This window comes from Carassius carassius, chromosome 4 (assembly GCF_963082965.1).
Source record: "Carassius carassius chromosome 4, fCarCar2.1, whole genome shotgun sequence".
Classification (NCBI taxonomy): Eukaryota; Metazoa; Chordata; class Actinopteri; order Cypriniformes; family Cyprinidae; genus Carassius; species Carassius carassius.
In genome coordinates, this window is record NC_081758.1 from 21,896,796 (window position 1) to 22,040,974 (window position 144,179).

The 144,179-nt window shown below is 37.0% G+C and overlaps 3 protein-coding genes across 5 annotated transcripts; 2 read left to right on the forward strand and 1 right to left on the reverse strand.

Annotated features, from left to right (window-relative positions):
* Positions 1 to 290: 290 nt before the first annotated feature.
* LOC132139502 (PDZ domain-containing protein 2-like) lies at positions 291 to 70,156 on the forward strand. 3 transcript variants are annotated; one of them, XM_059547898.1, is made up of 25 exons: positions 291 to 573; positions 13,536 to 14,433; positions 34,712 to 35,207; positions 39,602 to 39,747; positions 43,459 to 43,591; positions 43,874 to 44,044; positions 52,908 to 53,007; positions 53,249 to 53,397; positions 54,117 to 54,236; positions 54,492 to 54,606; positions 54,767 to 54,840; positions 55,036 to 55,252; positions 56,395 to 56,512; positions 57,972 to 58,104; positions 59,137 to 59,209; positions 59,455 to 59,558; positions 60,115 to 60,277; positions 60,371 to 61,221; positions 61,892 to 62,036; positions 64,306 to 67,066; positions 67,350 to 67,467; positions 67,842 to 67,943; positions 68,148 to 68,421; positions 68,541 to 68,675; positions 68,833 to 70,156. In XM_059547898.1, the coding sequence occupies exons 2-25, from the start codon at positions 13,928 to 13,930 to the stop codon at positions 68,997 to 68,999; spliced, it is 7,371 nt and encodes a 2,456-aa protein (XP_059403881.1). In that variant the 5' UTR covers positions 291 to 573; positions 13,536 to 13,927; the 3' UTR covers positions 69,000 to 70,156. The 3 variants fall into 3 exon arrangements, with proteins under 3 accessions (XP_059403881.1, XP_059403883.1, XP_059403884.1); XM_059547900.1 differs by having other exon boundaries at positions 34,712 to 35,192; XM_059547901.1 differs by lacking the exons at positions 291 to 573; positions 13,536 to 14,433 and adding an exon at positions 22,849 to 23,249.
* Positions 70,157 to 76,285: 6,129 nt separating this feature from the next.
* LOC132139503 (protein mono-ADP-ribosyltransferase PARP8-like) lies at positions 76,286 to 106,731 on the forward strand. Its single transcript, XM_059547902.1, has 26 exons — positions 76,286 to 76,904; positions 77,423 to 77,477; positions 90,090 to 90,127; positions 90,346 to 90,435; positions 91,425 to 91,495; positions 91,620 to 91,688; positions 94,089 to 94,183; positions 96,086 to 96,146; positions 96,273 to 96,363; positions 97,285 to 97,351; positions 97,438 to 97,566; positions 98,758 to 99,340; positions 100,173 to 100,226; positions 100,641 to 100,736; positions 101,269 to 101,361; positions 101,478 to 101,603; positions 101,710 to 101,775; positions 102,151 to 102,218; positions 102,421 to 102,469; positions 103,213 to 103,325; positions 103,916 to 103,988; positions 104,428 to 104,497; positions 104,635 to 104,708; positions 104,803 to 104,872; positions 104,955 to 105,039; positions 105,254 to 106,731. The coding sequence occupies exons 1-26, from the start codon at positions 76,814 to 76,816 to the stop codon at positions 105,354 to 105,356; spliced, it is 2,580 nt and encodes an 859-aa protein (XP_059403885.1). The 5' UTR covers positions 76,286 to 76,813; the 3' UTR covers positions 105,357 to 106,731.
* A 2,702-nt stretch (positions 106,732 to 109,433) lies between these two features.
* Positions 109,434 to 114,421, reverse strand: LOC132130388 (uncharacterized). Its single transcript, XM_059542096.1, has 4 exons — positions 114,324 to 114,421; positions 113,156 to 114,112; positions 109,877 to 110,094; positions 109,434 to 109,744 (listed from the first exon to the last, which is right to left on the reverse strand). The coding sequence occupies exons 1-4, from the start codon at positions 114,336 to 114,338 to the stop codon at positions 109,675 to 109,677; spliced, it is 1,260 nt and encodes a 419-aa protein (XP_059398079.1). The 5' UTR covers positions 114,339 to 114,421; the 3' UTR covers positions 109,434 to 109,674.
* Positions 114,422 to 144,179: the final 29,758 nt, after the last annotated feature.

Here is a 144,179-nt window from a genome sequence, read left to right on the forward strand (position 1 = left end):
CATTACCCCTTAAAATTACACAGTCCAGACATTCAAAGTAAAAAAGAGGCACATCTGTCTCTATGGGCCCTCAGTTTGAATACAAAATTATATTTCCACTTGAAATCATTTTAAAGCGTATAACGGCCAAATATGGCTCTAAAAGGGTCAATTTACCACAAGGCATTTAACAAATGTTCTGTGTTTATCAGATCCAGCAGCAGCTAATTACACAGCAGCAGCAGCAGCAGCAGTGTTGCTCCGCCCACTCTCTGCGTATTCCCCACCGCGAATCGCGTGCATGTGTTAAATCCGAGCCTTTACTACTGGTGTCTCCTTTGTGAAAGAGTTGTCAAAGTTGACCAAAAGTGAGGAGATTATTATTATTAATATTATTTTTTTACAATAACACACAGACTAAAACAGCTCAGCTGTTCGGTGTGCATGTGGTAGCCTACTTTTCCCCAGATTACTGCAGGCGTTTCTGAAGGACTTGACTTGAGAATCGCAGCGGATTTCATTGATTTGGATTTGAATTTCTTCTGGTCTTGGAAATCCAGTCTGCTAGCACGTTTTAATGCAGCTGAACGGATGGTAAGTTTTAGTTATATAGTTTATAGCTCCACTGAATTCCCTTGTCTCCCTTGACTAAACTCATATCGCATTTTTGCCTTGTGTCTGGCTGTGCCAAGACACGAAGAAATGCTGACAAAAGGACATCTATCCTGATTTATACATAATGGGTTATTGCTACCAAACAAGGGCATGCTACTGTATCTGTTATTAAAAAAATTGGGCACAAAGTATTTTTAAGTATTTTAGCTGAGTATTTAATTATTATTTAACTCTAAACAGTTTAGGTATGTTTTTTATAAGTCTTCTCGAAAAAATAACAAAACTAAAAACAGAACCCGTTTTATTCTGTATGGAGTGGGTCGCTCCCGTGGACGCCACCATATTGATGTCACATGATCAGTCGTATCATGCAATTAACTATTATATATTACTTATAATAATAATAATACCTACATACTATTTAACAATAAAGCATATGGAAGAATGCCATTGAGGAGATTAGTTAGCTATGTTGTCCTTAAAACCAAAACCTGCAGACCTGGCATAAATTTGAATAACCACTTAAAAATGATGAAAAAAAAAAAATGAAATAAATTGCTGCATGGTCATAGGGATGTTGGTGTTGTGTACGCATAGTTCTCATTCATTCACCTGAAGCGTGAGCATGCTTTACCTGTGTTTTCCATATGTGCATGTTAGTGTTTGGTTGTGTGCTCCGTCTGAAGCATACACTTGTGTGAGTAAGTCTCCTCCCTTTGTGTCTGTTTCTGCTGAGGTGGGAGAATTACACTGTTGTCAGTCATGGACTCTGCATTTAGACCTCACACATTTCCATTATACCATTGTTCCTATACCTCTGGGAAAAAAAGAAAAAATATCCAATGATCTAATGTACACAATGACCTGTTTCTTATCATGTAATGTGTATTAAATGTAATATGCACTTTCAGAGGTACCATATGAGGTAAGAAACAAGTAGTAAACTAATCACAATGATGAAGCCTCTAAATCAGGTTAATATTGATTCATATTTTCATGTCATGTTCTCAAATTCCCAGTTATGTTCAAATCCACTCTAAAAATCCAATCTAAGAGTCATTATGGCAAATAAAAAATATCCAAGCCAGAAGCCTTAACTGTTTGTGCCAGTATGCAGTATGTCATAGTAAATGATAAGGCATTTATTCATCATCCATCTTAAAGGTTATCGGCTAAAGCATACTGTCATGTGATCCTTTTTTATTTGTATTGATTCAAATGTATATGACATTAATTTTCTGTGCCTTGTGTACATACTAAACATAGTTAAAGGCCACAGTGCATTAGATTGCTGCTGACCTGCTTGGTTTCTCCATTTAATCACTTCAAGCTAAAGATCATGAAAAGACCAATTCCAGGGTTGCCAACTCTCACGCATCTGGCGTGACACTCACGCTTTCAGCATCAATCTCACGCTGAAGTCCAAGCGTGAGTGTCACGCCAGATACGTGAGCGTTGGCAACTGCCAACTCTTCTTAATGCTTCATACATTAAATATCTTAGCACACATGAACCCTCAGCAGCAGCCTGGTGCACTGAAGCAGAGTGGTCGTCCTGGAAAAAGTGAACAGCAGTTTGTATAGTCTGATAAAAATGACCGTAATGGTGCGTCTCAGAGAGAATGGTGAGACTGGGAGCAGGGGAGTGTCAGTGGCTTGTGGTACAGTTGTTGTTTTTGGGTTAAGCTGGACAGCATCTGGCACACCGCCCAACTGCACTGCATTACTCATCCAGCGGGGAGACCACAAGAATGAGCCAAGCCGCCCCATCTAGACTAAATTCTCTTCTGAAGGAGTACATCTGTACATCTGCACTGTTAAGAAAAGAGTAAGGAAAGACAGCCTGTTTCATAGAAAAGATTGCAGCTTCTGGATGTGATGTAGAGCAAGGGTCTTCGACTGAGGGTTGGCGACCCCCGGCAGTCCCACCAATTAATGTATGATCACAAGTAATTCTTCATTAAAACATGGGTAAAAACACAAAGTCCATTTTAAATATAAGCACCCTGAAATGAAAGCAAGAGCACTATCAGTTGATACAGTAATTATATGATATTATTTGCAAAACCAATTTAGTAAACGCTTCACATTATGTTTTTGAGTTTGTGCTCAGAGTATGTGAAATGTTCCTATTTACAGCATTTTTTTTTTTGTAGTGGTGAGATATGTAGCCAATCACGGACATGGTTGTTGATCTCTTGAATGCAATGGTTAGAATCCACTAACCGCTCACAACGCTGGAGGTTTTATTCAGTGTTGAATTATGCTCATTTTCGTGAATCCTCATTAACAAACAATGATGCAATGTAAGATTAATTATGCAGTGGAGACAACTTTATTGATTTTAATGGCACATTATGAGATCGCAAACTGAGATTGTACAGTGAGCAGTCTTTCACACTTTCAAGGCTATATAGCTATAATACATTGAACAGAAGTAGGCCTATTGGTTTTCATGCTGCTAAGAGGAGCGAAGTGCCAATAACACGCTGCAAAGTTTTGGAAGTGACATCTACATATAAATACGTGATTCATTCTAAATCTGCAGTTGTTATTGTGATACTAGCAAGGGTCAAAAATATGGTTTGTCAAAATCGATATGCGCAATGTAAATGCAGACTAAAAGATTGCTAGAAAAATATTTGTATCAATATATTTTTTAATTCCATTCCAGTTTTTGGTAAAAGTAATGCTTTTTAAATAATCGTGAATGTCTCGCTGAAGCCTGCATTGGTATTCATGTCATTGTGGAGCCCTTGATTACACATTATATCTGCAGTTTATTAGAAAACCCTCACTCAGTAGTTTGGTTCTTAATTTTCCATCTTCCAGTTAAATTAAAATGTCAAGTTTTAGTAAACTTGAAGCGAAAGTTTAACAAAATGTTAATTTTGTCCTTCTGATGGTAAAATTTTAAATGTTAATTTTTAATCAACTTGTAGCTAAAGTTCATATAACTGTTAATGTCCATCTGACTTGTAAAATTTAAATAATTACTGCAAACAACTAATGCATTGTGATTAAAAAAAATGTATTTTGCATTTTAACAAGTCCTATACAGGCATGTGCAACAACAATAATGTGCATAGTTCTGATCTACTGTCGAAACATAATATATATGTAACATAATTTATTATTAATCATAATATGATTAGATTATATTCATTTTGAAGGCTATATGCTTATATGTAGCTCTGCTTGGCACAGTTTGTCGGGGTCCCTGCTACAAGTTGCTGAAATAATTTTTTTCTGCATTTTTATGAGTTTCTAGTTTGACGTCTACTAAACCATATAATTTTATTTCACCCTTGCAAAATCCAAAGTTTCTGCAGAGGGTTTTGCCTCAGTATTATGTCGCGTCTATTATAAGTGCACCCACTAAGACCTTATTTTTTTCGATGTGGCTTCCCATAGCCTCCCTGAAAAGAATGGTGATGACCCTTACTTTTTTTTCTATAGTCTAGACTTCATACAGCTCTTGACTTGTGGGAAAGTGGGCGAACTGTCGCTTCCTTTTTTTTTTATGTTTGGATGTTTTATCCTAAGCAAAAAAACTACTAACACTACCAATAGTTATATATACACTTTTTTAAAACTGATCAAAGACAGGATTAAATAAAAAATAACTCTTAAACCAGATGCATTACCAATGAAGGGCCCAAAAATAATCAGATTTAGAGCTTTCATTGAAAAACCTTCCATTCATTACTGCCCTATTTCAGTCCTTACTGGCATCATTTTAAATTGTGTTGAAAACAGCCATTCATTTGTGGATGGCCATCACTATATTGGTCTTTATGGCAAGTAGGGGTACTTGATGAATTGTATCCTGTGTAGGGTTTCATTTACATATTAGAGCCCCCTGTAAGTGTATTTCATTGTCCTCAGTGAGAACGGAGAGCGTGAGAGTGTGCATGAATGAATCTGAATGAGGGGGTCTCACTCCTACAGTGGCGCACCTCTGACATCTGCGTAAATTACACTTTGCCCACCCGCCACAGCTTTCTCTCACATTGGGCTGGAAAGAGCTCCTCTCAGGTTTTAGTTCTTTCAGTTCTTTTAAACTGTAAGTGTTTCCCAACATTTGAATACATTAAGTCTCAAGTTTGTTTGTGCTATTGCTTTAAGTAAAGTTGTTTGGAGAATCATCCCCTAGAGGTGACCTCACTAAAAACTGACAACCATATGCTCAGCTAGACTACAAATAAGGCTCTATAGTTTTGCTTTACAGTTTTGGATTTTTTGAAGCAACTAAAAATAGTATGTTGGCAAGCAGATAAAAGTTTCTATGGGTAAAAAAAAAAAAACATTATTGAGGCATCTCACTAGGATATTATGATCTTGAAGCCAAACTTGTTTCTCGATTTTCTGTTGGTTACTGTAAGTGTAACCCTTCTGAACGACTGACAAAGACGCACTTTGAAAACACCTGTCAAGTCTTTCTGGAAAAATCCAAAGATGTTTGTGTTGAATAGACTGAACTGCTATTTTAGGCTGTAAACCACAAAGTGCTTGTTGACTCGTGAGATGTGAAGATCATGCAGTGTTTTGTTGTTAGAGTCAGACAGGTGTTCTCCATGTGTTCGTTGACAGCAGGACTGAATGCACTGGCAGGTGTGTGGAAGGTTCCAGACGGCATGACTCCAGAGACTGCTACCTCATGTTAAACTATGAGCAAAACCTATGAACACAGACAGGAACAGAACACGTTTAATTTCTATTCAATCATTTAGCAGATGCTTTTATTCAAAGCAACTTACAAATGAGTAGAGCAAAAGAAGCAATCAGACCAACAAGAGAGCAACCTTATACAAGTGATGTGACAAGTAGTGGGTTAACGGATCACAAATCTCACGGTTCGGATCACATTAAGGTTTTTTCGGACCAGCAAGAAAAGAAAAATATTCAATTTAACTTGATTTACATTAACTACTTAAAGCGAAGTACTTCTTTGATAACTCAGCAAATACTACTAGATTAACTAAGAAAATTTAAACATGATTAAAGAGACGAGAACAGCCAGTAAATATAAGAACAAATACACAAATTACAAGCATAGATAAATACAACAGAATGTGTTACAAATAAAATAAGATTAAAATACAGAAATGTAATAATAAGGGAAAATAACACTGCAGTGTTCAATTTATAGATTAAGTAAGGAATAATTGATGACGGGCTGTTGAATTATTAGAAAAATAATGCATACCCGAGGTGGTGATGTGGCCACGAGGCGAAGCTGAGCATATACTACGGTTAGCACACCTCAAGATTGATCATTGATCAGATTATATAGGCTATTTAAAGGGATCCGTCCGGTTTTTGTACTTAAATCGCTATTGTGAGTAGGATTATATATTCCGCATCTCATCCAATGCCTCTTTTGCTAGTTCCATAACGTTATTTTAAAGATGGTAATGGAGCTGTTGATAGCATTCTAATGCAGTTAATAATTAAGTTATTACAAAGAGAGCGAGAGAGACAGACACACACACACACAGAGAGAGAGAGAGCTTGTGTGAATTAGGCTACCTCTGTGCGTCCCTCAACAGTCTTCTGCAGCGGTATCTAAACAGTGGTTATTACCTCACTAGTGAGAAATGTCATGTGTAGCCTTTAAGTTGCTACACTATATAGGCAAACTGATCAAATCGTCAGAGCAGCGCTGACAACACCTTTTTGTGCAACCTGCATGACCGTTATTACAGTTTTACTATGCGAAGTGATATGGAACTGTAATGCGGTCAAGAGAGCTGCATTCGTTTCCCTGAAAATAATTGCACACCTCAGAACGTTCGTCAGCCAATCAGATTCAAGCATTCAATGGCCCCTTAGTATAAATATAGATTTTTTTCACAGCTGTTTTGTTGTTTGATGATCAGTTAATGGCAGCAGCAGTAGCCTATTTATAGGCCGCTGTCCCTTTAAGACCTGATGCACGGATCTGATATAATGATACACATCACATCTGATTTCTTTCTCAGCTGTTTTCATTCACTTGCAGTGTTGGGAAGGTTACTTTGGAAATGTAATAGGTTACAGATTACAAGTTACCCTGTTTAAAATGTAACAGTAGTGTAACTTTTTCAATTACTTTATTAATGTAACTAATTACTTTTGAGTACTTTTTGATTACTTTTCTAAATTTGTGAAAATTAAAGAATAATAAATAACAATACTACAATATTTTTATAGAAAAATCCTTATACTGTACACGAGTCATGTTTTTCCCTTACAAAAAATTACCATGCTTTTATATAAAAGTAAAATAACCTTGTTTTTTTTTTTTTTTTTTGCAAATGGATTTGTATTTATTTTTAAATAAATACATTTGTAAAATAATTTTACATTTTTGTTTATCACAGTTAAACAATAGTAACCATTTTCTCTGGATTTATAGTTAAATATTAAAATGTTAATTTTCGTAAGGGTTGTGTTGTTGTCTGTCGTAGCTCCCCCTAAACCTATAAAAAAATCAGATTTTTTTTCAGCTAAATTACTACTGTAACATTACAACAGATAATAATGATGTCCTTTATATAGTATTTTGAGTGATGACTGATGAGCAACGTGCTGCTGCTTGATTAAATAAATAAAAAAACAAAGACAAAAAAGCATTTTTACAGATGAAACTGACCTGAAACCCTAAACAGTAGTTCTGCTTCTCTGCTCCAGCTGTGCGCTTCCACACTCCACTCTATTCTCTCTCTCTCTCTCTCTCTCTCTCTCTCTCTCTCGCATTGATTACTCTGAGTCTGATCCAAACCGTTTGGCGGAGGCGCGGAGAGCGCGCGAGTCACAACTAACACTTCATGACTTATTAGAGATTTAATTATCAAATGGCGGATTCGCAAATGATCGCTTTAGTACATTCGGCAGGCAATTATACAATAATGATATTAAATAGTGGGGCAAAATCGGCTGCCAGGCCACCGGGAATTGTCCCGGTTCTCCCGGTGTCCAGTCCGCGCCTGATTTCCACAGACACGCAGAATGTGCAAGTCATATATTGCATTTTTGGGGCTTTATATTCACAGACACTAGTCAATGTCATGTTTTGATTCAAGTGTACTGACCTACTTTTGATTTAGTCATCCAAAATGTGGCATATTCCGTCCGCGTTAGGCATTCCGTTTTTATGACTGGATTCTACGAACCAGACTGTGTTTCCGCATCCCGGAAATTATTAGGGCGGTATGTCTCAGAATAGTCAGTGCAATTTGGGAAATCAGTTAAATCTGTATGTGGATGCGTGTAAACATTCAAATGTAATCCACTTTGTAATCGTTAAAAATTTCATAAGTAACTGTAATTTAATTACTCATTTTTTCTTAGTAACTGTAACTAATTACAGTTACAATAATTTTGTAATTAAATTACGTAACGCCGTTACATGTAACTAGTTACTCCCCAACACTGTACTTGAGACATAACTGATTGTTTTTATCTGAATGAATGTCGAGAGTGGTATTTTGTCATAATTGTATATTAATGTCTGTTCAGAGGATTCAGAAGAGGATTCAGTTCGGTGTTCGCGCGCCGTCTGAAACGCTTGTTCACAATTGATGTGTGTGCGTAGAACATGTATCAAGTTCCTTTTCCTTTTTGCTGTGCACAAATGCACTTTTAAACCTACTGAATTTAAGGCTGGCTTTACTAAAGAGGTCACACAAGTAGCGATATTTTAATGTGCTATGGTACCTAATTTAATGAGACTGATAACACATGTTGTGTCTGCAAACAGAGACGGGCTTTAATGTCATTCTCTCATTCTGTTAGCTGTGGCCTAAAGTGTCAGTACAATCATGAAAAGTAAATCCTACAACAATTTTTCTTTCAATTCAGTTCAATACGATATTCCTCCTCTTCACCTGCAGCCCTCCCCCTACATATTTGGCCAGTTGTGGGGTAAGCCCTTCACCCACTGTCAAGATTAGAGCTACATGCCCTGAGCAGATTGTTCTTAGTGTTGTCCATCTGCATTCACATTATTAACAAACAGCACTGTGGGGATTTCCACTAGACTCAACATGCTTCTCAATGTGCTACATCTTCTCAAATAAGGACTTTAAATGCTTTAAATGTAGTCTCGGTTGCCAGTGCATGGCTGACCCAGTTTCTTGTAGACACTTTGAAGCTACGTTTTGTTGCTCTATTAACCAGTCTTTGTTGGCGATCTGACAGTAGTGTGTGTGAACTAGGGTACAATCATACAACGACACTGTACTTCTGGTGCCTCATTAACTAACAAAACATTCAGTTTAATAGCTCAGTCCCACGAATAGATGTATGTTGTTGAGAAAGATCTATTTATTTTGGCCACTCAAATTTATTTGAGTTAGAAATAATGAAACCCATTACTTTAGTCGTAAAGAATCACATTTGTAAGATCAAAGAAGAGTTGCAGTCCACCCCGTAATCGATGGCTATAGATTATAAAGCACTGACGTGGGCCTGAGGGCAGACCCTCGTGCTGGAATGAGCCTGTTTACGGCAAGACCTCTGTGATTAGTGGCAGTATGGCCCTTCTTTAGAAAACTCAAAGTTAATTCATGTTTCCATATCCAACTGTATTATTCGTCAGTCAGTGTTCTCCCAACAGAAGTGATTTTTTTTAGGCATTCCTCTTTTTTATGAATGACTTCACAGCGTGAGCATTCTTTATTTGTATGTCAAGTCTGCGTATGCGAAGTGGAGGAAGGTTTCAGGATGAAAACATCCACGTCCATGATGAATGCTTCTATTAAATGACGAGAGAGCTCAGTTATGTGATCCTAATGGATAAAACAAAGAGGAGTTGAAAGACCACCCTAACAGAGTGACAAACTCTGGAGTTCAGCATCCGAATGGTGTTTCCCTTCGAAATATTCTCTCATATTTTTATTTTTAATGTATTTCCAGAACTCTAAGCTCAGGCAGTTAGTTGGGCTAAGCTGGAGAAGTGTTTTTTTCTTGTCTAATTGAAACAAAGTTACTGTTTTAATTAATCTAAGAGACCCAAGCACAGACTTTAACAGTCATTATTAGCAATAAGACATCTTGAGACGTTTTTATTGTTCTTTTTTATTGTTCACTCTATGAATCACAGGATGTAAGGCCTGATTTTGATGATATTAAGTCTTTTGTTGTTTTAATATAAAAAGGATGTTTTATTCTAACCATGTGGAATTCATGGTTTTACAGCATTAATCATCCAGTTTTGATCGTGTTTTTTTTTTTTTTTACTAGGGACACATGGTTTCCCCGTCACACTATCAAATGCAGTTCTTGTATTATTGTGTCTCTGTAGTGGATAGAGTGGAGTACAAAGCTTCAATCCCTTTTCTAGTTTGCAGACACTTTACAGTCACTGGACAGGAGGAAGAAATTACATTTTCCTCACCATTAAAATCTGGGGTCAGCAAGGATTTGTAATTTTGAAAATGTTTTTTTTTTGCCTTAACTAATCCTTTGGGCTTTTCTGCAAACATCTCATTTGTGCCAGCATGTGCCAATGTTTTATATATCTGCATTTGCTTTGTTAAATAACTCATTCTTATGTGAGGAACAAAAACATCAATAATCATGAATGACCTGCTGGCAGAAAAATAAACACTTGAACTGGCCATTCAGTGACTCAACCAAAGAGAAAATGGGAGGTCATTGTGTTTGTAAGTGGCACAAGGGAGGGGTGAGACTAATCCTATTACATGTGGGTCTCTGCAGAGGGTGAGTCTAGGGTCTGCAGACCTTCTGTGTCACTGTGACGGTACACCACAACGAGAGACATAGCGTGAAAAAAATTGAAAAGGTAGGTGCTGATATGATGCTAATAAATGTGTTTTAAGGAGCAATATTTTTTCATTTTAAAGTAATCTAGTAAATTGTAGGAAACAGTTGTAGAGTATGTAAGGACATCTCTTAACAGACAAATGAGTGTGTCACATTCCTGTGGAAAGACAGCTTCACTGTAAGCATGTTTTCATATGCAATATTGTAATTTTGCTTTTGTTACTCATATAATCAATAACATGATTGCATACTGCATGCTTAGTTGTTGATAGACATGTTTTGGAATTGCCATTTATAAACTGCATGTGAGTTATTGAGGTTAAACTCTTGAAAGGGGTGGTGACTTCTGTCCTATTAGCTGTTGTTTTACTCTTCTAGTCTGATCCTTATGACTCCAGCTGTCAGCTGGTTGTATACCCCCCTCTTGTTTATATAGTTGTGCTAAGTAATCTTCTCACAATTTAATCTATTTTTCCCCCCTGGTTATGGACATTAATATGAAGTTGATATATTGACAGATGTGAATGCTCCATTATCTCACTGAAAGATTTTTGATCTCATATGGGAGCCCTAGTAGTTTGTGTGATGCTCACAGTGGCCAAAATCATGTTATTTTGAGCAAAACCCCATAGTAGTAATTTGATTGTGGTCTTTGTCTACAGCATGTACTTAAATATGCCAGAAATGTGGTCTGAAATTCCAAGAAAGGAATTTTGCTTTTCCTTATTGTCTGCTCTGATTATGCCTCAACTTAATGGGCCCTATTTTGACGATTTAAGTGCATGGTCTAAAGCGCATGGCGAAGGTGCACTCAGGGCTTGTCCTAATCAACTTTTGCTAGTTTAACGACGGGAAAACAGTCGGCTCGCCTGGGCGCATGGTCGAAAAGGGTTGTTTCGACCATCTTCCATCCCCTTTAAAGGGTTAGTTCACCCAGATAGCAAATTTATGTAATTAATAATTTACCCTCATGTTGTTTCAAACCAGTAAGACCTCCGTTTTTCTTTGGAACACAGTTTAAGATATTTTAGATTTAGTCCGAGAGCTCTCAGTCCCTCCATTGAAGCTGTGTGTACGGTATACTGTCCATGTCCAGAAAGGTAAGAACAACATCATCAAAGTAGTCCATGTGACACCAGAGGGTAAGTTAGAATTTTTTTGAAGCATCGAAAATACATTTTGGTCCAAAAATAGCAAAAACGACGACTTTATTCAGCACTGTCTTCTCTTCCGGTCTGTTGTGAGAGAGAGTTCAAAACAAAGCAGTCTGGATATCCAGTTTGCGAACGAATCATTCAGTTCACCAAATCGAACTGAATCGTTTTAAACGGTTCGCATCTCTTATACGCATTAATCCACAAATGACTTAAGCTGTTCACTTTTTTAATGTGGCTGACACTCCCTCTGAGTTCAAACAAACCAATATCCTGGAGTAATTCATTTACTCAAACAGTACACTGACTGAACTGCTGTGAAGAGAGAACTGAAGATGAACACCGAGCTGAGCCAGATAACGAACAAAACATTGACTCATTCACAAGTCAAGAACCGTTTCTGTCAGACGCGTCCGATTCGTGAACCGAGGAGCTGATGATACTGCGCATGTGTGATTCAGCACGAAGCAGACTGACACACAGAGCGTCTGAACTGAACTGATTCTTTTGGTGATCGATTCTGAACTGATTCTGTGCTAGTGTTATGAGCGCGGGTAAACCGAAGGCTTGAATCAAGGGCAATCATCGCAAATGACGCCATTATACGTCGAGCGCAAAAGAACCGGTGAACCATTTTCTTCAACCGGTTTATTGAATCGAACTGTCAGAAAGAACTACTGGTGATCCGAAAACCGATGCAACTGGTTCTTCACTCGTGAACGAGTCAGTCTATTGTTCGCTATCTGGCTCGGCTCGGTGTTCATCTTCAGTTCTCTCTTCACAGCAGTTCAGTCAGTGTACTGTTTGAGTGCATGCATTACTCCGGGATATTGGTTTGTTTGAACTCAGAGGGAGTGTCAGCCACATTAAAAAAAAGTTAACAGCTTAAGTCATTTGTGGATTAATGCGTATTAGAGATGTGAACCGTTTAAAACCATTCAGTTCGATTCGGTGAAACAAATGATTCGTTCGCAAACCGGATATCCAGACTGCTTTGTTTTGAACTCTCTCTCACAACAGACACGGAAGAGAAGACCATGCTGAATAAAGTCGTCATTTTTGCTATTTTTGGACCAAAATGTATTTTCGATGCTTCAAAAAATTCTAACTTACCCTCTGATGTCACATGGACTACTTTGATGATGTTTTTCTTACCTTTCTGGACATGGACAGTATACCGTACACAAAGCTTCAATGGAGGGACTGAGAGCTCTCGGACTAAATCTAAAATATCTTAAACTGTGTTCCAAAGATAAACGGAGGTCTTACGGGTTTGAAACAACATGAGGGTAAGTTATTAATTAGATAAATTTGCTATCTGGGTGAACTAATCCTTTAAAATCCAGTTGTGCCATGGTGGGTTTGCTATTTACATGGCCTTTACATTATTTTAAAATGTTTGTGGAGTGCTCCTCGTCCCTTTGTGTGTAATACGCAAAGTGTACGCGTGCTGTGCACCCACCTATATGTGCATATTATTAACACGCTCTTTAAATAACAAAGAAAAAATATTGTGCCAGGTTTGAGTTGGTCTATGTCGCAGCCTATTTTCAGTTCCTCAAAATATCAATGCGCAAACAATGTGCCTGAACACACCTCTTTTTTTAGACCAGCATACTTATGGGCACACAAATGGGCGCAAATGCATTTGCTATTTAAACAATGCGGTGCAGGACGTAAAAATGAGAACTGCGTCGGTCTGAAACTAGCAAAAGCGCTTGCGCCACATTGCACCGGGTGTATGATAGGGCCCATAGTCTGTAAAAACAGCCACATCTGTAAAAGGCCCATGAGACTATTATTAGAACTTTTTCCAGTTAATGAATTCTGTCAGTCAAATAAAATAGCTGGTATATACTGTAGGAAGCTTTCTTTGTTGTCATACCAATGCCAGTTTCTGTTCCTGTCCGTACTGTGGTTGAGTAGCAAATGAGCCATGACTGCAGCACTTTAACATGAGTTCATGCCTGCTGACTTGCTTTGTAATAGCATTTCTATTTATTTTCTTTCTGATTAGGTGGACGTCTGTGGAGCCTGTGAGTCAGAATAGATCTCGACTCCCAGCGATCTGCAATTTTCCACTATAATAGTATTGGAAATCAGATTTAGCACACATCAAGACGACCCGCTAATGGCACACGTTCTCTTGTTACCCCTCAAAGCATAAACGTGCCCTACTTCCTCAATCTCTGCTCTTTCCTTTTGTTTCTGCGGATGGCATCATGGACCTCTGTGGTCTGAGTGTATTATCGATGTACGGCAGCGCTCTGGATCTGAAGTCTGTGAGGTCATTGTGTCATTTAGAGAAGAATGTGAAGTCATTTTAATGCGCCTGATTACAGCCACCACTGGAGAGCCTTCACTCAACATGCAGGGGTGGCCCGGGCAGGCCCAGCAGCAGCAGCTAGGATGCCTATCACCCAAGAAAATGCCCTGAGCCATTTACCTCTGCTGGAGAACTGGCTCTGGGCACGAGAAAAGGACAGAGATGAGGGCAATGAGCCTCGGACTAGCACAGGCAGTGTTTGCCAGGCTGCTGTCTGCAAGCTTGTGGAATACATCCAGCTAAACTTTGCTGAAGTTGAGAGTCCTTTGTACTGTAGCAGCCAATTCATAGAGGAAATCGATGCTGAGTTGAGGGCGGTCTATTTGAGCAAGTCTGAGGAAGATGGCCCGGAGTTCGGGCTCAGCTTTGGAAACATTCCGATTTTTGGAGACCCTGAGGGGAAGAAGAAAGTGGTCAGGAGAAGGCGCAGGAAGGGCGATAAAGGCCCTGTCTTGGACGTCGGGTGCATTTGGGTGACTGAAGTGAAAAAGAACAGCCCAGCAGCCCGTTGTGGAGATATTAAACTGCGAGATGAGCTTCTGTCACTGAACGGACAGCTGATGGTTGGGGTCGATGTCACCGGAGCCAGGTAAGATGTCTGGATTTGTTTACAGTTACCGTATAATAGCTTGAGCTATATGATATATTATGTCTTTTAAGAATTGGTTTGGCTCATTAAATAAGAAAGCATAGAGCTTTTTCTGAATTTCTCGGAGTTATAAAAACATGCTATTGATTTAATCAGTTTTCTGTTTTATAAATACACCGTGAACTGAAAGCATCCCTCTTTCATCATGTGATGCAAGTGTGCTTGGACATAATAAAATAACTCACCAAGTTATTTTAAACTTAACATGTATTAACAGTATGGCATTCCCTATATCTACATTTTCCCTCAATTTGTAAATATGTAAAGCCAAAATTATTTTCGGTGGTAATTGAAATTAACCACAGATGACTGCCTGATTGTAACTGAACTTGCTTGGAACACATGGTGATAGTAACAGCTTAGTGTATTGCCAAATCTGCGCCAGATGTCATGAGTAAAAATTCTTTAAAAATATATCTAAATTCAACAAGTTCAATCAGTAGGATTTCACATTAATGATTGTATAGTATATAAAATCCTTTTCTGAACAGTTACTCATCTGACTGGGTGGTAGCTTCTTGTTTAGGTGTGAGGGTAATTCACAGCTGGTCAGCAAGAACAGAGTCTCCTGTGTGTTAGTGTTCCTGTTTCCATGTACAGCGTGTCACCATGTGGCCCGGGGTTGACTGGATTGCCCCAGAGCATGGTACTTGAATCGGCTTTGGTTATTCTTAAAATCAGCCATTGGTACCATTGACCAGACAGATATAAATATGCATGTATATGCATATTTTTCAGATTTCTAGAGTATTAAAGAAGTAATTGTGTCTCATGTCCTATACAGTCCTATATATATCCAATATGAAAACTACTTCCTTTGAATGTCCTGTGAATGTTGTGGTCTGTAAGAGTTGAGTCCATTGCTGTAACTTGAGCTCTATAATTAGGAGCTGTATTGTGTGACTGATAAATGATAGGAAGTTTTGCAGTGTTCACACAGAATCTGCTTTGGGATAACTGATTCCCTATGGATGGATGGCAGGATACAGAAAGGGAGGAGGTTCCTGGGAGTGGCATGTGTTTTTGACCAAGAACTGAAGTTGTTTTCACAGACATATCATTTTCTCAAGCTAAAGAAAAGCAGTTGATGTCATGGCATCTCAGGGAGGGGAAAACTATTCTGATACGAGAGCTCAGTCTGTTTCCTGTTGGCATAAGCTGCTTACCACATGGAAGACCTGCAAAACAAATGAATACTTGTGGTTCTTTATTATTCTTTTGCTATTATATCTGTTTGGGATGATTTGAGATAAGGATAACTTTACTGCTGATTACTGAGGAAGAACTGGCAAGAAAGAATGATGTAAGCATGGTCTGCCTTTATGTGGACACAATGCCTTATTTGTGGCTTAATTTCCAGTCACAGTTTTTAAAATCTAACTGCTTGTCTGCTTGCAGGCAGAGAGTTAACTTAAACTATCTGCTTTGTGAGATTTATGACAATACTGGGTGGTGAGGTGACAACTTATATCAAAGTAATATTCCAGTATAATTTATTTTCAGTTAATTTATTTTATTTATTACTTAATCATGTTTTTTCGAACCCATAAGCTTTTCTTTCTTTAGTATTTTGAGAAATATATTTTTGTCCAGCGGAACTTGATGGTCACAAGTCTGTTTGTTTACTAACATTCTTCAGAATATCTGCTTACGTTCCACAAAAGAAGGAAATTCACACAGGTGTGGAATTACATGAGGGTGAATAAATGATAAAATAAGTTTTGGATAAACTTTACATTTATAGCTACACTACCAAAGATTTTTTTTTTAGTTAAAATAAGCAAAGATTTCTTTATTGAGAGAGTATATTAGAAATCATTCTCTATTGTTCTACCTAACAGCAATAAACCTACAGTGATTAATTTAATTTAGCAGGAATTTTTAGATTTATGCCTTTTGTCATTGCGTGTTTATGTACTGTAAGGGGACAGAAGCACTACTTACTCAGACAACATTTATATATATATATATATATATATATATATATATATGCTTGCAGTAACTACAACTGATGTAAAGATGTAAAAAAACAAAAACAACAACAACTCTCCACGTAATTTGTGCAATCAGTTATTTTATAATATATCTAATAAGATAATATATTCCATGCTAAAACACATAGCATGGCTACCAACATATACTAGCGTTCAAAAGTCTTGGGTCGGTACAGTGTATTAATGTTTTTAACATCTCTAATTCTCACCAAGGCTGCATTAATTTGATTAAACATACAATAAAATATTAAGGTAAAACTGAAATATTATTACAATTGAATTGCTTTCCGTTTGAATTTTCAGCATCATTACTCCAGTCTTCAGTGTCACATGACCCTTCAGAAATCATTCTAATATACAGATTTGCTGCTCTAGGATACCTCCTAGAGGCCAACAACCTGAAAACAACGAAGTACTACACAATTTTTGTATTGAAACTAATACTTTTGACTATTGGAGATTGAATAACCCTACAATTTTGGAATATACATGGATTAGTGCTTCAAACGGGAACCAAGGGTCAAGGTTAGATTACTGGCTAATCTCACATTCAATAAGTAATAATGTTCAGAAATGTGAGATAACTGCATCTCCGCTCACCGACCACTGGTTTTCTCATCTTCCTTCTCAGGTAACCCCAAGAGCCTGAGGTTCCACCTCCTCTTGTATCTCGCAGCTTCCAAAACCTTTTCCTTCAGGGATTTGTTTTCTGCCGCCAGTAACTCAACTTGTCTTTGTAGCTTCTCTATGTTTTCTTTATTTTCATCCATGGCTCGTTTAATAGCGTCGGTGCGTTCATCGATGTTCTGCAGTTTGACTTCTAGGGCATCAAATTTTTCAGAGCTTCTTGAACATTATTCATCCTCGCTTCAATGTTTTCAAGCTTCCCATCTAGACCGTCGAATCTTTTCATCACGGACTCAATCGCTAGCATAAAGCTATTTGCATTATCCTCCCTTGCCTTCGCGACTCTCTTCCTCCACTTTTTGGGTTGCGGACTATTTACAGGAGTTTGATCGTCCTCGAGTTTAGCACAATATTGCTCCACTTCTTGGATTTCGTTTTCACTCGTTTCACTCATATCACTCAGCACAGTGGTGCCGTAGGCATGGTCGACGATGTTAGCTTCACCATGTTTTTCCATCTTTTCATTGTTAGTTAGTAATTTCGGTGCAATTAATTCCTCAAAAAGTTCAAAAGATTGTCAAAAACAAATAAAAGTCACTTCTGTTACAATATGGTTTGGTTGATTTTTCATTTAAGTAAAGTTTGGACTTGAAAATCTAATGAGACTAAACCGCTTTAGTCTCATTTAGTCTCACCACACACAAACCTTTGGTTAAATATCAGTTAAAGTGTGTTTTATGAGTCTGCCTCAGGGTTATGTTTGCTCATTACTGCATTACTCTTGTTTTCTCTCTCAGGTATAAGGCCTGAATCTGTAAGAGTGCAAACACTGAGAACTGTTGCAGTAGAAGGTCTGGTGTGAGTGGAGAGACAAGGGATGGACACAGTTCAAAAAGCAATGGACCGAAGCTCTCAAACACAAAAAAAGAGACACATGATGGAAACTAGAATTTTCATCAGTTGCTTTTCATGTTAATTATTTCATTGCAAAATATCTGGGCCCAAATGTCGCTCACCACAAAAAGCCTTGTCGGTTTAATGTGTCTTTGAAATAATTTTGATCCAGTTGTATTTTTTTTCCTTTAACAGCCTTGCCCAGCATCTGTCTGTGGGGAGCATGGAAAATAGCCCAGGGCACAGCTCCAACCGACCCATGCAAAGTGTTCTCCACGTGGTCAATGAGAGAGTATTGGAGAAAACGAGGTTAAGAATGATACACTTTACTTGGATTCAGTGCAACAGAGAAAATAGCTGTTCATCTTGAGAGCTAGAATCAACTGATCCATTTTAATATTAGCTGTATAAATTAATTGAAAGGATTTGGGGATCCAGAATCCTTAAATAGGGCCTCGTAGAGAGAATTATGAACTGTACATTTTCCTTCTACTAAGTGAAAACTGTATTAGACTCTCCATCTGTCCTTTCAAAACCACAAGGAAACATTACAGATTTCAGTTTATAAGTCTGCCTGCCTAGTTCCTGTCAGTTAAAAAAAAATCAAAGCCTTTTAGTCTGTGTTTGCATTGAATTGATTCTCAGAGTCCTGAACTGGCACGCCAGTTCTTTGTGGTTGGTTAACTTGCCGCTTGGATGAATGAGAGAACTACTGCCATCTTTCCCTGGCGTTAACTATGTCTGAGTTTGCACTTTTCTCATAAGCAAAAGAAAGCTTTGGCTCTTTGGTTTTTTAGCGAAGAGATTGGTGCCATGTTCCCACTGTAATGGATATGAGCTTCTCAAATCAGGCACTGTGGATCAGTTAAATCACACAGTACAAGACTGTTCCTTGATTGAACATGGCTTGTAATCATCAGATCAAATGTTTTGTTCTTGGTTGTTTCTTAATTATAAATGGAGGACTTCCAAGATTGTGAATTCTTGAATAAAATATGCAGTAGAACGCTTTAAAGTGCCAAGGATAAGAATTTAGTCATCGAGGTTGAAACTCATCACAAACGGCTTTTCCACAAGCTGAAGAAATACTTATATATAGAAGGTGCACACAATGTCATTCACACATATACTAAACACCATCATGGGAACACAAATGACACTGAAATAATGCAACAAACATTAACAAAACATATGTTATAGCACAAAAACATTACTGATAAAAAAATATGAAGGAAAAAAATGGTTGAAATAATATATAATGTGATGTGTCATGCAAGGGGACTTCTGGGAATGCCCTGTTACTGTTTTTCACAATAAATTCATATGGTAATTCATAGTTTGACCTTGCAAAAATATAAATTTGTCCTCATTTGACAGTAAAATTGCATAAAATGTGATGTTTAACCATTTAAAATGTTCAACTGTAGCATTTTTATATTATTATATTTAAAAATGTACAGTGTACAATTATTAAACAGATCTTGAGATGGAAGATGTGATTGCTCGATATAGCTGTTTTAAAATGTTGTTATTAAAAATAAGAAAAAAAGAGCAAGTAAATGTAAAATAAACTTAATTTATTCAGCAATAAAATAAATTTAAGATTTTTATTAAAGATCCAAAAGTGATTCAGTCAAGTGCAGTGAGTGGTTAACATTAATAATGAGGTAAATAAGGGTGCTGTCCCTTTAAGATCAACTGCACAGATCCAATATACTGATACATATCCGTTTTCACCCAACTGTTTACATTTAATATTTACATGAATACTCCAGACGATGGGCATTTTAACATTATTGTGTGTGTATTTGACCATTCCAGCACGAAAGAGATCTGTTTTTGCGATCACATGCTGTCTGAGAGAGCTGCGGATTGATCTCTTTTTCACTGCTTATTGCACTTAATTACTATCAAGTGCGTCCCACTCTTTATTTTCTCATTTATGCATGTTTCCTTATCACTCAAAGGTTTCTATAACTTTTAAGTAGCACTATGTTATGAAGATATATTTGCATACTGCGTAATACACAATATAGCAAAATCTCCAACGACTGAAACCTTATTCCAAGGTAATGATATATACCCTTCATACCGCCCAGCCCTATGCTCAGATATCATACATTTTCAGTAAGTCAGCCTAATGTTATGAACAGAATATAGTCTCAAAATCCCAAATGCACTTGCTTCATTATAAAAAATGAATGTCCAAATCAATTCATCCGCTGTGCATAAACTCTTTGCCATGAGAAAAACACTGAGTCTCCCAGAGCCCCAGATTTCTGTGGTCACAGATGGGCCTGAGGATTAAAGTGAAGTGACGTGCATTTGGCCAAGTAGTATGGTGACCCATACTCAGAATTTGTGCTCTGCAATTAACCCATCCAAGTGCTCACACACAAACACACACACACACACACACACACACACACACACACACTGTGAACACACACGCAGAGGACAGCCATAATGCTTCGGCACCCGGGGAGCTGTTGGGGATTCGATGCCTTGCTCAAGGGTCTCACCTCAGTCGTGGTGAGCCCCCTCTGTGCAATCCGGATATTCAGGTAATACTTTCAGGTTTGTGGAGCATAACATTTTGAAACCCCACAAATGATCTGTGATTTTTCAGTCATGCCCATTGTGGCTTTTCTGTGGAAAAGTGGTGGTTGGTTGAGCAAGGTTGATTTGTGAACGCACAGGGCCATGTGCATGCACACGACAGTGCCTCTTTAAGTTTTTTAATATCTTAGCTCAGTCTGGAATTACAAAATTGAATTGAAAGTAAGTGCATATATAAGAAAGTCACACATGTCCTACAGTATTTAAGATATTACAACACATGGTTTCTATTCTTCAAATACTTTTTTGTTTTCATTGGATTTAAAACTCTGTTTTGATTTCAAGTTTGTTACTCAGTGTTTATGATTGTTTAGTATTCAGATTTGGTTTGAATAATAGACTGCTCCCCTGATTCTTTTATTGCTGTTTACTGAGTCTAGGTGTGATTTTATGTGTGGTGTGAAAAGACTGTACAGTTATAACTGTCTGGTTGTGGATTTGTCCATTAGAGGGCAGTAGAACAAAACTTTCTAGTTATTCTAGATGAGAATACTGTTACTTGACTAAACTGTGCTCTTAAGTCTGCTGTTATTTATATAAGCACGTAGCTGTACTGTCTTTTATTGCAGGTCTCTGTAGTGCAAACCTGTTTATTAGAAAAGCATTGATTTCAGCCATATTTCAGCTGTAGTTTTGTATTTTACTGTTCATTTTTCTCATCGCCTGGAAAGAAAACTCATTCGTTTTTTAATGTGTAAAATAAAAAATTTTGACATTTGGTTTTTATATGACTTTAGAGATAAAATAATTGTTCTGCATTTGCTAGATAAATATGGTCTGAACTGCAACAGCAAAGAGGCAATGATTGTTCGTTTCCCCACAAACCCCTCAGAGTTGTGTGCCAGACTGCTGCCTGCGAACGGATGTCTTTCATAATGAAAACAGGCTTCAGACAGTGCAAACTCAGGTGCAGACCATTACAATTTATGGTATTTATTGTTTATTTGATTTTTTCTTAACATGGTGGAGACACCTTCCCTTCAGCTGTAAATAAAGTGATTTTTGCATCTTTTTTGTTGGAATATTAAGATGCTGCCAGAAGGGAGGACAGCAAAGTCAGGTTGGTTTTCCAGATCTGTCTGAATGGATGATTAAAACATATAAAACTTAAAATAAGTGAATTAATCTTAAGTATCTTCAGGCTCAAGGTAAATGCAGACCTCGTTCAGCATCGAAAATACATTTTGGTCCAAAAATAACAAAAACTACGACTTTATTCAACATTGTCTTCTCTTCCGTGTCTGTTGTGAGAGAGAGTTCAAAACAAAGCAGTTTGTGATATCCGGTTCACGAACGAATCATTCGATGTAACCGGATCTTTTTGAACCAGTTCACCAAATCGAACTGAATCGTTTTAAACTATTATGGGGAAGTCGTGGCCTAATGGTTAGAGAGTCGGACTCACAATCAAAGGGTTGTGAGTTCGAGTCTCAGGCTGGCAGGAATTGTAGGTGTGGGGAGTGCATGTACAGTGCTCTCTCCACCCTCAATACCAAGACTTGGTGCCCTTGAGCGAGGCACTGAACCCCCAACTGCTCCCCGGGCGCTGCAGCATAAATGGCTGCCCACTGTGCTCCGGGTGTGTGTTCACAGTGTGTGTGTGCACTTTGGATGGGTTGAAAGCAGAGCACAAATTCCGAGTATGGGTCACCATACTTGGCTGTATGTCACGTCACAATATTATATTAAACAGTTCACGTCTCAAATATGCATTAATCCACAAATGGCTTAAGCTGTTAACTTTTTAATGTGGCTGACAGTCCCTCTGAGTTAAAACAAACCAATATCCCAGATAACGAACGAAAGATTGACTCCGAGCGTTATTTTCGACTCCGACATGATTATAACCACGTTTTGTCGAACTTTACTCATGGGAATAAGATCAATATTAAATCATACTAGTGGGTTGTTCATATGATTAGATTTTTTTTAATCAGTGGTAATTTATAAAAATTAATGAATCTCATAATTTAGCGATAGCTGTAGCCTAAACACTTAAATTATTTCTACCTCAAATGTGTAATACTAAAATAATTAAAATCATTTTTAAAGGAGCCGAAACCGTCCCTAATCATAGCGCCATAGTAATGCTGTCTAAAGGCAGTTGACTAGGGCTTGAAACACCGCCACTGTGTATTCCTTCGTGTATCAGTGTATCCGAGACTGACTGTGAGACGGTTGTGTCTTCAGTTGGGAGTTTGAAGAAGGGGCGGGACGATCCGACTAATCTCTCAACCGCTGACGTACAACAAGCAACGCTCTGGACGGTGTGTCGTGGATCCCAGGCGCGCAGGCGAAGTTCGCGAGCGGCGAACTGAGCTCTTATTTCGTTTGACAATCTCCGAGCCACAGACAGTGTCCGTATCCACGACAGGCTCTCCTGTGGAGAACAGCAGCCATGGACTGTAATCAAGCGCTGAGTACATCACATGAAAGGGGCGAGTCGCTGGAGCTGTTAAGAGACATTTTCATACAGTGAAGTCGCTCGGGGACTTTATTCGGATAATTGATTGCAATGATTATTGAACTCACGGGAGTCCAAACAGCGCGTGCCAGCTGTCGGGAACTGACCGTACTGCGAGACTGATGATGATGATGAAGGGGGGCAAGTGAACGTTTTAGGTACAAAACAAATTGTCAAGTTAAAATATTGCTGTATTATGTCTTTATATAGTTACTTTAATGTTAGATATATGTATATTATGTTTTAGGACATATAGTCAAGTGTTTTAAGAGCTTGACTTGATATGGCTTTTTGAGAAGTGATACAAATCTTTCAGATTATTTTCAGTAATACACTTTTTGTTGCTTGGGCTGACAGGTATCAGATAATAATTGCTAATGATATTTTAAAGGTAAATGTCAGTTTCCACAAAATGCAACATGCTTTTCATGCTTCTTATTTTCACAAATATCTGTGAATACTGATTCTGACAGCATGTCCTTCCCTGTTTGTTGCAGAGATGCATGTGTTGGTTAAACATAAGTATGATTACCTCTGCTTTAACCCATTAAATCTTGCTTTGTCTCTTCCAATATCATTCATTCACTTATTAAATCCTTCATTGCTCTTTATTGGCAATAATAATAATAATAAATAAACAGTTCCATTTTGGTTTACTCTTAAAATGGCACTCTACTACAGCTGTTATGTGTTTCCTAATCTCATTTGTTATTTTTTCAGTATTATAAGTTGCCGATGTTATCTTCATGTAAACCTAGTGGTCTGATCTGAACTCATAGTGGATGAAATCAAAAGGAGAGAGCATCAGCTACTGCAGAAGTGCTCTATCTGTGAAGGAAGCACTGTGTAAATAGACACTATAAATCTACTTATCTCTGACTCCCATAAGCTCCACAGCAGAACTACACAAAGAGAGATACTCTATATCCTCCCTGTTTTAAACTGCTTTTTTGAAACCCACTTGACACAAGCTCGAATTTATGAATAAACAAAAAGTGCTTTGGTCAACTTATTGCACTGAATATTCCCTCCACAAACTGTATTACTGCAATTTTGCATCCTGAGGCTTCAGTAATTGGGATGAACATGGCAAATTCTGTGGAGTAATCCAAACCCTTATCTTCTCTGTTGATGTTCCTTATGAATTATTTTTGCATTGCTTTGAAAGACAGAATCCCTGTGCTGTTTTTGAGCACACTGTCGATGTTGGGTTGGGCGATGAGTGCATCCCCGAATTCCTATGAGCCCCCAAAGGGAATAATAGATTTGCGCAACCAATCGGAACAGGTTTTGTGGTAACTAATCTCTGTTTTAAGCAACAGGTCATGTTTGGGTTGTTTGACTCTTGCCCCTGTCCCAAACCAACAATTTTGTTGTGCCTTCCACAATCCTAACTGGTTTCAGAGGTGGATGACCATCTGTCTCTGGTAATCTAATTGAGAATACATGGATCCCTGTTTCATTATCTTGTATATACTACTGTTCAAACGTTTGAGGTCAGTAAATTGTGGTGGGCTCTATTTCCCCTCTGCCAGCTTGTTTATGTGGTGATTGGTGAATGAGTTTTTAACTTCAACTCTCCTCTACACTGTGGAATGCCTAGAGCTGCAACTAACGATTATTTTTTCTGTCGACTAATCTAACGATTATTTTTATTACAATAAATAATTAATCTAATGTTCTTTTTTTGATTAGCTAATGAATCCTTTGGATAACTTTACAAAAAAATATAAGTACAACTTCTAATATAATATTTCAACCTTTATTCATTTTCAACCAATGTGGTCGAAGTTTTTGCATTATACAAAAATAAAGAAGCAAAGAAAATTATTTAACTATGGTAAATATGAGTTTACGATAGCGTTTATAATTAAACCACAGTAGCCACAAATTTACAGTTGTCTGAGATGTCATGAAATGTTCTTTAGCATCACAAACCATAGAATGTAGTCAGGGTTCTGCTATGGTTAAGCATGGTTTCCAGATCTGGAGCTGATTCGGGGTAGCTCGGTCGTTTATGACTGTTGTTTCGCGGCGCGCTGTCTTTTAAGGGGCCGTTCACATATCGCGTCTTTTTGCGTGCTCAAGTTTGTTATTTCCAATGTAGGCGCGCGGTATGCGCGCTCATAATGGAAGCGACACGGTCGTGAAAACAGGCGCGTCCGCACCGCATCGAGTTAGAGTTCTAACATCTCAACTTTTCAGAATGCCGCAAGCGCACCGCGGTTCATGTGACAACTAACCAATCAGCTTCATCCTTTCCCGTAACAATGTTGAAAGCTCAGCTAAGATGAAGGAACTGCTGATCATAGCTGTATATGGATTGCCATTTTGAAATAAATTTAGTAGCAGAGCTACTGCAAGCGATTTTTAGAGCTGCAAATCCATTTATCCTTTGCTGAAATTGCTGCATCTTCATGGAGAGAGAGCACGTCATGGTTGCTTAGCAACGGCAGACGCCCCAGGGGCGCAACTGCCCGAGCGCTTTGGAAAGGAGGAGAAAGCGGTGCGATTATCGTTTTCCACGCGTTTTTAGGCACGATATGTGAACGGCCCCTAACGCGTGTTCGAAACCCTGCACCAACACAGAATTACTTTATTTTTTATTTTATCCTTACTTCAGCCGCTACAGGTGATCATACCAATAACTTATAATCTTTACAAGAATATCAGAATCATGCGATGAGCAAGTCTGCGTTTATTAGACACTTAATAATATCATATCAGTTTGTTCCATCACATCTGCAGCAGAGACCTGAACCAGGAAGTTGGTCACCAGATCACACGGTAACCAGTTAAACCCTAACACCGGAGAGCGCCAGGATGTTTTCCTCTGAGGTGCTCGTGCATCGCAGTTGTGCTGCCGTAGTACACCTTTTACAAAGGGAACAAAGGGCCATTTTATTTGGCCTCTGTTTAAAGTATTCCCATACTTTTGATAAAAGTGGCCTCTGTTTTTGTGATAGAATGCAACTTTCTCCATTCCCAGTATGCCATTATGCGAGATGTAAACAGTGTGACGTGTCGACGCATTTCACGCACGTCGACCTATTTTTGTAGTCGACGTAATCGATGACGTCGACGCGTCGTTGCAGCACTACTTTATACAGTATCTGTATATGGCTGCTGTCTTGCCTCCAGTTGTAACTTGGGAGGCAAGATTTTATACCCATAAGTTGTTTTAAGTGATATCAGGAATTGGATTTATTTCAAAGTAGAAGCAAATCAGAATTCCTTGGTAATCATTAGGGATGCACCAATAACCATTTTTTCAGAACTGATCCAATCCTGATGTCCGCCGACTAATAGGGCTTTACAATAACACAGAATAGTAGACTGTGTAATGATTCTATTCCCGTGTTTTTTCCCTCACAAGTTGATCTCATATTGAACTCTTTTCTAAACCACATCATTAGCTAATCAGCCCAGCGAGAACATGATTTTCTTAATTTTGTCTGGCCAACATTGGTTCTTGTATTCTTAGCAAACACCTTTTTTGAGTTACCCCGGATGAGGCTGGTTGGAAGTAATTTCACACATGATTATTGTGAAAGTAGCAAACTTTGGGTTCATGCATAATGAGAGTGGTTTTCGATGTTTAAGAGTTCATTCAGGCTTTTTTCATTTTCATGAATGAAATGAATATATTTGATATTTGTGGGTTTTTTTAGTTGTTGACACAGCTATTATATCAACACGATTCATGAAATACTGTGGTCCAACAAACACTTTGAAGTTAAGTATTTGGACACTCAAACCACTTAAAAATGTATAAATGACTACATTAAATAACAAAATATCTAAGAACGATTTCCAGACAAATGTCACAAAAAGACACTTGTTAGGTTTTATATTTAAAACAACATCATCTAGGATACCTGTATGAACTTGAGGAGAAATTCAACATCCAATCCGTTAAAATCCCCCAAAGACTAATTGGTTAGTCATTTAAAACTGGCTCAGAAAAGTTAGTTCTCAGAAAATTTCTATAGCGTTTTTTTTCATGGTTTGAGGTTTGGTTATATAATGCATTCAGACATTTTAAGAGTGATTTAAGTGTCTTAGAATAAAGATTTGTTGTTTGCTAATCTAATTGTTTTTTCAATGTCATTAGCTTATTGTGACCTCTGTTTCTTGCAGTAATTTTTTGAGGCACCGAGCCTAATCGTAATCCTATTTTTCTAGAGCTTGTTATTAATGTGCCTGCTCATTCACGTTGTTCCCTTCAAGTCAATCACCCGAGGCTCTGCCAGTTTCTTTTGTTGGTCTCCACTTTGTAAAATCATGGATCCTTAAGCAAAACCAGCCAAGAACCACTTATGGAGATGCAGTTGGTCAGATACTTTTAAAATAGTATTTGAAGAAATGTCAGTGTTCTGGTTGTGAGTATGTGCTGAGTCAGAACTTTCTTGATTTTGGATCGTTTTTGATGTGTCTTTAGCACTCAACAGTGGTCCTTGAAAAGTTTCTATTTCAAAAGGGTTTTGAAGCGTTATATAGATCTCAGCTTGGAGATAGAACTACATAAATTAGAGTCTTTGCTTGGAGCCTGAGCCATCTTCATCAGACCCTACAAACATAAAAATAATATGAAAAAGTGGAGTCAAAATGTGTTTCAGCATCTGGATAGAAGCGCTTATGTAATAATAGTTTCTATCATTGCATAATAATCATTGGTATCAGATGTCCATAAACCAGAAATCTGTTTTTATAAACTTGCTCCTGGCTCTTCTTCTCTTTTATGTGGTCACCAATCTATGTGTTCCATTGCCATGTCTCATCACACAAAACATGACAAACACTAGACTGTGGGTGTGAAGTGGTAGAACAATTTTCTCCTTTCTCCTCTCCACCAGTTAGATTGAATTCACCCTGTTTGGCAGTATTGGTTTATTCTTGTGAGTATGCAGGATCAATTGCAACATATGATATCCAGGTGCACAATTTTATGAACATCTGCAGTAGCTTGGCTCACAGCCATGGGAAAAAAACTTTTTTAGGACGTTTCAGCAGTGGATGTAAATGAGCGTCGTCCCAACCTTACATCTCCACCTTCGATACAATTCACGCATAGGTGCCACTTTGGGAAGTCTGCCAAATCCAAGATTGCAGAAAAGCAAACATTGTGCTTTGAATGGAGACGTAGTTCTGAATGATTTTGTCAACACTGTATGGGAAAACTCTTAAGCATCCTCCACTCCGTGACAACAAATCACTCCCATGTAGTTTAGAGAGATGCGGGCTTCGAGGACTTCGAAGACATTTCAGCCAGTCCGTGTTGGTCGCTGTTCTTCTTAAATTGCGCTTGGCTGAAATAGATGGATTTCCCTACTGCAGCTGTGGTTTAGTCTGAGAGAGGCAATGCAGGCCTGTTGTTGGGTTTTTTGAGACCCATTTGCTTTTAAAGCAGCTTAAATTCCTTGTCAGTGTGCCTGAGCTGAGGTCATGGCTTCTTTTTCTTCTTGTTTGGTCTTTATCAGAGTCTAATTTGTACGACAGGTCTTCAGAACGGAGGGTTTTTATCTAATTTTTCACTTCAGTTGGTTCTCTCGAATGTAATAATGAACATGTGTCTGATGTTTGCTATCATCTAAAAGCACTCTATCAGTGTATGGCACACACCTGCTGAGAAAAACTGCGGCTACAGAGCTGACTGCATTTTTTTAACCATTCATCTGCATCCACGTTACTTCTTTCCTTCGATACCTCCACTGATATCCTTTTTTCATCCCCTGCATTTTGCGCTGTGGTTTTCATCCATCATTCAGGCTCTGAGAGACAGATGGTAGTTGGCTGAATGTTTGATCAGTGGCCTAAATGAAAGGAGTTTATGGCTTTTGATTGATATGAGGTTGATGAGCACCATTACAGTATCTTGTTGTATCCCTTTATTGTGTGGTAATGTAATGTTTATGTTGCCCTGTGCTCATGATCCAGCATGTGTGGGTTGGCAAAGCTTGAGTTAAATGGTCTAGAAAAGTAAGTAATGTCACGGACTGAACTTACATCATGACATCATGTACATAAATCATGTTTAGAGCTGCAGACTTATTCACTGCAGCCTTAAAACACTGCTTCTCTTTTATTAAAGTGGCAGTTCATCAGTTCGAACTGTCATTATTAACCCTTATGTTGTTCCAAACCCTCTTTGACTTTCTTCTGTGGAACACAAAGTGTGAAATGTTGATTAATATGTTTTTCTCTATATAATAAAATGATGAAAAAGCACCATAAGAGACACAAACGTGGACCATATGTCTTCTGAAGTCATCCAACAGCCAAAATTTTATTTGTTATTTACTGAAAATATCTAAGCTGTGTCTCACAAATCAAATATTTTCAGTTTGGTTTCTTGTTTCAAACAATTCATCCATGCATTTATTTTTTTTAATTTTTTACTGTTTAGTTTTGGAAAAAAAAATGTATAAGTGGATCTTCAGGTAACTCAAAAAATTTGACTCTGGTGATGCATGTCAAACTTTTACAACCATTAAACCCCGTCCACAGTCGACTGTATACTTGCATTGAGATATGCCTCCATTTTTCAGTGCAACACCCACATTTTTTCTTTTCCGAAGCCGTTACTGTCGTTATTTCTGTTTCGTTGCAACTTCAAAAATTCTAAAGAAAACAAACAACTTTTCCTCAAACATTTTCATCTTGTTTTTCCTCTGTTGGCGCTATGTAAATGCAGTTAGACAGGGTGGAGGTGTTGAGACATGCACAGCAGTTGTCCACATGTGATATATGCTATCTGGAAGGACATCGTTGCTGTAGAATTGTGAAGGTTTTAAAGGCTTCAAAGAAGATAATAGCATTGCAGCTTACAATAAGCTTTTTACACAGCCAAGCCAGACAAAGTGTCATCTATTGCTGTGTTTCCACCGAAATTACCCAGAACAATTGTACCAGGAATTTTTTTCCCCAAAACCTAGCCGAGGTGAGGCTGCTCTCGACGGATACGTGATCACTGAGCTCCTGCTAATCGCCTGGAGCTGACCGTCTCCGAAATTGGCGATACACATTTTTAAATACACACTTTCTTTATAAATAAACCACAGATTTGAGTTTTAAACAACTAGATTCTCCCCTGAAATACTTTTAAAACTACATTTCATGACACAACAACAGTAATATTTTTAAAATGATCCGAAAAAACTGTGGTTGAAATCACAATGCTGCGTGAACTCAACCAATCAGCATGTTTAGAGCCCAAGTCCCGCCCCCCGAACTTTATTTAGATCCTGCTTCCTGCAGTGGAAACACATGGAGTACCAGCCCAAAGTCCCTAGTTCCTGGGTAAAGTTCCAGTGGTGGAAACAAGGCTTATCTGAATCCTCTGGAATGCAGTGCAACATTTCCAGTCTGCCTTTGAGATTGGGTTTGTCATCAAAATCTAGGAAAGCACATTTGGATTTTACATGTGAATTTTACATTTGTGCCAAGGTAGATTTGGTTGAGTTATGCTGAGATATTTTCTACTTTTTCAATTGATTTTCATGTGGGACAATTTTTGTCTTGAGTCCCACAGCATTACAGAATTTGTTCTTATCAAAAAGGGAAGCTCCCAGATTACAGATCACGACATAACTGGGTCAGACATGTTTCATTATCAGCTAGATGAAGGAGGGAAAGAAACCCCATAATAAAGGAACACTAGAGGCCCAAAGTCCGTTGTCTCCTGTTAAACAAAAATGAGACCACAGCTGCTTTAGACAGTGTGTCAAACCAACAAATTCCGGATATGTGCTTTCTTACCTGAAAACGTCTGAATCTTCGAAGCAAGCACGCTTCAGAACCTGCATAAAAACTCTGCTTTCTTCTTCAGGGAATTGTGGTCTTCAACGATATTTCCTGAACATTCCTCACTTTGTTGTATTTTTAACTTGCCAGCACTTTCAGTCCTTGCATGTTTTAGTTCCAGGAGTTCTAATATGACTGCATCTACATACCTCATTGGTCTTGATCTTGATCCAGAGATATTTAGACCTGAAGCCATCATGCATGTCGTATTTAAAAACAGCTCTTGCTAATCTTGATGATGAATTCTTATGGTCCAGGCTCTGTAATCATCTAAACAACAGACTCGGGTGACCTCACTCTGTCATTAGCAGCTGGCCAGAGTGCAGAATGCATCTTTTTGACAGATGTTTTGAGCTGAAACTCAGAGGTTGTCATATACATGACTGCTACTTTAAGTGAGGTATGTCATGAAACATACATTCTTTAAGAGCTGAATAATAGTAACATATAGTGTACCATGTTATTGTCCCAGTAATGCTGGACATACTGTATAGATGTCAACAATCTAAATTTGAGTGTTTTCAGCTTGTTTATTTTCATTAAAAAATATGGGATGCAGTTGCTTCAAACAGTGGTATAAACATTACTCAATATGAATTATGATAATCGTAAATAATAATCACAAATACAATTTCAAGGGAATAATCAACAGTTATAATTTTTGTGATAATCATGCATCCATAGTATCTCCTCCATTGTCTGGCTTGCTTTTTAGGGGATGTAAGCATATGCTTTGTTGTGTTACATCAACACTTTCAGTATGGCTAGTCATTGTCATAGAAAGGCCACTCCCCTATGCTATTGTACAGCTGAAAGCATGGAAAACTAGGGAAACCATTCACTCATCCACAGTTAACTAGGTCTGTGTGCAGCACTGGAGGTAGTGTTACCATAATATTGAAGGACGCTGTTCATTCATCCTGAGAACCTGCGACAGTTAAACTCAAGGTTTGACCTATATTACATTTCTTAAAGATAGATTGTTTTTCAGCAGTTTGTCTATGTTTTTATTTGGTCTGCTTTAAAGAGATAGTTCACCCAAAAATGAAATTATTATTTATTTGCTGTCATGTCATTCCAAAAATGCTACAGTAAAAACCTGTTAATCGGTTACCGATAACGGTACTATATACAGTGAAAAACTGTATTGAACATTACATGTAATTTTGCAGTAGTATACCGTTTTGTAAAAGATGGTATAATTTACAGTAAATAAGCGTAAATTGACATTCCCAGAATACCCTGCATTTTTTAGTTTTTGTTGAAATAACTATTTTTCTTCTTAGTTTTTTCTTATCAGTTGCTTACATTAGGGTTGTATGTTACATCTAATGTTGTAAATTAATGTTTATTGCATTATTTCAGTTTCATGTGTGTTACCATGATGGTTTTTAGTGTTTGTGTGAATGACACTGTGCACCTTCTTTATGTCAACAGGGCTGGGCAAAAATATTTTTTCCGATTAATCGGTTTTTTTTTATTATGTTGATTCAATATAGATTCTCAAAAGCCGTGAATCGATCTTTTCCGGTATTTATTTCAGTTAAAATGTAACATAATAAAGTGTATTTAAATGTGAATAAACTGTCAGAAATATATTAATATTTAGCTGTCTTAAGACTCAGTGTAACAACAATGCTACTACTAATAATAAATATTAATACATCTTTAGTTTTAAAGGAATAATCACAATTGTTTTCTTTTTGATTTTAACAGTAAACCTCTTGTTGTGCAGCACTTTGTTTGCCAAAAATAAAAGGGTTTTCATTTGATTAGGATTAATTAAATTGTTTTATGCCTTTATCTGATTACCAGAAAAATTAAGAAGAACATTTTATATGGCCCTATTATTGTTTAAAAAGGAACCCTAAAAAAAAAGAAAAAAAAAGATTTAAAATACAGACCTGTGGCTCTTAATTTCCTTTTATAGATTCACTATTTGTAAACTGATGTTTATTGTTAATTTTTTAGAAATGTTAATAGCATTTGTATTAAAACTATATTCACTAATTGTAATAAAAAAATTATGAAAAAAAAAAGAGAGTTTATGAATAGATTTGAATTATGAAAAATCAAATCAAATCAAATCAGGACATTGAACACTGAATTGATACCCAGCCCTATATGTTAATATTTAAAACCTGCTTGTTATAGGCTTTGGTTCATCATGTGATTTTGTCATCACCACCTGCTTTTGGTGCAGTGTTTACAAAGGTACAAAACAGATTTCAGTACATCAGTGGGTTGGTATATTAACATTATATCAGTTAATGAAATTACGGTAATTAACTACCGTAAAATTCTGGGAACCAGAATTTAATTTTTAATTTAATTTAATTTAACCACAGCTACTGTTTTCTTTTTACTGTAGAACAAAACTTTCCAAAGCAAGCAACACAAATTATAAACTTAGATAATTTAACCTTGTTAATGTATAATAATATTTTAGCTCTCAAAACCAGCTGAGACCGTCAGACATGTTCAGTACAGCTAAATATGTCAATCAAAGCACTCTTTATGAGAATCACATGAGAAAAGAGCTAAGAGTGTGTTCTTATAAGATAAACGTGAAAGTGTTTTCTGCTTCTAGTAGTTAAACTTCTAAGTAGTACTGGCTGACACAGAGTGTCCTGGGACATGTTCCTAAGGTGCTGTATATCACTATCAGTTTCTTCTATCATGACTATGTCTTTGCACTTGTCCAGACAAGGTGTAAAACATGCTCTGCACTTTTTTGTATCAGTGCCCTTCCTTATTTCAAGAACTCCCAGACAATTGCATAACCAGTGATCATGACAGATTTAGAAGCTCCTTTGTTTGCTCTCTGAATTATACAGGCATAATTTGCACTAAATTAAAATTCTGGCATTTTTCTCCTCCTCGTGTTGTTCTATAACGTGTGTGATTTTGTTGTATGATCTTCCATGAAACTCAAAAGGTGCAACATACACTAATTTTCAAAGGAGTCAGTTAGAGCTTTCCTGTTTTGTAAAGAAGTCTCACCAAGGTTAAAAAATAGTGTAAAAACAGTAATGTTGTGATATTATTAAAGATCCTTTTATGTATTTTAAAATGTAATTTATTTGTTGTGATTAAACAGGTCCTTCAGAAATCATTCTGATATGCTGATTTGATGCTCAAGAAACATGTATTATTATTATTATTTTTAACAGTGGGGCTGCTTATTTTTTTAACCATTAAATATAATGACCTTCTTTAGTATGAGGACTGACAATACGTACCATAAATGTATCATAAAAGTGGACCAAGAAATTTGTTTGTTATATTCTAACTACTCTTAAGTCAAGCAGTAACTTTATCTGAGAAATAGACCAAAATGTAGGTCGATATTAGCCAGATTATTGATTGAGTCAGTGTTTGAACTCAAGAACCAGATCAGATTTATAAACAAGAATTTGGACTGGTATTGTGCATTCTATTGAACAGATCTGGTTTAAAAGAACCACAGTACTCCTAATGAGCTCTCTAGAATGCACAAAGCAGAGCTACAGTGGATATGTTTTTAGGTTTGAACAGCTTTACATCCCAAGTCTTCATTCACTTACATGTAAAAGAGTGGACAAGATACTATTATTATTCTTTTTTGTTGTTCAACAAAGAAAATAGGTCACCTGGGTGTGATCTGTAAAAAGGCATTTGACTGCAGGGCAGTGTATTTAATGTGATTGTACAGTAAATGTTTGATTTGTTGGACAGCTCTGTAATCCTCTGTACTGAATGAGAAAACTTTTGAAGAAGACTTTCATTGTGATCGTGTAGTAGGAGTTAGTTCATTTTCGTTCTTATTTCTTCACAGTTACTTGGCAGAGCAGTGCTGGAATGGAGGCTGCATCTACCTGATCATGTTGCGAAGAATTAAACGCAAGGCTCCTCTCCCTCCATGCAGTGGCAGTGGGAGCAATTCTGTGGACATCTCTAATGAGCACCGGCGCAGTGTCTCCTCCGAGCCTGCAGGCAGCCCTACACAGAACGGCAAACGAATCCGCAAATTTGGTGTCATTTCCCGCTCCTCCTTCACTCGTGACAGCAAATACAGTAAAGATAGCCAGGGCTTTAAGCATGAGAATGGCTACAGCTCCATGGAGGCAGAGGTCACATCTCCAGAGAGCAGCACCCCTCAGGACACACCGACCGATTATAGTCCAGTCTTTGGCTCCTCAGAGCTGATATCCAATCACATGAAAGTGGGGAGAACAGCCACCCTGCCAAGCCGATTCCACTCACGCCGGTCTGAAAGCTACAAAACAGAGTCAATAAACAGTGAGCCTTCCAGTCAGGTAAGAAATGTAACGGTAAGAAATCTGTTGTTTTAATGAAAGCTGTTGGAACTGGTTATTCAGAAAAGTGCAGAATTGAATGAATGCTTGAATCACCTAGGAGTGTGAAAGAATATTATGTAAACATTAAAATATGATAAAATTAGTATATGTTATAGATATATATATATATATATATATATATATATATATATATATATATATATATATATATATATATATAGTTATGTATTAATACAATTTCTACAATTTAGATAATAGAAATATTAGATTATGCAATAGTCTAAATTATAAAACCATCCACATTATAATATGTTCTATATTATAAAGCCAAACTGTTTGAAGTCTGTTGTGTCTGGGGAAAAGTTGCACAGATTATGGCCTGAAATGTCTCTATTAAAAATATAAGAAAGCAAACAGAAAAGAGGGCACATTAAAGTCTTTGGAAACACCCTTTAAGTGCACATATTTGAACATTTGTGCACTCTGCTATTGACTTTGCTTTGAGGTTGAATGAGTGGTTGGTTGATGCTCATGATGTAATTAGAAGTGTGGACCCCACAGTGCAACTAACTGCATATGTTTTCCATTTGATTCTCTATTGGGACCGCTAGTGTTCCTTGGAGCATGTAAGCCTTATGACATTAGACTGAGTGGCTCACTCAAAATAACCATAAGGGTTCTTGTAGATGTATCCATGTGTCAGTGCTTGGAAGAACTGCTTGGAGGGGTCATCCAAAAAAGCTGTATGGGTCTGATTTTGAACAATCACACAGGACTTCAAAGACCGACAAGGTGCGGGTTCCATGAGATTCCATGACAAGCCAAGAGGACAACAGACTCAATCCATATGCTTAATTGTTAACTGTGTCCTCAACTTACATTTAAAATAAAATTATAAAAAGTTCTCCCACACAAATTTAGCAAATATTCATGCTCTTTGATTGATTGATTGATTTGTTTATTTAAGTGTCAAACACCAAGGTGCCCAGCCCTCATGGGCTTATTAGACACTACAGTAATCATTTAACAATTATCTCCAGATAGCCACGTGACGTAACGCAGAACCTCTTTGAAATGCTTGAGGTGGGTTATATTTTTAATAGGGATGCACAATATGGGTACCATTTTAGGCTGATTATAGAAGGGTTTATTATTATTATTATTATTATTATTATTATTATTGCTTGTTATTGGACTACTTCAGTTAATCTTTTTAAAAATATATATATGTAATTTAATAACACATATTAAATATAATCTGTTACAATCTGTAACATTAATGATGGGCTCCCTCTAAAATACACTTCCAATGTGATAAAATACATTACCTATACAGTCTTACATACACCATGCAAGTAATTAGTAGCATTAATGTGTCTGTGCAAGCACTGGGTAGGAACAGGCCAGTGGGAGGATGTGCAAGCTTATTTTGACAGTGAACAGGAAAAGCGTGAGAATGTGAGAAGAGGGGTGGCAGCAGACCATCTCAGTCAGATATCCCGTGCCGGTGATTCACCTGCCGACAGGCTTTTCTTGAGAACATGCCCCTCTCCTAGACAGATTTCAAAGTAAATGTGAACAAGTGGCAGCATGTTTATAGTTCTGAGGTGTGTGCTAACCCAACTGTCATGTTGGGAAGGAGTCTTACAGGTAAAGTGTGTTTCTGCGCCACAAGAGGCACCAAGCAGAATTGCAAAAATGATGACAGGCTACGCAGAAGCCTTGAGCACCCTTTATCTAGGCTGAATAGAAAGGGGCAGTAAGATACTTTTTATGTTTTTTAAAAAAGAAGTCTCTAATGCTAACCAAGGATGCATTTATTTCATTATTAGAAATACAGTAAAACAGTAATATTGTGAAATATTATTACAATTTAAAATAACTGTTTTCTATTAAATGTGCAGGTGCTTCTCAATAAATTAGAATGACGTGGAAAAATTCAACTCAAATTGTGAAACTTGTGGATTAAATAAATTCAGTGCACACAGACTGAAGTAGTTTAAGTCTTTGGTTCTTTTAATTGTGATGATTTTGGCTCATATTTAACAAAAACCGACCAATTCACTAACATAAATGAACTTCACTAACATAAATGAAGCACCTGTATTTTAAAGATGTAATTTATTGCTGTGATGGCAAAGCTGAGCAGCCATTACTCCAGTTTTCATTGTCACATGATCCTTCAGAAAACAATCTATGGTGATTTGGTGCTTACATTTCATATTATCACTGTTGAAATTAATGTGCTGCTTAATATGTTCATGGAAATCTTGATAATTTTTTTCCATGACACTTTGATAGATCAAAAGTTGAAAAGATTAATAGTAAATACTTTTACACTATTACAAAAAAAAAAAAATCTGTCACATTTAATCAATTTAATTCATGGTTATTGAATAAAATGATTCTTTTCTTAAAACTTTATATGATAGAATATTGTGCTAATACCTAAAAAAGTAATTGTGAAATTTGTCAAGACTGTAAACAATCCCAATGTTTTTCAGTGTGTTTTCTTCCACCATGTTAACATCTTGCCAGTGTTTATTTGTGTTTCAAAATGTTTTGGTTTCTAATGTTAGCCATAGCCATTACATTGGAATGCCCCCCCCCCTCAATATTTCCTTTAACTTTGGCATACAGAGGCTAAAACAGCTTTGAATGACAAAATGGAAACAAATGAAAGGTTATGTAAGATCAAATTAGTATGACAAAGGAATAATTGTCATAAAATTGTTTTAAATATATTTTTAGGCTAATTTCATTACATCTTTTAAATTGTTTATGAAAATTCATAGGCTTCTGTGTAAGTGTTACTGTTAGAAAAGCTTTGATGTCAGGCACATAAGCTATAAATGGCTCACTGGCTGAAATGAATTCATGTTCTGTTTTTTGATGAACCTGAATTCATATTTGAGACCAAATTTAATATTTTATCGAAGGACAAGAGCATTAAAGTGGTCATATGATGTGATTTCAGGTTTTCCTTTCTCTTTGGAGTGATACAAGCTGTTTGTGAATAGAAACGATCCCTAAAGTTGCAAAAACTAAAGTCTCAAACCTAAAGATATATTTAAAAAAAAAAGTTAAGACTCATCCATGGCCTCCTTACAACGCCTCGTTTAAACACGCTTGTCTATGTCACGATAAGATTTGCATAACAGCATCCAAATGTTCACGTAAAGAAAGGAGGAGTAACTTTGATTCTCGCTGTAGTGTTGTTGTTGTTGCCGCCGCCTCCATGTCGTGGAGACGCTGTGTGCTTTGTTGTGAAAGCGAAAATACTTAGTTTGACCTTCTAAAAGACAACACAACTACAGATCAGTGGTTAAGTTGTATTTACAACACTGTTTCAGAACAGTTCAACCCAAATATTAGAGTGTGTCCACTGCATTTTATAGAGGACTGTTTCCTCGGAGAGTAGCCTACAATGTCGTCTGTGTTTCTATAAAGTGAGGCAATTACAACTTTGCAAGGGCAGCCTAGATTCTGACTCACAGCCTGTAAGTACGTTTTCATATTTAAAGAATTTGCCACTCACGAGTCAAATGCGAGTTTTGAGCAGTGTAGAATAGCGCTTTTTGTTTCTCTGATCACAAATGCATACATGGTTGTATGTTTTGCTGCGTGATATGCAATGCAGTGTGTAAAAAGGCAGTATGAGTCATTATAATCAGAAACTGTGTCCCCACTGGATGCAACAAATGCCTCGTTTGTAATGGGTTTTATTGGTTTTGTTTCGTGCCGGAAGATGGCATCACAGTATGGTAAGGGGCGTAACATTTCCAGCACTTGCTTGAGGTATTCAGCCAATGCACTGGATAGCTGGCCAATCAGCATACACATCGCTTTTCAGAATGATTAGCTTTGTATAAATCGATGTGTTTGAGAAAGGCAGGGCATAGATGAGCAACAATAATGTACAGTATGTGGAAAATAATGTGTTTTTGAAATTTAACCGCATAAACATATTGCATTACACCAAATACATAACATGATGTTATTTTTAGCAACATCATATGACCCCTTTAATGAATAGTAATGGCTTTGAACATATTAAGACTGACTTGCTGCTCACACAGTGAAAGAAGTGACTGTTGAATCTGTCAGAAAAAAAAAAATCTTGGAAAATACATCAATTACAGTTTTTCCACTTAACTTTACAAAAACTTTTTCTTATTTGGAGGTAAAAAGCTGTAAAATTAATTTGCTAAAACTTCTGTTCAGAGATGAGCAGTAGTTATTTTGGCAAGAAATACAGCATAAAATAGGAAGCATTTTTGCGAACTGTAATGCAAGTTTAACCACAAAACAGCTGCTGCAGGACTTGAGGTTTATTTAGTGTTATATAATTAAGAACATTCCTGATTGTTCCACCATACGGATAAATATCCCCCTCTTCTCTACAGTCCTGTGAGGGCAGCCGGATCTGGAAGATGCATGTGGTAAAGGGTCGGGATGGACTGGGTGTCCAGATCACAGGCGGGCGAGGGTCCAAGCGCTCTCCTCACGGTATCATCGTGGCCCGCGTGGAGGAGGGAGGAGTCACACAGAGGTAAATGGATTTCATTTGCAAAGGTTTTCATTTCCTGCTGTGGCAACTGTAGGTGCTGTGGTGACCTTGCTCAATCAGGGAGTCTTGAGTGCCCTCCACGATACTCATTAATCTTCAAAGCCATTGTGACACCCTTACATTGGTGCACAGAAAATATCCAGTCACGCTGCCATATATACGATAATGACCAGTCCATGAGGTATCAGAAGCTTACTTTTATATTAATTATTATTTTTTGACACTTATGTTGGCATAGATAATCTAAGGCTACATTTACACGATACCAATGTAGTCATAAACAGAAAATTCGTTCCCTCGCATTTTTAAAATATTTTCCCATTTACATGACAATATTTTCAAAATGATTTGCGTTTACACACATCCGCGAAAATGGGGGGAAAAACACTGTATTACGTATGCCAGGCCAGTAGTTGGCGCTGTCACCTTGTTAGCAAACAGTACCTGTAGGGAAGTGATGATTATACGTTGTATATGATACGTCTACACTGTTGGTTGTAATATTGGTGAAGTAAATCCACTCTTTGCTAAAGAATCGTTAGTAAAATCCTGAGCAGCAACAACAACAGTACCATGTACTCCACCATTGTTGTGTATGTTTGTTCGCGCCTGCCTTTAAAATTGACACGTACTGCACATGTCTACATACCTAACAAGTACAATGCATGTGCATGATGTCACCATTTTCAAAGATTCCCATATTGGGTGTTTACACAGAAATGATAACAGTGGCGTTTTCAAAAACTTGCACTTTGAAACACGTTGTCGTGTAAACGAACAGACAAAAAGCATAAAATTTTCCAGTTTTTGGTTGAAAATGTTGTTGTGTAAACGGCCCCTAAATGTTAAAATGAGTAAAAGTAGAATTTTATATTTAATTGTATATATTTTGCATCTAGAATTTTATATTTACTATGTACTGACACTGATCAATTAAAAAGTAAACATTAGTTTCATATCAGTAATAATGGTAATTTAACAGTGTTTGTTAATATTGAATATTTAATAGAACTGATTTACATTATTTTTATAATTTTTATATTTGGGATGCACAATATGTCAAAAAAGATATATACAACATATCATAAAACAAACATGCATTATATGCAAAGCACTGGTATTAGATGTTGTACAGATGAACAATATAATTTCAAATACATATACAGTAAACAAACAAAAAAATTCCAGTATTGTCATATCATGACCCAGATGTATGAAATACCATGTCCCCGGCTTCATGGTGATTTCCACTTCTGCTGATCTGCAATACTGTGGAATGTAAGCAAATTGCTCTCGTTTTGCTAAGCTAGACAGAACCAATTACTCTTGGTTACTCCTCCTAGGTGATGTGCTAAGTTAAATAGATGTGCTCAGGGAAAACAGGCCCTTGTGGCTTTGCCTTGGGATCCAAAAAATTAACTGATTTCAGATATACAAATTCATGAGATGTTGCACATCTGTTGGAGTCAGAGCGGGCTATATTTGGTTTGACCAGCACTAGGGCTTATAGTTCTAATTGAACAGTCCAACATTTTCTCCTACAAAGTTTTAATGGGGGGCTATTTCTAAGAAACCTGTAAACATAAATCATGCATATTGGTCCAGCTGGCTGCTTTCCAAATCTTTCTTTCTAGTGTGGTGCAAGAGGTGACCTGGTGGTCAGATCAGGGCAATTAATTCAGCATGATGTGGGTAGTTATGAACTTTCCTGCTCTTATATAACAGCTGAATCTGACATAACCTCAGATACCTTCGTCTGTGAATGAAGCCCTGAGGATTTTGACCAGTGAGAGGCTTTAAGATTTTGAATCTTTCTCTCTTCACTGCACACTGTTAATCGTAATGAAGCTTCACTTGGGTGGTCAGGCTGGAACGATCCAAACTGCAGGACATTTTGAAATGGAAGAATGTAACAGAGACGAGATGTCTTTGCGACATAGTATGCCTAAATTATTTTTCTTGATAAAAGCATGATGAAACTAGTCTCCCTATGCTCTGAACTCAATGGTTATTGCATCATTTGCACCTTCTAGATGAATAAATAGTTCAAATGAATGTAGATGATCCAGAAATAATTTTAGACAGTTTTGAAGTTTCAGAAGTAGATAATTCCTTCTCTTAGCCCATGACACATGGTCATCAAGGATATCAAATATAGAAATAGTTTGGAATATGTTCTGTATTCTCCCTGTTCAAATACATTTGTCTTTAATTATGGGTCCAATCACAAAGCACTAAAACCCTTTTGTAATTGTAAGGATATTTATAATTTTTCATGCCGTAAATCTGAAGTGCAGACCAAACTGTCAGGCCTAGATACTTAAAGGCATTGAGGCGCTACAGCGATGAAAAATGCAAAATTGCTCATAACTCCATAACTTTTTGTAGACTCAAATGTCTTATGTCATTGGAATTCTAGAATTCTAGACTTCATTTCTGGTATACAGATTTTTCCACCATTTTGGATTTTTTTCCTAAACCTACTTTTGCAAACTAGTCCTAGGTTTTTTGCCTGATTGGAACCAAACCAATGCAGAAATATCACATTTATTTTTCAAGTGTGTAGATGATTGTATATTGTGCGATTTTACACACAATATTCATATTATATGCGCAGACAGCAAGCAATGAAATGCATGCGGTCAAATGTGGGCCAGATCTGGGTCGAAACTGGTGACAGAGCTCTTCATTCTGAGCAACTTTGCCTCAAAAACCACTGATGTCAATCCAATAGTTAAAATATTTGAGAATATGTATTAAAAAATAAAAAATTTGTGAAATAGTTCTAGTTTTTTGCTCCAAAAAAAAAAACACTGCAGTACAATTCTCTGGACTGTCAATATTTATCCCCAAAAAAACTTTTGAACTTTTGCATTTGGACAGCTATAGCAGTGTCATTTAAAAATATGGGTATGGCCAAATATCCCCAAATTCTATAAATTCTAAACAAAAACTTCATGTTATAAAGAGGAGACATTCAGTAAGCTTTTTGCTACCTCTCATTTAATTCAAATATCTATGTCTACAATGAAGTTTGTAAGCATGTGTGTAAGCATTCTTAATGAGTATTAATATAATAGTTTAGCTATTTCATTTCAGTGTATGTGGGTGTCTGTGAGCATATTCTCCATTATGGATGTGTTTTAGTGTCAGCATTACATTTCACGTTGGCCTAGACCCTAAAGCATAGAACATTAAAGGCCTTAAAGCACTTGAACCCTGGTAATTGCAGCTTGCAGCTATATTTTTATTTAGTGAAGGGAAGGGACATGTGGTCAAGTATGGTGATCCATACTCAGAATTTAACCCAAGTGCACACACACAGTAGCGAACACACACACACCCAGAGCAGTGGGCAGCTGTATTGCTATGGGGCCCCGGGAGCAGTTGTGGGACAGTAGTAATATCTAGTTGCAATATTTATGAAAATATTCTTTAAGTGTTAGTAGAACAAACCCGTCATAGAGGATTCATCACAGGTTGTTGTTGTCCCCGGTTGACATTATTTGCATCAAGCTACCTGTCATATAGAAACCACTTGTCGTGATCCAATCAATTCTTGATTAACATTCATTAACATCCCATTAACAGTTAATTTTAATAGCTGCTGCGTGACTTCAGGAGTGTCTTCTGCTTGTTTTTTGTAAGGGGATGACCTGGTCATGCTTTGTCTGGATGGTTTTTTGATTTCAGAGATGGCCGTCTGAAGGCAGGTGATGAGTTACTGATGATAAACGGTCACTCCCTGGTTGGACTCTCACACCAGGAGGCTGTAGCCATCCTGCGCTCCACTGCTGGACTTGTGCAGCTGGTAGTGGTCAGCAGGGTGAGTTTGAAAATCAACCTCATACTATATCAATAATTGTGTTTCATTGCACTGGGAAGCATCTTCACGCTCGAATGATGAGCAGTTCTTGATGTGGTCCTTGTATAAAGTGTGTCAGTCATTCGAGCACAGTAAGATGTCATAAGCAGATGTTGTAGCATCTGAAAAATTGAACAGTGAAGCACCGATGGCTTCGGCGCTCAGCTTTCTGAGATAAAGTTAAAAATACTCAACGACGGCACACAACATGCTTTCTCCAGCTGCTCTTCCTTCCTTTCCCAGGATGAATCCGAAGTGGACTTCCACAAGAACCCGTCCACCAGCTTGCCTGACCTAGTGAGCACATGCTCTGGTCTGGTCGCCTCTCCCTCCCCTGGAGAGGAAGCGGAGAACATGGACCCGGACACGGAGGACGTGAGGGCCAGCAGCCTTTCACTGCTCACCCAGGACTCGGTACGTACGTTTGCTGCCTATTTGCCTGATTATCTGCCGCTTTCATCTGATGCTACCTCAGCTACCCTCAGATCGAGCCAGAACAGACTGTTTTCTGTTTTTGGTAGTTTATCATTAAAAATGTTATAGGGAGAAATTTTCAATGCTTTTATAATCATAATCTGTTTGTTAGGGTGATTATGTACTTCTATGGTTTGTCTGATAAGCACTAGACTTTCCTGATATTTTTCAGCAAAATCTAAATACCTGCAGCATGTTGTGATTTAAAATACAGCATTTCCTTTTAAGGACAGACATCTGCTTGCCACTTTTGATCTATGTGCCGGGGCCCCATTTATGTTCTTATGGTTTTTATTTGTTGTTTTGTCACAAAAATATGAGTGCCACTGTTTACTAAGCAACCATTGGCTAAGCATTTGTTCGTTTCATCATAGATAACAAATTATTCATTTGCTCTGCGCAAGCAGGCATGCATCAGATCACTAATGCCACACAGCGTTAATGTTTAATCATCCAAAATGAGACGCTGCACTGGTTTGGTGATTAGTAATGACAACATGGCTAATGCTGGACATTATCTGATGCCACACTGACAGGACCACACAACTCCACGTGTTAGGATTTACCTTTTGCATACAGTGAGAGAGCAGCACCCATGATGCTTTGCCTGAAATGTTCTGTACTGCAGAGTAAAGTGGGTCATTCCCCACCACCCCCTCACTGTGTCTATAATGCGAATACGTTCTTGCTTTCAGGAGAAAAAAAAATGTAAAAAGACCCACCGTCCTGCCTGCTGTCTAATTATATTAGCATCCATGGCTCCTGTGAATTTGGGGCAGTACATCTTGGGTTTGTCGCACTGTGGAAACTTTTGACAGATGTTATTTTGTGATCCTCTAGTCTTTATCAATAATTTACTCATGGTGACACTGTTCAAGCTTAAAAATATTAAACAAGATCGTAAAAGATACGGTACCATATACAGTATAGTTCCTTTTATATATAGCACTGAATGTAGAGGAATGGATGGGGGAAGATTGATAGGAAAGAAAAAAGTTTCAAAGCTGTTAGTGGAGGGGCACCTTAATATCTTAGGCCCCATTTACACTGCATGGTTCAAGTGACCCAATTCCGATTTTTTCCTCTCATGTGACACAGATTGGATATGACCGGTGAACGTGTAAGCAGGAAAAAAACGCATGGATTCCGATGTTCTCAGATCGGATTCAGGCCTCATTCATATGTGGTAATAAATCGGATACGTGCATTTGCGTGTGCCATACAAGCAGACAAATTTAGATATTCCCCAGTAAATGCGAGTCGTACGTCATTAAAAAAAGTGACGTCAACTCAGGTGGACACCACCAACTGAGATCACTTTTTTTTTTTATGCATCTAGCAGACGCTTTTATCCAAAGCGACTTACAGTGCATTCAGGTTAGAAATTTTTACCTATCATGTGTTCCCGGGGAATCTAATGCAATGCTCTACCAATTGAGCTACAGGAACACAAGGATCACATGATCTTACAGGATCACATGACTTATAGGCGCGAAATTCGCCCAGGCTGCAACAAGGGCTCCTCTTTTTTCTCTGCCGTACGAGACAAATGTTTTGCTAATTTTTTTGTTGACTTTTCAAAATATTGTGGAAAGCAAAACATTGTATAATTTTATTTGCATCTGCATCCATTGTATTTCGTGCTGTTTTACTTCCTTTTCCGGGTCAGAACGTCTACATTTGGTAGTTTCAGCAGTGTATAGTGTAAATGCAAAAATCAGATACGGGTCACTTTTAAAAGATGATGTAAGCGGGTCGTCCAAAAAATCGGATATAGTCAGAAAATTGGATTTGGGCATCAAGACCTGCAGTGTAAATGCAGCCTTATTGGTGCATATTAGTTCCGAACGGTAAATATTTGTAACCTTTGAAATGGTACCGCCATTGACAGATTTTGTAAATTTTTATCTGGTTGGTGAATGGATGTATAGATTTGGCATTGGAATGTGATTTTTTTTTCTATAACTTTTTTTTATATATAAAAAATTCTCAAAAACATGCTAGACAAAAGAGAGGTTTCAGCTATGAAGTTCTGCGATCTTCATGTACGTTTCCTGTTGTTTTAGGTTTTTGTTGTGATGGAAATTACTTAATATTAAAATTCTTATGAAAATTATGAAATAAGTAAAGTTATGACAATAAAATATAGATTGTGTAGATAGATAGGGTGTATCATTTACATTCAGTAACAAGCTGTAACAAATTGCATATAATATCCATAAATTGAATAAACTTCTTATCTTTTGCAGTTTTGTGCTGTGATTCAGCAACATTTTTATATGGCTTTTGTAGCTCTTTGTTGCAGTATGCAAGAATCACGGCCCATCAGCTAATAATTTCTTCCCCTTAGTATAGTCTGTTTACAATATTTCACCAGCTAGAAATGACTTTTTCTGAGTGCAGTATCTATAAAACTGATTTATCAAATTCCTTATCTAGTGATCATGAATGACTGGAAAAAGTGAAGTCATGGAAATTCGTTGGTCTAAAAATGTGAGAACCCTATCATTAAGTTATTAAGCAGAAAATTAAATGGAGAGTGTAACTGGGCCAATTAATTTTTCAGTTTGTCATACAAGTGCATCTCAATAAATTAGAATGTTGTGGAAAAGTTCATTTATTTCAGTAATTCAACTCAAATTGTGAAACTTGTGAAAATAAATTCAATGCACACAGACTGAAGTAGTTTAAGTCTTTTGTTCTTTTAATTGTGGTGATTTTGGCTCACATTTAACAAAACCCACCAATTCACATCTCAACAAATTAGAATACTTCATAAGACCAATATATATATATATATATATAAACATGTTAGTGAATTGGTGGCCATCCGGAAAGTATGTTCAGTTACTGTACTGTACATGTACTCAATACTCGGTAGTATTGAGTACTCCTTTTGCTTTAATTGCTGGTCATTTTGTGGCACTGTTGAGGTGGTATGGAAGCCAAGGTTTCTTTTGACAGTGGCCTTCAGCTCATCTGCATTGTTTGGTATGAAGGTATAGATTCTCTCCAGGGTTCAGGTCTGGTGAGTTTGCTGGCTAGTCAAGCACACCAATACCATGGTCATTTAACCAACTTTTGGTGCTTTTGGCAATGTGGGCAGGTGCCAAATCCTGCTGGAAAATTAAATCAGATCTTCAAAAAGCTGGTCAGCAGAAGAAAGCATGAAGTGCTCCAAAATGTATTGGTAAACGGGTGCAGTGACTTTGGTTTTATATCAGTTGATTAGCTGATTGGCATGTGACCATATTCTTATTTGTTGAGATGTGAATTGGTGGGTTTTTGTTAAATTTGAGCCAAAATCATCACAATTAAAAGAACCAAAGACTTAAACTACTTCAGTCTGTCTGCATTTAATTTATTTATTACACAAATTTCACAATTTGAGTTGAATTACTGAAATAAATCAACTTTTCCATGACCTGTATATTTGTTTTCCCCTTTCACTCTTCCATTCCAAATCATCTGTCCAAAATATTTTTACACTTCATTTCAGCACCCTGCCTCAGCAGAAGAGGGAGATGAGCAGTTGCTGTTATGTGGCCATCCAGTGCTGACAGTGTTGTGTGTGTCTCGTCTCCATATCTGTTCTCAAGTGTCAGACTCAGTGGTTCTGATGAGACAAACAAAGGGAGGGAAAAGAATGGGAGCACATTTTTAACAAATAGGGTAGGATCTGGAAGAAGGACGCAGCTGTGACTGTCACAATGAGTCCGGTGAGGCACGTAGGTATGGGGTTTGAGGAACAGCGTAGTGTTGATTTTTCATGAAGGAGACAGATCTCATTTCTGACAACGGAAGGGAAGGGCTTCCTGTCTGCGTGCCTGAAAAGAGAGCAGTGGGTCTTCCCTTCCATGTTGCTGTTTGAACTTGTTTCAGGATGCATGAGCTGTGCGAAAAAACTGAAGCTCATTCTTAAAGCTTAGGCGGTTAGAAGGGGAAAACACTGCAGTATTTTTTTTCACAGCAGTCAAGGAAGAGGAGTATTAAAGGGTTAGTTCACCGAAAATGAAAATTATGTAATAAATGACTCACCCTCATGTCGTACCAAACCTGTAAGACCTCCGTTCATCTTCGGAACACAGTTTAAGATATTTTAGATTTCGTCCCCGAGCTTTCTGTCCCTCCATTGAAAACATATGTATGATATACTGTCCATGTCCAGAAAGGTAAGAAAAACATCATCAAAGTAGTCCATGTGACATCAGAGGGTCAGTTAGAATTTTTTGAAGCATTAAAAATACATTTTGGTCCAAAAATAGCAAACACTACGACTTTACTCAGCATTGTCTTCTCTTCCGTGTCTGTTGTGAGCGCGTTCACTGCATTGTAGTGATGTCTGGTTCGTGAACGAATCACTCAATGTAACCGGATCTTCTTGAACCAGTTCACCAAATCGAACTGAATAGTTTTAAATGGTTCTCGTGTCCAATACGCATTAATCCACAAATGACTTAAACTGTTAACTTTTTTAATGTGGCTGACACTCCCTCTGAGTTAAAGCAAACCAATATCCCGGAGTAATTCATTTACTCAAACAGTACACTGACTGAACCGCTGTGAAGAGAGAACTGAAGATGAACACCGAGCCGAGCCAGATAATGAACAAAGATTGACTTGTTCTCGAGTCAAGAACCGTTTCTGTCGGATGCATCCGGTTCGAGCATGAAGCAGACTGACACACATCGCGTCTGACCCGAACTGGTTCTTTTAGTGATTGATTCTGAACTGATTCTGTGCTACATGCCATTACGTGGAGCGCAAAAGAACCGTTTTCTTCAACCGGTTCTTCACTCGTGAACGAGTCAGTGTATTGTTCGCTATCTGGCTCGGCTCGGTGTTCATCTTCAGTTCTCTCTTCACAGCAGTTCAGTCAGTGTACTGTTTGAGTGCATGCATTACTCCGGGATATTGGTTTGTTTGAACTCAGAGGGAGTGTCAGACAAATTAAAAAAGTTAACAGCTTAAGTCATTTGTGGATTAATGCTTATTGGAGACGAGAACCGTTTCAAGCGATTCAGTTCGATTTGGTGAACTGGTTCAAGAAGATCCAGTTACATCGAATGATTCATTCGCGAACCGGATATCATTGAACTGTTGTGTTTTGAACGGTCTCACAACAGACCCGGAAGAGAAGACAATGCTGAATAAAGTCCTAGTTTTTGCTATTTTTGGACCAAAATGTATTTTCGATGCTTCAAAAAATTCTAACTGACCCTCTGATGTCACATGGACTACTTTAAAGATGTTTTTCTTACCTTTCTGGACATGGACAGTATACCGTACACACAGCTTCAATGGAGGGACTGAGAGCTCTCGGACTAAATCTAAAATATCTTAAACTGTGTTCCGAAGATAAACGGAGTGAGTCATTAATGACATAATTTTTATTTTTGGGTGAACTATCCCTTTAATGTGGTGCAATGAAGCAGAAGGTTTTTTGACTTCAAAATGCCATTGGAAATTACAAAAATATATCCACTACTTCCACTGCCACACAATAAACCTTTAAAGAAACCTTAAATCAGCTTAATAATAATCAGTGTTATGCAGGAGTTTTCCTGGTCAAAAGTGTTCTATGGTATCTTACTTTCAAAGACATCCACATATGTAAAGGTGACTACATAATTGCAGTTAATTAACATAATAAGTTAATTACATTTTATGTTTATAGTTATTAGTGATAATTTAAGCATGTGAAACCTTTTAAATGTGGCCCAGAATTTTGTACTTGAAAGTGCTGTGAAAAGTCAAGCTAATTTAACACCTTCTTTAGCACATTTAGTGGTTACCATATAAAATCAGTGATCATGAGATTATCAGCCAAAAAGAAAAAGTGATTACACTACACATTTTGGGCCACCAGAAACAACAATGTACACTACCATTAGAAAGATTATGGATGGTAAGAGGTTATGTTTTTGCAAAAAGAATCTCATGCTCACCAAGGCCGCATTTATTTTATAAAAAATACAGTAGAACAGTAATTGTAAAATATTATTACAATATAAAATAAGAGCAGCCATTATTTCAATCTGCAGTGTCACATGATCCTTTAGAAATCATTCCAATATGCTGATTTTGTACTCGAGGCCTTTTCTTATTATTATTAATGTTGAAATCGGTTGTGCTGATTTTTTGCGATTCTTAACATTTTTCGAGATTCATAATATTTTACAGTAAATGGTTTTTAAAAACACATCCCTGCTGAATAAATGTATTAAAGGGATAGTTCACTCAAAAATAAAAATTACCCCATGATTCACTCATCTTTAAACCATCTTTAGACTTCCAAAATCAGAAAAAATCCCTACCCTCTGCCATTATAAAGCTTGAAAGAGCCAGGGCATTTTTTATATAAAATAAATTTATTTAATTTAAATTTAAGACTTAAATTAATTTTTATATTAAACTTATTAAACTAAGAAACTAAAAGCAAAAAACGTACTTAGCCGAATTAACTTACTCACCTAAATTCTTCTTCTTCTTCTTCTTCTTCTTACTTTTTACGGCGGATCGCAGACAGATATGTGCATTACCGCCACCTATCTTGGAAATGGACCATTAACACTACCTATACTATAACCTCTCACCAACATAACACCCTTTATTTACCCGCACAGAGGCTTCATAGAGTTTCATCCGGCGCTGCGTGTTCAGCTCCTCCGTCCACTCTCAGCCCCCATGACAGAAAAAAAAAAAAAAAAAAAAACACACCCTAATTTAAATGCGCTTATTTAACCCAGTTTTTCCCAAATATTCTACCATTAGATTTATTATACTCCTATCTGACTTTAATACATTTTGAATTGTAAACTTAACTCCTATATTATTTAATTCCTCCTTCAACTCTTTCCTTTCAACATTATATCTCCTACAGTGAATTACTACATGCTCAACTGTTTCACTAACTTCACATGCCTCACATAAATCTGTTGGACTCTTACCTATTAAATGCAATGTACTATTCAATCTTGTATGCCCCAATCTTAATCTTGTAATCATATTCTCCTCATACCTACGCCTACCTGATACTCTTCCTTTACCCACTATTGGCTCTGTTTGATGCATATGTCTACCTTTTATTTCATTATCCCAATATTGCTGCCATATTTTCAGAATATTCTTTTTAATAATTGACTTAATTTCTGACCTACTAAATAAAATCGGTATATCTACTATATCTCTTTCTATTGCCTTTTTTGCTAATGCATCAGCCTCCTCATTACCTCTCAACCCAATATGTGCTGGAACCCACAAAAACTGTACTTCTAAACTAGCTTGTTTGATTGAATATAATTCTTGAATTATCTCTATTACCATATCCTGTCTGGTTTCTGACTTCATCTCCTTCCTAAATTATTATTAGGAACACCTGTTCACCTATTTCTCATTAATGCAATTATCTAATCAACCAATCACATGGCAGTTGCTTCAATGCATTTAGGGGTGTGGTCCTGGTCAAGACAATCTCCTGAACTCCAAATTGAATGTCAGAATGGGAAAGAAAGGTGATTTAAGCAATTTTGAGCGTGGCATGGTTGTTGGTGCCAGACGGGCCCGTCTGAGTATTTCACAATCTGCTCAGTTACTGGGATTTTCACGCACAACCATTCCTAGGCTTTACAAAGAATGGTGTGAAAAGGAAAAATATGCAGTATGCGGCAGTCCTGTGGGGGGGTATGTGGGAGGTATGCAGCAAAGCAGTTGTGAAGCTACAACACGCACAACCTTGAGGCGGATGGGCTACAACAGCAGAAGACCCCACCGCCTAACACTCATCTCCACCACAAATAGGAAAAAGAGGCTAAAATTTGCACGAGATCACCAAAATTGGACAGTTGAAGACTGGAAAAATGTTGCCTGGTCTGATGAGTCTTGATTTCTGTTGAGACATTCAGATGGTAAAGTCAGAATTTGGCGTAAACAGAATGAGAACATGGATCCATCATGCCTTGTTACCACTGTGCAGGATGGTGGTGGTGGTGTAATGGTGTGGGGGATGTTTTCTTGGCACACTTTAGGCTCCTTAGTGCCAATTGGGCATCGTTTAAATGCCACGGCCTACCTGAGCATTGTTTCTGACCATGTCCATCCCTTTATGACCACCATGTACCCATCCTGTGATGGCTACTTCCAGCAGGATAATGCACCATGTCACAAAGCTCGAATCATTTCAAATTGGTTTCTTGAACATGACAATGAGTTCACTGTACTAAAATGGCCACAGTCACCAAATCTCAACCCAATAGAGCATCTTTGGGATGTGGTGGAACGGGAGCTTCGTGCCCTGAATGTGCATCCCACAAATCTCCATCAACTGCAAGATGCTATCCTATCAATATGGGCCAACATTTCTAAAGAATGCTTTCAGCACCTTGTTGAATCAATGCCACATAGAATTAAGGCAGTTCTGAAGGCGAAAGGGGGTCAAACACAGTAATAGTATGGTGTTCCTAATAATCCTTTAGGTGAGTGTATATTAAGCACATGACACATTTCCATTCCACACCTCCAAGAAGTCTCCAGGAAAACATTGGCTTTCATTTACACATGAAATTTGATCTCAATGTGTGAAATATGAAAGCGTTGACCAGCATGAGTGTGCAGCATTCCCTATACTCCTGCACAGTCAAGGGCAAACAAATGTTCATGGCTTACATTTTTAAGAAGAAGTGTCACAGGAAACAGGAATGTTTACTCCATTTGCTTTCCCCAGTGTTTCTCATTTAGTCTGATATTTTCTGTCTCTCTATGTTCAAGGCATGTTCCCTAAATCCCTCTGCCTCCTGTCTTCCAGTTTACAGATCTTGACAGACTGGAGGAACTTGGCAGGATTGAGGGTCACAAGGGATGTTGCCGAAGCCCCACAACAATGAAGTTCTGCAGCAGATCCCAAGGTCGAACATGTCCGGTTGTATCAAGTCACAACACTGCTGAGCATGACAATGTCGTAATGAGATTAAGCTCTATTATGGCCAAGAGTGAATACACCAGTTCTTTATGATAGATTCTTTCAAAAGATCAGAGTGTACTGAAATTGTTTACTTAGTTCATTTATTTTTGAGACATTCAGACATATGGAGATCAGTTTCATCCTAACATTTGAAGTTAATGTCTTGATGATGTCATTATGAGCAGGTGGAGGAAGCCACTTGGAGTCTGTTGGTGAAGACGATGAGCTTATCGTAGAAAATGGGGATACGGGAAGTGACGCTGCAGAAAAGCCAGCACGAGGAGGACGCAAACACTCCCTCCCACAGCAGCTGGATTCAGTTGGGCTCCGACAGGTTGCTGCAGCATTCAGCTCATTCCTTTTCTTTTTTGCCTTATTCGGTATAACTTGAGGCCTGGTTCCAGTTCCTTCTGTTACAATGGCCCAAAACAAGAATCATCATGTGGCCCAGACTTGGCTTTTCCTAGGTTTCTCTTAACTGTGCCAATTACAGTGCTCTTCAAAAGTTAATTTTAAGATGTTTGAATAGTTTAATTCTTACCCCAGACCTTCATTTTTTGTCATATTTCAAGTATAAGCCTTCGCACAAGTAAGGCATAAAGTACAGTCATTTTAGCTAAAATATACCCTGAAAGACTGTGTAAATATATAATTTCATATATTATGTAAGGATAAAAAACTATATAGGAAATCAGTTTCCAGGGGCAACTGTCAAATAAACAGGTCATCAATAAATAAACAGCATCATTATTTAATAAAATATGAATGCTACTATTGACCAATCAAAATCAAGCATTCCAGATTCTGCGATAAGCCTAAATATAGTATGTTATGTGTAATGTAATAGTCTCAATTTGTTGGCTTTTTCTTCACAATGACATTAGCACAATAGCATTTACATTGACTTGCTCTCAGCTGTTGCTTTTAAAGTGACTTACAAATGAGGTAAAACATTTACAAAGCATTTCAAATGTATGACGACTCACAGTTAAACACAATGCTTATTTTATGAACTTATTGTTTATTCATAACCTCTTTTATCATCCTCTTCAGGAATATCAAATTGTGAAGAAATCGGCTCGTTCCCTGAGCACTGTTCATGTGGAATCTCCATGGCGACTGGCACAGCCATCTATAATCTCCAACATTGTCCTGATGAAAGGACAGGGCAAGGTGAGGGAGGCCCTGCACCCATCACAATACATGCTGTCACCATGAGGTTTCACATATATAGCATTTTGAATAAAAAAAACTGCTTTGATCTTGTTGGTTTTTGTTTATTTTGGGGTGATTCACTCTCTGAATCATATTGTAATGAAAGGGATATAGAAGTGGGCAATGAAACTTCTATATCTGTATACCAGACACATCACCACCTGCGCTATTGTAAATTTAGGCTCACAGTGATGTGTCGTTGAATGTGTCTAGGGTCTCGGCTTCAGCATTGTTGGTGGGCAGGATTCAGCCCGGGGGAGGATGGGTATATTCGTCAAAACTATTTTCTCCAATGGAGCAGCTGCAGCAGACGGGAGGCTGAAAGAAGGTAGATGGACACTCCTGATCATGATACAGTAGCTCTAATGTATTTGGAAGAGTTGTCATTAAAGTAGTTGGACTTCATCCACATAGCTTGAGCTTTCATTGTCTTTGACTTTTATCTTGAGCTGTTTCTCTGGTGAAGGATTCTTTTTTGCACCTTTCAGGTGATGAGATATTAGAGGTGAATGGAGAGTCTCTCCAAGGCCTCACACACCAGCAGGCCATTCAGACTTTCAAGGTAAACTGCTCAGTCACCCGCTGAAACACCTGCAGTGGTGCATTAAACCTCCGAAAAGAATGAACTCTGGACTGTAAATCTCAGGCACATTTCTTTGAATTATTTTTAAAGTTTCTGGAAGAAAATAAATTCTTAAAAATTCTTAGGTGTTCGTCCCATTCAGCATCTAATGGACAAAGTTTTTCCTCTTTTCAGCAACTGAAGAAGGGAGTAGTTACCCTAACAGTACGGACCCGTCTGAGAAGCCCAAGTCTTACACCCTGTCCCACGCCCACCCTGCTCAGCAGATCCAACTCTCCAAACTCAAATGCCAGTGGTGGGACTCCAGTCCCTGCTAGCTTTGAAGATGGGGACTCTCGTAAAGGTCCTGGTCCCAAAGATCGAATTATCATGGAGGTTACACTGAACAAAGGTACAATCATGGCGTTTTGATAAAACAAACACAGTGAGTTGCAGAGAGGTACACTAACATTTAAAAGTTTGGTCTCAATAAGTTGTTTTTATTTTTATTACTACTTAAAGAAGCTATGTGGAGGTTTTTACTTAAAGAAAATCTTTAAGATAGAGTTTTCATTTGTACATGTATGAGCCAACCATGATGTAAAAAAAAGAATGACACCTCGACTGTCCACCACGGTTGCCTCTATCGGCCTGTAGGCTCAATTGTGTGTGGAGGAGTCGGGCCCGAATTGGCGCGAAAATTCACAAAATGTGACGTCATGCGCATTCTCGTCTACTTGGGCTTACAACTGTGTGGGCAATAGTGTTTTCAAATGGACTCTGGGGATGGAAAGAAGCGACCAGCCTCCAGCACAATTCAGACACCCACGGACACTCCTCGTAAGAAAAAAAAAAAAAAAAAAAAAAAAAAGAGCGTGCTCACTGGGAACGAGCATGAGACTGGCTGCAGTTCCTCTAACGGCCACTGGTGTCAGTAATGGTTAGAAATTTCAGAACCTACGCAATGCTCCTTTAATACTCTTAAATAAATTAATACTTTTTTTCAGCAAGGACACATTCAATTGATCAAAAGTGAAAGTGAAGACACTTATGATGTTACAGATGATTTTCATTTTCAAAGGCTGTTGTTCTGATCTGTGTATTCTTCAAGGAATCCGGGAAAAAATACTTTTCACTGTTTTAAATTACATTTTAAAATATATTATACCATTCTATTCTATTATAAAATATATGATATTATTCTAAATTGTAATAATATTTCTCAATATTACTTTTTTTTTTACTGTAATTTTTAGAGACGTCTTTGTTCAGTTAACGTCTTCAGTTCAGGGACACCACGTACTTCTTTGACATGAAGGTTATTATTGCAGTGTCTATGCATATTTAAATTACAAATACGTAAGTCTTTTAAATCAAAGACTCTGGGCTTGATTTCCCTTAGGTTCAGTAGGAAATTTCACCTCAGCAGTTGTTGAATCTATCTAATGAACTAATAAAAGTTTCACATCTGTGATGACAGAATATTTAAAATCCCTTTAACCAGATAAATAGAGGACACAAATCTCAGCAGTGCTGTTTCTGTGTGTGTTTCAGAGCCAGGTGTGGGGCTGGGTGTCGGTGCCTGTTGTCTAACACTGGAAAACAGTACACCTGGGATCTACATCCACAGCTTGGCACCAGGATCTGTTGCAAAAATGGATAGCAGGCTCAGGTAGACCTTTGGTTATATAGTGGTCATGTGGATCCCATGTAGATTTACATATCACAAATACAGTTGCTGAGTGGAAAATAAAAATTCAATATATCTTATTCAAGTTTAAGTTTGTCAGTTTTTCAGTGGTTAATCAGAGGAAAGAAATGGCTCAAAGCAATTTTGCCTTTAGTTTAGGTGCACCTCTAAAATAAACCCCACATTATTGCATATTTCTTAATAAAAAAAAAAAAATGGACAATACATTTATAAGAATTTTTTCTTAACGTAGTTAAGAGTGGATGGTGCTGGTTTGTCCAACTTGGCAGACATTGGAGCCCTTTGAGCAATCATCTTAAATTCTTACAGTTGATTAAGGAAGGGAGCTTCAGGAATAAGACCCCACTAGGGAGAACAATCACATAGATCTTCATTTTCCCTGCAGAGCGCACAATGTGTCTATCTCTGTCCACTTGTTTGTAGCAGATCATTTTTGGAGTGTATAAAACTTCCAGTAAACCTCATTTGTTCTTAGTTTTTTGCATTTGTGTTTGTGATTTGCTGGAGTTTGTGTGTCGTCGCTCCTTTTTGGATAAAACACATCACAGACTGAAAAAGAATGTGCGGTAAGAGCCAGAAACCCCTGAATGGGGTCTCTACGGCAGGAGACTGAGGTCCTGAATGTTGGATCTAGTTGTGAAAGTGGTTGCAGCTGTCTGAAGAAAAAGATATGCTATTATACACTTTCAGACATTTCTTATTTATTTATTTTTTACAACAAATGTGACTGGGTTGACATTTAAAATACCTTTAACTGCATGCATCAATGGTAATCCCCGTTATCATATCATATATATTAAACGCTATCGTTCATTGGTCTAGAACCTAAATATATTTTGGATGTGCTTGTTGAATATATATAAACCTAATAAATCTCTTAAATCATTAGGATTGAGTAGGCTAAAAATATGTACGTTCACTCCAAGCATGGCAAGACCGCGTTAAGTTATTATGCCACCCACAGCTGGAAGCAGCTTCCAGAAAATATCAGATGTCCTGCAGCGTTATCAGTATTTAAATCCATGCTGAAAGCATGAATGTTAAATTTGCCCATTTACACTATCTTTCAAAAGTTTGTGGTTGGTAAGATTTTTTAATGTTTTGAAAAGTATTTGTATTTATTTGATCCAAAATACAGTAATATTGTGAAATATTGTTACAGTTTAAAATAACTTTTTGTATTTTGTTATATTTTAAAATGTAATCTTTTCCTGTTATGGCAAAGATTAATTTTCACCAGCCATTACTCCAGTCTTCAGTGTCACCTGATCCTTTAGAAATCATCATAATTTTGTGATTTGCTGCTCAAGAAACATTTCTTACCTTTATTATGAATTTTTTTTTTAGTGTTCAGTTTTTATCGAATTCTTGATTATATGACTTGTGTGTGTGTGTGTGTGTGTGTGTGTGTGTGTATCAGTCGAGGAGACCAGCTCCTGGAGGTGGACTCTGTGAGCCTGAGACACGCAGCGTTGAGTGAAGCCTATGCTATCCTGAGTGAATGTGGACCCGGCCCAGTCAGCCTCATCATCAGCCGACATCCAAACCCCAAAGTAAGAGCCAAACACATGGAACCCCACCATGCTATCTTATTTAGCCTCAGATGAAGTATTTACAAACTATCATCTCTTTGACAATTGAGAATCTATGGTAGTTAATAGTTTAGTTCAGAGGGTGCAACTTTTGTCGGATCATTGCTCAATGAAAATAAAATACTTGGAATATTTTGATGTCCATAGAAATATTAATAATGTAAATGCCCCCTAGTTTTAGAACCTGGTATTAATTTAACAGAAGCACCATCCACCTGTTAAATAGTAATTTGCTCCTAGCATGAATCATTGAAGCCCGACCAAAAAGTACACAACATTCCTCTCCCCCTTCTGTTAGCACAGCCTAGTTTCCATCCACCTAACGAATCGAGATGTTGAGAAATTTGCACTGGGGTGGGGTACAGCGTGAGATTTTGGTGGTTAGATTATGCTGACTGTTCACTCAGACTGAGAAATGAGAGCCAATGCTAATGTGCCGTGAGCAGAGCTGTGTTAGGACTAGCTTAACACTTACCAGGTGACAGAAGGTCGGAAGCCTTTATTAAAGGGTTATTAATTGCTTAAATCAGCACCTGACATATAATTATATATATGTGTGTGTATATAAATGTCATCAGAGTTCTTTAATGTAAAATGGCAAAAACAGAATCACACATTTCTTAATGTTTTTGTCGTTGAATATTTGAATTTGATGTCTGAAATCATGATAATTTAAAATAATTTATTGTTTTAATAAATAAAATACATCTCTGATAGTAAGGTAAGGCTGGTATGGGCATAAAAATGGTTATATGAGGTTACATTTAAAGTTGAATAAAGCAGAATTATGAAGCATCTTATTCTGCTTAAATGACAGTGCCACCTGGTGGTCAGGAATTATTTTTGTCACTTGCCTCATTTTAAAGTAAACACTGGATCAAGATATGATACTTGATATTTAATGAAGACTTATGCTTAGGTTGTAGCAATGTTTTTCCATGGTCAGTGAGATTCAGTGGCTGAGTGATTTGTATCATCATCTCTCACTCGAAGGTGTCTGAACAGGAGATGGATGAAGTGATCGCTCGCTCCACTCACAGAGATAGTCATTCTTCCCACACACTCGGTAAAGTGCCTGTTCTGTTCTGGTCTGACTGTGGCCACTTGTTATTATGCTTCTCATGGCTTTAAAAGCCACAGGGTATAGTTTAAAAACAATAAAAACTAATATTAGTTACATTCTGAAAAGCTCTGGTTTGGCTTTGATTTAGTTTTCAAATACTGTTTTGAAATTCTGATGCAGTAGTCTCTGAAATCAGTGATTTGTGCCTCAGCAAGAAATACAGCATACATTTCTTTGCTCTTTCACAGGCCTGCCGTCCAAGAGTCCATCTCCCACTGTTAAAGCCAAGGAGGCTGAGGGTAATCCTGCTCTCAGCTGGACCATGAAGAGATTCCTAGAGCCAGCCAGCAGGGTAAACTACAAGCTTTAGTCTACAGAGGACTCAACTTACATGAGAAAATAGACTTAGAATTAATCAAATCCATAAAACATTCCTAGATTTGTATTGAGTTTTAGGTACAATGAAACAAGTATTCAGATACTTAAGTCACTGAAGATGTGATGAAAATGAAGGACTTTGCATTAAATAACAAAATACCAAACTGAGAGGTATTTATTTTAAAGACATAAAGCAAAAACACACTTTTCAAGCAAACCGTTTACAAAAACGTTTTCTTTTTGCTATATTTCAATTGATAAAGCAAGATATATTGTCCAAAATTAAGACAACCGACTTCTTACATACACTAAAAATAACCTTTAGGTGGTCAAAATAATTTCAAATGGCCCAGAAAGGTAAAAAGGAAAAATGTAGGTTAGTTCTGAAAAATCTAGCATGATTTGTTTGCAGAAGCTACTTGGTTTTGGTTAGGGTTAGGGTTAGTCCCAATACTTTCGAGGCCATTGTATGCACACTACTTAGTGTTGATATTCAGGTTTGAATTTTGTGTTTTAATCTGACCCTGCAGCAAGGCTCGTTGAGTTCAGAGGCAGAGCTCTCTCAGTATTTCTCAGTTCAAGAAGTAGCCAGCCAGTCTTCCTTCTCTGAGACCATAGCGATGGGATCCAGTGATCACAGTAGCAGGAGCTGTAATACGTCTATGGAGGAATCAGCACCACCTCAGCCTCATGGTAACATTACTGAATCTAAAGTGTCATGTTGATAAAAAATGAGTTACAGTTTGTCACTAGAGTGTGTGTTTTTCTGTCCTTTTATGGTAACAGTCTATCGGGACTGCTCCTATAGAGGTTCAGACAGTAGTCCCACAACAACAGAATGTTGTAAAGCCTCTGGATGGGCTGGTCACACTGCTGACATGCACCAGCAGGCCAGCGTGGGAAGCAGCCCGAGTTCTGTACGGAGCCCACTTCTTCTTCAGCGTCGGGTCATCTGCTATGAGGATGAGCCTAGTGATGACGAGACTGACATTGGCCCCTTCCGTCGCCTTCTCCGCGCGGTCTCGGATGGCGACCACAACCAGCACCAAGAGGAAGACTCTGGTATTGTAATAGCCACATCATCTCTCGAGGTTGATGATGAAAGCCAGGATAGCAGTGAGAGCCACAGGCAGACTGGCAGTGAGCCGGCCACTCCGCTCTACGGAAGCTCGCTCGAATCTGAGGAAGGACCTAATGGCCCGGCTGGTGCCGAATCTCCCTTCGCTCCCATTCGCTGTATGGAGGAAGCTGGAGGACCAAACCTTGGTGATAAAAAAGAGCCCCATCACGAAGGGCAGGAGGTCAAACGCTCACCCAAGCTGGAGCACAAAGCCGTGACTCGTGTCAAGAGCATGATGAGCATCGAGTGCCCCAACCCTCCACAAAGAGCCAAGGGCGAAGAACCAACTTTACTCCCAGCAACCACTGCCCAGGTTACACAGAACAGCACGCGGCCGCCCTGCAGGATGCTGCACTGCAAGAAGGGGGATTTCAGTGAGTTAGCAGGGGTCTGCACTATTGAGAAAATAGTGCTCCAGCGTAGTGAGTCAGAGTCTTTTGGTTTGGATCTGGAGATTAAGTCCACTCCACTCAAGGTGCTGATCACAGGGCTGAGGCCAGGAGGTGTGGCAGAAAGGGTAGGTTGGAAATTGTGAATTATTTAGATTAATGAGTTTTAACGTTGAACTTAGGCTGTTTACAAGAAAGAGTCTTTTTGAAAGAAATTGACCAAGTTAAAAGATATCGGGTTCTGTTGATAGTTCTAAAATGTTCATTCTTCCACCAATGCAAACAGAATATCATACTAAAATACTCTGCCAGAGTTTCCTGCCCTTCTGATTCACTTGTGCCAAAACATGACTACTGAATCCACAGCCCAAAACAGCAAAATTGCTAAATGATCGACTGTCATGAGCATTTTTTTTTTGTTAAATAAAAACATTATGTAACCAGTGTAGTCTGGTTTCTAAACAAACAAGTCTTTGATTTATTGTTAAGACCAGTTATTGAGTTGCATTCATGCCACCTCTAAACAGAAGAGTCATTATATTTCTATAACAGACCTTTTGTAATTATTTATTTTTTAAATGATCTCATCATTTGGAAGGTAAAATGTATACATTTAATTATGTATTTATTTCCATTCTAAAAAAAATTGTTAATGGACTTGTTAAGGTGCAGAATTGTTCAATTCTTTACGATTTCCATCCTCACTGTTCAGATGATAGTTGGTGTCGGATAGCTGGTTGTGCTTAGAGGCATGAATGACATATTTACAGAATAAATCTTTCATGTCTGTTCCTTCAGGAAGCCTCAGGGAAGATGAGCGTGGGTGATGAGATTGTAACAATTGGTGACACCCCTGTGTTTACATCCACCTATCAGGAGATCTGTGACCTCATGCACAACCTGCCAATCACGTTGAACTTCGAGATTAAGAAGCCAGTCTCAGGTGAGTTGCAGTCAGCATCCTCTATCTATTGCTTACTGAAGTTAACCAATGATAAGTCCATAATAGCTTTGGTGTTTTTTTCCCCATTTATGTCTGCTCATTTAAATGTGACCCTGGACCACAAAACTAGTCTTAAGTGAAAAAATTTCAAAATTGAGATTTATACTTCATCTGAAAGCTAAAAAAATATAAGCTTTCCACTGATGTATGGTTTATTAGGATCGGACAATATTTGGCCGAGATAAACCTATTTGAAAATCTGGAATCTGAGAGTGCAAAATACTGAGAAAATTGCCTTTAAAGTTGTCCAAATGAAGTTCTTAGCAATGCAATGCATACTAATAAAAAATTAAGTTTTTATATATTTACGGTAGGAAATTTACAAAATATCTTCATGGAACATGATCTTTACAAATTTTGACCCCTACAACTTTTTTTTGGCTATTGCTAAAAATATACCCCAGTGACTTAAGTCTGGATTTGTGGTCCAGGGTCACATATGTTCCAAAAGAAGGATGATCCCTTTCAAAGGGACAGTTCACCCCAAAAAGAAAACTCATCATTTACCTTCACTTATTTTGTCCCAAACCCGTATGATTTTATTTCTTCGGTGGAACACACAAGGAGAAATTTTGAAGACTCACTCTTTTCCATGCAGTTACAAGGAATGGTGACTGATGTTTCTTAAAAACAGAAGATAAATTCACTGTAACAGCACCGTAAAACTGGTTGAATATGACTTCTGTCATGAAAGAAGTAGCTTCTAATAGTACACGTCTTATGGACTGCTTCTGTGATGCTTTTGCAGCCATGTTGTCTCTGTTCATTGTAATTGAAAGGAAATTTTTCCACACATTTTTTTGTTCTTTGGAAGAAAGAAAATAAGGGGTTCGGAACCACACAAAGGATTTCCTTTTTGAATTAACAGTTCCTTAAAATATAATTTTAGAACCTCAGAAGATGTATTCCCTAATCTAACTGACTATACTATACTGATCCCAATTTACAATTTTGACAAGCTAATAATCAGCATTATGAATTTGCTATTATCAAGAATAGTAGTCAATGCTGTGTTATGTATAGTGTCATATTGCTCTAGATAACTTGTTAAAGTATTATCCACATTCCCAACTACCTTCCCTCAGACTGTGGTGCTCCAGCAGATTTAAAGCTGTTTCCTAATTGTATAAACAATATAGCAGTATAAACAGGTCTTGTACAATATATCCTTTACTAGAGACTGTTAGCACAGGTAGAATTGCCACTGCAATAAAGAGATCAGTCTGTCTCTTCCCATGCTGCCTTAAAGAGATAAGAGTACCACAGGCTTCCCCTTTCTGGCAGTACCCTTCTCCAGCTCAAAGGGAACTGCAGGCTCCTGGCTATTTGTTAATGGTGACTATTGATTACTTTACTACCGTAGCCAAAGTAGTTGTGTAGAGAAACAGCGCCATTGCTTCCTAGAGGCCATTAGTCAATTAGAATCTAGATGTTCTTGGTGTTATTGCTCTGACTGCCACATTCAAATTTTAAATGAAAGATGGTCTAAGATATTCATAAAATTTTGGTCAAAACATAACTCAGATCTTTTGAATCTGGTCATGCAGAGCAATAGCCTCAATAAACCATATAGCGTTATATAGTGTGTTAATATATTTGTCATGTATCTGTTTTTATATGTCTATACCTGCCTTCATCTGATGTTTATAATGTATGTGACTGATCCTTTTCATCATATACATTAGCGCATATGCTCATATACATTTATGTAAGCATGAGCATTTATCAGCTGTGTGTATATTGTTTAGAATAACATGCACTCAATTAAGTTGAATGCACCACCAGGTCTACCTTTTTCAGTTATGCCAAGTAAAATACCCTTTGAATGCAATAAATATTTAAGGAGATGATGCCTGTTTTATATTTGTCTGTTTAATTGTGAATGGAATATTCAGAGGTTTCGGTACAGTAAAACTGAGTACAGTCTTATATGCTTCTAGGATGACAGTATTACATCATCAGAAAAAATGCAAAAATCCTTTCTCTGTGGATTGTCTTTGTATTTGTAAGAGTTTCATAGTAGTCCAAAGTTTCCTACGGAGTTTGGCTCTGGGGTGCTGACTTTGAACAACAATAATGAATAACAGAATCAGTGAAATATCAGACTATGAAATGAACTGCAAAAGTACTGCTCTGGGTTTATTTTTAGTACAGTTTGAAGATAATTGTATTTTTTTAATCCATATTGTATTTTTGTCCATATTTGCAGCTGTAGATCGACTTTCTAGCCTGATTATGTCCTCTGGCTGTGAGGGCTCATCTAAATTGGAGGCACCTAGACCTCCTCCAGAGGAAAGGAATCATGTGGATAAAACTATAGTTACAGCCCAAGAAGGCCTTTCATCAGAGACAAATGTAAAACAAGCATTAGCAGTCCACAGCAACAGCACTAAAATTGATGATGTCATAACTGAACAGAACTCAGCAGAAATCAAAGAAAAAGACAAATGTGTCTTGGGTTCTGCAGATGCAAGTGCAAAAACAGAAGAGTGTAGTGAAGTAGACAACAGAGGGACTGCAGCGCAATCACAACCTAACCCTCAGGATTTCTCTGCCCTAGATGTGGGGAATAGCAACTGCCATTTTCCTATAGGAAATAGTTATTCAAGGAACTTAAGTAATCTGGGAGAGGACATTGTCTCTCTAGATAAAGGATATGGTGAGAACCCAAGCATGTTCAGTCTGGTGGAAGATAGTGACTCTGCAGACAGTGCTGTCAAAGTAGGGTCATCTCAAGGTCGCTGTGAGGGTCCTCAGGACACTGACTCAGATGAAAAGCAGGTTGAGCTATGTTTCAGGCCTGTCAGTCAGCCTGAAGTCAGCAAATCAGAGAGCAGCTCTCTGACAGATAGAAAAATCATTGAAAATAGCCAAACTGTTGACAAAACACTTGCTAGTTTGGATCTCCACAACCCACCTTCACTCACAATGCAAGACAAGGACTTGCAAGAGAACAGTCATTCTGTCTCTGAGTTACCAGACCCACTTTGCCCTCAAGTTTCAGGTGATGATCTCTTAAATGGGGATAATGTTCACACTCCCACACAACATGAGGCAACTTATGCATCTCATAGAACACAATCAAACTGCGAGACTAATGAAAAATTTGAAACTATTTCAAAATCTGTTGAAATCTGCCAGACACTAACAGGTGTCACTTATCCCACTGCTACTCAGAGCAACTGTCATGTCACCCCAAGAAGTCAAGAGAGCACAACTAAGTTGCTCTCAGATGTATCTCTGTCAGTAGAGAAACTCTGCACTGGACAAGTGCCACTGGGATTGACTGTGTCAGAACCCAAGGCATTCAATTATACCAATGGTGAAACTAGTGGGAAGGCATCCTCTACAGTTGCTCCAGAAGACAAGGAGAGAGAGAAAGTTCTTCCTATACTTGACTTGAAATCATCACTCTCCCAAACCCAGAGTAAATCCAACTCTTATTGTATCAAATCTTTGGGAACTAAATCCCCTAATGACACCCCTGTCTCACCCCTGCTGAGAAGTAGACTCAAAGTTGATGATAAAAAGTCAAATACATCTTCTAAACTCAAGGGTCTAAGTATTAAGAGTAAATCCAAAGACCAGGAAAAGTATGTGTCTAGATTGGCCAGGGTGGAAAGTCCAGGACAGAAAAAAGCTCTCAGCTCCCCAAGTCAGTCTCCTAAATTTCTCTCGAAGAGAACCACACCAACCGGTAGTCCTAAATCCACCAGAACGTCTGAGAGGATCAGGGTTACTTCTTGTAAAACTGACCAAAGTCAACCAACCGTGTCCAGTGTCTTGAAGTCAAATTCCATCAACACCGCCAAAGAAGAACTCAAGCCTTCCAAGAAGGAGCAAGCCCCTGATATATTGGAGCAAGTCTCAAAATCAGAGGTCACTGTCTTCAGCACTCAAAGAACTTTCATTGAGGTACGACTTTCATCCTCTTCGTCTACACCTGTGCTTAAACGCAAGGAAGTTGTGAATGCAAGTCATTTAAACTTGGCCTCAGTGTCGGTTGATCAAGTCGAGTGTAAGGAATCGAATTCAGACTCCTCTTATAGAAGACACACAATCTCATTAGAATTAACCAATTCTTCATCTAGTTGTTCTCAGCATGATGGTACTAGTAAAACAAATGAAACTGCTGATAAGGTGTATTGTAATGGCCAGGAAGAACATCTCCTCAGGAACTCAAATAATAAAGATGCTGCTTCTAGTCTCAAAACAAGCAAATCCGAATTTTACCTAAGGGGACTAGACCGCAGGAGCTGCTCTACAGACACTAGCTGGTCTCTTGACCCAAACCCCTTCTCAGTTCGTCAAAGAATCCAGTCCTTTGAGAATCTAGCCAGCTTTGATCGATCTGTTGTAAAGTGTATAGACACACCGTTTTATGCTAATAACTCAAAGCCACCTCTGAACCGGAGGTTATCTGGGTATGCTGGATCCGTTAGCAGTCAGTCCGGTGACAGTCGTTCTTTGAGGAGGAGTTTCAGCTCATGTGTAGACAATTTAAGTTCAACCCCAACTCCACCATATCCACAGAATTCATCTTCCACTTCAGTTGCCACCATCTCTGAATCAACTCCTCCAAACCGAACCACAGAAGCTGTTATGAAGGAGAAGGTGAGAAACGAGGCGTCTCAGAACCAACCCACTGTACACACACCACCAGTACTGCGCTCCCGCAATGCCCGCACACATGGAGGCCTGTCGCACTCCAAACTGAGAGAGATGCGGGCACTGAGCATGCCTGACCTGGACAAGCTGTGTACTGAGGATTTCACCAGTGACCCTGGAAATGTGATGTTTAAGACGGAGTTGGAAATCCAACCTCACAGATCCATAGACCCAACATCACACAACCTGCAGTGCACTGTGGTGACCAGGGTGAGCAGTGTTGACACTAGGGTTCTTGGTTCAACCAGCAGTGGGGACCAACATGAAAGCCAGATCACAGGGCTCTCATGCTGGACTATAAGGTGAGTGAAGTCCTGTTTATAATGTGCAATGAAAAAAATAGTTCATAGTAAGTGGATTACAATAGTTTACTAGTGCTTTATGTTATTGTTAGGGCTGCATATCTCAGCACATAATATGTATTTATTTATTCCAGTGTGGTGTTTTGAGACACTGCACAAATGTTCCTGATGAAAACAACTTTCAGTTTATTCAGCAAGCTTTGGTTGATAACATTTTAACACATTTCCTGGCTAGGACAAAAACAGTATTACAGCTAATATTGGTGTTGTGTATCTTCAACAGTTTGAAAGACCTTGAATCTTCTCCTTTGGACCAAAATAAAGTGCAAGATGTTCTGTGTTCCCTCACGACCAAAGTGGATGTGACAAGTCTCATACAGGAAATAAACACTCTTTCAGAGGTCAATTATCTTATCTCAATATTTTTCATGTTCCATAAATGTAATAGAAAATGATTTGTTTACATATCAGATTGTTTTAATGTCTATTTAGAAAGCTAATGTTTTAAGTATAAAAATTATCTTCTAAATTCTAGTGTTTCTTTTTTTAGGGGGGGGAAAATATGGCTTCAGATAGCAATTACAGAAATGCCTTTGTGTGGGCTTATTAATATTTATAAAACTCACACTTTTTGGTTATTTTTATCAGTCTATTTTCCTAACAGAACAGCCATTGTTAATATGGACCCTATTTATAGCTTTCTACATTTCATTTGATAAAAAAAAAAAAACCTCAGTTAAGTTAATCTTATATTGCACGAATCTTTTTTATTTAGGTTAAAGATGGCATTTACTTTGTGATCTTAACCAAAGAGCAAGGATCTGGACTGGGCTTCAGCATCGCCGGAGGAGTAGATCTGGAGCAGAAAATTATGACTGTAAGCTCTTTTTTTTTCAAGCAAAACTGAAACCTTTTCTTTAAATCGATAAATAAAAAATCAGTAGCCATTATTTGTAACATTTATAATTATACATTATCTCCCCCTTGTGTTTTTTAAAGGAACAGATTCAAAAAAAGATTAAGTTACTTAACTAAACTAAGTTTAGTACTGAAATGTAAACTGAAATTTCATTTGTTGAAGGTCCATCGGGTGTTCGCTCGAGGGGTGGCAGGCGTGGAAGGGACCATTCACAGAGGAGACAGAATTTTGTCAATAAACGGGACCAGCATGAGTGGGATCACACACGGAGAGGCGCTGTCCTGCCTTCGTCAGACCAGACTGCCAAAACAGGCATTAGTGATCATCCAGAAGGGCAAGAACACTGAGCCAACATCACCTAAACAAGAACTTGTTCTTCATACTGGAATCTGTCCCACTCTAGGTCACAGAGACAGCAGCAGGGAACATAAAACAAGTGAGCATCTGGAGTCATTGTCACTTCTGTGGCAAAGATTGGTCTTCAACTTATTGGCTTGGGTTTTTATAGCGTAAATAACTTTTTCTGTTCGTAATTGGCTTCTTGGTGTGTTGTAGGTGTGGAATTGAGACCAGACGGGGCTTTGAGTGTGGAGTTACAGAAGACTACGGCTGGTTTAGGGTTCAGTCTAGACGGAGGCAAAGCATCTGCTTGTGGAGATCGACCTCTCTACATCAAACGCATTTTCCGTGGTGAGTGCTCTACACAAACATTTAGAGACATCCACTAGGAGACAAAAGTTGTAATATATGTATCAAGAGAACACTTAGCTCATCTCCAGGCATGATAAGACAGAAAGGTTCAGGAAGAGTGTAACGTTCAGACTGTGTGTTCTTTGTCACCCTTCAGGAGGAGCTGCTGAACAGTCCCGGGTCATTGATGTCGGAGATGAACTTCTAGCCATCAATGGCTGGGCTTTGCAGGGCCTTATCCACTACGACGCCTGGAACATCATTAAAACTGTCTCTGAGGGTCCCGTCCAGTTAGTCATCAGAAAACCCAGGACTTCAGTATGACCCGGTCTGATCTGTGGTGGACTCTTGTTGTACATAGACTTTGTATTTCTTTTTGTAAGTTTGTTATCGGATCTCTATGATGGAGAACCTGATGCACATACATTTTTATACAAACAGAGGCTTCTGCAGATTTGTGGTAGACTCACATATGCGGGCTTGAGGCATTTTCAGTATGTCGCACAAACTTTGTGCTTGATGACTTTTGGAAGAATTCTAAATGATATGTTAACAACTGCATCCCTTGTGTAATATAATTTAATTCCAATATTGTGAAAATTGGTTTATAAATATAGCTATGGTTACATGGTGATAATGCAGAACACTAAAGAGTGTGTTCCCATTGCCTAATCTAATGGATTACAGTAGATCAATGTAAATATCAAATTCTGTGTGTATCATAAAATGTGTTTGTTTTTAACTGGTTTATGACTATTATGGATTTGTAGAATTATTCTTTTTTCCTCTCTCTCAGTTCTATGTTTTACTGGTATTTTTATTGTTCCTTTTGATGATTGCAATTTTTCGGGGGATTTGGCATTGAATTATTTTATCTTAAAGCTAAAGTGTGTCATTTCAGTACCACTAGCAAACACTCCTATCACCCCATCCTTCAGGCCTTTTTACAGAAAAACAGGAAGCTGTACCCCAGACCCATGCTATTGGTTAAAGCACAAGATGACATGACAGAAAAAACAGCTGTGACAGAGCCACCGTTTTTACACTTGCTTCACCTTTAAATACTTGAATTCAATCAGGTTATTAACATTTAAAATACAATCACAGAATGAAAAAGCATTGTCACCTTATCACAGTTTAATTAGAATGCAGTATACGTAGACTTTTACAGTTATGGTTATGTTTGATCCTTTTCTTTCAGCTGTGAATATTGTCACGTTTACCTTCTGAGACTTTCAATAGAGTTGTCTCCCTGATAAAATCTATCAGTGTTGTTGTTACATTTTACTAGAATTTTCTTTGTTTAAAATATTGAGGCTCCCACTTATTTTAGTGTAATTTAATTTTGCTGCGTATTAAGCACAAGTGTATGAACTATAGTGTATATGGAGAAAAAAAAAAAAACATGGATATATATATTTTTTTGTCTATCTGACTTTCTGTTCTGCCCTTGTGAATAAAGACATCAAATATTTTTTAAATGTGCTATTAATTTTACTCATTTACCAATATTGCCTGTCGGAGTTATTTATATGAATCTGCATATTTGTGCGAATTATCCATTTAATATGCAAGTGTTTGCAAATCTTTGCTTTCTTAGGGAGTTATTTGTTAATTTCCTTATTAATGAACACTACATGCTCTTACTGAGAGCCACAACAGGCTGAAGTGTTTGGTGCTAAATAACTTTCATTGACATCAATGCAAACGCTCAATTAGAGTAAATACATAAGTTTGAGGATGTTTTTACAAAGGTTTGTTACACTGCAAATATTGCAAGTAATTTCTTTGCCTCATTGGCCATTGTTTTTTTTCATACCTGGCTCTGACATGAATATAGTATTTGTGTCATGCAATTCCTTATAATATTCCATGGATATTTAACCATTACAAAATTATTCCATTTACACTACTGTTCAAATATTGGAGGGCTGTAAGCTTTTTTAATGTTTTTTTTTTTCTCACCAAGGCTCCATTTTTAAAAAATAAAAAATACAGTAAAAACTGTAATATTGATAGCTGTAATGTAATTTATTCTTGTGATGGCAAAACAAAATTTTCATCAGCCATTACTCCAGTCTTCAGTGCACATGATCCTCCAGAAATCACTCTTAATATTCTGATTGGGTGCTTGAAACATTTCTTATTTTTATTATCACTTGAAACTTGAAAACACTAATATTTAATGTGGATGAAGAAAACAGCACTTTCTCACGCTTTGAACTAATCTAACATGTGAAGCTGACTTATAGCTCCCTCTTGGGAGCCCTGTGCTCAACTCAGTCTCCTTTGTTCCTTTTCGAAAGAAACACTTCTCTGTCATTCTGCAAATGAACTTTCTATAAAATCTCTCCTTTTTTTCTTGACATGCTCTCTTTGGTCTTCAGAACCTCATATAGAGAGAGTTTTAAAAATTCAGATTTCTGACCTTTTGGTTACACAATGAAAGTCAAGAACAATTTTTTAAGACAAAAAACATTGCATTATTGCATTAGTGTAAGTTTTTGTATTTTTTTCTAATTAGATTTCTGTAATTCATGCCCTCAAATAGCTATGGTAAAGCAAAACGGAATTGTGCAGAATTACAAAGTGAGAATGATAAAGTTTCATGGAAGTTGTGGCCTAGTGGTTAGAGAGTTTGACTCCAAACCCTAGGGTTGTGGGTTCGAATCTCGGGCTGGCAATACCATGACTTAGGTGCCCTTGAGCGAGGCACTGAACCCCCAGCTGCTCCTCGGGCGCCGCAGCATAAATGGCTGCCCACTGCTCCGGGTGTGTGTTCACAGTGTGTGTGTGTGTGTGTGTGTGTTCACTGCTCTGTGTGCGTGCACTTTGGATGGGTTAAATACAGAGCACGAATTCTGAGTATGGGTCACCATACTTGGCTGAATGTCATGTCACATATGTGTTTCTAGGGCAGAGGTTTTCAGTTGGTTTTGCTTCGTGATCAGTTAACATCAAGTGATGACCCAAAATAGTATTAGTAAAATTAAGTATACAGATAAGACCATAAATTAAACATTGTATTACTATCACCTCAAAATGCATAGGGCTAAAAGTATGCAAAATATTAACATACTGAAACATAGCTTAAATAGGAAAAATGTAACAAAAAATATATATTTTTAAAAACTTCTTGGGTGATTTACAAGCCTAAAACAGTCACTAGACCAAATACCATTAGTATGCAACATATTACCAGACAGACAGATGAATACAAAATAACTTAGAATATCTGAAGCTGTCTGATTGTTGTTGTTATTTCAGCTTGGAAATAGACAGAAACATCAATATATATTTCGCTAAAACAAAGCAGTGAAGGCTCCCTCTTAAAGGTCACGCTGATTTACAGATGATCACGAACTTTAAATGTGAATCAAAACTTCTTGAGGTTGACATTCAGATTTGTGTCGCAGGCAATTCTTAAATCAATCAAAATAATGAGATGAGTCATTCACAATTTGGGCTTGCATTATATAAAGTATTGAATCATCCAGATCTGTCTCCTCACCAAGTGTCACCGAACAGTGGTTCCTGCAAGCTAAGCTAATGGATTACATGACTTGCAGTCTTGGATATTTGGAATAACTGAGTCAGTCTACAGGGAGGGAGGGAGGGGAAATAAGATGAATGAATGAATCCCAACATCGCTAACACATTAGCCATCCATGCCTACTGGCCTGGCTATTTGCCATCTAACTGTGACCTCATTGCACATCTGGGATCTAAACACTCATTCAACATATTGGTTTTGAAGAAAGGGAGATAGAAAGTGACCATTTTCCTTTTTGTGAGACATCAAGTCCCAGATTGCTAATGTTGTTCATGACAAAAATATTGCAGAAGTGAACCTTCCAAATAAAAAGTGGTCCCTCTCTCACAGACACCTTTCCTGCAGAAATGTCAGGATACTTATAACTGATTGTAATTCCCATTATGTACCAGGGCAATAAATCTTCCTAAAAAAAAAAAAAAAAAAAAAAGGTTTAGAAATGAAAACATTGCAGTATTTCATATAAAAAGCCAATTTCCTGGGCACTATTGATAAGGGCAAATACATGAAAGATGTGTCATACATAAATATCTAAGGCAAGCAGTCTTTTGGAGCAGGAGTGACTCCCAAAACGGACCCGCTACAAATTCTTCTGATCTGAGTTCTGCTGAATGATTAAGTGCTGAAGACAAACAACACATCCAATGCAAAACGTTTAATGTGGATGAAGAAAGAGGATTATTGGTAAATTGGATGCATCTAGCCTCTTAAACACAGTTTATCTAGTATGCAGACCTGATTATATAGTACACCAGAGGACATATGAACGCTCACAGTAATCAACTGTTTGACAAACTGTGAAATTAGGATTAATGAATCGAGTTCAGCATGGAGTCAACTCAAATGATGTGCGACACCCCCCCGCCCCCCCCCCCCCCCCCCAAAAAAAAGAACAGGAAATTTTGCTCTCCTCTCTGTCTAGCTGCTAATATCGTTCATTTTTTCAAATTCTCCTCTTAACTTTAGCCAGCTGGCAGTAAATATGTGTTTGTGCATGTTTATTTTAGCACGGTGCTTCCTGGAGGGATCTATCAGCAGAATCCCCTCCAAAATATGTTGCATTGAAATCCACCGGGGCTCTTTTATCACTCTCATAATGGTGAAATCATCGAAAGGAGCACTGAATGATGAGTTGATGGCGGCACAGAGAAGATCATTAGCGAAGTTCTGCATTGCACATCAGCAGCGTTGATTTCAATAACATTACATTGAGATGAGGTGCCATTTAGGTGAAAGAGAAAATGATGAGTGTGCTTGTGAGTGTATTCATCAGAACATGCACTAAATCCTCAATCACACAGTATGTGGAAGGGGGAAATACATTGGAGGCTCAGTACAGGAAGGTAGACTTTCTTGCCACTGCAGTCATCAGCCGAGGACTTGCCTGCTTCAGCACAGCTGGGCTAGTGTGGTCTCCTTGAAGCAGCTCCAGACTGGTGTGTCATCAGCCAAAGTCCAGATGGAGCTGTTAATCAAAGTGCCACTAACACAGCCATCCATCTCCAGTCGCATAAATTGACTGCCTGCTAATATTCAATATGGCATCTATTTTGGAGTGATTTGTTATCAAATAAAGAAGTTTTACATAAGATGTCACAACGTTTTTGCAGGTGGTAGGATTCATTTACGATAACACACAGTTGTATGGAATCTGCAAATGAGGCTGTTAAGGGGGTCATATGATGTTGCTAAAATAACATTATTTTGTGTATTTGGTGTAATGAAATGTTTATGTGGTTTAAGTAAAAAAAAAAAAAAAACATTATTTTCCATTTAACATACATTATTGATTCTGCTCTATGCCTCGCCTTTCCGAAACGCGTCGATTTTTTACAAAGCTCATCGGTCTGTTAAGCAAGGTGTACGCTGATTGGCCAGCTATCCAGTGTGGTGTGATTGGCCGTATACCTCAAGCATGTGACTGAAATTTATGCCCCTTACTATACTGTGATGTCGTGTGTCCTGGAGTGCTGAGACAAAAACATCAAAACCCATTATATACAAGGCATTTGTTGAATCCAGTGGGGACATAATTACAGATTATAATGACAATAAAATAAAAGTCTTTTTACGAGTAACGCGTAAACATAGAACCATGTCTGCACTTGTGATCTGAGAAACGACAAACAGCAAGCGCTACTGTTCAAAACTCACGTTTGAATCATTAGTGGCAAATCTCTTTACATATGTAAACATAGGCTATTTTCAGACTGTGAGTCAGAAGAGCCAGCATTGAAGTCTACTTTAGACATGTGGGTGTTTTAGAATAAGCAGTTTTAGGAGGGCGTGCCGTGGACAAGTCTTAACTTTTATAAAGAATATCTCTTTGGGTTTGAGACTTTAGTCCTTGCAACTTTACAGATCTTCTTTATGCACCAAGAGCTTGTAACACTCCAAAGAGAAAGGAAAAATTTTAATTGAATTATATGACCTCTTTAAGCTCTGAAAGTCAAGGCCATTAAATGATTATATCATCAAACACATCTCCAATGACACAAATGCCATGGTTGTCATCTTCTTTAATTATCAGGGATCATATGCAGATTCACGAAACACTCTTAAAAATGTCTTATTGTAATAATTATTTCTTATTTTCTAATTTAAGAATAAAGTTGTAAATATTTTCCATTGCCAAAGTTAGGATATCCTCACTTTAACTGATCTTAAAGAGGTCATTGGATGCTACATGCACTTTTATAAAGTTGTTTGAACTGAAATGTGTGTTGGCAGTGTGTGTACTCAACCACTCTATAATGATAAAAATCCACCCATTTTTTTTTTTTTAATCTACTAAAATCTTTACCCCTTTCTCAAATCGAGCTGATCTCAGATGCCTGTCTTTTTGACATCACAGAGACAGGCCCCGTCCACAAAAGTTTGATTGACAGTGTGTTTCAGCACAGGCTGGACTGGTGTCTTACCTTAGACCCGCCTTGAGTGAGCTGTGAACAGAATACCATTGTTTCACTGCCAGAGCAAATGTAGACAAGAATGTCTCATATTGATTGAAGTGTTTTGTTGTTGGATGTAATAATGAACACAGCAGTCATCATTTACTCCCGACATCTGAGCTGCTGAAGACACAGTAGATTACGTTTGTTTCTGAAGGGAATGTGCCCCCAATATACCTAAATTTGTCTATGTTTGCACAAATAATTTGTGGTCCTTTACCTACAGAAAAAGTGAGTATGAGGTATTTAAATGAATTTGCACATTGCCTTACCTAATAATGTGCTAGTTAGCAAGTTTCATGATGAATGCAGCTAAAGTAAAGTCTCAGAAGAGAGGGGCGGGGTCAGCAGAGCTCATTATCATTTAAAGGAAAATGCTACAAAATGGCTTGCTCTGAAAAGAGCTTTTTTTTTGACAGCGTAAAAAAAATAAACGTTTTTCCACTACCATTGAGAAATTTTAACCAAACCATGTTACAGAATTTTCATTAAGACCCTAAAAATAATGTAAACTTGTGGAAAATGGGCATCCGGTGACCCCTTTAACTCCCCAAAAGTAAGATGTTAAATGAATTTGTTGTCTCAAATATAGCATTAGGCTACAACATAACACTAAATATAATATTGATTATTTATAATATTATATATGAATTTAACATTATATATTAACTGATAATGTAAACAATCATAAATGTGGGTTTTGTTAGGGTTTCTGTCATTGGTGTGAGGAGAGTGTGAAATGCAAAACCGTGGTGGAGCCTCAGAATGATCACAGACCTTATCGTACTCCAGTTCCGCTTTCGTTCTGCGGGTTTATCCGGGTGGCACAAAGTCTGATTCACAAGTTGATATTAATAGCTGTTTATTTAACTTGAAGAAAAGAAACATCACACTTGTAATGTTGCCATTGTACTGCATATCAGTAGCCTATACATGTGCTTCGTCTTTTTAATCAAAAAGACAATGTTCATGTGAGACTGTCTAATTAAAAATCAGCAATGATAAGCTGAATATATATTTATTAGCAAAATCGTTTTTTTTTATTGCATGACAATCAGAAGCCAGTGATGTTGTGCAGGTCCGAGGTGCTGGCCAGCAGCAGCGAGGGCGCGTGGGGAGAAAAACACGTCCATGACATCATCCGCCTTGTTGTGATTCCCGTTCCCACCGAGTTCAGTTCGTGCATGCTAACACAGGATTCCCACACTGATTAGCCCCGTGGTGCAACTTCAGCGCATCCGTTACGGTCTGATGCACACGTCCGCGTTGGTTTCACTGTAAGGCTTGCGGTATATTTTCTCTTTTGTTCGCTTCGTGGTTTGGCTTTCGACATCGCCATTGTTGGGTTCAGCAGAGTTATGAGGACGACTGAAAGATGCTTCCGGTGTAAAAGTAATATCTTTATGAAGGCTGTCGCGAACAAGAGCTCTCTCCCCGCTGTGCTCATGCGATCGAGGCTATTGTTAGAAGAAATGAAACGGTGTCGGTTGGCGTGACACACCTGGGATTGTTACAGCAGACCTCCAAGCACGTATTCCTACTGTTCCCCACATCCATACGTGTCTGCGAGCGGAAAGGAATCGTTTGTTTCGCCGAATATAAGTTAGAGAAGCCATTCTAACGTGTGTTATTTCATGGGGATGTGTTCAAGGCAAGAGAGGATTCAAAAAGACGTCGACATCGTAATTCAAAGGTGTAAGGCAGAGAAAGACTGCCTGTTTTCTGGTGAGTTTCCATTGTGTCTTATTAAGAGAGCTGTCTTACTTTAACAATTGCCAATAGATTTACTCAACACAATTGACAGGCTGTCAGTCTGACCGCTGATACCTTTATTTCCTCCTTCAACACAAAAGCCCGATATGTTCAGGAACGCATATGTGGCTTTTGTGCTTCGTCGTACGCAATTAAATTTTTCCTGGACATTATAAATTATGCAGTAACCAACTGCAACCGAGGGCCTCGCAAAACGTAAACTGCCTATATTATTACTACAACATATTCTGCTTTTATCACTCTTAATAAACGCATTAACATTCGTCTCAGGACTTTTTTGTTTTGTGATGTGAATGATTTTTCAATTAGCCCACGCCTTACTATTTTAGCTATCCATTTTATTTTTGTATATTCATTGTCGTTGGACATTCCCTGTTGATGTTGCCATGGACACTACACTTGTTGAAAGGGACTTGACTTTTTTGTAGTCCAGTGTGTTACGTTGTTCACTGATTGTCTGTTTGTTTCAGACTTCCGATTCTCCGACTCCACCTTCACCTTCACCTTCTCAAAAGGACCTAAAAGGTAAATATAGAGGCTGCTATGCTCTGAATGTAAACAGCTGCTGTACCCTCACACTCCTAAAGTGTTTATGTTTTGAGTTATTATATTTCTCAGTGTTTATTCTACAAAAAAATGAACATTTCATCACCTTTTTATCAGCCTCATGTTGCTCAAAACCCTTCTTGCTTCTGCAGAAAAAACAAAAGCTGGCAGGTGGAATGACTCAGTATCTATTAGCTTTTATTTTTTTGGAAAAAGATGGAATGAAAGTGAAAGGATAGTGAAGCTGTCATACTGCTTAAAATCTTTTGTGCTTCACTGAGAAAAAAGTTGTTTGGGTTTAGAACAACATGAGGATGAGCGAAATATGAAACAATGACTTTTTTGAGGGGTTTACTAATAGTTGTCTCCGTGATGTGCAAGGCTTTAATTGGATTCAGGATGCCGTTGTTGGTCCACTTGAGGTTCATGCGATTTCTCTTTTAACATTGTCACTGAGGATAATATAACCTTATCTTCATTGTCTCTGTTCACTTCTGTAGTGGTCAGCAATGCTTATGAAAGCATGTGCATTGATAAATATGTACCACCTTAAGCCTAAGCAGTCTCTTAGCTGCTCTGTGATTAAAAACAGATTTCATTTAAATGTAATGAATTACCCTGTACTCTGTCACCGACATTAAGTAAGCACTTTAACAGTAATGATTTGTCAGCCATTTTCAGCTGCTACAGTATGTTCCTCATATAAAAAAAAGAATAAACTCTTTACTGCGTGCTAGTAAACAACCCGGAGCACTAGGAAACTGCCTTTTGGAGAAAATCAAGTCATGTACTTTATTTCTCTTTCACTGCAGCTGATGGAAATTAAACACCCCATACTCATCGCTCCACCGATCATGAATGCCAACGTATTCAAGTGTGGCTTTTATATTTACATGTCACTCTTCAGGTGTTACCTTTTGAGTAATGGTTTGCTTGAAAGCTGTGAATATTTGATAGATGGTCTTTGATGTCAAGTTTCAATTTAGTTTAAGACTCTTGATTTATGTGTTGACCATAAAAGACACTACAAGAAAAGCTGAATGAATGTTTGTCTCTACACTTTCTGCTGGCGGAAGTTCATGGTACTTTCAGTTTGGAGTGGATTTGGTCTAGTGGATTTTGGTTGGTTAGTGTGAAATCTTGTCAAGAAGTCAAAATGTCTCGTTTTACACGTCTTGTGTCTCATGCACCGTATTGTCTGGTGAAAGGAAACATGGGAAGAACACGATTGCTCTGATTCCTGAAAGGGCAGTCTTTCCAATCTATTGACTTGTTTACTATACAAACCCCTAACTCTGCTGACATATTATTAAGACCTCTCCACCAGATTGAGATGAAAGACAGACAGCTTTTTCTTTGGCAAATGGTACTTGCAGCCTCATTTAACAATGAAGTCAGATGTGATTCCAAATAGAAATTTTAGCTCGAGGCCATTTAGATGAGTAATACCTGCAAAACTGCTAGACCTTGGTTAAAAATTAGCACTGGTATGGCACTGTCTAGGGGTGGGACAAAATGTCAATATGGCAATATATCATTGACCTTCTCTGTGCGATAGGAGAATTGATACGCTGGCATCAAATATCGATATTTTAATTGATAAAATAAGTCACTGTAAATAGATTTCCCTGCTCCCAGAGGATTTAATGGGATGGCGGACAGTAGTGTGTAGGGCTGTGACGGTGGCCGTGATGTCTACTGCCACCAGCAGTAGTGCACGTGACGTCCCGCACTATATGCATGCACACTTGTTTTGTATACAAGTGTAATAACAGTAATAGTTGCAAATAGTTTTATTTAGACTTCAAGTCTGTAGTAATTTACAAATTACCTCAAACACCATACTAGGGCTGGGCGATATACAAAAAAAATGATATCTCGATATTGATTTTAGTGCATGCAATTCACAATTTAAACTATGCAACTGGGATAAGTATTTTATTTTAATTTTTTAACAAGTTTTTAAGCTAAGAACACAAGTCTGTCAACTGTCTGTGGTTTTAAGAGAAGCTCTGTGGCATGAAACTATGTTCCTACTGACACTAAAAACCCTCTTAAATGGGGAGCTAGTTGCTGAAGCACATAGCTATTTCTTATATATAAATATATATAAATGAATACCAAAGACTTTTGCATTCTCTCTGTCTATATTATGGAAACTGGTAAACATATCAGTGAAATTCCCCAATAGTAATTCCAAATGGCCATAGCCTATGTTTCTCTATTCAAACATCAGCGGTCGAGTAAGTGCATTTATTTTGCGATCACAAATGCAAACAATACAGTTGAGATCTCACGACAGAACACAGACCGGCTGAACGACGCTTTCATTAGATCGCTCAATTCCAGCTTGTTAGTGTTTTCAGATTATCATCAGCAGCTCTTCCGCAATGAGGAGTGAGCATGTGCGCATGGTTGCCAGATTGCTTAAAATAAGCAAACACCGGGCAGAAAATGTATCCTTGTAACAGTGGAGCTCTGATTCGGAGATTTAAACTCTTGTTATCTGGCAACCGCTATCATTACAGCTCTCGTAGTAGAGGGGCGTAGAGCAGTCAGCAGTTACATGTTGCTTTTTTGGACATTCGGCGCGTTCTTTTGGGAAAGTATGCTTGAATTTGAAATATTCGATATTCCCGATATATTCAAATTGTACATCGTCGTCAAAATTATTCCGATAGTATCGCTAATATTCGATATATCGCCCAGCCCTACACCATACACAGTGTTTTCTTTAGATTGGCAGGTTTGAGCACAGTAAAATACAGTTTATGCATTCAGCAAATTGATTTTGCGATTGACCTTGTTGGGAAACCAAATACTACATCGGCGATCTGGTGCCATCTCCATTCATGGAGCCTCTGCTGACTTCGCGCACACCTTGCAAAAGGACAAGGCTTTTTTTCAGTATAACGTGTCTACACCGGACGTGACACCGCGTCACAACAGGGTTGTCTAGTGCCTACCCAGGACATTTGTACTCCGTGTCAGTACCTCATAAATAGGACGAGGCAGTTTCCTGTAGAGGATTTGTCGTGTAGTGCTGCATCCAGTGTAGCATCACCAATTGATTAAAATTAATTCTATAGTATTTTGTCATGTCGTGTTGCGCCGCACCACTCATGCCCTTCAGAAAGGGTGTATTTAACTTTCTGATTTAGACTACTTTCTTGTTTAACTATTATTTATTTGATATTTATTTGTGTTTTTTGCAGGCTGCATATTCATTGACGGAAGTGCTAAAATAAGCACGCACATTTGTTAATAGATGATTGAGCCTCATTTATTATTAGTTGTTTAAAATATGATACAAACATACACACACACTTTTTTTTAAATACATAGAATATATATATATATATATATCAGGGATGGAAATTAATTTTTTTGTCCACCGGCCACTGTGGCTGGTGGATTTCAAAATCTACCAGCCACTCAATGTTTTTACCAGCCACTTTCTTTTTTTTAACTGACAATGTTTAACTGCATGTGAAAATTAATACTACAAGATCTACAATACTTAAGCAGTTTATTTAATCTCAAGTCTCAATGAAATACTGACATTTTCTCTTTAAGTGATGCTCAAAAATGCTGCTTAGGCAGCTTACTAGGTTTTGAAACAGCCTTTTACTTTTGCTGAAGTAGCTGATTTTCTCAACTCTGTAGCCTAACGAGATGATACACTGCACTGAACTTTTTTAATGCACAGAAACATTTTTGTGATATTCTAAACAGTTTTCGTACGCATTAATAATGTTGTATTTAATTCCAAAGGAAAGGATTCGCCTGTATGTGTAAGTGTATTCTTTTTTTTTTTTGGTGTATTTATTTATTTTTTTGTGGTTGAGGGAATGCGTGGGGAAAAATCCCCTGTTCAACACTATCACTGAAAGAAATCTTGGCTCGCAAACTTTTATGCCGTCGACTAATGAATGCACAGCGTTTTTAATACATTGTTTTTACGTGTCTCATCACGCCAGAGCTGTCAAACATGTGTAGTGATACAATGTTCTTTCTACATAACAACATACATCCCTCTACGGACACCTTGGCAATTGAATCGCCATTGGCTAGTAATTATTTTAGTTTACTCACCAGTCAGTCAAGCTTTATAATAAGCAAGTATCATTTAAGAATAGAACTTTAGTAATTAGAAGTAAACTTGATAACCATGTTTAAATGCTTATTAGTCTTAACTGAACATTTTAACTTAACCATTAACTTTTTTGGTCATTCAGTGTTTCTGTAAAAAAATAAAAAAATATATAAAAACGATTTTGGGAAACAACCTACAAAAATACTGATAGGATAATAATAATACCATTCCTACTAATAAAAACTAGAAAACACACTAAGGATTACTAAAGATTAATGAGCTGCTGGATTCGTGAATATTAATCAGGTTTTGTGTGTTTGCTCGAACTGATTTGCTGAAATCAAAACGGAGATGATAATAGGTGAGCGCCAGCCAATGAGATTGCAACAAATAATATTGTTTAAATGTAGCGCGTCAATCCTCTCTCTTTCTCTCTCTGTCTCTCTCTCTCTTACTCTATGTGAGTGTAAGCGTAAGCGATGGTGATTTGTGCGCCTTAACACTAGAGTTTACGGTACATTAAATACAGGTGAATTGCGCATCCATTGAGGAAAAAAAAAAGCACAGATCAACTGACGGAGAGTGTTCAAGAGTGAAAATATATCTGTGCTAAAATTATACTTGGACTCCAACTAACACACTGGCGAGTAAAATCAGAGAATTTATTAGCCATTGGCTAATATTAGACATCATTTAGTAGCCAGAATGAAGATTTAGTCACATATGCGAGTGATTTACTTGCAATGTAGAGGGTTGACTTACTTGCCACAGAATTAACTTCTGAAACAGTACTTGAAGACTGGAAATAAAATGCATCCCCCGGACAGCAGTTATTAGACACGCGACTGATAATAATGTTTGTTAGTTTGCTTATTATGCCATTTAAAACAATGATAAACACAAACTGTCCATATAATCTAAAATATTGCAGAATGCTGGAGGAAAATGAACTTACCGGGGTTTGACAGAGATGTGACAGTATATATATATATATATATATATTAACCCCGTGCCTGTATATTAGGTGTGTGTAGGTCTTAAAAATGACAGCAGACTAATAGTACTAAACATGCTGCCGCTTGACATTAAAAGGATAGTTCACCCAAAACTTAAAATTTTAGAATGGAAATTTTTTGAGTCATTTACTCACTTTCATGTTGTCCCAAACCTGTATTAAAGGGATACTCCACCCAAAAATTAAAATTTTGTCATTAATCACTTAACCCTGTGTCGTCCCAATCTCATAAAAGATTTGTTCATCTTGGAAACACTATTTAAGATATTTTGGATGAAAACCGAAGTCCTGCGACTGTCCCATAGACTGCCAAGTATGTTACACTGTCAAGGTTCAGAAAAGTATCTATCTATTCTAGATACCTATCTTTAGGTCTATTTCTGATTTGTTTTTCATGTCTTAATAGTAATTATAGCACCCAATCACTTTTAATGCATATAAGTGTATCATGCAATTAAAAATTCTGTGCACGTTCAGTTGTTTTGTAACAAGGTTCATACGGGTGCTTGAAATCCTTGAAAATGCTTGAATTTTAATGAAGTGCTTAGATTTTGAATAAAGTTCTTGAAACTGCTTGAAATTGCAGTTGCATTGGTTTCATAATAATTCACTTAATCTTACTGAATAGTTCACTTTTTTAGATATAATAAGCCTAATTATTTTTGCCTTTTGCATAAAATGAAAACAAATGCACTTGATTCTGTGCGTTTGCTGTAGTGTTGTGTGATATGATCTGCCAGTCTTTTTAGATGTGCGCCCTCTGATGGAACAGAGCGGCAGATGATCGGAGGTTGCCGCTTCAGTGAGCTCTGACTTGAAAACGACAAATGAAATTTATGGTTAAAATGAAGACGAAACACCCGAGGATGAGCCCCGAAATTGACTTTTGTTAATCAAAATTCTGCATCTCAAATAATTTGATAAACAATGAAGTGATACGATGTAAACAAGATTAATTTGCATGGTGAGCTTACGCAAGATTTGGAGTCAACAGTTTAAATTGATGGGGAATGTTCGTTGCCCGTTTTGTTTTTCATGCTACTTAACCAATTTGCCATTTTCTCACACACAAAAACATTCTTTAATGTAGGTAGGCTATTCTATTTGAATCGTCAAAAGAGCTTTTCACACTTGAAATTGTTAACTCTGGGTCATCCTAAACCCTGGGTGAATGGAATCCTGGCTTACCTGTAATCACAGTAGGGCTGGTCCGAATGCCATTTTTTGAGCTTCGAAGGGAGGGGCTGAACATATTCTTCTCTATTATAGAGAAGTTAATCTCTGCGTGTATGTCTGTCTGTTTGCATTGATATTATGTCGAGAACTGTTCATCCAATCGACTTCACATGTGGTGTGTGTAGCTGCGGACCAGAGGGAGTGCAGTATTGCATTTTGGTGCAATATGGACACGCGACACTCAGAATTAATCAACTTTTAATAAACTACAGAACACCACGAGCCGGAAGCGGCACCCCTCACGCAAACAGGGCTTATTATTAATACACAGGTCTGTTAAGAGAAATACTTTTAATATAGACAAATTATTACTAGGCTGGGCTACTGTACGTTTGTTTTATGGCTGCTGTATTCGCAAGTATTTTCCAAGCAAATTAAGTGCACGTTTTTAAATGTGTTAAATTACTGATTAACATGGAGGATAAAATTAGCTCGTTTTTTAAATCAACAATGTATTCTATAGGCGTATCACTTACAGAAAATTTTTACAGGCATTTTTGTCTTCTCTTCCATGACGTTCACTCATGGGTGATTCACGCTTTTCCACCATCAGTCCGAACTCTTCCCTTAACCGTTCCATTCCGTGCCGATCCGGGCCAGTCACCCCATATAAGTTTCATTTTCCACTGGCACTTATAACAGAGATCTTGGAAATGCAATATAAATGCATCAGTCGTTGCCTTGGTTGTGTAATTTAAACAGCGATATGGATGATGATCAGATATTTCTGTTTTGGGGACTTTTTTTTATCTGATATTTATTTCGTTCAGTAACAGAAAAAATAAAGGATTTTTCACTTTATTAGGATAAATTAAATTGTTTTATGCCTTCATCTGATTACCAGAAAAATTAAGAAGAACATTTTATATGGCCCTATTATTGTTTAAAAAAGGACCCTATACAAAAAAAGAAAAGGTTTAAAATGTAGGCCTGTGGCACTTAAATTGTTTTTATAAATTCACTATTTGTAAACTGATGTTTACTGTTCATTTTTTTGAAATATCATTAGCATTTGTTTTAAAACTATGTTCACTGAATGTAATAAAAAATAAATAAATTGAGAATCGAATCGAATCAAGAGCATGTGAATTAAATTGAATCAAATCTGTAAATCTGAATCAATTCCCAGCCCTACTAATCTGAACAGTAATTGTTTTTATTTTATTTTATCATTTATATACTGAATATTGTCTATTTATATTATCCAACATTATATGCAATCCAGACATGTAGTTTTATTAGCACAATAAGATCTAATTTAACGTGAATAAGTATGGAAACGTCATTTACCACAGTTCTAAAGTGCTTGAAAAGCTTGAAAATGCACCTTGAAAATGCATGAGAAATGCTTGAATTTCACTTTGGCAGAGGTGCAAGAACCCTGTTCCTTACACTGCGCTAGATTGATTGTTCATTTCCATGTTCAGTTGTTTGCCACTGCAAAAATGTAATCCATTTAGGTGTCCTGAATTAAAAATGGGTAGTTCCTTGTTTGCAATTGTCACTCTTATTCTTAGAGGAGGTACCTTGCATTACAAGCAGGAAATGAGCTGGCAGGCTGTCTATGAAAAAATATTGCACCTCGCCTTATAGAGGAAGTAGCACATTTCCTGTTTGTAGTGCTGCAACCTGCACTCAATAGCTTTTACTGAAGGATCAACATTTCTAATATAGACATGGCCTCATTTTTTTGCACCCATTCTTTGTCATGTTTGTGTTCTTGTATTTTCTTCACAGAAAACAAGGTAGCTCTAATATCTCATATGCCAGATAACCCTGATATTTGATACAGCAAACCATTCAAAGATGTCTATTCACATGGAGATCACTTTTGTTAGATGTTACACGAAGTAGGTATAATATGATTCAAGCAGTGAAAAGAACAGACAAGCCCATAATCCCAGAGATGCAGTAGTTTCTCATGAATAATCCATCATGGCCAAGATCAACACAAATTATGTTTGAGTTTCATCATCTTTGTATAACTGAATTTGCGTAATTACCATGAGTGCTAAATTGTGACAAGCTCTAATTCAAACAAATGTTGTTGCATTAGATTCGGATACTGGCAGACCACTGGAAATAAACTTTGGGTCATTTGGTATACTATATCAAAAGGATGTAAACTATTAATTCAGAGAGTAGATGAGGAAGTACCGTAATAATGTGATAACTAACTAATGTGATAGGGTGTAGTATAGTCCTGAAAACGAAAGTATCAAAAGCAGAAGTCATTTTCCATGTTCACACCACATTGGGTTTTTGTAACGGTTTTATGCCAGTTTAAGTTTATATAAACCACAGCATTTGTCAGTGCAGACTTCACAGTTACAAATTAAGCCAGAAACATTAATATTTGCTTAAGATGTATGTATGTATGTATGTATATATTTATGTTTTTTATGTATCATGTGTAATGAGTAAAACAAATATGTAATAAATTAGATCGAGATGCACCGATTGAAATTTTCTTGACCGATTCTGATTTCCGATTTTTTTTTGCCAATTCCAGTTTTCTTTTTAACCAGGCCTAAATGTAGCCTACTTCTATGTTGACATTTTTTTGTCCTGTCCATTCTTATGGTTATCACTATCATTGCAATAATAGTGACATCAGCATATAAATGCACGCAGATGTCATTCCTGGAATTTTGCAGCGTATAAGCAGACACTGGTCCTCTTCGCATCATGAAAAAAACAAAACGTATTAAATTCCAAATGGATTGTATGGAATGGAATGGAATGGACTGCATTTATATAGCGCTTTCAACAGACCACATGGCCATCCAAAGCGCTTTACAATTTGCCTCACATTCACCCATTCACACACCGACTGCGGTGTCAGCCATTCAAGGCGCCATCCAGCTCGTCGGGAGCAGCTGGGGTTAGGTGTCTTGCTCAAGGACACCTCGACACTTGGTCAGGTGGAGCCGGGGATTGAACCACCAACCTTCCGGTTTGTAGACAACCTACATGAACCACTGAGCCACTGCCGCCCCAAAAGAGCCGTATCCCAAAGAGCACTCCGCTTATAATCACTAAAAAGTGTCATTTATTTCAGTTTATCACAATCTCACAAAGTTCTGTTATAATCAATTGAAGCTGTACACTGCACAGTGAATCTCGTTTACATCATGTTACACTATGTTTGTTACAATGAGAGACACCTGAGCATGCAGCACTTGTTTCGTTCCCTCTAACACTACCATAAATCCGGCCCTGGATACAATTAAATGCAAAGAAATATGTTATCAGTATTTCATACTGTACATGTTTTTAGCCATGAAAAATGATCATAAAAATGTTTTCCTAAAGGTTTTCATAGGTTTTCAACAATAGTTTACCGTTAGCCACGTCAGTAGCTCGAGAGGGCACTTACAGTGTCTGTGTAGAGACGCTAGAAATAAAATTTAGCATTTATATACATTAAAAAACAAGATTTATATATTTTTTATGATTTTTAATGAAATACGAATTTTGAATGGGCTAATGAAAATTGGTTTGTGTCTGCTAGCTTGTGTCTTTATTCTATTCATCAGTGTTTGAACTGTTAAAGAAAAACTGCATTTTACATATTTCATTTCTGGGTTACAAAGCAAAAATATTTTTACCCCAGAATCAAGTCAACCAGGGCAGGAGATGCTGTAATTGCCTTGTCATTTTGAATTTGGTCAACTGGTGGCCTATTCCTTGAAAATCTGTACATTTGACATTAGATATGAAAACTTATTTTATGGCACTATCTGAACCCTTAAAAATACTTTCATTAGTGTAACTCAATGTACTACTCAGGTTGTTGTTTCCAGCCTAGGCTCATTGAAAAAAAAGCGCCTAAAGGGCTGAAACGATGAGTTGACATTATCGACAACGTCGACAATAAAAAACTTGTCAACAAATATTTTTGTTGTCGAGTAGTCGTTAAAGTCATATGATCTAATGTAAGAGCCTGCAATAACGCAGTTTGACCAGTGTGGCACTGTAGCGCAAGACTGTAATTCAGCTCTCCCGATGAAATTCAGGAGAAGACAGCGCTTCAGTAATTTTTTGGTTACTTGACAAAACTTTTTTTTTCTATTATTATTCCTGTAAAATTAGCTATTGGGGCAGAGATGCATTATTAAGAAGACTTTCTGTGATGAACGTAAGCATAAACCTCATACACCTGAACTTAATGCCTTTTTGCACAGTCATTGACATTTAGCAGATGTTTGTAGCGCTTGAGAAAAATGTGTTCATGTGACCAAAAAAACCCAGTTTCATGTATACCACAACCCAAGTCAATTTTTGATAAAACCAGGTGTCATTCTGAGTAATGCTTTCTGTCAGTGGCACCATCCTATGAGAGACCTCAGAAGGGGTTTCACTTCCACTGAATCAATTTCTCTTCTGTGTTCTCATCACATAAACCTTTCTGGGCTTATATCGCGTTCTATGCCAGTAGTAGTCGGAGTCTACAAAGAGTACGCTTATGTTTTTTTTGTTCATGAAGTTATTTGCCATAAGGGTATGTATAAGGTCATTGGCTCCATTAATTCCTGAATACAATTTCTCATTTTGTGCAATAGATCAAAAAAACATAAGCACATAAAGGTCACCTGCGTGATATTTTCACTTTTGCCAGATCAGCCTATATTGAGGTAATAGTATGATTTTGATCACTTAATTCTCCACATTAGTTCAAGGTACTTCACTGGAGACGGTGTCTTGTTGTCAACATGGTTCGTTGCAACCTTATTTACTTGATTGCGTGCAATGGATACCACACTTTCCTAAATTGCCTCTTACTTAAGTGTTTAGACTGTTTTCAGGACTTGTGGGTAGCACCCCTCTGGGACCCGATGGTCTCTTCTGTAATGCATCACTTATAATTTATAACATCTGCTCATTTCTGTTATTTCTGTCAAATCTAATCAAGCCTTTATTTATTTATTTATTTTATTTTTCAATCATTTTGCTGATATCTTAAGTTGTTTTTGTCAACGCTAGATGGCTTTTCTGTCTTCATAGCATTACATTTCTGCACCGCACCGAAACATAAAATGAATAGTTTTTTGTATCGGATCATTTGCTTTAATTTATTCATATGTGAACAGTTTATAATGTCAGCTATTCAGTGAGTAATGGACTGGTGGGATCCCAATATCTATGACAATTCTATCTTGCTAAATCAAGTCAACACAAAAATAAACTCTTTTAGATACAGGAGTTGCATGTAGCTTGAGTGCTGCGGTCTTTAAGCAAGGGGCACAATAGCAAAATGTCAGAAAAATGTTGTGGGTCCATTGTCTTTTTGTCCATGGTGTAGTGATGCTCAACTTGTCAACTTGTATTTTATGCTAATAATATTATTTGTAAAAAAATTAAATGATAATAGAAATGCTAAAAATAGAATCAAATAGAAAATGCTAAAAGAGCAGTATTTTGACTGGTGGATTTTTAACTGCAGTGTATGTAATTAAACATATTGGCTGTTTATTAGTGCTTAGCACACACTTTATTAGCACACATTCTGCTGCATTACCATATTCTACATCCCTAATCCTACCCAATAGGCCTACCTAAATTTAACAACTGCCTTATTCATAAGGAGCCAATTAGGAGATTATTGAGGCACAAGTTGTATTTAATTATTTGTTAAAAGCAAGAATTGGACCTTAAAATAAAGTGTCACTAGACTTTGTACTTTTCATTTATTTGCAGTGTCTGTGAAAGTACTGCACTGAGTGAGGTACAATAAATTATGATTTTATTACAGTAAGATCGAAAGAGGTGTAAAAAGAAGAAGAAAAACACAAAAAACATCTGGACCTTTGTGTCTAAGAGCTCCAGTGGTACTCTGTCACAATATGATATGATGATATTCAAACTGTCTCTGAATTGATTTAGTGTGATGAAATGAGACATTTGTGTGTTAGGTACCATATATGACCCTGGACCACAAAACCAGTCTTAAGTGTCAATTTTTAGAAATTGAGATTTATGCATCATCTAAAAGCTGAATAAATAAGCTTTCCATTGCTGTATGGTTTATTAGGATAGGACCGAATATGTCCAAATTAAGCCCTTAGCATATTACTAATCAAAAATTAAGTTTTGATATATTTACAGTAGTAAATTTACTACCCCAGCGACTTAAGACTGGTTTTGCTGTCCAGGGTCACATATGTGCATGAGTCTGTCTTGTAATGGACTGCAGTGTGTTACATTTATCCTTTCTAATGTAATTTTTTTCATTTTTTTTTAGGGTGTCCTACTCTGTTCACGTCTCCGATGATTATCCAGGTATTGCACACACAAGTTGATGGATTATTTGATGAAAGGATGGATCAAACTTTCACCACTCTTCTGCATATTACAATAAGGCGCAATAGTCCTTTAACAATAGCCCTGTGGTAGCTCTTATTTGGTTACTACTGCCAGGTTTGATCACTCTGTTAGATCATCTTCGTGTCTACATTTCTAGGTATTTCAGTGGCACCTGCTTGTCCTTGTCATTTCAGATAACACATATGTGTCTAACTCTGAAAACGATGATGAAGTGTTAGTCACCAGGGATCCAATACCAGTGATTTTCCACAGAATTGCAACAGGTAAGAAGCATTACCATCTAATAATGAATCATAAAAGAGCTGCAGCTGAAGAAAACCATTGAACCAGTTGAATGATCAGATATTTTAAAGTCACTCCTAAAGGAAAAGGAAAACCAGCAGCCTTCCAGATCCAGATTGTACATCAGTAATATTACAGTAATTTTAAACTTTGGTCAAGGCCCTGCCAGCTGAATATTTTTTTGTTCCAACCCTGAACTACCATGATTTAACACTAGTGCAATCAGATTTCATTGAGTTGACTTCAGACCTAGCATTAATGATGGTCTGTAGACAGATCATAACAAAAAAGCAGTGGAAGCACATGGTACTGAATTTATACCATATTCATGTAAATACAGCATGTAGATTGTACTCAAAGGTACCACAAATATAACCACAATATACACAAACACTACGGTTTAAATGTTGGTGTTGGTAAGATGTTTTTCCAAATGTTTTTGGAAGAAGTTTCTTATGCTCACCCAGGCTACATTTATTTTTTTAGCAGAAATACAGTAAAAACATTAATATTGTAAAATATTATTGCAAATTTCAGTTTTCCATTTCCATTTTTCTGTTTTATTTTAATATTTAATACTGCTGATTGGCAGCGAGGGTGTGCGACACTGTGGTCAAAAACGTTTTTCATGTGGCAGTGTGTTATCCACTGATCTATATATATATATTATAGATCAGTGGTGTTATCCCAGATTTGTGATTCAGAGCTGTGATTGTAGGTTTTGTGGTTTGGAATTGTAATGGAATTAACAATAAAAACTTTTAGTAAGACAGTTTAGTTTCAGTTGAAACGTTTGTATTGCCATCACCGTACATGTATTTATGGTCTACAAACACAAGAAAATGGTAAGAAACTCTGTATGTTCAGGACATGACCAGGCCTGTCACAGGAATTATGCCAGATATGATCTTAATCTGAAATTCTCAATTCATGTATCATGTCATGTGCTTTCACTCTACTCTGTCTTTAGAAATACGCAAAAATAATGATGCCACCAGCTGTCTGTCTATTAAATCAAAACTTCAAACCGACAAAAACGTGGTAAGAAATTAGACCATAATTATAACTTTTATTATAAAATGTATTTTATTTACAAATGTGAGGTAAATCATCGAGTCAGCTGTATTGTGACTAAAGGCCTCTCTTGCTTTTGAAATCTTTCCAGTGCCATTATGCTATAGAGGAGGATTCAGAGGGTGACAATGATTCAGAGGAGTTCTACTATGTTGGACAGGTAAGTTCAGCCTGAGTCAATACACTACATTTATTGACATAACATTTCAGTCTGTGAAATCTCTGCAGTCTTATTGACTATCCAATAACTAACCAATTGTTGTCATAATTTTCAGTGCAAACATGCCTTTTTTTACGTTACTGTTTAAAGATTTGTAGGAAAGATAAGAATACTTCTATTCTATACTTCTTACTGAATTCTCTCACAACAGACTGATATTAAATGTCTTTTTATCATGCTAATTGGTGCAGAATGAAATTTAGAAGCACGGCAAATGTGACCTTTAGTAATAGGGATAATATTAAAAGTTTCAGAGGTGGAGTTTTCAAAACAATGTCCTGTTCACCATGTGAAACTCTGCCTCACGTAGTCAGTGCAACTAAACTTCCTAAGGTCTTACAGGTATAAAGGTACAGGTATGTATTATGTATTTCCTTTTTATGTAAAGACCTGTATATATTAATATTTTTTTCCTAGCAAATTAGTGCCACTAGTGTCACCAAATGGAACTGCAGACCTGACTGATTCTAAAGATTGAGAGTAAATAATCACAATTTTTCCTGCACATTACCTCAGTCTTACAAACAGAGTCCCGTCCCAAACTAATTTTCAAACTGGTTGAGTGTTGCTGTGATGAGCAAGTCTAGAGGCTCAAGAAACAAACAGATTAATGTTTTTCATTTAAATATGAATGACTTATGATGAGTTATTGTTATGAGTTTTTAAACTGGATTAGAAGAAAGAACTTAAATATTTAAAAAAAAGAAAAAAAACTTTTTTAATTTACTTATATTTATACTTATATCTTATACTTCTATAAGATATTTAATCAAAATCTGTGATTAATTTTTCACCTGTTCAAATTCACCTTTCCTGTTAACTTCTTACTATCAATTATTACTGACTAGGATATCAATCAATCAATAGGTGCGTTTACATGGACACTTTTTGCTTCCATCGGAATTAATTTATTCTGATTGAGGAATCTGAACGTAGTGTTTACATGAACGCTGAATAAAGTGATCGGGTTGATATGCGCGTTTATGTCACAAGCTTCTGATCGGATTTACTCTTTTGACATGTGCACACTGCATGAATATACAGAGTTCCCACTGTTGTTGCATGCTGTTTTAAAAATCACACGTGATATAGGGGTGATCTACCATCAGGCGCGTGATTTCACATAGAGCAGCTGTTACTACACAGAGCCGTTGTTAACTGACAAGCTGCACAAAATCCAAGCTGATAATGAATGTGGATTTGCGCAGCTTGTCAGTTAACAATGGCTCCATGTAGAAACAGCTGCACTATGTGAAATCACGCACCTGATGGGATTTACCGGTGATTAGAGAACCGGCTTTACTGACTAGATGCGCTTTAATCACCGGCCGATATATATTGTGCACCCCTAGATATTTATCTACTTTGGGTTCTAATAAGGCAACAACCAGCACAGTGCTGTTTACTTGAGAAAAAAAAGTAAGCACCCAAAACCAATCGTTTGTTGATGAGAGTCTTAAACAAGGACTCTGGTGGAATGTTATCCTGCTCCACTTCTTAGACACTGAGTGAAAGGGGAGTTTTATAATGATGGGATACTTATTTATGACACTTTATTCACCAGGAAGAACATCTCGATCCGTGCGTCCTATGTCATGACGCTATTTCTACGTCACTGCGCATGCGCTGTACTTTCCAGTTTTGGTTTTCAATCCAATCAAGTGTTTACGTGTCCTCTCGCTCGGATTACAAAAGGAATAAACCGCCCCTTACAATCCGTTCAAAATTTTAATCGGATCTGGCAAATTCAGTCCGATTGACGTGTTTACATGTCACTTAAGACAACCAATCGTGTTTTAGGATACTCGCCAAGACAGTAATAAGTAAACTTGACATAATGTTGCATGTATTTGTCTGTTCAAGTGAAAGAAAACACAGACAAAGGTGCACGAGAACAGCATTCCAGTTCTCCTTTGCGTCTTCTTGCACTTATTGCTTGAATGTTTAAATTGGCAAGGTATAAAAACAAGTGCAAATGATGAACTTTTGAGAAGACATAGCATTGACCTGATCAGGCCATTCACAACCGTCCTGAGCGTCTTTTATGCTGGCCTTTGGCCACTGGGCAGTCCTTATTGTCGAGCCCTGAAAGTGTATGATGTATATTAATTGTTAAAAGAGTGCAGAGCCATCAACAGGTTAAAAAGAACATGGTTAATGTCTGGATCTCATACTGATTAAAAGCTCATTGTTTAGCCAATAAAATGCACCTCTGAAGCCTCAATCATTAGCGGAGAAGTGCTTGATCAACTGTCCCTGTGTTTCTTGATCTTTTTTACTGACTTTTTGAACTGCTGCTCCTGTTTATCAACCCTTTGACCTGTTTGTTTGTGGTGACAGGTAAGTTATGATGGAGAGCTTCACAAACACCCCCATCTGGAGGCTGATTTGGCAGCCGTGAGGGACCTATATGGCCATCATGCAGTATCTCTCAGGTATCTGACCATTCATTTTCTAGTTGTTGATGTGAGAACATTTGGAAACTTTTGCCAATTAAACTATTTTTTTTATTTTTATTTCACACACAAAATAAAAAAACAGTCAAATAAAGTAGCATTATGTAAGGAAAAGTGCAAACATTTCATCAGCTCAGAAAAAAAGGTTTTCAAATTGTGACTTCCTTCCTGAAATCCCCTACCACCAGAGAAGTGTTTTACGGGAAACGACACCTGGAGCAATCGTTCATTAGTGTTCTGGCACTGTTAACCCACTCAAGGACGTTCTCTGCCTGAGCCAGGTCCCATAACCTTGAGGTGGCCAGGGGACTGTCATTTGGGGAAAGGCTCTGTGATCAACTGAAATACGGTCTGTGAGAGTCTGAGCAGTTTCAGTTTGATTACAGGCCTGTAATGGTGTCATGATTGCTGTGTTTTTTTATCCTGACAGAGAGGCTTTCTTTTAGCTAATCTGCTCTGCAATCAGTGTTGGAGCAAATTTAAAGCAAGAAATAACACATTTGAAACTGCTGCTTTTAATAATGCTGTGGACAACAGCAAAAAATGTGTTTGTGCTGAATATCTAAGATGAAAAGAACTCATGACAGATTGTCAACAACAGCGTGATTCACCCTGCAAAATTTGGCAATCTGAATGGTGTTTCATGTGACGACAGCTATTAAAAGCGTCGTCCTTGAAAGTTTATCTTGTCAAGCTGCTTTTGATAAGAGCAGACAGTCAAATGAAAGAACAGCATAAAAGACTCTATTCATAGCAGCAGAAGTGTGTGTTTTATATTCTCTCTAGTGTGTGATGCATTTGCTCTGAGTCATGGATGGAAGACTTTTTTGAATATTTATTCAGTCTTCTGCTTGAGAAATGGCCTGGGTCGCTTTTGCCGCAGTCTCTATGAGTGGGTTCACTGGCGCCCCCTTTAATAATTCCAGGACATGTCCAAATAAAATATTTGGTTTGTTGGCTTTTGCCTATTCATTTAACTTGATTTGAAGGAAAAAGCTAAACTGCTTTTAGAAATGATTCCTTGAAGTTGTTCTGAATTTTTTTTTTTACCTTAGTAAATATGTAATTTTGTGTGTTAACATGTATATGAACATGCATGTGTGTTTATTGGCTGTATGTAAGCTGTTTCTTCTTGTCAGATCAAAGGAGATTATTATTTTCTCAAACCTTTTGCTTTTGAGACACAGCGGCTGCATTTGGGAGTGAGGTGTAACCATGGTAACAGTTAGCCCAGAGCAAGGCAACAAACTCATTACAATGGTTTTATGAGAAATAAATGCTTAGCGTAAAGCACAGCAACAGAGCTGGAGCATCAAGCTACATCCCTTCAACATCAAGTGTACCTGTGTACTTGCATAAGAAATAAAATATAACACAAGACTGATTTATTCTGGAATCTTTCTGATTAAAGTTAACATGCTTTCATTTTTCTACTTACGTCGTGAAGGATGATATGTGAAATTTGATATTTTGTTAGCAAATTTGCTCTTAGTCTCCTTCCACATCAGTTATTTGCTGATGGATAAAAACCAGTCCTGTCTGTTTTTTCTTTTATTTTCTTTTTTTCTTCCAACCCATTTAAAATAAGGTGCAAGTGATAATTCTTATTAAAATTTTAAAGCAGAATGTTTTGTAAGCCGGCTTTATAAACAAAGTGAACTTCATCATGTCTAAATTTGTTGTGAAGCTTTGTTCTTGACTGTCAACTACAATATTCAGAGTAATATATTCTAGTAATTGTTTAGTCTTAACAAGTATGTGCTTTAAAAGCTGTTGTGAATAAAGAGTAATCACAATAGGAGGATTTGTTTTGTCAAAGATGGAATCTCATAATCGCCAATAATCATCTGCAATTATATCAATTTTTTCCCCTAAATACAGGGAATATGGTGCAATTGACGATGTGGACATCGACCTACACATTGATGTCTCTTTCCTAGATGTAAGCGTTATTGTTCATTGTTTTATTAAAGATAAATGATGATGACCAGTGATTTTTATTATATATTTTTGTGTATGTATGTGTGAGTTATATTGTGTGAAATTTAAATGAAGCATTTTTTCATAGGAGGAGATTGCACTTGCCTGGGATGTGATCCGGAGTGAACCTGTTATTGTGCGACTTCACTGCTCCCTCACACAATATCTGAATGGACCAGGTTACTTCTCTCTCTCTCTCCCTCTCTCTCGCTCTCTTTCTCTCTCAAACACACATACACAATAACAAACTTTCTGTAATAGACTATTCATTTTATAAACGTCTGTAGCTCTTATTCAGGTTGGATGCCATATTGAATTATCACGAATGAAAACGAGGCTGTGAAGTATAGACTTTCAGTCTTAACAATGGCACACACTGTATAACAATCCTAGATCATGTTATTTTCAGAACTTACATCTTTAAAAAACTCTTTTATGGAGGTTTTGTCTGCTGAAAAAGTAAAAAAAAAAAAAAAAAGTTATTTAACAATACAATCCATTGTATTTCTATCCTGGACAGCTTAATTTTTTATTCCTGTCAAAACTTAAATATGGCACTATCCTGACTAAGGACTATTGCCATGATTCCCAACCAGGGATTCATAGATTTTGATTGAACTTTGTTTAATGTATAAACAGTTAACAACACTATAAGAAAATCATGCAATGCATTTTCCCGTCAACAGCATTAGACTAGTTTGAACAGCTTTCCTTGTTAGATGTTTTTTCCCTGTGTTCCTTTTGCACAAAAGCAATATGCCTTGTTCTTGTCAGTGAGAGTCTTTTGAGTGTCCTTGCACTGAGCTCTCTCTGTTGATTGTAGATTTGTTCAGAATTACTTGCCTCAAGAACACGGCCACTTCAGTTCAGATCGCAGGAGAGAAGTTACTTAGACATGGCTGCAATGCCTGCTCTTGATCTCTTGCCAAGATATTGCTTATCATGAGTGGCTCATATCAGAGTGACCTTCTGTTGCAGTGTTTTAGAAATCTCTGATTCACTTTGATGGCTTAATCAAATGGCTGTAGCAAATGGTTACATTATATGGTACTGTGTTTAGCAATAACTTTCTCATGGAGAATATCATGTCCTGTTTCCAGTTCCCACTGTTGACGTGTTTCAAGTGTCTTCAAAAGACAGATTTGGACTTGGACATCAGCTGAAAAAGTAAGAAACTACTGGAAAATGGTGTCTAGTGTTATATATTTATATTTCTAGTGTCATTAAACTTCATGTGTGTTGTCTCTTTGCAGGGTAATGCAAACCTTTGTCACACAGCAGTGGAAGTGTCAGAGCAAAGATAAACTCATCAGCCCACACAGCAAAAAGCAAACAGATAAGAAGGTGAAGTCTCCCCTGCACATTTTTTCAACTCTACGCAGGTGAGAAAAAAAGTCGCTCAGCTACACCAGTGTTAGACAGTTAATCAGATACAGGCCGACCCTAGTCCTGAATTTATATCCCCCTTTGTAACTCTTTTAAACCCGGGACTATACACCAAGAAAATTTGTTGCTTTTGGTTAATGTTAACATGTTTAATTAACATTACACATTAAAATGCTCAAAAACTCTTTCTGAAACTGTATTCCCCTCTTACTTATTGCTGTTACTGTTTTTTACATGTTTTACACATGTTTTACATGTGTTTTTCATCATTCTCTGAATAGGTTTGAACTGGTCTTAACATTACTCTTAAACTTGTTTTTTTTGCTCTTTTGTGCTCCATCTGTTTGATTGGGTTTATATAGTTATGAAGTATTAGAAAAATGTGAAAAATTAGAAAAAAAGTTATTGTAATCTGAATATAAGGCTTCTTTTGAATAACCGTCTAGAGAGAAATATGTTTATTTGTATGCCATTCAGCATATAAGTACATTTTCTCCATACATTTCACATTTGGTATGAATAGGCTAAACTTATGTCTTCAGGACCAGCATTTACTTTTATGCTAACAAGCGTGCCAGCTTCATGGCCCCTGTGTTTATTAGACCAGCTGGAGAGTCTAAGACATAAGAGCTGATATATTCTAAAGGATGAGTCAGTGGTTGTTTATCAAATTGTTGGAACAGTTGACACAATCTGATGCTTCATTGAATTGGAAAGACTCCAAGACAGAGAAGACTGGACTGTAATTTTGATGAAATTGACTTCGACTTAAATGTCTAAGAATGTAGACATGGGTTTGGTAGTTAAAATCATAAAGAGGAAATCTTACCTGAATGGCTTACGTGTGTGTGTGTGTGTGTGTGTGTGTGTGTGTGTGTTTGAATGATAAAATAATAAAATTATCCAGAAATGAAAGATGCAGAAAAATGGTTAAGCAGTTTTTCAACAGTGCTCAATGCTTTGTATCTCATTAACTCCAGCACGACCTATTGTAATTCATTAGAGCAAGAAATAGCACATCCCCACTGCAAACTATGCAGACCTTAACATGAAAAATGAAAAGGTGTAAATCAGCCAATGAAGCATTCTGAAATGTGCAGGATTTGCACAAGCGTAATTGCACAACATCTTTCTGTGTTCCTTAGTTCACATTGTTTGATTAATGTGCTGTGCTTGTGCAAACTCAGATCCCCCAGCTACCCTCCTCCTGGCTGTGTGAAGAGCAAAAAGAAGCTCAAACCTGAGCAGGACGGTGTGTCAAAGTCCCACCGTCTGTTACGGCGAACATGCTCAAGCACGGTGAAGCCAGAATTGGACGGCTGTGTCGGCAAGTCGCACAAGCTTCTGGGCCACTCTCTCTCCAGCGACCCGCGGGTGGAGCAACATCAACCCCTCAAGCAGCCCCACCGGCTGCTGCCGAGGCCCTGCTCGACTGCTGATAAACCGGAGGACTGCCCTCCGCTGCGGCCTCATAAACTGTCGCCGCGGTCGAGCATGGCAGAGCCTCGCTGTGAACACGCTGCTGGCAGTAACGATGGCGGTGCTTTGAAGCCCCACCGGCTCCTGGGCCGCTCCTGCTCAGGCAGTGTGCAGACTGAAGAGCTGGATGGCCTGAAGCACCACCACCGTCTGCTCAGCAGGTCCTACTCCAGCAGCACCAAGATGGGCAAAAGTGACATCTTTAAAGAGCCTGTCACTGAGAGCAGACGTCTCTCCCTTACCTCAGGGCTAATCGGCATCCTGGCCCCATCACTCTCTTCCACACCTCAGGTAAGGATGTTTCCCAGAGGCTGCTTGGGGTTGCCTCGTATGCAAATACTTCCTTGAGATTACATAATAAATTAGGATTTGCCTAAATTGATGGCCTGTTTGGTTTGGCTTTGATCAGTGACACCTGGTCGAGTGTGGTGCAGTGAGATCCAGGCATTTGAAGTCTTTCGATAAAGTTGTATTTATTTGAATATAAAATTCTAAATGATAACCATAACAGAAGATATTAATAATGAATAAAATGCCAAATTTGAGTTCAGCGTATTCTGCTAAACTTAAAAGAGTAATCTGAGTATCTAAGCATCTGAGAATAATAATCCTTGTAGAAGAAAATCATAAATGTCAAATGTCAAATTTATTCATTGTGTCATTATCTATGTATAATCAAATATTTTGCCCACCTAAGTTCAGTTAAGTTCAGGACTAGATCACGTTGACATGATCTGTTAGATGCAGTAGGTAGAAGTCAGATAAAAATAGAGATATGAGTTAAGCAGTACATTGATTGTGGAAAATAAGAAAAGTGTAACATCCTTGGAAATTTGCATACACCAGAGTGTTTTGGATATGAAAGCATTATTTAACAGAATTTATTTACTGCAAAAATAAGAGTAAGCAATTTCACAATGAATTGCTCGTACCAGGCAGAGATGATACAGCAAGTTGAGAACAGGGTGATTTATTAAAAAATGTTCTTGCAGAGAGATCAATTCTGTAGTTAAAACATTTTTGTCCCACAAGTGTAATTTTTGGCTTCAGGCTTTGAAAACAACTTTGTGTGTTTGGTTTGCAAATTTGAGTTTTTATTTTTTTCTTCTGTTTTCTCGAGTAGCCAAACATTGGCGCCAAATCCATTCCAGTCAGGGACAGAGGCTTCCTTGTTCAGGTAAAACAATTAATAAAAAAAATCTACATTTCCCCCTTGCCTAAATTCATTAATCAGACCGTATTTGCGGTTGGATTAATGCAACTCTTTCACTGACAAATACATGCAAAATCCTTTCCTGAAGCAAACTGAGCTCGAGGGCATGTGATTGGTTACAGCAGTTGACATTCTCCAGTCATTAGTATTCTTGTGACCAAAGTTACATCAAATATTTCAGGAAAAATGTTAACGTTGTTTACTCGCCATCAAGTCATTCCAGATGTTTCAAACATGATGAAAATATTAAATTTAAGTGAACTATCCTTTTAATTTGTATTAGTGTTTTGGTGGAGCTGCTGATGCTATATTACTGTTACAGAGGGGAGAAATGACACTGAACAGATGCATGTGTGTTGACCTAATGTGTAATTGCAGACTATGGAGTATGCAGAACAGCGTATCCCTGTTCTGAATGAGTTCTGTGTGGTCTGCGATGAACCTCACGTGTTCCAAAATGGACCAATGCTCAGAGTGAGTCTGTTTGCTCTACCAGCAATCTGGAATAGTAAATGGTGTGAATACTTTGGAATTAAATGTTTAAGACACCCGGGATTGCATGTCTTTTAAAGTATACAGTAGACTACCGTTGAAAATGTTGGGTTTAGTAAGATATTCTAATGTTTTTAAAAAGAATATTGTTTGATCAAAAAGATCAAATAGAAATATCTTGTGATGTAATAAATGGCTTTATTGTCACTTTTGATCAATTGAATGTATTCTTGCTGAAAACAAGATTTCTATACTATACACGTTCTATATTCCATACTAAACAGCCTTTGTTAAAGTTTAAATTTGAAAGATGAATTAAACATAAAAATACCTTATGTTTTGATGTCACAAAGACCATTTTCTTTTTCCATATTATTCTTCAGAAAATATTTATGCAAAATATTTCCTTAAAATCATTAAAAGTGAGACAATTGATGTTATGTGTGATTAGATGAATTCTGTATTAATAATAAGATTTCACTTCTAATGATCTTGTTTATAATGTGTCCTGCAGCCCACAGTGTGTGAGAGAGAGTTATGTGTATTCGCCTTCCAAACGTTGGGGGTCATGAATGAAGCTGCTGATGAGATTGCCACTGGTGCTCAGGTACACAAACAAACAAAATAGACATTACGCAACTGTAAGCACTCATGAAGTCATTCTGCACAGAAGATACCATGTTTCTAACCAAATGCCTTCGCGATTTCTGTTTGTGACTACAGGTAGTAGACCTACTGGTGTCCATGTGCCGATCTGCGCTGGAGTCTCCGAGGAAGGTTGTCATTTTTGAGCCATATCCCTCTGTGGTGGATCCCAATGACTCACAAGCACTTGCCTTCAACCCCAGGGTACTTAAAACACTAATAGCAATTAGCTTTAGCTTAACCTGTCTCGTTAGTTTAATCCTGCTATTCTGAAAGGAATATTACATTGATTGTTTGAGTTCTTTTTCAGAAAAAGGACTATGACCGAGTGGTGAGAGCACTTGACAGTATCGCATCTATCAGAGAAATGACCCAGGTATTAAGTTGAATTTTATAACAAAAAAAGCATGCTTTTTTGTGTGATTTGTTATTGTTTTTAAGGCCATCCGTCATTTAAAATTGAGTAGTTTAAATCAAATATAAAAAAATATATAAAATATAATGTAAAAAAATTATTTTTATAATAAGTTATTATAGTTTAATTGAATACATTTTTATTAATTAATATGATGTAAAATATAATAATAAACTTGATTAAACATTAAATTGACAGCCCTAGTTGTTTAAATCACTATTCTTTTATCTTGCATAGCATACGACTTCAGAGAAATCATCTAATGCTTTGATACCTAATGGAAAAGACTTGCCAGAATGTAATACCATGTTGACCATTGACATATCTTCTGCACAGGCTCCATACCTGGAGATAAAGAAACAAATGGACAAGCATGATCCCCTGGCTCACCCACTGCTGCAGTGGTATGACAGAATGACACTATATCCTATATACACTACATATATGATCCAATATACATATCCATCTTTGTACTAACTAGGACAGTCAGTATGATCATGTGATGAACAATTGCTCATTTATTTAAATTCGTCTGCAGTCCTGCGGTGGAGGGTTTTAAACCTAATGGGGTATATGACATGGCTGATAAATCCATTTTCTTAACAGGGTGATTTCCAGTAACAGATCACACATAGTGAAGCTTCCTGTTTCTAGAGTAAGTCTTGTATCTGTCTTATTAAGCATTTGTAATGATTTCCCTTAATATTTCTGCTATCAAATGCCACCATTTCTGAGTTCTAGATTAAGATGATCAGGGTTCGACTAATGGCACTTTTCCACTGCATGCCATGGCTCATATTTTTATTTTTTGAAATTTCTTTTTACTGTTTACTGTACCTAGTACCTGGTACTTTTTCAGTGCCACCTCGGTTGATGTTCCAGGCGATCCGTACAATGCTAAAATGGGACGTGTAAACACTGCAGATCACTGATTGGTCAGAGAGAATCGTCCCTTCCAATGTCATTGGATTTGCAACACGACACACCAAACCTGCTAGATTTAAATAGTCCGCAACAGCCACCACAGTATCATTTGTTTGCAAGACTTTTTTAAACTACTTGCTTTAAACGACCGTCACACGCAACTTAAAATAAGAAATGTCTATATCGTGGTCAGTAGATGAGGTGACGGCACAACTATAACCATCAGTCTATAATCACACCTGCTGTGAAGCGGTACATCACTGCAGTGGAAAAGCAAACTGAAACCATGCAGTGGAAAAGCAGCTTAACTGGCATTACCTCCCTTAGAGAGAACCATGACTCCTTTAGAAACCATCTTTGAGTTCTCCTGTATTCCTAAAGACCATTTTAATTTCACAGGAACTCATCAATGTCTCATGATTAAGGCTTAACATCTGAAGTGTATTATCTTTCATCTTGTTTTTCTCACAACAGCAACTGAAGTTCATGCACACACACCATCAGTTCCTCCTGCTCAGCAGTCCACCAGCCAAAGAATCCAACTTCAGAGCTGCCAAAGGCCTATTTGGGAGTACCTTTGCTTTCCAGTGAGTTCCATTTACCTAAGAAACTGCAAATCTGACCCACATCATTACAAATTCATAAATTCATGATTAGGGTACAACGAGGCTTAAGGAAAATGCGTTTTATCTGGTCCCTAAGTACATTACAATATCTGTCCGGCTGGAGCTTGTAATTTTTGGCAAGCTCTTGGCAGTTTTTGTGTGCATTCTGTGAATAGTCTGTGGGTGTGCTGAACAAATGTTGTACTGTAGATGCCACAAGCCTGGTTTGGACTGCAAGACATAACAGAAAAGCTATAATTTCTTACTTTAAATGCTTCACGGCATTGAGATTATGTCCACTAATAATAAATATTTTAAATTTGGAAGTGCATTTGATTGTCACAATAAAAGGAAATAATTTTCAGGTGTCTTAACTAGTTCAGTTGTTATTCAGCTGTGCAGCAATCTATATCCCGAAGGAGTCATAGAATTCAAATCTGTCTTTAGCACAGATCTAATTAAAGCCACAGCTGCACAGGCATAAGGTTTCTTGCTGACTGGAGAACACTGGTTGTTGATTTTCCAGTTTTAAAAAGACAAACTGACTGACTCTTTCTCCCTCTTGCTTTCAGTGGATCACACATAGAAAACTGGCACTCCATTTTGAGGAATGGTTTAGTCGTTGCATCAAACACAAGGCTTCAGGTACTGACATTGAATTATGATGCAGATGCATTACCCACAATATCTGATTCCTTAAAGAGACCAACGATAAAAAGGGTTGAAGGGAAAGATGTTTTTAATGTAATAAAGCTGGGAAGAAGTGTGGATGTAACTGATTGTTATATAATAGTGTGTGTGTGTGTACGCATAATACATTGTTAGCTCTTAAACATCTGAGCAGACTAATGATACAATTACCTTTTTACACCACATCTCTACATTTACATAAGAAGGAACTTAATAGTTAAGAGGCTTATTTACTAGATGTTTCTTAAAACAAAATATAGAACTTAAATGTCTTTAAATGTAGTTGTACATGGTTACTGGATATTTTAGCAGACATATTTAAAGTTTTGAGAAGTTAACAGTTTGCAATCATTTAACTCGATGCCATGAGACTGAATTGTTGTCTTGGTTGCAGCTTCATGGCGCTATCTATGGGATTGGAATCTATCTCAGTCCATTATCAAGCATATCCTTTGGCTACTCAGGTCTTAAAACCTTCTTTTTTGATACTCATGTTTCCTGTACTTTCTATTTGAATATATGCACAATACAACCAAAAATGTAAAAACGTGTTGCGTGAGTAATTGCTTGACATAACTGTGGCTTCCCCCCCGCCCCAAAGGGATGAATAAAAAACAGCAGAAAGTTGCTTCAAAAGATGAAAATGCTGCCAACAAGTCCAATATTAATTTGCCGGTATTTTGTTTAATTTTTTTAGTACAACTATTTTTCCCCCATTCACATGACACAGTCATTATTGGAACGTCTTATAAATTTGTTTTTCTTTCAGTCACAGAAGAAAGGCCAGAACCCCCAGTTTCTGCAGAGCCGCAACCTGAAATGCATAGCCTTATGTGAAGGTACACATTTAACACACATTTATATCATCATCTGTAACCTTTGTCATGTTAATAATCACTTCTTTTTATATATATGTAACAGTTATTACATCTCCAGACCTGCACAAGCATGGGGACATCTGGGTAGTTCCAAATACAGATCATGTCTGCACACGTTTTTTCTTTGTGTAAGTACAATTTTGTCTAACTCAGCATATATATCTGTTCCTGTTGCTAAATGTGTATTTGTAAAATACAGAGTGCGTATCTCGTATATTGAATGCATTTATTCCATCAAAACATAAAAAGCAGCACATCTCATCTAAATAATAGCAGGTAAATTGAATTGAAAGTCTCTGTTTTTTTTTTTTTTTTTTTTTTCTTCAACCACTTGTGAACTAGTTATGAGGACGGACAGGTAGGTGACACGAGTATAAACACACAGGACCCTGGTATTTATCGGGAGATCCTGCGAGTCATCGGCAATCAAACGGCTACTGGATGAAAGAGTTTGAACACAATACCGCTGCCTTGACCTCTTTCCCAAAGCTGGATATTTGAGCGCAAGAGGCCAATACCGTGGCTATTTTTGGTAAACACACACACAGAACAAAAAGGATATTGGCTCAAATCTTCAGAATACACTATTTATACTGTTCCCCTGGGATACATGCATATTTACATGACTATTCAAACTATTACCATTTTGCTAAGTTTCTAAATTCAAGGTACATTTTGAAAGAGCATGGTATGTCTTTCAGTTCAACTGATGGACTGCTTATTTTTTTTGTAAAGAATACGAAAAATGAAACACTTTGAAGAATACAGTATTTTGAGACTTTCCTGGAGAAAATACAATATTCCTGTGAGGATATGTGCCATCAGACCTTGTTTACTAAGAGTTGTACTTGTTGAAGTACATTAATTTGTGTATACAAAAGGTGTCTACTGTATATGCACTTTATTTTTCTTAATGTATGATAGCGGTTTCAAACTTCCATGTAATCTTAAATGCCTTTCGAAGACAGACTTATTTATTGTTTGACGAGTGCCGAACACAAGCGAGCAACTCCTGATGTTGACTGCATTTGCAGCTGATGGAGCTTTGACAAGTGTAGTTTAAAAACAAAATCCCTGTGTTACTTAAAAGTAGCTGTCAGTTTACAATTTCTAAAGGCCTCAGTTTAGGATTTGCCCAGATTTAATGAACCTGCCACTTCATTAACATCATCATTTTAAACCTACAGTATTGCTGTAATATTTTCATTGATAAGTATAAGTAAAAAAAAAAAGAATAAAAATACAAAAAATGAAAAGACTTTATTTATTTGGCAGCAACAGCGAAACATAAAATGCATGCTGCTTTCCTTACATTTTCAGAATTTTTCCCCCCTTGTTATGATTATAGAATTTTTGATAAAAGGGAATAATCCGCACCCAATTGTCTTTGAATATTTCGATATAAATCTTTTTTGTAAGGTGATTTCAAGGCAGAATAAGTGTTTGCTGCTTGTTGTTTATACATCGTAATGTATTAACAGAAGGTTCAAATGTGTATTCTATTCAATTTTTGCAATTCTTTATAGCGATGTTTAGACACCTGTGTGGTTGTTAACTTTACTTTCTAAACATGAAATTGTTCGATCATTAAAATCACTAAATCATTTTTGAGAATGATCACCTAATATTGATATTAGGAAACTGTGCATAAAGATAACACATTTAGTTACAGTTCATTAAATTCTATTAAAAAATACTATACAAGGAAATGCAATTTTTACATGAAGTCAAGATGTAGCACCACAACAGTTTTTTTCTTCTTCTTTTTTTCTCACTTATGAGCAGAATTATGTGTTTTATTAAAATATGGGCACATTAAATATGTGGTATTGATTATTTTGTGTCCAGAAAAGTATTTTTCCATGGAACTCTGAAATACTGGTAAATTCACATGATGTTCACTTGCAATATATTCCATTTGACTCCATTTTAGATTCAATTGAACAGCTTAATATGACATTAAATCTAAAGTGAAAGTTTATGTAATCCTTACGCATTGTCAAGTTTGTCATTACTAAAAAAAGGGATGTAAATCAGATCATTATATTGTATATTCCTTCAAATCCACAATCATCAGTTAATAAATACTGTTTAAATATCTTTAAAGGATCAAGTTGGGGTTTAGTTCTTACATGCATGTACATTCACAACTGTATAACGGTTGCAAAACATCTACCAGCAACCTATTTTCATGTGTGTGTGTTTTTTTTTTCATTGAGATGGACAATGTTCATATGTGATAGGTCTGTTTGTATAGTTTTGTACATTTTCTGCACAATTTGGTAAAAAAGGATCATGCTACTTAGCATTTGGTGCCTTATTGATAAGGATTTAATGGCAAATATGACTGTGCTGTCATATATGAAAATATGTATATAGTGTAAATAATGCCACAGCAGCAAGGAGGCCAAATATTTTCTGTAGTATGTTTTTACTTTTTCCTTCTTTTGCGAACGGATCAAGCTTTTTGGCTTTTTACAAGTTATGGAAATAGTAGCTTATGTATCTGTTTATGTTCATTAAATTCAGATTTGCCAATAACTCTTGTCATTTTTGTCTTTTTTCTTTCTGACTGAAAGAAAATAAATACTGCAAAATACCATTTCATACACAGAGGTCTGCAGCCTTACTAGCCTCACTCACCTTTGATCCAGAGTCATTATCAGCAGAGCTTGCTGACAGCATTAAGATGTAGTCAGAATATGTTTACGGGGGAAATGCAGTGCATGGCAATTTTGGTATAGAGTTCTAGAATCGATCAGCCATTAAAGTATGTCTTCAAAAGCACAAAAAACTAATTATTATTATTTTTTTTTTCTCAAATTTTTTTTGTATGTTACTAATTTAGCTTTACCTCTGAAAATAAGTGCTAGAAAAGGCTAATCATCTGACTCCAGTTGGGCAAAAGCCAGGACACTTATATTATTATTTGCATAACCTTAAATCAGAAAAAGTTGAGATGCTTTGTAAATTGCAATCAAATAAAGAATCTGTGATTAGTTAATTTTCTTTAACCTTTATTAAATTGACAAAAGTACAAAGAAAAGATTCCAAGTGATTTCACTGACAAAATGAATAGTATTTTGTAAATATAAACAGATTTTGATTTTGATGGCTGCAACACACACACACACACACACACACACACACACACACAAAGTTGGGACAGAGGCATGTTTAACCCTTAACATAATTAGGGATTTTAATTGTTAATTTAATGAACCTGCCACTTCATTAGCATCAAACCTACAGTATTGCTGTAATTTTTCCATTGATGAGTGACTATACGAAGTAAAAAAAAAAAGATTAAAAATTAAAAAAAATGAAAAGACTTTATGTATTTGGCAGCAACAAACAGCCCCCCCCCCCATGCAATGTTGCATCTTTCTGAAAATATTAACTGGTGGTTATAGATATTATATATTAGTTTTAATTTAATTGGAAATATATACATATATGTATATGTAAAAGAAGCATCTGAATTTCATTAATTAATTACATGCACACTTTTGCATTTTCCCAAGTTGACTCTTAGTACTTCCAGATGGTCAGACCACAAAAAGCCACTAACTTAACAAATACTTTGCTGCAGGAGTGGTTGTTTTGATCAGCATGTCTTTGGGTTGATGCCCATTGCCCAATAAACAAACATAATTTCACTAATTTTATAATTTCAAATTTGATAAAATTTTATTTGAAGTTCTTCATTTATTGTTTTTTGCATAATAATACAACGACTAGTGCAGAACATATATCAGGTAAAAACACTGGAAAAATACATGCATACATACATATATATATATATATATATATATATATATATATATATATACAGTATACACACACATACAGATAGATACACACACACACACACATATATCAATTTTAAAAATACTAAAACCCATCAAAATCTGACCAAAGGTAAACAATAAATGATCCAGGTAAAATTCAGGTAATATTAAAAAGCCTGATACCAACAGGAATGGTTAAGTGTTACTAAAATGACTTGTTCTTGGTTTGATTAAAGTTTCTCATGATCACCAGTTGTTTCACCTCTGGTGATGGTGAAAGGACTGTCTATGTCTCTCAGAATACTTCATATAATTTAAACATCAAAGACACTCACATTTGTTCCTTTTTGTTGCTGAGTCTCTACTGTAACTTAGTATACACTGCATGACACATATTACCACTGGTTCATCTATTAGGAAATATCAAAACGCAATATAATATAGAAAATCTAATTACAAAATGATATAGCAAGGGTGATTAATAAAACAAAACTGATTTCTGTAGATGCGATCCTCTATCATATTGACATGAAACTAAGGTTTACAGTTAAGTGCCAAACATCTTCTATTGCATACATGACATATTAATTGTCTTTTTTTTAAAATGCTATGCCATGCACGTGACACTTCAAAAGACATTAAAGCAATGGCCAAACATGTCTGTGTAGAGCATGTTTACATAGAAAAACAATGTTAAAGCAGTGCAGTGGAATGCAAAAATGCATTGTTTAAATGGCCCGGCCCGCTAACTCTGTGTCTCTTATGCTGCTTCATGAAATTCATACATTCAAAACATTAAGAAAAACATAAAAAATTAAGACTGCCTGTAAAAAATATAAGTGCCATACTTTGACCAGTAATCACAAGATAGCAATAATACTTCATTCTTGTCCTTGTTTTCAGTATGACTGCTGGTTGTAATAGTATAGTAAATGTAGTGTCTGAATTGATTACAAGGTTCAGTCTGTATAATCAATAGATTCCTTTGGCTTTCAGCTCGTCTTGTACTCGTTTGAGGTACTCTGGATCTGGGTAACCATAACTACAAACGAAAAAAACAATTTCAACACTTATGACAATTATTATAGATCATACAGTGCTAAAAATAAAAGGGCTTGTCTGAGATAAGTTAACCACCCAAAAATGTTGACAACACTCAAAACTGTTTACTCACCAAGTTGGCCCTCCATCACGAGACGTCTTATGGTGAATGTCATTCCAGGTCACCACATTGTTCTGACCGGTAGTAGATGAGCGTCCGATGGTGAAAGTGAGTCGCTGGTCGAATGCCCTCTGCAGAAGCTTCAGTACCTTCTTCCCCTCTGTTGATTCAGGGAGGTAAGCTATGCGGGACACACCCTGGTATGGCATGCCTGGGTTTGGGTGTTCGTCCTGCAGAGTATGAGGTAATCAAAATACAACATTTCTATTAAAAGTGTAACTGATTAAAAGTGAAACTTCTAGCTAATTATATCAAACAAAAGGAGTGCTCCTCCATTATTCCATCTGTTAGATCTTCCAGGGGAGATATATTTACAGCTGCTACGGATATAAATAGAACATTTAAGGAATTCTACATAGATCTTTACAAACCAGCATCATCATCAACTGATGATGATATTATTAGATTCCTGGAACCGCTGGGTCTCCCTAAACTTTCAAATGAACAGAAGCAACTTCTTGATTCAGATATAACTCTGGAGGAAGTGATGGAGGTGATCAAAGCTTTGCCCACAGGAAAAGCACCTGGTCCGGATGGCTTCCCCGCAGAATTTTTTAGAGATAATATCAAAGAACTTGCTCCATTAATGCTAGAAGTTTTTATGGAGGCATTTCAGAGGGAGGAATTACCACCAACAATGTCTCAAGCTCTAATTAGTCTTATACTTAAGAAGGATAAGGATTCAAGTGAGTGCAAGAGCTACCGCCCAATATCGCTGATCCAATTGGATATAAAAATTTTGTCAAAAATCCTAACTAATCATTTAAATAAAGTTATATCATCACTTATACACGAAGATCAAGTAGGATTTATTACTGGCCGTAGTTCTTCTGATAACATTCGACGGTTTATTGACATTTGGTGGTCAGTAAGGGAGGAACAGACACCGATTGCCGCCGTCTCACTAGATGCGGAGAAGGCATTCGACATGGTGGAGTGGAAGTATCTTTTTAAAATTTTAGAAGCTTATGGGTTTGGAAACATATTTATAAGATGGATCAAATTATTGTATAAACAACCGGTAGCAGCGGTTCAAACCAACGGTCTAATCTCAGAATTTTTTCCACTGGGTAGGGGGACCCGACAAGGCTCTCCACTTTCCCCGTTGCTGTTCTGTCTTGCTTTGGAACCTTTAGCGGCCGCAATAAGAAAAGATGATGATTTTCCTGGTATTGTAGCGGGGGGAGAAGTTCATAAGCTTCTGCTTTATGCTGATGACATTTTATTATTTGTTTCTGACCCTTGCAGGTCTATACCCTGTCTCCTTGGAATAATTGATACCTTCTCTAAGTTTTCAGGTTATAGGGTGAATTGGTCTAAATCAGAAGCTCTTGCATTGACTGCATTTTGCCCTGCCTCAGCGTTTCACCCTGGCACATTCCAATGGCCTATGTTAGGCATTAAATATTTAGGCATTTTATTCCCTCCAAATTTGAACGATTTAGTGAGAGTTAATTTTGACCCCTTAATGAAAAAGATTTCCTGCGATATGAACAGATGGGCTCCACTCCATATGTCAATGGCTGGAAAAGTCAATGTAATCAAAATGAGCTGTTCGCCAAAACTGAATTATCTGTTACAGTCTCTCCCATTACAAATACCTCTCTCCTACTTTAAACAGTTTGACAGATTGTGTAAGGCTTTTATTTGGAATGGTAAGCGACCTCGAATGCATTCTAATAAGCTACAGAGACCTGTCGAGAAAGGTGGTCTAGGCCTGCCTAATATTTTGTTTTATTATTATGCTTTTAGTCTTAGACACCTGGCTCATTGGTCACTTCCTCCGGAGCGCGCCCCCCCCTGGTATAAGATAGAACAATCTATCTTGCCTTCCATTTCATTGTTACAGAGTCTGTCTATTAAACTGGAAGGAGAGTTGAAAAAACATCCTATTATTTCACACTTGCAGACAGTATGGTTAAAAGTGTCCCGTATGCGAAGCTGTGACCCTTACCTAAATACTTGCTCAAGCATCTGGTTGAACCCTAAATTGCGTATTAATAAAACCCCCTTTTTATGGAAGGAATGGATTAAGAAGGGTATTGTTATATTAAGCGACCTTTATGAAAATGGCAGTCTGAAGTCATTTGGACACATACAACAGCAATATGGTGTATCTAGATCCCAGTTTTTCCAGTATTTACAGTTACGACATTTACTTTGCACTACTTTTGGTTCTAGTTCACAGCTTCCTAAGTCATCAGATGTACACTGCATGGTAATGTCGGCATATGGGAAGAGCCATGAAGCATCAGTGTACTATTCCTGGTTGATTCAAAGTCTTGGTGATGGAGCTTTACAAGCTCTTAAGAAAATATGGGAAAGAGATTTGAATCTGATATTCGATGATGAGGAATGGAATAGAGTTTTAAAGAATGTCAAAACGGCATCTAGGGATGCAAAGATCCGTCTTATACAGTTTAAGATTGTGCACCGTTTTTACTGGACTCCTTCCAGACTGTATAGGCTTGGATTAAAAGATACACCACAGTGCTGGAGGTGTAATACTGGGGATGGAGATTTAATTCATGCTCTGTGGTCCTGTACAAAAATTCAGGATTTCTGGGAAAAAGTTCATAAACACATTTGCACAATTTTGGATACTAATATTTCATTATGCCCTCAATTGTTTATTTTAGGGGGATGGTCAGATAATGCAATAAGAGACAAGCACATAATGCACTGGGTACAAACCAGTTTATTGATTGGCAGACAAATAATCCTTAGGAGTTGGAAGTCAGAGGAGGCCCCCTCTTTTCAAGAATGGTTAACAGAACTAGGTAGAGTGTCGGGATTTGAAAAAATGTCTTATAAACAGACTGATAAAGTAAATCAATACTTTAAGAAATGGTCCAGATATATAAATTATTTGGAAAATGGGAAGTAATAATTTTATAAGAAACTTGCTCACACTCAAAAGCCTAACGTGTGGTGGAATATGTATGTATTCTTTTATTTTATTTTTTCCTTATCATTGTATGCCGGGAGTTATCTCAATCGTACTTATTTGTGTTGTTGTGACCGGGGTGGGGGGTGGGGGGGTTTCCGAGGAAAAAAGGAAAAAAAGCTGATTCTGTACATATATGTTATGTTGCATTCTGGAAAGTTTGAGAATCAATAAAAAATGTCAATCTAAAAAAAAAAAAAAAAAAAAAGTGTAACTGATTTGTGTCACCCCGAACAGTTTAAAGCAGAAGAATGTGTAACACCTCCTCGCATTTGTAAACTCACCCCCTGACGTCCACTTGGTATATGGTAGCTAATTAGGATTGTTCCATATTTTGCATATCCAGGGAGAGAGGAGCTTTCCCATGAGACAGTCATGGATCCTCCTTTCGGTTGCGTCCCTGTAAGACTGCCGTATATCTCTCCGCATATCGGGCAAGTTGGTTTCAACTGGAATGCTCTTTTCAAACAGTCTTTACAAAATCTGTGCTTACATTTAGGCAAGACTGTGCATTCAGATGTCTTGAGTGGTTCCAAACAAATTGGACACATCTCATCTTTGGCTTGGTCTATTGATTTCTGTTGATCCACATTTTGCCTGTAAGGTGTTTCATAGACTTTTGTTTTATTTGGGGTTTGGTAATGTGAATATCTCTGTGTAATCCCATTCAAACATTTCCCAAATCTTTCAAGACTAATGAAGTTGCCAATCAGTTGAAATTGCCTTTCATCTTTATGAGATATTAGCAGTTCTGGAAATTCTGCTTTGCAAAGCACGGTAATTCCTGGACTGTAAAAATACGTCCGAGTTTGCAGCCCTGTTGCAATCTTTTGATATAATGTTATAAACTGTTCTCGTGCAAACTGAGCATGAAGGCTGTTACCAGACTGAGGCAAAAAGGTTACCAATCTATTGTCTCTCTTCATAATAACTGCATTCCTTTTTTTAATTATGTCAAGTTCCTTAGATTTCATTTTTTCAATGTAATGCATTAAAATGTCATCAACCTCAACTGGTTCAGTTTCTAAGGGGTCACTTTGAGCTGGTCTCCCCTCCTGTCTTAGATCCCTACTTCCATTACATGTTGTTTGTATAATTACACTCTTCCTGTAAATATCTTCAGCCTCTTGAAATGACTCGCTGGCGACACCATTCACATCTTTATATTTATGTTTCATAGTCTTGCTGTGAAGTTTGCTTAAATCTGAATTTGGCAGGAGTAGTCTCACTCGAGTGAATACCTGCAAGGAATTTGAAAATAATAATCATAGATGATTTATTAACACGGTAGGCTACATAAATTTGTTTTAAAATCACCCTTTTTTAAAGAACTGACAGACGTCACGCTTACGTATAAAGACAGTAATAAACAGTAGTAAAAATCACTTTTAAATTTTGAAATGATGAAAAATATCGTTGACAGGGTTTTAGCACGACTGTTAGCAAACTCACCTGTGGCAGGCTCATCTCTGTCTCTGCCGATGGCGTCGTTCAGTTGTCAGAGAAATCCAAACATTATCAAGTGGCCATAAAATGAGCCAAGAACTACAAACGTAACCGTCGTAGCTATACGTTTATTTTAGAAAATAAAGGTATGCGTTTTTTCAAAAGATAAGTACAAGTTGAAGCTATTTTTGTTTGGTCCTATATCACAGTGTCACTCAAAACACGTTTAACACTTTTGAATGTAAACACGCTGCGTTTTAGTTTCACTTTTTCAAGCACGAAGTCACGCTCAGTATCGGGTTGCCAGGTCCCAGGGAAAGAAATCCAGCCTAAAGTCAAGTCAAGTCAAATCACCTTTATTTAAATAGCGCTTTAAACAAAATACATTGCGTCAAAGCAACTGAACAACATTCATTAGGAAAACAGTGTGTCAATAATGCAAAATGATAGTTAAAGGCAGTTCATCATTGAATTCAGTGATGTAACTGAAGCCGACTCAAAACCCGCCTAAAAAAGGAAGGAAAAATAAAGTGGGCGTAAAACCTAGCTACACGTGCTGCCAGGTGTTTAGAAACAAAATCTGTGATGACTGATCAAAGTGCATGTTTACATTTACATCTACCTAAGAAGGTGATCAAAACGATGCAAATGAGTGCCATTTAGAAATCATTAAGTAAATAGTTCATCCTGATTGTAATAGTACCAAAAGTAGCGTACAGAAGCTACTTTAAATAAAGTAAACTGCCACCAGTTACAGTGAAAATGTAGACCTATGCATTCCTCAATCATCAGACACTCACTAATAATAAAGTACAAAAACATTACATCACAAGAGGGAGCTAGAGATCCATTTGGGTGCAAAGCACTGATCTATATCTATATATATATATATATATATATATATATATATATATATATATATATATATATATATATATATATACAGAGATGTATAGTAACGAAGTAGAACTACTTCACTACTGTACTTAAGTACTAAAAGGCGGTATCTGTACTTTACTAGAGTATTATTTTTTTCTCCTACTTCCACTTTTACTTCAGTACATATTTTCGATGAGTTTAATACTTTTACTCCGATATTTTTGTATGTGCTACATCGTTACTCGTTACAATTATAAAAATGTTACGAATCATTCCATTACAAACAGAACTGTAGATGGCAGGTTTGATGAAGCTGGCACATCATTGAGCGAATCAAGCGATTAAGAAGACTGTGCGTGCTGACAGAACTGCTGTGAAGAGAGAGATGAACACCGAGCCGAGCCAGATAATGACTCGTTCACGAGTCAAGAACCGGTTGCATCGGTTTTCGAATCACCAGTAGTTCTTTCTGACAGTTCGATTCAATAAACCAGTTGAAGAAAACAGTTCACCGGTTCTTTTGCGCTCGACGTAATGGCGTCATTGGCTTTGACTGCAAGCCTTCGGTTTACCTGGTAGAGTTGTGACGTTCGCGAACTAACCGATTCTTTTGAACGGCTAATAAACATGAACGATGGGAGCCGAGTCGCGGCTGGAGGGGAGCCGTTCTTTCTGTCGTTCTTTTTTCCTATGCGTATTTCACACAGATGCACACAAATGAGCTCCTCCGCGAGACAGAACAGTTATAGGGGGAGGGGCGCACCCAGCGCAGGCCAACCCTTATAGCGTGATGATATTAGTTATTAGTTGTGCATGTTCATTGCAGCCCACGTTGTTATTGTTCATTGACTTGAAGGGGCTGATGTCCTATTTGCAAAGTTTACAGTAGTAATAGTATGTAGTATGTAGACATTTCCATTTTATTTATTCTAATTTTATCTACTTTAAATATTTTTTGTTTTCTATTAAAATGTTCTTGTTTGATAACAATGTTCTTGTGTGGAAGTGTTTGTAGTAAAAGCTGTTTTGCACAGAAATTCATTGCAGCCGGCTTTGTTTTTGATGTTTATTTGAGTAGGTATTGTATGAATAACATAAGTCAACGTAGCTTTACAAACACACACACACACACACACACACACACACACACACACACACACACGCACACACACACACACACACACTTTGTACTAAAGGTAAATCCAAAATAGTGATGTCACTGTCTAAGCAGAGGGATTTGTGCAACCCTATGGAATATAGTCCACACATGACAAACGAGGTAATAATCAATATTTCAGAATAATTCAAACTCAGATATTGGTGTGTGATATCTGAGTTTTAATTATTTGACTACAAATCTCACCTCATCATTCCTCCCAGTGATTATTTCCAGGATAAACTGAGATGCCCCCAAGCCGGCTTCTTAAAACTGACTAAATATTTAAAAAGAGCCAAAAGAGTCGTTCTTTTGAACAGCTCTTTGAAAGGAACGGATCGCGAAGATCCGGATCCCCTCAAAGAGCCATAAATCCCATCACTATTACCTGGGCTCATAAAATTAGCACAGAATCAGTTCAGAATCAATCACCAAAAGAATCAGTTCGGTTCAGACGCTCTGTTTGTCGGTTTGCTTCACACTGAATCACACATGCGCAGTATCATCAGCTCCTCGATTCTCGAATCGGACACATCTGACAGAAACGGTTCTTGAACACTGATCTATAATATACAGTAAGTTATATATATAGATCAGTGTTCTTGACTCGTGAACGAGTCAGTCTGTTGTTCGTTATCTGGCTCGGCTCGGTGTTCATCTTCAGTTCTCTCTTCACAGCGGTTCAGTCAGTGTACTGTTTGAGTAAATGAATTACTCCGGGATATTGGTTTGCTTTAACTCAGAGGGAGTGTCAGCCACATTAAAAAAGTTAACAGCTTAAGTCATTTGTGGATTAATGCGTATTGGAGAACCGTTTAAAACGATTCAGTTCGATTTGGTGAACTGGTTCAAAAAGATCCGGTTACATCGAATGATTCGTTCGTGAACCGGATATCACAAACTGCTTTGTTTTGAACTCTCTCACAACAGACATGGAAGAGAAGACAATGCTGAATAAAGTCGTAGTTTTTGCTATTTTTGGACCAAAATGTATTTTCGATGCTTCAAAAAATTCTAACTGACCCTCTGATGTCACATGGACTACTTTTTCTTACCTTTCTGGACATGGACAGTATACCGTACACACAGTTTCAATGGAGGGACAGAAAGCTCTCGGACTAAATCTAAAATATCTTAAACTGTGTTCCAAAGATAAACGGAGGTCTTACGGGTTTGGAACAACATGAGGGTAAGTTATTAATGACATAATTTTGCAAATTGGGCGAACTAACCCTTTAATCTGTTTTTTGTTTACAAAAACGTACAGTCAAAGGAATTGTGATTGTCCTTTAGGTTAATCATTTGAAATAGTAAAAACAATATGTTCAAACTTTTGACTACTTTCTTTAATAACTACATAACACAATACTTGTACTTTTACTTTCAGTACTTGAGTAGTAAATTTTCAAATAGACTACTTGCAATACTTAAGTACAAAAAATTTGGAATACTTTAGTACTTCTACTTAAGTGTGGTGCTTAAAGAGCACTTCAACTTCTACTCAAGTCATTTTTTTGATAGAGCACTTGTACTTTTACTCAAGTCTGGGTCTGTAGTACTTTATACATCTCTGTATATATATATATATATATATATATATGAATATGTTCTATATTATAGATCAATAGATCAGTGGTGCAAAGACATTTCCAACAAGAATAATATAGCCTACTGTCTACTTTCTTCAGTGATCAAGTGATCTTGCTCCATTGTGAACTAGGGCATCGCTAGACATTGCAGTGCCTGAGTTTTTATCTGACAAAAGATATTACTATACGCCAGTAGCGTAGCCAGGAATCACAAAGTAGGTGGGCCCAGAGAAAATCAGGTGGGCACAGCCTAAAATGCATCTGTTATCAAAATAGGCCAACACAACTACAGTACACCTGCTTCTTGAATACACCACAGTTTAATGAGAGCACAAGCATGTATCATGTCATCATAAGCAGTGTTAAGAACATAACGATAAGCATTTCCACTGCGCGCGGCCACACCACACACACGCGCATCTGACAGATGCAAAAAAACACCATCATTAAATCAGCAGGACAGTAGTGGACAGTGTGTAAAAACAATGCTTGGTCTGGCTCAGCGGCCACATCAACCACGTTATATAACAACATTAACTAGGCAACTAGTGTACATAGTAAACGTAGATTGGCTTACTTTTGATGCGCTTATAACAGGAGACGACGGGCCTTTGAGTTGAACACTGCAATGACTTCGTTATAGTCCAAGGATTCAGTCAATTCTCTCTCAAATGAGAGAAGGGACAAAGAGTTCAGTCTATGTGTCAACATTGTTGCTCTGATACTAGTTTTTATCCGATTTACAGTGGAAAAGAAACGTTGTTATTGGTAGTGTGATGAGGACTCGCAGGAGACGGTTCATTCTTGGAAAGATATCGCATGGGCATGCATCGAGCACCTCCACAAGTGATGGAAATGCCCTGCCATTTGATACTTTTTTTTCTAGTTGCTGAACAAACACCTCATGTTCAGAATCATCAACAGCGATGTTAAAGTGCGCACCGGCAGGCTGTAACAGAGTCTTTTTGCCGAAGGTGTTCGACTGAGGCAAGCACGCAGCGGCTGCTCTCATTAAACCGTACGTGTCAGCCTTAAAACGGGAGTTCAGTTCCATGATCTGCCTGTCTAGTATATCATTCCACAATTGTTTCAGGTCAGAGTTGTCCTTGACAGGTGATGCTTTGCCCACGGTAGACTGGATCAACATATCGCCCAACTTAGCTGGCAACTTCCTCTTTCGCGCCCCAGTGACGTCAAAATTCACAATGTCATGCATTTTCATCAAATCATCCGTCAGTGCCATAACTTTCTCAAAGTCATTTTCTTCATTCCTGAATGTACTGTAGCTCTCCTTAAGCCCTTCGATTAGATCAATGCAATCTGTTACTGATATAGTGGCAGACTGCAAGCCCTTAGTGGTAGTCACTCGTTTCAAACAGCTTGTTGAACGTTACAAGTAGAAACAGAAATTTTTTATTTTGCATTTGTTGCAGTAGTGAGTCTGCCTCAAGTTTTGTCTTACCTGAGCTTAATATAATAATTTACTCCTTCTGTTGCGATTATCACAATACTTGACCTATAAAAATAAATCTTAATGTTTCTTGATTCTTGTTTGGTTGTCATGGTGATGATGAAATGCCCGCATAGCGCATTTCGCAGTCAGATTGCGAACAGCCCATCCCCCCTTCACAACGACGAGCACATTTCACAGAGGGACACTGAAGTTTAGCTAAGTATAGTATACTAAAACTAAAATGAAACAGAGCAACTTACTAATGTTCGTGTCAAAAATACATTATTGTTCAATATTGTTAGGCTACATTGTGAGGCCAATGACTGGATGGGCCTGTAGCTACGCGAGTGCTATACGCTGACCTGAGAAAATTTTTTCCCTGTCAAAATTAGTTCAGCTGTGATGAACTGTCCACTGCTCGACCTTACAGAGGACAAGCAGTCTTGAGATTAGATCCCACCGTAAGCCCATTCAAATTTTATTTTAAATGGGTCCTATTAGTCCCCTTTTGAAAAGATGTGCCTATGAGTCTCAGGTGTCCCCAGAAGGTGTTTATGAAGTTTCAGCTCAAAATACCTCATGGATAATTTAGTATTTGATGCTGTAAATACCCTTTCTTAGACAGAAGCAAAAATGTAAAGAAAAGAACTTGCTGAATTGGATTACCAGTTCTGTCAATGAACAGCAGGATGAGAAATTTTCCTCATTTTTTTTTTTTTTTTTGTCATAATGTCCCTTCAGGTTGTGCAAACCAGATAAATCAGATACTGTAAATGTTTACTTAGCTCACCATCCATAAATAAACACTTAGTCAGAGCTATTGTATTATCATCAAACTGTACTGTAAAACAGATACATCCACTCACACACACACACACACACACACACACACACACACACACACACACACACACACACACACACACTTACACATACAGAATTGTACATACTCAAATGAATTGGTATGGCTAAATATATATACCATATAGCCATGATTCAGAAGATTGAAATAAGAGGTTAAAATCTGATAAGACTGAGAAGGATTAAGCTCTGATAAAGCATTCCTTTTTTCCACTTTTGTGTAACAAAGTGCTTTCTGTGTTCAGGTTTGAATGTAGTAATAATAATGTAAAAAAACTAGACTTCAAATAAACATTTAAAACAACAAAACATATAAACACTGACAAAAAGTAGTCTTTGAGAATGCCTTAATATACATTTAAATCCACAACCTAATAAAAGTAAACAATTATGTATAAATATGAATTCACAAGCCTCTCTATGGAGTCCTTTACGGGAATCTAGTGGTTACAACATGAAAATACAGGATTTTTTTTTTTTTGCTCTCACCAGGAGGTGCTATTCTGCCTTAAAATTTTGGATTTTAAAGGGCTAGTCTCTTTTTTAATCTGAAATACTGCATTCATTGAAAAATAATTGTAAAAATAATTTTTGTACTATTTTCAATGGGAAAATGTATCATAATTATTGCATAAATATTGAATAGTACCATGGAATTCTCTTAAAATACAAAAGAAAAAATATGTTATTGATCAAAAATATATTAGATTTATTTTACTGAAAAAAAAAAGGTTTCAAGTTTTACATTTCAGGATTCCGGTCACTTTTGAACGTGAAGACTCTCAAATGAGGAGCGCACAAATGTTAATATAAATTCCAAATAGAAAATGATATCCACTCACACATACATTGAAATGTTAAGAAGAATGCTACAAAACTCCAGTTTTGAATTCATAGGGTCATAGTCACTTCTTTTCCACATCTGCTGGGAAATATAAATTTTCTCGAGGGATAGATGATACCGTCCAGAGAGCTGATTTATCCTATGTGGCAGACTATATGCACATTTTCAGAAGATGTTCTTCAGAAGTACACTAGATGGTAGCACAGTAGTTTATAATAACTGAACAAGGCATCTTGTGCTTGCTTGAGCGCTAGATGGCAGAAGAGTTCGCGCTTGTCACAAACTAACAGCACCCAGTCTGCCCTTAAGTGATAAGGTTACAGTTAAACTTTCATTTCGACAGCACACATCAAGCAAATTCATGACAAAATCGATGGTTACAACACCTTCTCTTAATGTTTTGTCTTTTTGACCAGAGGGAAATATAGCACTTACCTAGTAAGCTACTACATGACACAGGCTGCTCACATGCAGACATGTCACCAAAAACCCACATTTCTTCTTCATTGCTGTTGCTGTTTAACATTAAACTTAATGCTGTACATGGGTGGAAAAATATGCGTGCAAATTTATTTTTCTTCTCTGTGCGCTACACGTTTTGATTTTATGCTGGCAGTTGGTGGCTTTGCACGTCTGAGATTCTTAAAGGGGACCCTAATTGGAGTGAGACTTCACCATTGAGATGCTGCTGTCGGATACCACAAAATCGTCCACCTGCACATGACACAAATTATGTGTCCGTAGCTACAAGACGACTTGTCAACGACTGGGACTTTATTGAAAACAGGAGGACAGTCAGCCAAACCGACTCCCGTTTGTCACAGTATGTATGCCTGTCTCTAGAGAAAGTAGAGATTTTAAATCTGAGTCGGGGACATTTTCGGTTCTTCATCTTGCATAAATTTTCGATATTTTGTCCGTTTATATATCCTATATATATATATATATATATATATATATATATATATATATGCCTTCTATATTTTAGTTAACAAGCTCTTTTAGTTTGTTTCTTATTCACTTAAGGATAAACACGATAATAAAATAAAATGACAAAATGAATTAGGCTAAGCCTACTTTTCAATCGGATTGCTTAATTTGTTTCGAAGAGAGAGAAAAAAAGGTCGAATATGTTGATGATCTGATTAAAGATCATGTTGTGTATTTCCCCCGCACTGAAATAGTGATAGAAGCCTAACTGTAAATAGCCTTGATATATTTTGACAGGACACGTGTCTCATTATTGAAACATAGACTAACCGATATCAATTTTATTTATTTATTATTATTATTATTATTATTATTATTATTATTTTTTTTTTTTTTTTTTTTTTTTTTTTTACATATCAAAGTAAATACAGATAGCATCCTGCAGACAAGGCTTTATTGAGCGCGCGTAAATCGACTATTGTAAGGATGGGATATGTTGAGGGCTAACTAATATATATATATATATATATATATATATATATATATATATATATATATATATATATATATATATATATATATATATATATATATATATATATATATATTTTTTTTTTTTTTAAGTTAGCAGAACACTTAAAGGACAATCGGAAGAGCTTTTAATAATAGCTATTAATAGCTTTTGAACGAATAGCATGTTAAAAGCGCATAGCCTATTAGCCTATTTGTAGCCTACCGCTCAGTAGAATTTTGAAGTAGGCTAGTAGCCTGTACTAATAATAGTCCACTAATAATAGCCTTTTGTTAGCTAAATAGCCTAACGTTTGTTAGTTAAAATAGTATTAAATAATAAACCTAATAGATTAATAGTAGCGTAATAATATTTTAACGAAATATTATTAGCTGTAATAATAATAATAATAATGATGATAATAATAATTTATACATTTATGTTTAAGCAGGTTTAGAATAGGCTATTTGGTAGGATATTCAGAATTTTTTTTTTATTTTTATGTATAGGCCTATTCTACGACTGTTCGCATAAGAAAACCATTATTTACCATTATTTACCATTACATATACCATTCGTCTTGACATGCTGGCAGATTTATGATTCCCTCATATCGATTTGCGCAAAATGCTGGAAATCACTGCGTTGCTAAAAGCAAGACGCTGAGTCTGCAAATGCATGTATCACAGCGGAAAATGTCAAGCAGTGCCCCAGTCCAAGCACATCTAGACCGGACAGAACAAGTATCACTACCAGTCCTCAGATAGCACGGATCCAAAGAGACCACCAGTGTGGATTTAATAGCAGTGAAAGTATTATGCGGAATCGGATTGAGGGAGATCTAGACATCTGTCAAAAGCAGCCAATAGAATGTAGTACATTAGTTATACTAAACCACGAAAGACGTCGGCAGATCGGGCAGGATTAAGTACAATTCATAATCTGATCACCAAAACTCGGCTGCTTGAAAGCATCCAGGCGGCCACAGTGCTTATGACAAAAGGGGCACAGATCAAGATGCCCTTCTGCGTTAGATCCACAACACAACTGAAATGTTTTCACGGACTGTCAGACTGGGTCCTGCAACCATTTTCTGTTCGTAAATGACATAAAATAAACGTTATTTGTCGTGCATGCATATAGGCTAGGTTCTTTTCGAAAGAATATTTTATTGAAAAATATGTTTGAGGCGACGTATTTCGTTTTATGCTCGACACTAATAGCCTACCTTTACAAAAGAAAAAAAAAACATTTATTTAATACTTATTGCAACAAAAATTAAATGGCGACACAAAAGTTGCTGTTGGAATTAAATTTGTAATTTTTGCCAATGTGAAACAGTATCTTTCTACAGAAAGACTAGAATGAACTCCTGATGCCATAGACCTCACAGCAGAGTGAATATTGGTGTCAGACAGTGGACACTGTAAGCAGGATAGACAACAGATAGCAAAAAAAGGGACAGCTAATCTGATCTAAATATGACAGGGGCAGTGGGGTGGTGGGGCCAAGCGGGGAAGGGGGTATCTTAATTATGTTGTTGTTTTGGCTTGCTGTTTTTTTTTTTTTGAAAACCATTTATATGAAAATGGGCTCCATGAGTATAATTTAGATAATTTATGTGTTTTGGGTTTTCTTTCTTTTAGGTCTTTCAAATACACCTCATTCACAAGCTCTGTTATTAAAGATATTACATAAAGCTATTGTAAATCCTACTTTGACCAAAAAAATGTATTAATTGTCATATTTTGGACAATGTTATAATCTACAGAGGCTTGCTTAGAGTGAGTTTTTTGTTTTGTTTGTTATTGGGCATCTTTTGAGCATTTCTTAATGATCACTAACACTTGACAATTCAGTAATGTAAAGAAAACTGTTTTTGAAGCACCAGATTCCTGTTAGTGTTGTGATGTTTGGCTAATAGAAATGTATGAAACACATGCTTGCTAACCATAATATTTGTTTAGCCCTTTTCTTAAGAACATCATAATAAACCACCCACTATTTTGCATTACACAATAATTACCATCGTGACCATCACTATTATTATTAGGATCTTTTTCAATTTTAACGTGTCATTTCTCCAAAAGTTCCACATGTTCAGATTCAGATGAAAGCCATGAGGAATTCAGATTACGCTGTACATCTTTAAGTCAGTGAGGACTCTAAATGTTGTGTGCGCTTTGTGTGAGCTGTTTAATCTAAAAACAAGGCAAACATCTAAAGCTCATCTGAATCCCATACATTAAACTGAGACGGATACTTTAGTAAACTAAAGAAGAGATCCACAGCCTATTAAAACTAAGAGAAGTATGCTTAAGGTTAAGGTGAATCCATCTATATGATTGTTACCTTGAGAATAGTCTGAAACATTATTCAGTGACAGCAGATGTACCACGTAGGAACCATTTTCACTGTCAGCCAGTAATGTGACTGTCAGGCTTAGCCTGGCTATCTCTCTATCTTAGAGTGTCTATATAATTTGATCCCCAAAGATAAGTACAGTAGATTGCCATGAGTTACATACTTGAAACACCTTGTATAAGAATCTTACATTTTTAACCCCCTCATTTATGTGTCACATTACAATGCAAAGAGTGGCAGCTTCTTAAAGCTGGTATGATGAATAGAAGATGCTTGTGCCTGGGAAAGAGGGGGGGGGGGGATTACAGTGTGCTTGAATGTTGATCACCTGAGAATGAGCTCTGAGTTTGTTTTGCAGGCTACAATATCCCCACACCTCTCAGACTTGGTCTTCAGAGGACCTTTCTTGCTTCCACCTATATCCATCAAAACATCTCACATAATGGCCCTTAACAATTATGTCTGAAAAAGGCTAATCCTTCTCCTCCGGATAATTAGCTGACTTGATTATTATTCATAAAGATTAATTGATTGCACTTGAGGCTGAGAATAAATGAATAACATTAGACTTTATGACTTATTGTTTGGTTGACTAAATGTTTTAGGGCAGAACGTTCATACTTTTATAGGCACTCTGTGTTAATTAGTGATGATGGCTCTAGATAATGTTAACGGAATAAACAGATTTACATAAACAGAATAAATCTGCATTTCTAATATGCGTTAAATGGAAATTTCTAAAGTAAACCTGAAGTTCAGCAAGGTAAATTTAGTTAAAATTCAAACTATGAGAGTAACACTAAAAGTTTATTGTTCTTGATGTGCCTTAATCTTATGCATTTGCATTTGTCGAGAGTGTTTCTCTCATTTGATTCAAAATCAGACCATCAGATTAAGTAGGAAATTCAAAGTGAAAATGGCTGATGCAGTTGGAAATAGTGTTTGGTTAATGCAGAACTGCTATTACTGCTGGGGTAATTATGTATACAGTATGTGCACAGGACTGTTGAATCTGAAATGTCAGATGGAACACTGAATGATAGTGCTGGGCTTTTACTGACACGTTATTAATATCTTACACTTCTACTGTGGATATCTGTCTTTTATATCTGTATCATCACAGCAATAAAAGTGACTGCTTCTTAAAATAAATCTATTACATTTATATTGAATATTTTACATTATTATTATTATTATTTTATATTATCTACATTTTTAACTCTATTCATTTTATTATTTAATGAAATGTTCTAACATTTTGCATTGCTCTTTTAGAAATAGACAAATGTTTATTTGAGGGGGAATGCATTACAAAAATGCCACCATGTGGCAAAGGTAAATTATTTGCTAAATAACATATGTACAGTATGCTTTATATGTCTTGTACATCCATGACAAACAACAGTATTAAGGTTATATTAGACTAATGGATGGCAATACATTAGGTCAGACGTGTACAGTATGCTGCTGTGTAGTCTCAAAGCAGATGAAAGCAACAGCTGGATGTGAGACATAACAACTGGCTAGAAGAGGAGTGATGGGAGTGAACATTGTCTTGATCCTCTCATATGGCTTGTGAGGGTTTGGAGGTGGTCTAGCTCAGTCTTCTTTGCTTTAGAAACGTTTAAAATAAATTTATACTGCATTTATTCCTTTATTTCCCCAAAATACAAAACCCCAGTACAAAGAAGTACAGGTTAGTATCCCATAAGGATTTTTTTAAGCTTGAAAATGACCAGAATATGGGGTGGGAGTGAAGGTAAGGGTGAGAAAATAATGACAGAATGTTAATTTTGGGCTGAACTGGGAAAAAAGGACTCACTCCTCACCCTTGACTATTAATGCCATGTTAGAACAACTTCAAGCAATTGCTCTATGGTGCTGAAATGGCATGCTAACAAATGTTCTGCAGATAGTCTCCATAGTAACTTCCACAGATGAAACACCTGAAAATATTGAAAGATTTCTCAGGCCTCTTCATTTCATGGTTAATTTTTTTGTCCTTTGTGGGTGACTTGAACAATACTAAACAATATTAGATCTAATTGTAGCATGCAGATATAAACAACAAATATCTAACAGTGTACAGTAGTTGTTACTTTCCCCTTTTTGTTGCAGATTAAACATTTCTTGAAAGTAACACGCTTGCTTGCTGCTCACATTTGCATTTGATGAGGAAGAGCATTTAAAAAAAATACGAAACAGCATATATCATATATTTCCTGTTTCTCCACACCACCACAATATGCTACCCTTTTTCCTAATGAATTTTACAAATTATAAAGTGTTTTTAGAAATACTATAGAATGGTGGAAGAAAACCAGCTTTTCATCAAAAAGCAGTAAACGATTCCTTTTACATGTAGCTTAGTCTATTATAACTCTAAGGGGAATGTCTTCTGCATATGATGCATGAGGCGTTAAATCAGGGATACAGTATGCATGTTAAATGAAATACTTTCTAACAATTGCTTGTATTAAAAACCCTGACACATTTACTGTACAAATGCATGGGTGAATATATAACCTTAAAAAAATAAATAAAAACATTAGTTCTGTCAAAATGCCAGAAGCTTCAAGGTGCAGCTGAAGAGAGTTACTAATACTGCAGCTGAGTTTTTTTTTTTTTTTTTTTTCGTAAGTGGGCTAAAAGGTTTCCTGCCATGCAGAGACCCTCATTTGTCTGTCAGGTCTCATCAGCACAAACTCAGAGAAAGACTGACATGTCCCTGACCGCTCATACAGCTCTTTAAATACCTAAAAATTTATGTTTTTTTTTGTTTATGTCTCTGTTATTTCCAGGAGGATGTATATATGAATTGATGAGGTTGTATTATATTGGTGATTGTAAATCAACCATGTTAAATTCCTATTAATAGAAAGAAAAAAAAATGGTTGGTGATAAATCATACCTTTTAGGTTACATTTTAGGTGAAGATGAGAAAGAAAAAAGAAAAAACTCACCAGAGCATATAATAGAATAACCTCATAAAAGATCATGGTTTTTAATTTATGATATTTGAATCCCATAATTCATACCCAAAACAAGTGAATAACATCGTGCTTTCAAAGCAACTCAAAACTGTATACATGCAGAAAACACTCATGCCAATCAAAAATTCTAACACCATTAGCAACCTCGTGGCCCACTACATAATGAAACACACACACACACACACACACACACACACACACACACACACACACACACACACACACACACACACACACACACACACACACACACACACACACACACACACACACACACACACTTTTGCCAGAGTCAGATAAAAACACCACTTCAAGTCTCTCGGGACAAGAAGAGCCATTTCATGTCTGCATGAAAAGCAGCATTGTGGACATATAAAATTATTCTTTAATTAAGAGATATTATGTGTGCCACACATTGAAATATTTCCATAAGCACCATTGTGGATGGGTGCAAACCAAACAGTGCTTGAGTGAACACATTGCAATTACTGTGAAGGTTAGGTGTAGCAGAGGCAGGTCAGCATCATGGCTGGCTTTCTTTTTAGACCAGCACTTTAGATGAACTGTTGCCATGATCTGAATTGCAATTGAAAAGGAAGGCCTTAAATCACATTGCACCATTAGTACAGTGTTGTAGTTTCTCCCCTGGCACAACAGTTACACAATTGTTGTACTATTATGCGTGAAATGTATTAGAATATCATTATGATGTTCCCTCGACTACTGGAGGTGCTTCACATGAACATGAAACTTCTTGTAACACAATCAATTTGTTTCAGGCTGGAAGAAAGTGAACACGCTCAGAGTCCCTTAAGGTGCTTACTGAACACGAGTCTTAACCAGGGCAGCACCTGGAGATTCCATATCCAGCGTTTGTGACACGCTGTTGCCCATGGCTGCCTTCCAGCAGTGCTTCTTCAGGGATCCGAGCATGTAGAACAGGAGCTGGAACATCCGCCTGGAATCTTCAGCCACGCACCGCCTAAAACTTTAATGGTGACATGAGGAACGAGTCGTCCAGATGGGAACAGGGAATACTTCCATGATACAGACAGCAATCCTACCTCCTGTGAGTGTTGTATGTAACAATCAGTGATGTGTGCATGCATTAGCAGGGGTGCACGGCAGAACATAGGGAGCAATGACTGCTTTAGTTAATTTCTCATACATTTTTTGTATTGTTTTGCCAGATGACAAGTTTCATACCATGTGCTTCCTTTCCCCTGTTAATAAGTTTTCCCAGCCGAGTACCCACTCAATTATTTAGTACTGGGGGGCCGCTGTCAGATCCACATCCACACTTCTTTGTCCATCTCACGCAGCACAGAATTGCTCGCAAGAACCGTTACATTAACTTCACACTGTTATATTAGTAGCCAGAAGATCTGATGTCACAGTACAAGCACAATAATGAACATACTGGAATACACCATTGTGATTTAAACCAAATGGTTTCAAAATATCCTTAGTTTACAAATTACAACCTGTACTGGTAATTTCTTTAAATGTCTATTGGGGTGTTGATGGTGCAGAGGATAAGACACATGCCTTTGGTGTGAGAAACTTGGGTTCGAATCCACTGTGAGACACCAATGTGTCACTGAGCAAGACACTTAACCCCTAGTTGGTGTGCAACCTCTGACATATGTAGCAATTGTAAGTCGCTTTGGATAAAAGCGTCAGCTAAATGAATAATGTAATCTATGAAGTTATTTTACATTCTGAGAGAATATAGTACAATTTAGTGATTAATAGGCAAAATGTCATGCAAACAACTAAAATAATATTATTTGTATATTGTTATTTCCTATTTACTTATCCTATTTTTTTTTAATTATCTGTGTCTTGTCTTGTCACTGTCATTCTGTTTGTAATGTGGAAGCTTCTGTCACTAAAATAAATACCTTGTATGTGTAGACATACCAGTCAATAAAGCTCTTTCTGGTTCTGCTTCTGAGACCATGTCAACTAGACAAACCCTGTGAAGACCTCGTCTGTCCTCTGCTCAATCTAACGCGTGTTGCAGCCTGGAATTAAACCACACCATGCTGGTTTCGTCTAGCCATTTCTGTCACAAATTGAATTTTGGTTCATTGCCACTGTTGCCATTGGTTGGGAACACATTATCTGGCAACATTGTTGACTTGACTGCACAGACACTATTGAAAGAGAACTGAACTGAGCTGGACACTGACATCTCTGAATCAACAAAAAAACTGAGAAACTGACTGTTTTCTGCTGTGCTTTGGCATTATCAGCACAGTTTGTCCTGTTTAATACTGCAAAGCTGCTTTGACAGAATCTGTGGTTGTATATAAATAAAGGTAAAATTACGGTCTCTCCTTCCATTTGTAATACTTTGGGTAACCATTGTGTCACATACAGTATTATTATTTAATATTTAGGAGATGTCATAGCTAATGTATGTATGCTTAAAATATATTAAACAAATAATAAAACACCAATCGCTTCCATCCTCAAGCCATTTGGCTTTTCAGTAGCACTTATCTTCATCCACCTGATTGTCCTCAGCCACGTACAGAAAGATCTTAGATAAGCTGCAAAGACAGTTACATTTTATAAAAACCTTTCATTAACAAGATTAAAAACATTCTACATATGCTCATAGTTCACATGCATGCAAATAAAAAATATATAAGGAATATTATTACAATTTAAAATAACAGTTTTTTATTTCTGTATATATTAAAATTTAGTTTATTCCTGTGATGGCAAAGTTGTATTTTCAGCAGCCATCACTCCAGTTTTCAGTGTCACATGGTCTTTCAGAAATCAATATGGTCATTTGGATCAAATCCTTCCTAATCCTTTGGACCTTTGTGAATCTCACTGTCAAATGATCAAGTTGAATTAAGAGAATTTCATCTTAATATAAAACCCACCTCATCAGCAAAGGTGTTATGGTTGCTTTTGACATCTCATCAACATTCCCAAATAAATATTCAGAAGATGTTCTTAATATGAAAGTGGATTTGGAGTGATATGATGTTTTCCACTGAACACTGCTCCACTCTAAAGTCCTCTGGCAGGATCATTGCTCACGCTGCCAAGTCCTTTATTGTATCGCCTCATGCCAATGTGAATTGTGATCTGAAAATGGCGCTGTAAAAAGCCAGGACCTTTGATATGTTGAGCTAATTTGATTACCATATTACACTCTTGTGTTTGCTTGCACTTTGCCATGTGTACCTCATAAAAGTAAACACAAAACTGCCTTTACATGACAGAGAAACAACACAGCATTGTACACAAAGGACTACTAGAAGCATTGAATGAGAATGGAAAGCAAAAGGAATAGAAGGGATGATGAGAATGATTTATTTTGTTATGTTTAATGTTGCAAGGCTAGTTCAAACTGCCCCAACAAACACAAACTCACAACATTTGTTCAGTAACATTCAGTTACTGAATGTTTTCCAGCATTCACAATCCAAATGCCAAAAGTAATGCTAAAAACAGACTGATCCAACAAAACCCAACAGCAACCAAAGAAATGTGTTCTATGAAGCAGTTAACCAGCCTATATATGTGGAGAGACAAACTAGTCAAATAACAGAAAAGACACAGACTAAAAATGACTAATTACTAGATTTTTTTACTTTATTGTTACACTTTTCTCGCTTTTAAATAAAATGCTACAATTTAGTAAATGCTATTCAGAAACTCAAGCATTACTTTCTAAAACCAAACACTGGTTCAAAGTGTTTTAGTATTCATTTCTTTGAGATTTTGAGGATCTACTCAGGGTTATGACACTATCGATGTATTTGTGAAAATCCTTCTCTTTGCAGTTTTAAGTTTTTTTCAAAGATGACAAATGCTACATGTGCTTATAAAAAACATATTTTGATTCCGCTTATGCTTGAGATATTGCCAATCTCTTTCCCTCTATTGAGGGATAAAGCACCATATGTCCTGTATTTCTAACCTCCTTTAAAATAGTGAAGGAAGATCACAGCACATGGATGTTTCCTTATCAATTTTTAATCGCACAGCCCCAGCAATTCTGTCAACAGTGATTCCCAACAAACTTCAACCCCTGGCACATTCTCACTTTATGACATCTCTGATCCTCTGCCTAGTAAATGTAGTTTCTTGACCTTGAAGTAAATATCAAACATGTCAAAATATCTCTAAAATTGCTAGTATTTCTTTTTTAAATTTCCATTCAAATTCTTAACACATATGGTTGCAAATGAAAAATTAAAACTGAAAAAAAAAACAACTAAACAAAACTGGTTTTATTCAAGTCAGAAATATCTTATGTGACTAAACTGATCTGACTACACAAGGTCACACAAACAAACTTTCTATGGGTTTAAGTAGGTACTTGCTTTGACACTTTTTGCAGTGTATGTTGCAGTTTTACATTTAAAACCAGTTCATAAAATAATAAACACTGTCCATAGAGCATCAGTTAACAATTAAAATGACAACACTTCTTAAGCGTAATGTCATTAATTGTAACATTATATGTGAATCCCTGTGTCCTTCACAGCTCTCATTAAAATGGCAATGGTCAGCATGTAAAACATTTATCCACTCAGACTCCAGTGGAGAGAAAAAATCTGAGCGTATTCTTTATTCAGATCTCCCAGGATTCCACATTCTGGCTCATATTGTAACAGGATGTGACACGTAGTCTACTTTAATCAGCGTTTGAGCTGGCAAGATGGCCACGTCTGGGAAAAGGGCCCCTCCAACATTGCTTACTGGATGCCAGTCGGAGAAAGTCTGCACTAAATGAAAAAAAATAAAAATAAAAAATAAAAATAAAATAAAAAAATAAATATATATATATATGTGTGTGTGTGTGTGTGTGTGTGTGCGTGTGTGTGTGTGTGTGTTGTATATTCTTTATCCAACTATTTAGAAAGGGTATAGGGGGGCATTTGAATTAGCTGAATGAAAAAAAAGAGAGAATGAGGAATGGAGAGAAGATGAAATGAAACAGACAGAGGGAGAGGGAGTCAGTCTCTTGTGACCTACTTGAAAGCAACAGGAGCGTAGCTGTGCCTCAGTACTCCTGGCTAAATGCACTCTCATATTAATATTTTAAAATGCCATAATGTGACGGTGAAACCCTCAGAGGACAGATACATCAATTTACGGGGGCCTCGGCTTCAGGAAAGAGAAACAGGGATAATTTGCCATTAGGAGAAATTGTTCATTATGGGCTGCTTCTTAGAAACACATAAACCAAGTCCCCTCTCTCACTTGAGCTGCAAATCCACACTTTTGCGTGAATGGAGACATTGCCCCAGAGCTTTAATGCTCTTGGGTCATTAGAACAAAAAGGTTTGTTGTGCTGTTAAATCTGCTGCATGTTGCGGTGATCAATCAACATGAAAGGGGCTTCCCACTAAGACCGGATCTCTGTAAATAAATCAATTAGGCCATGAGAGTCAAGCTTTCATCAGAATTGTTGTTGCACACACATCTGAGGGACTCAGACCAGCAGTGTTCAGGTAAACATTTCTGCTCAGATGCAACTCAACACATACATCTGTAAAAGCATCATGCCAGGTTCATGGCTCAATCTTTCACCCATCTAATGAAACCACCAGCATGCATGAATAAAACGTGCTTCACATACATTTACCTATTAAGATGTTATTCTACATGTTAGTCTGTGCTAGTACTGTACAGTAACAGGTATGAGATTTTGACCCTCAAGCACACTTTTCAAGCAAAACATTTCACAGTTTGTTGGGTTTTAATGTAAAATCTATATACATACTCTTTAAAATGACATATTTAATCAGTTTGTGGTTGTCAAAAGTTAGTAGATCATGCCCATGTGATGAACTACATTCCACTTAAAGGGAACTGATTTCATACATCTCCTAAAAACAAAATTACAGACAAAAATTTGAAAAATGTGGAAAGCGAAGTCAGTTCTGAGAAAAGCTCTAGCATCATTTGTTTGCAAATGCCATTTGCTTTGGTATTTTGCTGTTCAATTTAAATCTTGCTTAAGATTTCCCCAAAATTTTTTTTAGGTCACTGTAAAAAAAATAAATAAAAAAAAAAAGGTCCACATTTACAAAAATTCCAATCCTTTTGAAACTAACAATTGTAACTCTTAAAACTTTAATTTTAATTACATTTGACTTCAGCACATGATGAATACATATGCTTTTCTCTTGCTCAGATGTGTCTTACTCCAGCTAATATCGGATGTCTTAGCACAGCTCTTCACAGTTTTTTTTCTTCAAGTATTTATCCTCTTCTCCAGTTCTCATTTTTCTGATTTGCATGTCATTGAGTTTATACACAATGGTCTAATGAGAGATTAATGAGTCACTCAGTAATTATCATCAGTTTCATAATTACACGTAGTAGGGTGGCGTAATGATCTGCCCAGTACGAGGAGAGATGAATGTCTCCTCTGAATGTTTACTGACACCACTGCAAAAACACACACCAAACATTTTAGTCTTTCCACTATCAGCACTGAGAGCAGGACGCTGGAGCCACAGTTACTTCACTAACAAAAATGATAAATATACATATGTATGTTTGTATGTATGTATGTATGTATATATAATTTTATGACTATAATTTTTCTGTGTCTTTTTCAAGTTTTGGAGTTGCCAAACCAACATTCAGCTTCCCCCATGACCGCACGCTTTCCTCGAAACACAATTATGTAGCCAAAGGTAAATAACCACACCAATCCTATGTTTCCTTGTTTTCTTTCGCTCAGTCACCAGATGGTTCCATTGAGAGAGAAAAAAAAACCACTTGCATGACTTGGCTGTCTGCTTGTTCTATTTGCTTACTACTCAGAGACAGGGTCGCAATGGAGTCTGTAATGGTTATAAAACACCTGCTCAGCCAATCAAACAAACAAAACGCACGGGGGTTGGGGGGCAATGAAAACAAAATACCTATGTGATCAGGTTAAAGGGGCTGCTGGACACAAGGGCTACAGTTGAGACAGGAAGCACAGGCAGATGTTCCATGTATAGTGGTAAGAGTATTTGACCTTACCGCCACAAAGAGGTATACAATCAGATCTACAAGATAATAGATAATTGGATATTTGTTATAATAATGGGTATAATAAAAAACATTGTTTGAGGAAAGAGGTTTGTTGGATCATGTGGCATAGAATTTCAGGAGTGTGCAGAGATTAGGAAACATTAGGAGTCCAGACACAATGGCTTATTTATAGAGCCTCACGCTCACAGGGAACATACAGTTATATAACATTAAACATTTATCTATACTATAAATATCAAATAGCAGGTGTCAATATTGCAGAAGAAAAACATAAAATTTTACTGTAAGAAGAACAATAAAATTTACAATATGTACAACTTTTTTGTATAACTACACAAACCAATTCAAAATTAATATGATAAATTAATAATGGAGAAATTAAACTATATGAAATTAAATTAAAGGAAAATAAGTTACATTTGAGATATTTTGTTGTTGTTGTTGTTGTCAAAATTGAGACCTTTCATGCATTAAATATGTATTAAATTCAAATTAAAACAACTTTACATCAATATGTTTCATGGTATAATTGTTACTTTGTTCACTTTCAGAAACTGTTAATGTTGTTGCTCATAACAGACAAATGTTGATGAACATTTAGCAATATTGACGTCCAGGAATTTAAAACATTTAGACAGCATTGCATTTTGCCATTGATGATTTTAAGAAATCAATCATTTTGTAAAACTGACTCATTGTCACAGTCAATGTCAAATTGCTAAAAAGTTACAATAACGCTGAATTAATGAACATCTATTTTTCTACCTTCATGTATTGACTTGTGTTACAGTTAAATTCCAACCTGAGCCTAAAATACAACAGGAAACTGTAAGGTAGTCATCTACTGTGATTAAAACTCTGTGAGATGGCTATGAGTACACTAACAGTGAGACATTTGCATGCAAGAGATGTTTTTTTTATACTGCCAGTCCTCTTGTCTTCAACATCTCAATCACGTCCCAGTTCCCGCCCCTTTGTATTAGCAGACAGAAAGTGATGGACATCCTTTCACTGCCTGCGTGACCTCTGGTAATCCTGTTTCACAGACCGGCTCCCCGCTGAAGAAAACACAATGCCGGGCACTGTACCTCCTCCCTGTCGATATTCTGACAGACTTGATCGAGCAAATTAGTATGCTTTTGCAAGGGCATGACCAAAGACCTTTTCAACACCCCTGTGAATCAATACAAAGACCAATGGATGGTGTGTGCGCTTTTATTTTACTTCTTCCCTTTTTTCTCGCTTGCACCTTGCGTCTGTTAGACTCCCACCTTGCTTTCACCTTATTGAACCTCTGGCATGAACTTCAAATTAAAGCAAAATTGAAACTGTGGGGAAAAAACAGTTGCAAGCATAAAAGGGTCTTCTGTGCCTTAGATGTTAAGGGAGAGAGGTTTGTTAATGGATAGACACTGGATAACAAAACTGAAGGTTCAGGGAATGCGAGACTAGATGTAGGATTATGGTTTTCTCTGCAAATAAAGAAAAAAAAGAAATAATAACACATTATTTGTGTGTATTTTTTTCCAGCCTAATATATATCTGATATCTGCTGTAACTGTCTACTCATGAATGCAAATAAAATGTTTTTGAGACCTGCCATTTCTATTTAGATCTGTAGAATAACAACTTGTGCCAAATAAACTTAAATGAACTCTTGAAATGAAAGCATGGCTCTTTTTGTTTATTTATGTATTTATTTGACCACCAAACCGATGAATGTCTACTGTTACATTTAAAAATATTTTATTTATTTATTTACATTAGAACACAAAGTTCCAGTGACACAATCCATTACCAGCGAAACTGTGAGATAACAAGCCCACATAAAATCAGATATCAGTGGCACTCATCGCAGTAGAGATGACTAGCACATCCAAAACAAAAGCTCACTGAAAATGGTGAACAGGTTCACCCGAAACAAGCACACATCCAATGCATCTACATTTTTTATGGACAAAATAACCCTCCAAAATCAGAGCTGTCCATTTCCAGCGTTAATTGTGTGTCTGCATATCCCCTTTTCTCCACTCCCATCTTTTGTGCCATGGTCATGCCAAGCTGAACCCCTCCCTAGTCTAGGTAGCATTAATTACATCATGCAAATGTAACTGACACAACCTTTTAAACATTACTACACAGCTATAATTGTATATTTTTAAGTGTGTTGCATGCATAATTTAAATTATGTAAATAGTAAATAGCACTCTATCAATTATGCCACATCTGCTGCAGCAGGAAAAACATTTCAAGACGAATTAACCCACATTTTCAAAATGCTCTCATCACACCGACAACAAAGTTTCCACTGCAGATCTTAACAATATAATACTTTATTTTTTAATTCTGCGCACACACACACACACACACACACACACACACACACACACACACACACACACACACACATGCATGCTGTATTTATAGCTATAAATACCTAATAGTTTCTGAAGCACTTTTTTCCCCATAAATTAATTTTCAAACTTTTCAAATTATTATTATTTTTTTAATGTTTAAACGAGAGAGATCAGAGATTGCGCTGTGCACACAGAAACATTCAGGAACTCTACCCCTAGATTTTTATTAATTGATACTAAATCGTTACATTCATGGCTGTAACCAGGGTTTGAATATTACTGAGGTCTGGGGTGGGGTTAAGAATGGTGCTATAATAACCCCTTCAAATACAACTCATTATATAGACCAAACTATTTAAAAGAGACAGACATGTAGATGTTTGTGAAATATGTTTTCTCTGTTTTGGAGGGATTAACATTCTTAAATATACTATATTTAATGCATCAAAATTTGTTAATACTTTAGTTTAGGGGTAGATAATTTTACCTGTTGTTTATTCATGCAAGAATAGCTACATATTTCTGTTATAGTTTTCATTAAATATCTCTGAAGAGTCTTACAATTCTCTCCGAAGGCAGTCGAGCTCCTGGAGGCGTGCCCTGGGCGGAGCTAAAGCTGACATCGACATAAATAAAACAGGAACAAAAACTTTATTGACTTCAATTTTATTTTATTTGTTTATAAAAAATTTGTCACCGAAATGTCAGGAACAAAAAAACACACTTGTGAAACTCTTGTGCTGCCCCACATGCTGAAAAGGGTTATCTTTCCCTCACAACCCAAAACACACTTCTTTGGTGACATTACTGATTTTGTGATCTAGAATCAAAATGACAAATCCTTTTCGAGCAAGTCCTGTGCAGGGCTGATGATGACTTCTGTAACCCTAAGCTGATGGGCTGCTCTGGCTTTCGCTCTGGTTGATGTGCCACACTCTTCCTGGAGAAGTGCTCATGCAAGGCATTCCTCCCTTTATGATGTTATGAAGGGCTATACTCCAGAAAAGCAACTAATTTTTTTTGACCATGTTTAGCATGAGAATCCAACTCTTTAAGTGTAAATAACTTAGAATGCACGAAATGTTGGTCAAGTCGTTTCTACACCAATTTTTTTTCATTGTTTATATAGAGAAGAGAAAATAAAAAACAAAAATGAACACTTTTAGCTTGTTTCAGAAGCACAATGACATACGCAGAGGACACACTTGTTTTCTGACATGTCACTCTTTCCATACTCTCATCTAGTATTTCAAACCAGGGGGGAAAAAAATCCTCCAATATTGAATAATCAGGGCAAGGCCATTGGAGATGTCTGCTGGTGTCTGGTCTAGCATATGTCAGACACCACAGGACCATTCAGTGGTCCAGCAGCCTCTGCTCACACTATAAATGGAGTGTGAAGGTGGGCGAGTCTTGACGGCGCTCTTCCAGATGACACCACGCTCTGCAATCTAAGTTAATCAGTCTGGTTGAATACACTTAGAAACCCTTTCAGTTCCAGAAGCTGTGATGCACGATACAAAAATAATTTTCTCTTCACATTTTCTCGAGCGTGTAATACAGCAGCAAGGCTGTGAATTTCTCAGTTCCTTTGAGTATTATATGCTAAGGTTAATCCTTGAAAAGTATTACACCTTTAACAGTATTTGCTTGAGTGATAGAGTAATAGCAAAACACATTTATATATATATTTTTAATTCCTTCAATCCCTTTCTAACATGAGATTACCTCCTTCTCTGGTGCTGCAAAATATTTAGAAAAATAACAACAGCATGCCAAAGTATTATGGTATTAGGACATCTATCATGGATTAGAGGGGGAAAAACATCACGCTCTTTTCCTTTAAAGGGTCAGTATTACTTTTTAGTTTTTTTTCTTTCTATTCATATTTAAATAAAATATGCCTATTTACTTTATAGAATATTACATATTAAAAGTAACATGTTTTCAATTATGATCTTAAAAATAAAGAGTTGGTCATTTTTGGAATACGCTTTAATTACAATAGTGCTTGAGGTTTTCTAAGAGGTACTTTAGAAGAGAAATCTCCCGAGTCCAACCAATACTTTGTCACAACAGATAAACGGCACTCTCCTCTCAGGGATGACTGCGTGAAGGGGACCCAAAGATCCCCCTAAGATCTGCTCACTGGCTTAATAAAGAATCAATAGCACTCTAGAGCAATGATGGAGTCTGTCTCCTTCAAATTCCCCTCCGGCCTTGCTGCAGCCATACAGGAGAGTGCTAGCATAAAAGGTGCCTTGGTATCATTTCTGTTGACCTGCAATAGCAAAGCATTGCATGCTTCATGAGCAAATGGCTTGGTAGCTGCTCCATATAAGCCACAGTGGAAAATGCCTTTTGAGAAATAAAACTAAAACACAGCGTTCGGCTGGTTAGAATGACTGTTCATTTGAGACAAATGTCAACTATGGACACTTTTGGTCATGGACTTATTAACACTCTCTTACTAGTTTATTCTATTTTCAATTCTAATAATGTCCAGGAGAGGATATACTGCTGCTTAATATTTTTTTTGGGAACCCGTAATATATATATATATATATATATATATATATATGTATATATATATGTATGTATATATTTTTTCAGGAATGTTTGATGAATAAAAAGTTAAAAAGAAGAGCATTTATTTAAAATAGAAATCTTTTCTAACAATATACACTACAGTTCAAAAGTTTGGGGTCGGTACATTTGTATTCTTTCTTTTTTTGAAAGAAATTACAACTTTTATTCAGCAAGGATGTGTTAATTTGTGACAGCAAAGATTTATATTGTTAGAAAAGATTTATATTTTGAATAAATGCTGTTCTTTTTAACTTAAAAAGTAAAGAAAAAAGTATAACAGTTTCCAAAAAAATATTTGGCAGCACAACTGTTGATAATTAATAATAAATCACCATATTAGTATGATTTCTGAAGGATCATGTGACACTTTATACCGGCATATTCTGGCTTTTTAATTGTTATGTAAAAAAGAATAAAAAATTTAAATTAAAAATGAGAGTTACCACAAGAATCTGTGTAGTTGTCAAACTAAATTACACAGGAATATATGTGAAACCGTGTCCGTTAGCAACATGACCATCCTGCACGAGTGTTTGTAATGCAGAACAAGGCATATCTTCAAATCATACCTTTGTAACGGCCCTCTCTCTATGAAGAACGTTAAAGAAAGCAGTCTGCTGAAGAGAGACACTGGAGTTTAATGTGAGCCTGTGGCAGGGGTCAAGCTTCTATTGTTTACAGAAAGAGGAGCAGCATTCACTTGCAACCAGCAGGCTGAATAGCATTTGCTTTTAGAGGAACCCTGCATATACTCTAGCTAACACGGCTGCAAACAAAAGAGGAGCAGCCTGTTTAGACAGATCGGATAATAAAGTAGGTCAGATTATATTAATAAAGTATGTGTGAGCATTTTTAGATGAAGAATCATGATGATTTTACAGGATTGTTATGTCTATTGAGAGAATGTGATGTTAAATACAATGAGTGTGAACTGCACTATACAGTCCCACTGTTAATATGAATATTAATAGGAGGAATATAACAGTGTGCAGTCACCTTATTCTAGTAATCTTGTCAACATTAATTAGGAAAACATGTAATCTTTTGGATACTGAGAAATGAATACCAAGCTAAATAAAAAACAATTCAGTATTTATCTTTGATTTTTGCAATGTTTAAACATTCACAACAGTGTAGTTGTGTCATTCCTAGGGTGTTTACTGTGAGATAGTGATTATATGTAGAAAGGTGGGAAATCATCTTGCGTTGGATAAATGACTAAATTGTCTCAAATTTAAGAGTAAATGTGATGGTAAAAACAAAAGACTAAATTGGTTCTGCTCAGTGTCATTATTACTCTCATCTGAAAACGAGTGAGCCACTGATCAGCTGTTGAAGATATCACATGATTTTGATCAGATGAGCCGCATTCAAAGCTTTTGTAAAATGATTATAAATACACCTGTGATGGCACATTCTGTACTAATGCACCAAGTTACTTTGTTGCCCGGCAACCATAAAAATCCTGTACTAGTATAAAGAACTATATTACAACATAAAAGATTTCTTCTGCTGACAAATATTAATAACAAATGGTTTCAATAAATAATTAAATTAATAATATTTATTAGATTATATAAAATAATTACATTTTGTTTATTATTACAATATATTTCATGTAATTGTATAATTTATCTTTGAACATAATTTTTTTTTTTAATCATAGTGACATCATTTTATAAAAATAATACACTAAACGAGTCCATATGCTACTGAAAGTGAAATTCGGGACATTGGCTAAGCATGGTAACCCATACTCAGAATTGGTGCTCTGCATTTAACCCATCCAAGTGCACACACACACACACACACACACACACACACACACAGCAGTGAGAAGTGAACACACACACTGAGCAGTGGGCAGCTATAGATCCAGCGCCTTGCTCAAGGGCACTTCAGCCATGGGGCACTGTTCATTCACTAATCTTCTCTGTATCGATCCAATTTTAGTATATGTGCCGCTGCTGTGATTTTAAAGATTTTATGCAAAACTGAGCCTAATGGCAACCCTTTTTATGGTAAATCACTATATTTCAAAGCATCATGAGACTTTACTAAAAGTGAGTAAAAATAATAAGTGAAACTCTTGTTTCAGCATAGGTTTAAAAGCCTCTTACGTTGCACTTTTTCGTGTTGTGTTATCGAGAGACCATCCAAACAGACTTGTGGCCAAACACAGATGCCTTCAGGTACATTATTGGGGCCTGACAGAAAATAGCAGAGTGATCATTAAAGGTTTCAGTTTGCGTGCCTCTCTTTATCTTAGTTTTTGGTCAGTCAAAACAGATCAATGCAATATGGATGCTCCTCGGTATTCAAACAGTTCATAGAGTCCAATCTACCACCCTTTCCCTCCCTGTTTGATGCTCGGTCCTGTCATGTTCAATAGTTTGCTTAAATATTTGGTTAAAACGCCTCTAAAATAAACAAATAAATAAATTAAAATTATTACACACACACATACACAACCTTCTGTGAGCTTCGGTCCACTTTGCGGTGCTGCAGGGGCTGGCAGTGAATACAGCGACCCAGCAGGACTTGCTGGCACCTGGTCGGGCGGCCTGTGCAAAGCCCCTAAGCCATCTGGGGGTAATTATTGCTAGGTATTCTTTAAAGCACCAGATGGGACCACGGCACTGAGAGGGGAGCGAGGGGGCCCGGGGGGTCCTTACCCCTCCCTGTCATTTACAACATAATTCTATTCAGTGATACACTTAATCCACCCTCTCCTTAAAAGAAAAAAAGAGAAAGAAATACAGCGACGTCTCTCCAGAGACAGGGAGAAATTATTCATCCTCAAATGCTTTCCGCCACCGCAAGTACTGTAACATATTTCCCCTTTAGTGTCTTTCTATCTTCTCCCCCTTGAAAGCAGGAGTGTTATTTGTTTAGAGAGAGACGAGTGGAGTGAGAGAAAGACAGGGAAGGAGAGGAGGAGGAAAGAGAGAGAGAGAGACTAAGCTAAGCTTGTTCTGAGCAAGGTCAGTGTCAGAGGCCGAGGTGGCACCAGCTGAGGTCGATTCAGCCACCTGTTAGATGGATGCACACTTCTCTTTCTTTCTTTCCCCTCTGAACACTGCCCTGCTCTGCCAGCCCCTCAAATTAAATTAACCAGTAAAATGTTAATCTCACAGGAATACACAATCAGATTCCCTCAATTCTAATGAGGTTATTCCTGAGGAAGGGAGGGTGGGATGGACAGAAATGAAAATATGTTCTTTTAAAAAGTACAAAGTGGTGCCGTCTTGTTTTGTCTGCCTCTATTTACTGAGCCTGAAATTTCTATTGGAAAATGTAATATTCTAAATCACTGATTCCCAATCAGGGGAACACGGACCCCAGGGGGCACCTAAGCAGGTCCTTTGTATTGTTAAACCTATAAATAACAATTTGTTGATGTATTAAAATAACTTACTATGAATAATGTCACTTTTTTTCGAATGCTATAATCAATTTTTAATGATTGAAAACATACCAGTTGTTCAGCTGATGAAACATCTTTCTACAAATTGTTCACTATACAGTACCAAAAAATAAAATAAAACATGAAACAGTTTGATTGGTGAGTTGTGAAAACTTCCATGTGATCAGAAATTTTTAAAGCATACATATAAACTGTAAGTCTATCCCTCACAGCCTTGTTTTCATCTGTGTACAAGGTCTAAACTTCTTCTTTTGCGTATTTTTATTTTTAAAATGCATTTTTAAAGAACAAAACTTAGAAAAAGAGAAAACTTACAACAGAGTTTATATCTATTCTTTTTCTCTCTCTCTATCTTTATTCTGTATCATTCATATACTTCATATGACAATTCATAGAAGCTAGTGATAAAGTATAGCTTTTTATTATTATTTAGCCCTCATGTTGTTTTTAGTCATTTTGATCCAAAGAGGATTTTCATTTTCCTGAAAATGCTAAAATGTTATCGCATTGGACTAAATCTCATTGACTTGAGCTCACACAGGGTATAACAACTTCCCAAGAAAATGTGGATCATTTTGGGGATTTTTGATTTATTTATTTATTTATCACCATCTGGTGAATGGATTATCAGCATGGCACAACAATTTATTTATTTTATTGCATAATCAAGCATTACTATGATTAGGACATTACTGTTAATTTCTTAATACGTTTCAGAACTAATTTGCATAGCACGTAAAGTTTGTCAGTTTTAAAATCATGTCTTTGTCTTTAAAAACTATTAACCGATTAATCAGTTATTGGCCTGATTTCTTTCCTTAGCTATCGGTATTAGTAAAATACATTATCAGTTGACCTAAAGCTAAAAGGAACAGATTTC

What these genes read in the sequence shown, in the direction of transcription:
- LOC132139503 (XM_059547902.1), top strand. Translation starts at nt 76,814, where the DNA reads ATGGGGATGTGTTCAAGGCAAGAGAGGATTCAAAAAGACGTCGACATC. An exon ending in AGATTGCCACTGGTGCTCAG is followed by an intron (nt 101,362 to 101,477) that starts GTACACAAACAA and finishes TTGTGACTACAG; the next exon opens with GTAGTAGACCTACTGGTGTC. An exon ending in CACTTGCCTTCAACCCCAGG is followed by an intron (nt 101,604 to 101,709) that starts GTACTTAAAACA and finishes GTTCTTTTTCAG; the next exon opens with AAAAAGGACTATGACCGAGT.
- LOC132139502 (XM_059547898.1), top strand. Translation starts at nt 13,928, where the DNA reads ATGCCTATCACCCAAGAAAATGCCCTGAGCCATTTACCTCTGCTGGAG. An exon ending in AGACGGGAGGCTGAAAGAAG is followed by an intron (nt 54,607 to 54,766) that starts GTAGATGGACAC and finishes TGCACCTTTCAG; the next exon opens with GTGATGAGATATTAGAGGTG. An exon ending in TCCTAGAGCCAGCCAGCAGG is followed by an intron (nt 59,559 to 60,114) that starts GTAAACTACAAG and finishes CTGACCCTGCAG; the next exon opens with CAAGGCTCGTTGAGTTCAGA.
- LOC132130388 (XM_059542096.1), bottom strand. An exon ending in TACCAAGTGGACGTCAGGGG is followed by an intron (nt 110,095 to 113,155) that starts GTGAGTTTACAA and finishes CATACTCTGCAG; the next exon opens with GACGAACACCCAAACCCAGG. An exon ending in CGTGATGGAGGGCCAACTTG is followed by an intron (nt 109,745 to 109,876) that starts GTGAGTAAACAG and finishes TTTCGTTTGTAG; the next exon opens with TTATGGTTACCCAGATCCAG.